Raw genomic sequence first — 143,316 nt, forward strand, 5'->3', positions numbered from 1 at the left:
GGTGGACCGAGCCTGCCTCTCCAGATGACTCAGAGTTCCCGGATGTGTAGCGCTTCCAAGCAAGGGCCTCCCTTCCTGTGTCTGAACACATCACAGAGGCTCTGCAGTCAGGAGCCCCGTCGGGTAGAAGCACAGTCCCTGCACCATGGACTTTCGGGAACATTCATCAGAAATGCTTGCTGAACAGCAAACCCCAACTTCACATAAGGTCCCACTGGAAAAGCGCTGTCAAAGCTCTGGTTATGTAACTGAGGCGGCAAATAATTAGCACAACTGCTCCCCAGCACAAGTGGAAGAACACCCCCTCAGGCTCGAGCTATTCTCTAGAAGGAGACGGCGGGAAGCTGCTTACATTAACCCAAGTATCAGGAAAGGATTCGCCTCCCTAGACCAGACTAAAATTAAAATCTTCTGAGAACAGCCTGCTAACCCAAGGGAAATGGGGACAGGCCAGGGCTTGGGGATCTTCCTGGAGGGGCTGCAAAGGCTTCTTCCCTCCCTGGGAAGGTGTGGGAGAAGACTGGAGTGTGAGGGATTATGGGCTAGTCTCCCAAACACCAGCGGGGGGAAAGCCCAGGCCCTCAGCTTGGCTGCATTGAGGACTTTTAAAGGGTGTTTTGCCTTGGGAGCTCCAGGGGTTCCACACACACTAGGCTCTGGATAAGAGGTTTCTTTTCTTTCCTTTTCAGCAGTGGTGGTTGAGTCTAGGGATGCTGTATCACTGAGCTACACCCCCAGGCTTTTTTACTTACTTACTTACTTACTTACTTACTTACTTACTTACTTACTTACTTATTTTTATTTTGAGACAGGATCTTGCTAAATTGCCAAGACTGACCTCAAATTTGCACTCCGCCTATCTCAGCCTCCCCAGTAGCTGGGATCACAGGTGTGCACCACCAAGCTCAGCTGAATAAAAGGTTCTGAGTCAATCAATACGTTTCCCTGCATCTCAGGCTCCTGGCCAGGCGGGATTTTCAGAGGACCACAGGAGTGGGAGGGGGTTAGGCCATCAGCAAAGAGAACTGGGTGGCTGGCAGGTCACTTCAACCACTGCCAACACGTGTCCACTGCTTCCTTGATGCAGGAGCGACTCCAAGTCCTCCTTTGTCCCTCAGGCCCAGGGTCCTGAGACTGGCTCTGCTGGAGCAGGGGGAGATGGATTCCTCCTAGTTAAGGGCAAAGAGCCAGCTCTCAGCCCCGTGGAGTGAGTTACTACCTACTCTGTAAATCAGCAAGGGCTTCAGTAGGAGCTGCTGAATGAATAGGCTGCAGTTTAAAGCCTTTGAATGGCTTTAGTTTTAATCTGGGATTCACATTTGGAAAGTCACTAAATGCCATCCACATGTGTGTCCAGTGTCCACTCCAGGAGGCGGCAGCGTGAGTGTGGCGACAGCTGCAGAGGCAAGCCTCACCTGCTCTCTGCACACAGGCCTCCTCCCCGGCCACCATGTTCCTGCTGTCGTCTTTGCAGTGCTGCCAGGTGGAGCCTTTGACTTTGACCCCAGCCCTGGAGACAAGTCAAGGCCTAAGTTGGTCCTCATCTTCCCCAGTGCCATCAGGCCCTGCCAGCCAAGGGCAAAGGTGGCTTCATCTGAAGACCAGGTCCCTTCAGCTTCCATGGGGCTGGGGGTTCAGAGCAAACTTCAGAGATGGTGCCCACTGCCCCACAGGGGCCCCGGCAGCATGGCCACCACCAGGCACAGAGCAGAGCACACTGTCTGGGGTCCCAGTCCTGTCGCTGCCTCCCATCACCTAACCTCACTTACCCTCTCTGGCCTCAACCTACTCACGTAGAATCCACATCAAAAGAACTGGCTGATCTGCTTCACATGGCCCTATGAGGGTGAGGAGAGATGAGCTCACAGCTCAGACACAGCACTTGGATGAGCGTCCCTGCCCACCACAGGTCAGTACTTCAGCCCCTGCTGGCCGGGCTAGGCCCCTGATCTCTATTGCTGCTTCCAGGCAATACCGGAAGCCACCTGCTGGGCCAGGCCCCACCCATGTAACAACACCCTGCAGCAACACAGGCAGGGTGGGCATTCTTGTCTGGCCAGGGGCCCATGTTCCAGGCTAGTAATATCATCACAGCACCAGCTAGACCCCCATTTCTCCTGCACAACAGGGAGCCAGACCATCTGATCTCTACAGCTCCTCCTCCATCTCTGAGCTAATCTGCAGGCCTGGACCTCCCCCCCAGTGATGTCCAGAAGTTTATTCCAGGATTCGAGAACCAATGTGCCCAACGCCAAGGCAGACGGTCAAGGTACCTAAGAGGAGGCACTGGCCTCAGGGAACGCACATTTACGTTCGACTGCCACTACTCCCGGGACTCTCTGACACCATCATAAAGCCTTGCTGAGCACTCAACCAGGGGCCACTCTGATCCCCATTTGAACTTACATGCATTTGTGCAATCTTCCTCTGTCTGAGGGAAATGTCATCACGCCATGTTACCAGAAGAACCACTGAAGGTTGAGCGGTGAAGGATTTGCCCAGGTTCCCACCATTGTTAAATGACAGACCTCTACATTCTCGAGCACCAGGACTCAGTGGCTGGTGTTTTCGAAGAAGGTTTTGTGATGTTCAGAAGTTTATTTATTTCCTTATATACTCCCACTTCCACCCCCACATGATTCCAAAATGCTTTAAAGTCGTGTTTGTGTTAAAGGTTCGCACACACAGCCCACAGAGTAGAACGGGAAGCAGACCTGTACGGGAAGCCTGGACTCCATGCTCTCTTTAACCATTCGTTCATTCATTCACCATTTCTGGCATCTGTCCAAAGTGTTAGAAACAACTTCTCCTCACTGGAGGCCCTGGGATGCAAGACCCACACCCCCTCAAGGTACTTAAAATTGTGCATGTGCAAGTGTGTGTGTTCATGTGCACACGCTGTATCAATAAAAAGGGAATGGGACAAACCGCCTGAGAATCGGCCTGAGAGTGTTCTGTTGGAGGTGAGCACAGGTCATCGGAGCAAGGAAGTGGGCCTCTTTCCCACAGTGGGGTCAGAGGCTTCCTGGAAGGATATGTACAAAGAGGGGTGTCCAAGTATTCCAGACATTATAGCTCCAGAGCACAAAACTGAACTGTTTTCTGGTGCCACAGAACAAAGGGGAAAATACAGGGTTCCAACATCAAGGATGACTTTTCCTCCACACAAGGGTCTGTCATATTTATCCATATTTAAGGGACATTGTCTTAATGGACAGTGTCTTGTAGAACGAGTTCCCAAGACAATGCAAACCTGTGAAGTGGCTGTGACTTAGAGCAACCCCCAATAAAGCCACGTGAGAATGGAGCCCAGGCTGTCCCCTGACTCGGTTTTCCAATGGTCAAGCTTGCTTCCGCCACTGCACCAGAAGAAAGTTGAAGTGGGCAATGAGGAAATAAATAAGAAAAAGGAAATCAGAAGGGAACCTTTTTTTTTTTTTTTTGTAAGAGCCTGCTATGTACCAGGCCCTGCTCATTCAATACTCCCTACTCTTAAAACCGCATGTCACAATCCCCTTTACCAGGGGCAAATCGAGATCTTAAAGCTAGAGCTTACAAAAGCTCCTAAAATTTGAGCTGGTCCACGTGGAGATGGCCCATCTTCATGAGTTGGCCACCCACCCCCTCACCCACCCCAATCATTAGAGGCTCTCTGGAGCTTTTTACCTGGCCACCTGGTCCAATCCACTCATTTGACAGAAGAGGAACCTGAGGCAAACAGAAGGCAAGTGACCTAGACCAGGACAGGGACCATAGCCTGCCTTCCTGACTCCTCGGCAGACACTTCTCCCTCACGCCTTGTCCCCCAGGGTCCAGCAGAAGGGCTTGCCTGCAGGAGCAGCAGGTCCTGGGACCCCCACCAATGGCTACTTGTCAGTGGGAAGGAGATTGGGAGGCCCCCTCTGCCCTGTGCCTGTCCCGAGCCTCCAGGACAAAGCCCCTGCAGTACAGCTCTGCGGGTCACACAGCGAACTCCACAGACGGTGGGTGGAGCCTGGACCCCAGCTGCAGGGAGGTGGTGATCAAAATCCCATCCGTGTTTGATTCTGGGGCGATGCCCACCATACGTAGCAGGGACAACCAAGAAAGGACAAAGGACCCTCCTCCCTGCCCCGCCACCTCTGAGGACCTTTCCATCCACTCTTCCTCTGAGTCCTGAGTCCATCAGCAAGTCCTTATGGACCTTTTTTAAAGCCCCAGTGAGAGACTTAGTGAAATTCTCCACTGGTTGCAGATCCTCACAGAAAGAATGCCATCATGGGGCCACTGGCGGAGATGGCCCTGGACTGGCGGGCTCTCAGCTGGAACCCGAGACAGGAAAGCAGGCAGACAGGGAGCAGCACTGTCCACACAGGGTGGTCTTCCCCCGACCCTCTGCTAGGCCCAGTGGCCTCCATGGTCACCTTGGACCACAAACAACTGGATCAGAACAGGGCCAGGCCGAGGAGGTCTGATCTTTGGGGCTTGCTCATTGTCCAGTCCTCTTTCCTGTGATCTGAGAGTCAATCTGCATTCTCCAAAGAAACTCAAGGTTTGATTCAGAGAATTGCAAAGGAATAAACAATTCTACTCACCCTCTATGCTGTGCCAGTGAGAAACTTCTATCTCTGTGCAAATACGTACCCACTGACAGTGCCACCCGACCACTGTCCCCCCCACTACAATATGGGAGCAGAAAAGACCCTGTGGTGCCCTTCACCCAAATGAGATGGCTTTATGCTCAAGGAGGCAGGGCCACTTGCAGGGTCTTTTAGACTCCCCATCCCCAGGGGACAGCACAGTGTCACACATACACACATACAGAATTTTTGGTCTCCTGTTAGGAAATGGTAGAAATTTGAGAGCCAGGGCTTGCTGCCCAGACTTCCTCCCTTTTCCTTTGTCTTTACAAGAGGCCAGGGAGCCTGAAGTGTCCTGCAGCTAGTGTCCTTTCCTCTCATCCCTGACCCTTGGCCCCCAACGGATGCCCCCTGCTCCCCTCCAGCAACGGTTGGAGAAAGGTCATTACCAGAAGGAGGCCACCCACCCGAGTCGACTCCTCCTGAAGTGGAGTTTGTTTGCCTGGCACATTGGAACCTTTCAATTTGATCGTCCTCCGGAGATTGTATCAATTTCCTCCCCATTTTGGGAGGCAGCTGTGGATCTCAGTCCTAATGGCCTGGTGATTTCCAACAAGTTCCTCTTCCCTCTGCGGACGGCCTTTCTCAATCACATACCTGAACTAGCAAGACTGGATGTTCCCCTCTATTATCATGAGCTCCATCTTAGTAAATAAAACCCCCTGCTCCCTGCTCCCCACTCTCCCAAGGCACCACTTCACCCTTTCAGGCCCCGGGGAAAGTGCTAGGTAGATATTTTTCTAGTTCACCTCCCAGTTTATGTACGCAAACAAGTGGCCGCAGCACAGGACGAGGGACTCGCAGTGCCTCCTCAGGAAGAGGCTGGTGCCCTTCTTGAGAAGTGGTGTTTTGGAGCTGGGACATCATGATTTGTTCTGTCGGGGGTGGGGGCGGGGGTGAGCCTGGGTAAATCAAGACTAGCAGCTGTTCACCCAGAGGGACAGGGTGGCGAGGTGAGCTGAGATCTGGGTTGAGAGGTGGGCTGCGGCACAGACTCTCCCACCCTGGAGGGTGTCGTCAAGCACCCTCATTCCACTCCTCTCGGTCTGAAGCCTTGGTGCTCCGCCGGCCCGTGGAAATCTCCCTTTGCTCCATCCTCAAGAAGGGCTTGCTAAGCCAATTAGTGATTCCATGTGAGAGTGCAGGGGCTGTGTGCAACCGCCTGAGAGGAGGCACCATTGCAAGGGAGGACAGAGGTGGTAGGGACTGGAAACCAGAGCCCAGGATTCTCTCTCAGCCTTGCTGTTGGTAACCTGTGTGGACTGGGGTGAGCGGCAGGTTTGAACAGTAAGGCAAAGGCATCTGAGCCCTCACTCTTCTTTGTTGTGCTTCTGCTCTTTTGTGCTAATTCGGAATCCCCCTGTGCCTCCCCTCGCCCATTTTCCCTGAGCACTCACCTGAAACCCACTGACACTCACCCCTACTTTCTAACAGTCAATCAACAATCACTTGTTAAAATCCCCAAGCACTGCCCTCAGGACTAAGGATAAAGCCGGGGTGGGGTGGAGACTGTCCTGCTCTCTTGGAGCTTATTTTCTAGTGGGTGGAGGTAGATCCAAAACAAATAAATACATGCACACACGGTCAACTGCCTCATAACAATGTTTCAGTCAACAGCGGGCCTTATACGATTGCAATAGAGCTGAAAAAGTCCTGTCTCCTGGTGACATCATAGCTGTCACAATGCGATAGAGCAACACATTGATGCAAGTGAGAACACACCTGCTGCACTGCCAGCCGTAGGAAGGTCTAACATGACAACTACACACAGTACCGGACACTTGATAAGGTAGTAAATTCCCATGTTACTGGCTGATGTCTTTTCTCTACTTTTTCTTCATCCTTTTAAAGAGCTCGCCTTCACAAACAGTGGGCATAAAGCAGCCCCCAGGGCCACCAGCAGCAGTATCACACAGCTCACGGTCCCTGCATGGAGCCATGTGGAGGGTCCACCTGGACCATCTAGGTTGGTGCCAGTGCTCTATGACGTCCACACCAGGACCAAATCGCCCAACAGTGCAGTTCTCGGAAGGTGGCCCTGTCATTAAGCACCTCATGCTGCACATGAACACGTGTGCATCCGTGGTGGTGAGTGCTTTGGAAAAGTGTTAGGAAGGGGAAGTCCTGAAGTAGTGGGTAAGGAAAGGTGCCCTTGACAGGAAAGGTCTCTTTAATTAGCTGACATTGAGTGGGGTCCTGAATGAAGCGAGGGAGTGGGTTTTAATAACGAAGAAGAGCATCCCAGACAGATGAGCAGCCAGAGGTGAGCATCAGCAGGGACGCTCAGGGCCCAGCAAGGAGGCCACCGGTGGAGCAGAGTGGGCAGGGGAGGGGGGCTGGAGAAGAGGTCAGAAAGGTAACCAAGGCCAGTGCCCAGAGGTCCCCACAGGTCATCATCAGGGCAGGCCTCACTTCAAAGAGATTATGCTACATTTCTTTGTTTAAGCAAAATTTTGTAACTCAAGATTTTTTTTATAAACTTTTGGAGGAATCTCACTTAGAACTTCCCAATTAATTCAAGTGAGGGGCCTTTTGCCCCAGATTGATGGAGAAGTGCAAAATGCAGAGTGAAATTTGGAGAGGCTAATTACTGGAACGCATCTACAATCCCTGGGCAAACCCCACAGGGGAGTGAGGCTGCCTGACACAGTCGCACGTCCCCAGGAGGCTTCTGTTCTCCCCTCCATTCCGCGAAGCAGAAAGGACCCTCCCAAGTGGCTGGACTGAACACTGGGGAGAAGGGAGAAAGATGAGATGGAATCAGAGGAGAGTCAGCGAAGGGACTTTGGGAGGACAGTCCCCCAGCTAGCCACCACGAAGAGAGACTGTGACCTGAAGCAGAACCCCTTTCCAGGCACAGTGACTGCGCCAGATAGAAGGGCAAAACCCCAGCCGGCCAGAGCAGGTTCCGAAGCACAGAGATGAGAGAGGGAATTCTGCAAAGAGTCTGTGCTGGGCCGAATTTTTAACAGGACACAGAACCAGAGGTGCCCTAATCTGCATGCACTTGGCATACCCACAGTCCCATGCTGTGGCCTAGACCCTACACTTTTGTGCTTAAGCATTTGGGAGCTCTGGCCTGACAACAGTGGTTAGGGATGGAAGTCCGAGGAGTTGCAGAGGACAACAGGACACTGAGGGAGCCCCCTGGGAAAGTCTCCTGTTCAGAAAGAGTCTTGCTGCAAGAAACCAACCTGTCAATCAACCATGTTGATTACAGACAAGGTGGCACCCACCCCCTGTACCCAGCCTTAAGTCCTGCCACTACCAAATACATTCTGAAGTCCTAGGTACCCAAGTCCTCACAGAGATGCCCAGGATCTGGGCCTAGGTCATGCTTTTCCCATGAAGCTCCTGGAAGAGGCTAGCCCTACTTTCTGAATAGAGTCCTTTTCCAGGCCCAGACTCAGTGAGGCAGGTAGGTCCCGCGTGGTGTGACCTTCCTAGTTCTGCCAGCTGATGGCCAAAGAACAATGACACTCTCAGGACTAGTTCATTCCTTACCTCCCACCTGCAGCAGGTCCCCCAACAGTTGTGTCTGTCATGTGCAAACGCTGCTTGGACTACCACAGGTTCTTTCTAGACCTGTCCTCTCCAAGGCTGCCCTGGGGCTGCACAGCGCGTTGCAAGAAGGTCTGTTCGAGCAGTTCGGTGGGGAGTCATCACTGTGGTGAGACGACAGTACCCCTGGGCCACTTTTGATCGTCAATAAGGACAGGTCTCCTCTGTTAGAAGAAAGCTAGCCCAGCATCCCCCATCGCCACCAGGCACTCACTTGGTGAGAGACGCCCTAAGTCCCCACCCCAGGAGGAAGCGTTTCAGGACCACTCCTGTTACCGTGGCCTCACCCAGCCAGCTCTCTGACAAAACCAGAATTAAGAGTAATTGGAGGTCGCTGGGAACCCTAGAGAAGCCCTTTCATCTTCCACTGGGGATAGAAGTGACGGATGGCCTGAGCCAGCAGGTGTCAGCCCACAAGAATTTATTTGGCCAAGCAGGCCGGACTCTGATTTTCCAATGAAATGGGGGAAAGCAGTGGCTTTTATCCTAAATTGTCAACCTCTTTTGTTGAGGGGCAGTCACTGTGCAGCATGGGGACAAGCAAGGAAGTGTCCTTGCCGGAGGCAGCAGGAGCTTCAAGCCCCAGCCGCTCACCTTGGTGGTTGTGCAAACTCCCGCCTGCAGACCTGGTTCAGGGAAGGAATCACTTTCTCCTGAGTGGGCCACATGCGGGAGACTTCTCCATGACCTCTGGCTGCTGGATGGTTTCCAGGTCAAGGTGGTGTCTAATGTGCTCTCTCCTAGGAAGGGAGGACAGCTGGGACCGGTCATTGTTCCACGTGGCCCCAGGGTTGGCTTCTCTAGAAATGCCGTCTAGAAGGAGTAAGGTGCGCAGCTGTCAGCCTTGCCCAGGGCGAGCGCCATGGCAGCCACCCAGGGCTCTGCGCAAGGCATGTGGTGAAAAATCGAAGCAACCAAGCAGGGTGGCAGTATTTGCTGAAAGAGAGATGAATTTTGTCTCCTTGCAAGTCATTTTGCACTGGACTGGTGAGCTGAGAAACTGCTGGTGACATGGACTCACAGAATCCTGCTGTGGAAGGAGCCTGAAGAGGAGGAGCCCGGGGCCCTCTCCCTTCACAAAGGAAAATAGAGTTCAGAGCAGATAAGCAGATAAGCCCAGGCCCAGCTTCCTCCCTGCACCCAACCCTTCTCCCCTCCAGCCTGAGTGGCAGCTCCACTTGTCCTTGGCCTTGGGTCCTCCACTGGCTCACATAGGAGAGTCTGTGCCAATTAGGGAATGAGGCCCCCTCCTCAGGGCCGAGGCCCAGAGAAGGGGCACAGATGGGTGAGCTGAGTGTGGCTGATTGCAACCCCATTTCACTCTGCTGGCCGCTGCACAGAGCACAGCTTCACAGTGGCACACGCAGCCCCCACATCCCAGCATACCCCATGGGGTCTGTCCCGCACCCCAATACCTGGCTACCTGGTTCCTTTCTTGCACCTCAGCTCCAGCCTAAGTCCATTCCTCCCAGCTTCCTCCACCACCAACTCGGCTGTGCGTTCGAATCCCTTTCCACACTGGCCAACCTGCCCTCTCTTCCTCCACTTGGAGGCTGATTTCAGCCCTATCCATCAGCACCCTTCCCTGCTGCCACCACTCCATGTTCCAACTGCCTGAGATTGACAGCTTGGACTCAAAAGAGCAGTGCATGGGCAAACTATAGGCCATGGGCCAAGCTGGCCTGCATGTGATTTTTGCAAATAAAGTTTTATTAGAACACAGCCTGGCCTGGACATTGAGATTTTGCCTGTGACAGCTTTTTAGTCATTGTGGCAGAGTTGGTAGTTGCAACTGAGATAATGCAGCCCACCAAAACCCGTCGTATTTCCTGTGTAGTCCTTCCTAGAAAAAGTTTGCTGATCCCTGATATACAGCAATCTTTCTGAGGTTCAGGGAAGTTCAGTGACTTAGCTAATGTCACTACCCAATAGACAGCAGAGCCAGGATTTGATCCTGGTCCCCGACTCCTACCAGTATACCCCCAGATTTTTACTATAGGAAAAAGCACACCAAAGACAGCTCTCTTAAAAAGCCCTGGTGACTCAGAATTCTCCCAAAAGTAGGCTCTGGATCCCTTCCTGCAGGAAGTCTCTCAGAGCCCGGAGTAGCAAAGCCCGCTCTATCTTGCCTGGGCACCACCAAGGGCCAACGGCACACCAGTCGCCCTCCCAGAGGTGCTGACATTCCCCTCAGTTCAGCTCCTGTGACTAATTGATGCTTCCTGTCCTCAGTTTTGAGCTGGTGCAGTTACTCCAGTGGCACGTCCTCTGCCTTCACGCATGGAGAGGGGACAGCCAATCAAAGGTACTCCAGAGAGCGTGACATTTGGATGTTCTGTAGCCACGGTCCCTGGTGACTCTCAGATCAAATCAACTCTGATTTACAAATAACACAAGGACATTTCCTTTTTTGTCTCCCCACTCTTCCTGCCCTCTCAGCTCCACTTGGCGATGCTTCCAAGAGAGCAGCCCAGGGGGCTGATGACAGCCGCACTCTCTTGTCTGCCCCAAATCCACAAAAGCTTCTTAGGACACAGAAAGGGGGAGGAAGGGAGAAGCTTCAAGGATGAATCCAAGAGAAGGATCCTGTTCTGCAGATCAGGTGCTAAGGAGTCATGGAGGCCCAGGCTAGTGGGCGCACTGGGTGAGGGAGTGTTGTGGCTGGGAGCCCACTGTGTACCAGACGCTTAGTAGGATATCCCATGGGATTTCCACACCACTCCTAAGAGGTAGGACCAGCGTCATTTCACAGACGAGAAAACTGAAGTTTGCACTGGACATGACCTTCCAGTTGGTCGGGGGCAGATATGGAATTCAAATCAGGTCTCTCTCATTCCTAAATTTGTTCTCTCTCCTTTTAGTCAGGAGGTCCCCAAGATAAGAGCAGCCCAAGGTCAAGCCAGCAGGACCCCATCTGGTCAGTCTTCCTTCCTGAAAAGGCTGACTCCTAGCCAAAGCCATTTCCCAACAAGGTCATTAGCCATCCCAGCAAAACCAGGGGGCAGGTGCTGAAGCAGAATGCCCCTCTCCATCTTCCCCTGCCCCACCAGAAACGTCTTGAGCTGGGGGTGGGGGGGCTGTCGCTGAGCAGCCTCTTCCCTCCCCTTCCTTGGCCCTTCTTCCAAGTCCACACCATCCTTGATTTCACAAAGTCCTTTGCAGAACTCTTCCCCATTGCCCTATAGGCTCCCAAAGGTACACTCAGCTTCTTGATGGCCTGTTCCCTTGACCTTGAAAGTACGGAAGATGCTGAAGAGAGAGAGTGCAGAAGCACCAACGAGCCCGGGTTAACAGGACCCTCCCTACCCACCTGGGCAGCCACAGACTAGCACAGGCAGGGCACACACACATTCAGGGTGAGAGGACATCACAACACAAACCCTGGAGCCAGCCCACCTGGATGTGTGCCTGAGCACTGCCACTTATGCTCTGCAATATCTTAGGCAAGATAGGAGCCTCGCTTTGCAGCAGTCTACCCATTTTAGAAGGGGACATGGCACCAGCCTCTGAGTCCCAGTGGGGATCCAATAAATTAATATTCATACAATTTCAGAAGAGCATGTAGCATATGGTGAGGGATGTGAGCACGAGTTAAACCTTAAGATATACACATTTTAAAACAATTGTTTTTGGGGTTTGTTTGTTTTGGTGCTGGGGATTGAACCCAGGGGCGCTTAACCACTGAGCCATATCCCCAGCCCTTATTATATTTTATTTAGAGACAGGGCCTTGCTGAGTTGCTTAGAGCCTCATTAAATTGCTGAAGCTGGCTTTGAACTTGCAATCCTCCTGCCTCAGCCTCCTGAGCCATTGGGATTGCAGGTGTGTGCCACTGCACCTGGTCTTATTTTTGTTTGGGTTTTTTGTTTTTGTTTTTCAGTAAAACTATCAAAGCCCTGGCACAAAAACCCATTTCACACAAAATTGTGGGATGTGGCAAGGAACATTCTGGGCAGGTGATGCTCTGCAGGACCCTGATTCTGTTCAGATCTTTGTGAAGGTTTCAAAGCCCTTTCTATTTACTTATTTGCTTTAATGTATATAAGGAAGTAGCACAACTGGGGTTTTACAAAACTCATCATAACTGAAGTATTCAAAGCCGACACCCATCAGGCTGGCCACTCTCTCATTGTCCAGAATATTGGAGGCACACCTCAAAGAGTGGTGGACACCCTGGACAGGAAAACCAGGCAGAAGGCTTAGCGTCCACTTCAGTCCATCTCAGTGTCCCTCTCCTCTCTTCAGTACATGTTTAGTCAAAAAGCACTTCAGTCATCATCTAATGCAACTTGTTAGGTGACCCAACCAAGGTCAAACAAGGTGACAAAATTTCCCACATGTGACTAGACGCCAGTCTTCCTGACATTTAGCCCCACCACAAAGAACGTTAACACCTTATTTACCAGTTTGGGTTCCAAAATGATTTTGTCTTTTCCTTGAAAAAAAAATTAATCCACGTTTAAAAGACGATTACCTACTCCCAGGGAGACTCAAAAGAATGGAAACTATGCTATCTATTGATTTACATTCCCTTGTATTAACATGGAACACGTGGACAGTTTTATCCTCTGATGTCCCAGCCCCTTGGCCGATTCAAACTCACCTCACAGATCAGAAAATGCTGGCAAAGGGTTTCTCCAACCAGGAGGCAACACTGAAACTTTGCTCTCCTGTGAGTAAGGAATCCATGTTTCACACAGGTATTCTGGTGGTCAGTGGCCAGAAACTAGGGACACACACACACACACACACACACACACACAAACACACGAGACCCTTTGGCATGAGGTTAACCGTAGCAGGAGGCCCATCAGACTCTGGGAGCCAGTTAGCAGGCCCAGCCCTGAGGAGCGTAAAGCAGGGCTGCCGGGTAGGTACCTCAGTGAAGAGGTGAACAGTGACAGAAGTCTGGGAATGGTGACCATCCTGATGGTCCAGAGTTGGTTGACCTCAGGGAGGTCTGGTGGAGGAGATAGCAGAGCCCAGCGAGGGACTGAGAATCCCAAGCAGGGCTTATTTCCCAGAATGGCCGGAAAGAGCAGGACTTGGCCTAGGTCTGGGACACGCATATTAGAAAGGGCCCAGGGTGCCAGGAACTAAGATGATCCCCTGTGACTAGTCTCAATACACAGCAGAGGCTTGGTTATGGGAACCACTGGCAGGTCACCGAGGGGACAGAGACCCTGCTCCCTTCGTGTTCAGAACTCTGAAGTCCTCCATGGACCTCCCCAGGCCTCCCACTGCAGATCTTCCTGGTCTGGCCTGAGTGGACCCCATGAATTAAGAGGAGGGCCATAGAGGCAAGGGCCAGCAGGAAGCTGTCTATGCTCCTGCCTGGACATAACTGCCCATGCTGGACGTTTCCCCGACAAAGAGAGGAACACTCCTTTGTGGCTTCTGACTTGGCAATGTTCTGGGGCCAGAGCACAGGCTAAGATGGACTTGCAGACAGATGAACACCCCAGATGAGCCGTGGCAGCGAAGGAAGCGAGCCTACACCCCTTGCTGACTGAGCTCAGTGCACAGGGTCTGCACTGCACATGGCTGTGTTCTGCCCAAAATAACTACCAATTAAAATCTATCCCTGGTGGTCCCTGCCAATTTGCTCCTGGTCCCACTCCTGTTTCTCTGCCCTTGTCTGTTCCCCAACCCCAGTCTCAATTTCTAGGCCCAAATGTCCTAATGTCACTAAGGGTAATTTTCATCATGAAATCAATTAACATTAAGATAGGGACATTAGACTCTTCCCAGATTTATTTACATATTTTTAGAGGAACACAAAAATTGGCAATCTTCTCAAGCAAAGGAATGATTGCTTAATAATAAACTGTCAGCTATGGGCTGCATGGATGAGGAAATATTGTCAGCCAGAGTAAAGCTGCCCAGTGTCCATTCCTCCGTCATGATGGTGCCTCAATTTCCTTGTGGGATACCTGCCCCCTTACCTAGCCCAAGGGCTTACTTCCTGTTAGGAACGACAGTCATGACACATCCCCCCTCTCCCCCACCCAAGAATATGGGGGGAAGGCATAAAGCCCCATCCAGCCAGTAGGACATCAGTTGCTGGCCACTGGTCCCTGACCCTGTAGATCCTGCCTTCTAACCCTTCAGCTGTCCCCTGGTCCTTCCCTCTGTGAACCACCTCCTCCCAAACCTCCCAATAAGTCCCTGTTTGAACTAGCCAGTCTCTCCTATTTGCAAGGAACACAAATTCCAGGTGGACACCAGTCATCTTGTCCTGCAGGAGGGCCAGCAGAGGCTGGGAAGAGAGATGGCTGCTCACTGTCCTCCCTCCAGGCAGAGGCTGGAACACAATCTGCCGCAGCGTGACCACCGTGAGCAGATGTTTCTGACACATGTGCAACCAGAAACCAAAGCCGTTTGATGGAACCCAGGGTCAGGAGGCTGGAAAATGACATCCCAGCGCCAGGAGCGACAGGACGGGATCACAGGAAGCCCTGAAGGCACAGACCAGCCTTCCCCTCTCCCTCCTGCCACCTTGTGCAGGCACACACAGACATTTGTGCACACAAGTACACCCTGCTGCTCCCCAGGGAGAATCTCCGGAAGAACACGGCAGGCCCAGGGTCCGGGAAGACTGGGTGGCAAATAGAAGGCTGGATGGATTGTTCTCTTGGACTCAAACACTGATAGTGGTCTTCCTTCTCTGATGGAAACCAGGAGGCCAGGTCCCTGCCTTCTCCATGACACACCTGGATCAGCCCAGGGGTCCCAGGGAGAGATGCCCTCCACTCTACACAAGGCCAACAGGGCCGCTCCAGCTGCCCAGAAACAAAACCATACCCAAGGTGACAACAAGCCACCACTCCCTCCCAACGGCCACCTCTCCTTTCACTGTCGGGGAGCAACAAGCACTCTACTAACCTGGAAGGCGAGGTAGGAGAGAACAAGACCCCGCAATAGCCTAGCTGAGACCCTCAAACCTGCAAGTGTGTAAAATCACATGCGTGGATCATCATCCACCGACCCTGGGACACACGGGCGAGACCTGTTGGGGTCCAGGTGGACACACACATGCACATACACATGAACTTCCCAGCCCCACCAGGAACACCCAGCAGGTGGCAGGGGCCAGGAACGCAGGGGGGGTGGGGGCGAAGGCACAGAGCAGTGAGGCACGAGGCAACTTTGCTTCCTAGTATTTTATTGGAGCCTTGGTTAAGCGTGATGCGCATCAGGAGTCCTGGCCACGGCCCGCAAGCCCAACTGGAGCGGGGCTCCCGGGTCGATTTCCTTTTTTTCCTTTATAGACAACATTATTAAAAAAAATAAACTTTACAATAATACATTTTCGCTCATCTGTGGGGTATTATTTCGATAGTTTTGTTTCTTAAAAAAAGGAAAGAAAAAGGAAAGCACAGGATATAGGTACATGGACATGTATATACACATGTGGAGAGAAGGGGCCTTGGTGGACACAGCTGACGAGGTCTCGGGAATGAGGAAAGAGGGTGGGAATGAGGAGGGGCGGGAGAGAGAAGGAGCGAGCTCGAGACCAGAGTGTTGCAGACACACGTCCAACTGTGGCCTCTTCTGCCCCCTTCAGCGATCCCCAAGGGGAAGGCCCGCCAAATGGACCCACAAGAAACCGAGAAGCCACCGAAGCATCATTTCTCTTTGACTTCAAAATTCCTGCCACCAAGGAGGAAGCGGCTTCCTGGTGCCCAGGGTTTGCTCCCTCCCTGCAGGGGAACTCCCAGGCAGGCTGAAAGGCCCCAGCCCCACAGGCCCTACAGCCAGGAGGACCCAGAGCGGCCACGGCCACGGGGGCTCCACGCCACACACAGACCCACCCTGAGGGCAGTGGGGGAGGACAGGCCATCTCCATCCTTGAAGCCAAGGGGAGGGCTGACAGGGCCCAACTGAAGGCATGTGGCCAGCTCCATTCCCCCCTGACCGATGCCCTCGCTGGTCCCCCAGCAGGTCCCCAGAGTGGGCCGCTCCAGAGCAGTTGCCACTGTCCTGTCCCCAGCCTGCATTGGGCACAGCACAAGTCCCTTCGGCAGTGGGGGTCGCAGCTTGGTCTCTTACTTCAGAAGGGTCCAGAGAGAAAAACACCAGGAGACAGTGAAGGGCATTTCTAGAGCCTTGTGCCCCTCAGGGCCGAGTGTCCCTGAAGCCAGGGGACCTTTGGGCAGCTCTCAGGCTCCCCACCTGCTGGTCTGTTTGGTTTAGAAAAACTTCTCCAGAGAAGGAACCTGGGAGGAGACAGGTTCAGAGACAAGGTGGGGGGTTTTTTTGCAAGGGGTGTGTGTGTGTCTGGGAGCTCTCCTCTGTGCCGTTGGTAGAGATCTTGAGACGCGTTCCCAGGGCCTACAAGGCCCACTTCAGCAAGAGGAGCAGGAGCGCGGTCAAGGCAGCCGACGGCCTGGCTCTGCAGGGGCCTGAGTTAGGTCTGATCACCTTGTTGCTCCCTGGGATGATGTTGGTCGTGAGCTGAGTCCACGGCAGAAGGGAAGACAGAGAAAACAACAAAAATCCCGTCAGCGGCCTGGGCTCCAGCCTCCTCCAGCCCTGCCCTCTCTGGCCACCAGACACCCTCCCTTGCACTCTGAAGGCAGAGCCAGGCTTCGAAGGGGCAGGGCAGGAACAAAGTGATGCTCTGTCCCCTCTGGGCTCCCAGCCCTCAGGTCGGGGCAAGTGAGCAGAAGTCCCCAGAGAACAGGCTGCACCTCCCTGCTTCAGGGCGGAGGATGATGTACATCCTGTGGGGAGGGAGATGGCATAAAGACCCCAAGGAGAAGCTTCAAGGTCCACAAGGACTTGCCTCTGGAGAGGAGACGAAAGGGAAGCCCCTTTCTCCCCATTTCTGAAACTTCCTCCTCCACGGATCCTTCCCTGCGTGTCTCTGACTGAGCCGCTCTCTCCTTCTGCAGAATCTTTCGCCATCTTCTCACCTAAGCTACCATGGTGGCATATGCACTCCTATGTGTGTGTGTGTGGGGGGGGGTTCTTCAAGGAAGGGACCGTGTCCTTTTTCATTTCTGTATCTGATAAATATCACAGGACCAGTGCTGAGCAGGTGCTCAATATGTTTGTCTTTAAAGATAAAGGAAAGTATTCGAGGGTCTCTGCTTAGAAGGCTCCTCCCCCAAGGAGATGGCCACAGGTCCTGACTAAAGCCTTTGCACTCCCCAGACCCACCCCAGCAAAGGAAGTGCCCACTCAGTCCAAGAGGGGCCAGAAGATCAGCTGGCCCAGCAACTGGATTCTGGAGTTCTAAGTTCAAGGCTCACCTAGAAAACAGCCCCCTGGGGGCCAGTCTCCTGCACCTACCCACCCCCTTCCTGCCCCTACTCACCTCTGTGAAGCACATGCTTAACTCTTTGGAGCTATTGGCCTTCAGTCCCTGCTCCTGTGGGAGAGAAGGCACTAGTTAGGAGAAGGCACCATGCTTTTTCTGGCCTGGCTTCGGCTAGCGACTCCAATAAGGCCCTGCTATAACAATGCCATCACTGTTAGCACTGCTAAGCTGTAGGGGCATAATACAGACCACTGCTGAGCCCCTGCACCCCTGAAGTCCTCATCAATTAACTCCTGGCTTCTCAAGGCTCCTGGGAAACTGAGCTCTAAACCTTGCTATCCAGTTTGCAGCATTCTGTAAAAACTAGCTGTCTGCATGTCTGTCTGCCTACTCAGAGCTCCTCAAAGGCAGGGACCAGGTCTCCTTTCCTTGCACTGAGCTGTGATTTGGCTCACAACTCAATTAGTGTTTTAGTAGACGCATGCATGCATAAATGAATAAATGAATGAATGCATCAGACCAGAGGTGGCATCTGAGAGCCAGCTCCTGTAATTTGCCATCACTCCAGGAAGGCTCTATGGACAAAGATCATGAGCCCGCATCTGGGCTCAGGAGAGAAAGAAAACTGTGATTGATTAGTGATGTCTGCCACTGGTACATGTTAGGTGGACAGCTGGCAAATGTGCCAGGCCATTTTCACTCCCAAACAGATGTGCAGCACCTGGGAACTCTGTAGACAAGATGAAGAATGAGAAGGGAAGGTTGGCGTCGTGGTCATCCCAGGATTCTCTGCCCTGGCATAACTACTTGGAAGCAGGACCACAGAGCGTGCATGAAGAACAGTGCTTTGTTACCACCATCATGACAGACCAATGGGAACCAGCTGGGGGATATGGCCCTTCAGATGGCTTAGTTCCCAAGGCACTTGTGGGGAAGCTCTGGCTGCCAGGAGCAACTGGGAAGCCCAAGAAATTATGCCTAAATCACGACTCTTGGCCAAAAGTATCCATAATTCTTTGGACATCGTAGGCAATCGACCACCCATGCATCTGGTCAGCTAAACAAGGCCCCAGCTGTCACCCAGAGACCCTGGCCAAAAGCAGTCACTGCCAGTGGTGGAGACAGAAATGTGGTGATTAGCACAGCAGGAATGGAACCAGACCCAACCCAAGAGGATCCTATTTAAGACCAGGTACCAAGTGTCTTCAGGTGCCAAGAGGTGGTACCAACTGCTTCCCTCCATGGGACATATTCCCTTCGGTCCTTCCAGACCAACCACTAGATTCTCCTCCTTGGGGCATTATACCACTCCAGGGAGGCCACTGCAGGGACAGAACACCGCTTGCCCCAGCTTGGAGTCTGTGCTGTTACCATGTGTCCCACCTGTCCTCCCAACCCCTGCACCAATCCTCAGTCGGTTATATCCATCCCCACCAGTGATACAGGTGGTCCAGCAGCTACTTATACCCAATATGGCTTCCTCTGTAAGTGTCAGGGGTGGCTGTTCTGTCCTGTCCCCTTTGAGGGACCCTGGCTTGTCCCTGTGTCCCAGTCCCCGGGTCCATGTGGAATCACAGAGGCAGACAGCCCCACTCCTCATCAAAGCTGCTGTTACTTGTCTTATGTACTATAGTGACATGCAAAATTATTTTTTTAAGTCTATTGCTGGGGCCTTGTTTAGCTGACCAGATGCCCAGGTGGTCGATTGCCTACGATGTCCTTTAAGGTGAAGCCAGTACAACATTCTGTGATGACGGACATCAGCTCTGAGGCAGGCCCAAGGTCAAAGGTGGACCGAGACCATGTCAGTTCAGCAGGTTTCTATGCCAAGGTCAACCTGCACAGAGAAGCCAGAAAAGCCTCTGAGCCCCAAGCCCAACCAGGTGTGTGAGACAAAATCTGAATGGTAACGCCTTCTGGAGCACCCACCTAGGCTTGGATCTTGCTCCCCAGAATGAGCAGGCCCCGTCAGGTGTCCCCCAATGACAGGAGAGGGGAGTGGGGATCGACAAATACCACACAGGAAAAATGGGAGCAAGAGCCCTTCTGAACCTATGGATGTCCAGTTCTGTAGGCCCCCAGGGCTGACCACCACACCCAGGAAGCTCAGGATACCCAGCAGGCTTCCCCTCACTGCCCTGAACAGCTTCGCCAAGTACTGTGACCTCTAGTTTATAGAATTTCCTCAGTGCAGGGTCCTAGTCCTCGGACCCACAGATCAACCCTTTATCCAAGGCAGCCCGGAAACAGAATAAGAAGCAAAAGCTCCAGATGCCAGAGCCCTGCACCCAAGTCCCGGTTCTGCCAGTCGCCCGGGGAAGTCTATTGTGCCTCAGTTTCCTCAGCCAGACAAGACAGGAGGCACGCATGGCTCACTAAACCAGAGAAAGGGCATATAGGACAACAAGGCTCCCCACAAAACCAAGGCTCACTGTTCACTGCACAAAGCAAAAAGTGAACCAAGCACAGCTTTCACCCCAAGGCAGGGCCCAGGGGCAACACAATAAGGGGACAGGGGATAAGGTGAGACCCAGGCAAGCCAGCAGCCTGGGGCCTGCCAGTGAGGAGCGGTGGCAGAGCAGCCTCCTGCCTTCTCCCCCCACCCAACCCCCGCTTCCTCCAGCCTCTTTGCAGCAGGTGACAGTGGGGGAAGCAAAGGGCCTTAGGAGTCCCCACCCCACCTGACTCCAGGAAACAGAGCAGACATGAAGGCTGTGTTAACCTCCCCCACAGCCAACCAGAGACCCAGGCCACTCCTAGACGGAACAGCAGGGGCGTCCAACCAGCAACTGGCTTTTCTGGAAATGGAACGTGGGTGGGGAGGTGCAGAAAGAAAGTCTGCCGTTTAATGCCCCAACACCAGACGCTCAGACCTCTGCCTCCCTCCCTCCCTCACCAGTTGGGGATGCCCTTCTCACCAGCAGGTCTCAGCCCTGCCCTTGAGGGGTTCACACCAAACAGAGAAATAAACCTCCCCGTAGTCACCTCCAGGCCAATTAAATACCCAGGAAGGAGAGAGAAGGCTGCCATCCTTCCCCAAGCCCCCAGGCTGGGGGCAGTCTTCTGGGGCCATGGCCCCTGTCAAGCCCGCCCCAGTGCCCAGCTCTCCCTGTGCCACTGTGCGTGGGTAACTCTAGTCCCTGACCCTGTGCTGAGCCACTCATACCCTTGAGACAGACTCAGGGTGTGTGAATGACGGAGTTCCAAAGGCAACAGGCCCAGGCTGCTGGGATGGCAGCACACCGGGATTCTAACAGCAATCCTGTGACACGGAGGCCCGTAGGGGGACAGTGTGGGAAGAGATGGCCCCAGTGGGCTGCACTGTGGGGCCTCAGAAGCATGAAAGAAGTGACAGGAGCAGTTAGCACTAGGGAAGGGGCACGGCCATGAACCAGGATGGCACAAGGCAAGCTTCACCCTTCTAGAAGCTTCTCCCAGAAAGGTCCTGAGCCAGGAAGTTGGAAAGAAGCAGTCTTCCTCCTCTGCCCTGCCCACCTCTTTCCCCACGCTGCCCCCAAAGCCTGGTGTGGCAGTCCCAGAATCTCACTGGCCTGGCACAGGTGCTACTAAGTCCAGCAGTGCTGGACAGTGGTGACAGCACTGGCCAGATCTCTCCTGAGTCCCCTGCTTCTGTCCCTGACTCCACCCACAAACCTTGGCCTCTGCCCTCATCTATACCCTGTGAGCCTGTCCCTAGCCCATCCCTCCTGTACATGCCCAACCCCAGTGACTGTCCCCTCTTCCGCCCCCTCCACTTCCACTGCCCGTCCCCACCCTCAAATCCAAAAATCAAATATTTTTCAATTTTTGAAATCGGGACCCTGACCCTCCAGTGGCTCTCCCTGGCCAGCCAACCCCCACCTGCTCTAGGTGACTCTTCCACAGAGGGCTCTGCCGTCTGCCTCCAGGCACGGGCTCCTGCTGGCCCTCCTCCTGGGACACCCTCGCCCACTCCAACCCCAGCTCCACCTACACACAGTCAAGGCGATTCTCCCAGGTCTGGCAGCAGGTTCCGTTGCCCATCAGCCCTTGATGTCTGCTCCCCGCTGAAGCCACCCCATCCTCCCCGAGCCCCACTTTATTCATTTTCTTGGTGCCAATCGCCTTCACCCTCACCATCACTTGAGCGGGGCCTCCTGGCATCCTCCTGGCACAAGGATGGAACTGGCTGATTGAGCTTATTGGCCTCAGTGCCCAGGATAGAGTGACACGCAGTTAGAATGCACGCACTAACGGCCACTCGGTCCCCTGCTCTGGCATCCACAGGTCTGTGTCCTGGGTAAGAGGCCTTTGCAGGCAGCAGAGGGTGGAGGAGAGAACTGGCTTCTGGCTGCTAAGTCTGCTTCAGAGTGAGGCAACCCCTAGGGCAACCCCTCAAACTCGCTTCTATTGTCCCAAGATGACTGGCAGTGTCAAGGGAAAGAGTGGAGAGTGGCTGGCAGAGACCAGCAGAGCAAAGAGGACTCATGTCGCTAGCCCTCCTCAGCCCTTGGAAAGGGGAGAGTCCAGCGGATCTGATGGGACCATCATTCTGGGCCCAAAGCAACCCAGGGGAATGTCAGGGATGGTGGAATGGGCCACAGCCGGGCAGAGCCCCAACCCACCACCAGCCTTCCCCAGGCCCCACCACACTGCTCTGGTCCCCAAGACCGAACAGCCTCGTGACCAATCTTCTTACACCCTGGACTGCAAACCATCTTGCTCCCCCACCCCTCCACCTGAAGGCACCTGGAGGCACCGAGTGGGTGGAGCTCAGCATGAAGCACAAAGCCCCAGACCCTCCGCCAGAGACAGCAGCAAGCCCAGCAAACCAAATGCACTACGGACTCCTCCAGACTGTGTGGAGCCCCTTCTCCGCACCATATCCTGTGCACTCCTTGTTCAAGGTGGCACAAACGGGGATGGCAAGGCCATCAAGGCCTCCAGGGACACTGGTGCAACAGGAGAGAGGGAAACACATCTTCTGGTGAGGCAAAGCTGGAGTCCAAAGTAAGGTAGAGGGCAACTTTGCATGGACAGAATCGGGGATGACTACCCCGAGAGGGAACATGTGACCAGGACTCACCGGGCAAAGGGGTGGAGAGGGGAAGGAGTGTGTCACTCAGAGGAGCTAGAAGGTGCCCAGGGTCAGCGTCTTGCTCACTCATCTCTGGGACTATTCCTTGGGAAGTGTCCAAGGCTTCAGAAACAAAGGCCTTGGATGAGTGTCCGAGACTGGCCTGCCTGCCAGGTGCCCTGCTCCACAAACCAGTGGGGTGAAGGGCAAGGCAAGGACATTACACACAGAGTACAGGCATGGCAGGGTCAGAGGCTCAACTTTATATTACAGCCATGGGCAGTTTGGCTGGTCAGGGCTGTGCCGCCTGTCACGTGACCGTGCTCTGGTGTGTTCCTTCTGTTCCTCTGGGCCTTACCAGGGCCTAGTAGGGCATCCTCTAGGAAGATGCTGACACAGCCGACCTTGCCCTCACTCTCATTGTGATTCTTCGTGGACACAGACATGAAGCCATGGCACCGTGCCCCCACCCTTCGGTGCCCGATTACTCTGAATCCCCTTCCACCCCCTGCCTTCCCTTAGCAGTTGGCTACACAGGCACTGATTGGTTGCTTCTACCTTCTGGTTTTCTGCAGGCTATGATCTGAGGGCTTGTCTTGATCTTGGTTTGGATCCAGGGGTGATGCTGGACCATTCACATGGGGAACAGAGATGCTGTATGTGGAAGTGCTTTGCACGAAGCAATGATGCCCAAATGTTAGCTGCTGTCAACCGGGCAGCCGGGGATGCTGCCTGGCAGGTGGCTCCTGCAGGCCTGGCTCCAGGAACTGTCCTCCTTGGGCCTGTTGGCTAAGTTACTCTGGGCAGGACAGCCATCTCAGAAGGAAAATGAGAGAAGCAGATCCTCAAAAGAGGCCCCACCCACCATCACTTCTTAGGTTCCTTCTCAGAAACAGAAGGGGAAAGGCCACTGATTCTGTCTCACTACGGTCTCTTTTATGACCATGCCAGGCTGGGGTTGCAATGTGACTCAGCCCTCAACCCTGTCCCTGGCTCAGCGGGAGGCTGGTATGGCTGCACCCAGCCTGCACCTCGGTCCTGTCCATCAGCTTTGCTAGCTTGGATCACCTCTGATTGAATGGCTCTGTGGTGGCCTTGCTGGGGCCCTTGGGAGTCATGGGAACCCATAACTGTACAGGGGTCCCTGAATGTGGGCAGGAAGCTGCGGCCTGGTGGGGAGGAGGCTGTGTGCTCTACATACATCCTAGAGAGAAGAGAGTTTTCCTTATTTCTGCCCTCCTCGCTCTCCTCTTTCCTTGGGGAAGCCTTAGCTTCCGGAGATGGCAGCCTACTGGGAATGCACACAGGTGTCTGGATGGGAAGTATGTTCCAAGATCTCCTTCCCAAACCTATGGGACGAGAGGCCTGGAGTGGGTGAGAACTTGTCCAGGGCCCTGCAACCTGTTGGTGGCTGAGCAGGGCCAGGAACAGAGCCCCTGGCAACCTTGTGCTGACTCCCTCTCAGATCTGCTCCCCACAAGGGTTTTCCCATGGCAGAGTGGATGTGGGAACGAGGAGTTTTCGTTCCTGTTGTAGGGCTGCCGGGCAGAGATGTGGGTGTCAGGGACACTGTGGAGGAGCCTGGGGTGGTGAGGCCCTGACACTCTGTCCAGTTTTGACACAACCTTGGGTCCTGTTCTCAGAACTTCTCCCTCTGGCTGTGGCCCTCTCTCTGGTGGTTTTGTCCATATGGGGTTCCCTGGAAGTTGGAGAGGGCTGGCAAAGTCTGAGGTGGTCTTTTCTGGGCCTCTGACCAGGATGGGCACCAGCACACATGTCCTGGTGTGGTGGGTGGGTATCCAGGAGGGGCCAGCTCAAGTCTTCATCCCAGCACTGTGAATGCCAGGTGCTGTTGATCCCAGGAGACTGCGACCCCATTCAGATGGTGTCCTCACCCTTCCCACCAAGTCTCGCTCCTCCTGCACCTTCATTTGGGCTGTGCTGCTGCCAGTGTTCCCCACCAACCTCTTAACCAACCAGAGCCAACTCCTGCCTGAAACATCCCTTGTTCCCACCAGCCACACCCTCACCATTCCCTCCCTCCTCTGCCCACCCTAGTATTTTGCACTAGGTTCTCTTCTAAATCCTTTGTTCTGTGTGTGTGTGTGTGTGTGTGTGTGTGTGTGTGTGTTTCTGTCCTGTCTAGAACCGACCCCTTCAGCAAAGAGCCTCCTGGAGTGAAAGGTGCAGTGGTACGAGGGTAGCTCAGCAGAGATGCTGAGTGATGGCACCTCCACAGTGCCATGTGTCCCTTGTTGTGACACTGCCTGCAGTCTACATCTGATGATTGTTTCATTGTTTGATCCTCAATAAGGCCATGGGACCAAAAAATAAGACTGTCACCTCATTCATCAGTGTATCCCTGGCAAGTAACCACACAGGTAAGAGGATACATGACTGGGTGGATGGATTGATGGATGGATGGATGGACAGATGGATGGACAAGTGAACACATGAGCTTTGGAGTCAGACGTGGGTTTGGCCATCCTCCACACCATTCAGCTAAGTGATCTTGGAACCCCTCTAGTCAGTTTCCCACATGTGAAACAAGAACGCCGATACCTGACTGTGTGAGAATTCAATAAGAAAAGCAGAGACTCCCCCAGCACATGACCTGGTGATTAGCAGAAGGCTGATAAATGGTAACTGTGCCTCATTTCTCTTGTGCCTCACGGTGTCTAGTGTGACACTGTGATGAGCAGGTGTCCCGCATTTGCTAGATGAAGGCCTAGGAATGAACAGGTGAAAACCACCTCCCAGCTCCTCCCTGCCTCTTGGGTCCCTGACCTAAAGGAAGGACCTTCAGTGTTCCCTCACTGGTCCCGGATGAGTGGTTTCCCACACTGTGGTGACACCATGCTGCTCCCCCTGCCCCCTCCCGAGTCCCTGAGTGGCAGAGCCACGCCCTCACCTGGACAGATGTGCAGGTGGTGATGACGCTGGTCCCCAGGCTGGTGCTATCACTGAGATCATCTGGCAAAGAAGGAGTCTTCTCCACCCTTGGGGCCTGGGTGGCCGGGAGTAAGGGACTCTTGGGGGACACGTTCACATCTGTGCCGTTGCCGAAGGCCTGAATGGCGTTCCCTGAGGGGTGGGGGTCAGGTAGGTGCATAGAAATCAGGATCACTTCCATCGCTTCGCCCCACCCTGACCACTACCCTCCCTGGAAGAGCCCAAAGCTGGGGACGAAGGGTAACAGAGGGATTCAACTCAGCTCAGGTTCTTTCAGATCTACGAAGTCACACTGAGAGAAGAAAACAGCCGGAGGCAGACAGAGAAGCCAGAATGGAAGGAAACGCGTGTGATGGCGAGGACGGCTCAGAGCAGAGGAGGAGGAGGAAGCGGGCATGTGGGAGCCAGGAGGAGAGGTGGCCCCACCACATATCCCTAGACACAGGCTCCGGGGCTCCGCTGCCACCTGAGATGCTCCAGGCCCTGCTTTGGGCATTCCAAGGGCCCAGATCAGCCCTCCTCCCTCTCCACACCTGACACTCCCACGGGCGGCCTCCCACCCACACTGCTAACCAGCTCTAATTCCCTGGGGACCCACCCATCAGAGCTCCTAGGCAGGACTCCGTCCCCAAGACTCAAGCCCATAGCCAAGCGTCCAGGAAAATGGTACCCCCCTGCCCCAAACGCACCTCCAAGGCATCATGTCTAAGCCCACACCAGGCATCTCTTCCTACCACTGCCAACACTCCTCGCCCCCCTCATGTCACCGGTCATGAAGGTGTCACCTCTATGTCCCCGAGTCCCCCAAGATAGAAACCCAGGCAGAGACCCCGCGGTGCCTCCCTACCCGCCCACTGGCAGCCAGCTGAGCCGACCCCCAAAGACCTCTCCACTCCATCTATTGTCACTGTCCCCCTCCCACTGCTCTGGTTCAGCCGTCACTGTCCTGTCTGTACTGCCTCACCCACCAGAATCATGTCCCCACCCCCCATGACCTCCACATCACAACCAAGTAGATCCTCTCTCTACCTCCTTCAACCACCCACCACCACCATGCCACCTGCAGGCTCAGAAACCCCAAGTCTTCAAGTCTAAAGGACCCTCCATGAGGAGGATGCTCTCACCTGCCACATAACCTACTGTGGTCACCTCCAATGCTTCAGGCAGGCCAGGCTGTGCAGCTCCCTAACAAACTGGGGTCTTCTGGGGAGCCTGGGGCGCCTGCCAGGGTGGACAGCAGGTGCCTTCTGCTCCTCAACTGACTATCCACCAAAGGAGACAACCTCTGAGAACCCTCAGGGCCTCCCTCCTCCTGGATGACACATGTCCCCACCCCAGGCTCCTGCAACACCCTGTTCAAAACTCTACCCTAGGACAGTTCACCCTGCACCTTGGCCTCTCAGTTCACCTCCATCTGGCTGCATGCTCCTGAATGACAGGCACTGGGATCTCTACTTCTGAATTTCCAGTGCCATACAGAAAGGAAGAGAACAGATGGACGGACAGACACATGGAAGGAAGAAAGGAAAGAGGGAGGAGACTGCAGGTGGTGGTCAGCAACAGGTGTCACTGTGCAAAGATCAAAGGTAGACTGAGCTTGACGGTGGCTCTCCTCTCTGTGGCCTCTGGATTAGGAGTTAGGTGACTCAAAGTCACACTTCCAATGGGGAAAAACTCATTAAAGGAGGCAATGACAGAGGCCCCAGATGACAGGGGTCTGTCCCAGAGCAACCTGCCTGAAGCAGTCAGGATAACAAAACAGAAACCTTCAGCTTTGACCCGACACAAGTTCAAGGTCACTGGTGGAAAACTGAGGCTGACCCACTGGCAGCTCTGGTTGTCAAGAGCTCGGGGTCTCTGCAGGCCGCACTATGGCAGAGAAGCCCCATGTGTGTCGCTGGCCACCCCACAGGGAGGAGATACCAGAGGCCCAGGCAGGCTCCTGGTCCCGGGGACAAAGGGGCAGGTGAAGAGCCAGAGGTGTGGGGGAGGGAAGGACATGCCAGACTCACGGAGGCACGGGTTCTCGGTGAAGTCCCTGAGGAACTTCTCACACTCCTCCTCCATGTTCCCGCTGCCTCGACAGCTACACCAGGGGGACACCACAATGCCCGTGGGGCTGGAGTCCACGTAGTTGGGGGTCATGTCAAACCCTGGGCAGGGAGAAAGGAGGGAAGGGGAGATGAGCAGTCAGGCCTTCCCTTGGGCCCCCAGGCCCCAGGTATGGCAGGGCACATACACCCCACCTTGAAGTTCCAACTCTGTGACCATAGGGTTAGCAGGGTCCAGAGGCACAGAGGACACCAAGCTCCCAATCACCAGAACAGCAGGGAAGAGCCAAGCAGCTCTGTCCAAGACTGGGTCCCTTGTTTTCTCCCTCACCAATGAGCAGAGCCTCTTTTCTAGAACCAGAAAAACAAAGACCCACTTCCTGGGTTGGTTCCCGGTGACGACGTTTGCCAGCCGGGTGAGCCTACGCCGGTCACCCAACTTTTAACCTCAGTTTCCTCATCTGTAGAATGGGGATGCCAACGCCTCCCTAGTAAGAGCTGTAGAGAGACCCAAGAAGACAGTACTTAGAATGTCAGAACCTTTTCTTCGGCTGTGGCTCTCAACACTTGCTTCCAAAGCCATATAGGTGCCTGGGGCCCTCCACCCCATAATAAAGAACCAGGGCTCTCCTCCATAAAGAGCTGGCTCCCCTCTGGCTCCCCTCAAAGTTCTATCTGAATCTGTCCCAGAGAAGCCATGACCTGGGTAATAGCCCCTGCCCCACAAGGCTGGGGCAGCAAGGAGCCACCATGAGCCCAAGAAATGCAAGAAAACTTACCAATCATGCCAGCGTAGGATCCCAGACACGCCTGGTAATTGTCGGCAGGGCAGCTGGTAAGTGTCCGGTAGGAGGCTCGACAGTTGGTGTGGAAGTCCGCCAGCCGGGACCTGGTGTCAGGAGAAGACCCAACGGAGAAAACGGTTTAGTCTGGCGTTCTGGCCTCCTCTGGCCAGCACGTCACAGCAGCTCCTCCCTGTAGCTCCCCAGGGCCAGAAGTCAGGAGGAGGGAGGGGGGAAGAGCAGGGAACCAAGACTGGGGCCTCAAGCTGGGGGCAACTTGGGGACAGATTTCCTAGAGAGCAGGGCACGTAATACAGCTTAAGGAAAGGCCAGTGACAGAGTGGCCAGCTCAGAACCACGGGTAGCAGCACTCTCAATAACTCCGTCCACCAGAAGAATGCAGAGAGGACACAGGCTGGGTACACAGAGATGGCCCAGGCCAGGGCCAGAGACTTGGGCCCCGCCTTCTGTTCAACCACACACCTGAACGATCTTACCCAAGTCCTTCAACACGTCAATCTTTCCACCTGCAAAATGGGCCCAATAACCCCTGTCCCAGCCACTCATAGGACCTGACTGAAGCTCAAAGGGCCAGCCCCCACCAAGGGGAAAGACGTCTTAGGGCAGAACATTCCTGCCTGGGCTTCTCTGCAACATGTCACAACTACCCCCACCCACTGTCACCCTCAGTGCCACCCCAGGCCCACCAGCAGAAGCAGCCTTTTCTTCCCCTGAGGACACAACACGTCATCACCCATTCGTCTCTGATGCTTCTTCATCACCGCTGAAGCACAGCCCTGTGCTCCACACTCAGACCTGAGCTGCGTAAAGGTGGGCACTGTCTCATCAGGTCCAGCCCCAGCCCCAGCCCCAGCCCCAAAGGTAGCATTCGGGGGAGGCACAGAACAGAGGACCCACATCTAACACACACAGCAACCCCCGCTATGTCTTCCTTCTGCTCCAGTGGTTACCATCAGTGGCCACAGGTTACCATCAGCCTGGGCTAGGGAGCACATTTCCCTGCCCACCATGGCAGGTGGGTGCTCCTGGCCAGGTAGTCTCAGACATCACTCATCCACGTCTCACAGCAGTCCTTAGAGGCAGTGATGAGGCCTTGTTCAGTGGCATTTTCCCCATGATGAGCTCAGAACAGGACCTCAGGAACCAGGTGCCCAGCCAGGATTCCCTGGGGACTCCAATAGCCAGCTACAGAAAAGGCTAAAACGCATGTCACCTTGCTCCTTGGCCATGCTTTGGCACACTACAAAGGCCCTGGCATAGGCATCCCCCGGTTCACCCCAGATTTAGCTGCCCTGGTTCTCCACTGGAACTTTGTCCCATGGAGAAAAGGACAGGAGGAGGGAGGAGGAGGCAAGAGAGGCAGAGCCAGCCTGAGGGGGGAGAGAAGCCTTCCAAGGAGGGCGCCTGCCCTCCGTGAGGACCCCTGCCACGCAGACCCAGGAGTATCAGAGGAAGGTGGCTGAGAGCGCCCCGCTTCCACACAAATTTCAGTCTGCCTGGAGGGGCCCGTAAGATGTTTTTGAGAGGTAAGAAGCCCTCTGGAGAGATCAGGCCCCTGAAGCTGGTAGAAGGTCATGATTTTTAAAAAGGTACATTCATATCAGTCCTTTCCTATTTAATCCTCAAAGAAACTCCGTGAGGTATGACAAGCAGTTATTATTATTCCATTTGACAAATGAGAAAGCGGAGCCTCAGAGAAGCTAAATAAGCCCAAGACTGCAGAATTACTGAGTGGCGGAGCCAGGACTCAAACCCAGAACTCTGACAGCAAGTGGCTGCCCTTTCTGGTGGGTCCCAGTGCAGGATGGGTGAGTCCTTAGGAGTCCTTCCGGAGCCTGCACTCTGCATCTCTGTAAAAGTAACATCGTCTTCCAGAGGAAGACCTCTTATCCACCAGTGCACCTCTATTTCCTCACCACCACCCCCAAAACAGGGAAAGCAGCATTCCCAACCACGCCCTTACCCTCTGCAAGATGAGGCTTGGCCTTACATGTCAAGATAGCATCTGTCCCACTCTGCAAGCCAGCAATTCAGAGAGGGGGCAGTGGAGAAAGATGGGAGGTGGGGCCTCTGCACACACCCTGCACCTCCAGAGACCTGAGAGGTTGGTGGAGGGGTCAGAAGCTCTAACTTGTAGATGGGATTTGGAGACAAACCAAACCAAAACAAGTCGGTTTGGAGTTGAACATGTTGAAGTCCTCATCTCCAGTAGCTGAATGCAACTGTTCAGAAATAGGGTCTGTGCAAATGTAATCAAGTTCAGAAGAGGTCATGGTGGATTAGAGCAGGTCCTAAATATGTATAAGAAGAGCAGAGACACAGACGTGCCGGAGACCGTACAACAGAGGGGAGACCAGAGTGACGCACCTATGAGCCAAGGACGGCTGGCAACACCAGAAGCTGAGAGAGAGCAGATTCTTTGGGCTAAGCATGGAGCAGGTTCTTTGTCTGAGCATTCAGAAAGAACACAGCTCACTGACTACTTGACTACTTTGGACTCTGGCCTTCAGAACCCTGAGAATACATTGCTGTTTTAAGCCACTCAGATTCTGCTACTTGGTTACAACCTCCAGGAAACAATGCAGCACTTCCAAAGATTCTTACCTCTGCTTGCTTTGGCCAAATCCAAAGAAGCCAAGGAGACAGGATCAGGCTGCATCACAGGGCTGCATATGAGCAAGAGAAAGCCCACAGGGTGTGGACCAAGGAGACTGCTATGCCCCAAGCAAAGTCTCTAGTTACCATCTTCCTCATGCCAAAGAGGTACCCAAGCACCATCTCTTAGTTAAAAGACAAGATTCCATTCCAATGCCATCAGACCATACACCTACCATCTCCCCAAGGTCACCTCCTGTCCCTCCCCAGGAAGCCAAGAGACTTTCTCCCATTTCTGCATTCCAATCACAACATTCAGGCAACTTAATGGCACAGGGACTTAATGGTATGGCCTTGCTTGGTCTCTGCAACTGGAGCACACATTCCCAGAGTGGCAGACGCTACAGCTTTCCTCATCCATACCCTCCAGGGTCCCTACCACCCCGGGGTGGTAGGCAACCATTTATCCTTGCTCCAAATATGTACAGACACCTGCCATGTGACTGGCAGACTAAAGACAGGGACAGCACACATGTCAACACAAGTCAGGAGGGAGATCCCAGCAATGGGGCCAGGGCACCGTGCCTACAGGCTGGGGTCCAAGGCTGGGGTGGGAAGTCACTGTCAGCCTCCTTCCTGAGGACAATGGCAGCCATAGAAGACCTCAGGGCTCCAGCTCGACTTCCCAGACAGCTCCAACCCCTAGCAGTGTGCAGGGGGTGGGGGGCCCTTGTGCTCTCTGACAAGGTCAGCTGTGCAGTCCACTGACACTGGGAACCCTGGGGCTCATGGCTGGCCTTGACATCCACGGGGCCTCTCAAAATGTCACTGGCTCCACAGACTGGAGAAGGAGCTGAAGCATGAATGGGTGGACCATGGCAAAGGCCCTCTGGGGAACCAGAATGTCTCCCTGAGTGGCCATGGAGAGGCCAGGCATCAGGAGGAGAGGAGGGAGTGAAGGAAGCCAGCCAAGGAACACGAGGCCAGGAGCGCAAAGCCCAAGTGGGCCAGCCAGGGGCTCCAGTGAGCTCAGAGGGGCCGACCCAGCTGCTAAGAGAAGGAGGAGCATCATTGTGGCCTTGACTGGCCCCCTCCTTTGGCTGTGTGACCTTGGGCTGAGTAGCCCATCTCTGACGCTCAATGTCCCCAGTTAACAAGCAGGGAGAGCTGCACCTGAGTGTCTCGCTCACAGGGATGGGATCGTCAATAAGACAGCACCTGAGAGAACCTGGAAAGAGCATGCACCTGGGGTAGTCAGGAGGCACGGCCCTCGTCTCCCTTCTTTATGCAGGTCTGAGCCCCAGCACTGCGCCTGCTGCTGGCAAGTACAAACAGAAAGCAGTTTGTCCTGGTGTCTTGCATGGAAGGAAAAAAAGATACCTGTTTATCCTGTGCTGGAGTGTGTCTGGGTCCTGTGCAGGGCCATGGGAGCACCTCTGGAGGGGACAGCTCCTCCCTCCCTATCAGCACCAGGAGTCGGAGGCAGCCTGCCAGCCTCCAGGCAAACCCTGGCCTCCGGACATCACTGCGCTCCTCCACGCCACACTGAGGACACAGGAGGAGGCACACCAGACACCAGGCAATGTGCACGAAGCCCCTTCTGCAGGTACCAGGGTGACTTACGGGGACAGCTCCCCCAGGTCCCCTGTGGCTGCAGCCTACTTCCTTCACAGCAGGCCAATGGCTGGTGCCAGGGCCTCGGAGAGGAGGCTCAGGGCAAAGGGAGGGGAGGGTGTGAGCGTGGGCCAGCAGAGAGCAAGGGGAAGGCGAAGGAAAGGGAAACGAAGTGGCTAGGCCGTCTGTCGGTCCATTTCTCCATTCTCAGTGTCAAGTCAACCTTGGCAAGCAGAGGTGACAAATGGGGGCATTTAGGAGCTGGCCACGTCCAAGGCTCCAGGAGGCCTTTGATGGCTCAAGTTTCCTGTCACCTCTCAATGCAGGATAGAGTCAACTCAACGGTAGTGGGTCCTTCTGCCAGCATCTGAGATCAAGAGGTGTCAACTTCCTTTGGCCCACGACACACTCCAACTCCCACCATGACAGAACAAGCCCCGTGAACACAGCATCCCAGCCCTGTAGGCAACACTGTCCAAGGTCAACGTGAGCCTTTCATAACGCATGAGCCAGCTGGTCATGCTGCACCATCTCCAGGCCAGATGTCACTCTCCCCTATACTCCAGGAGGTCAATGGTCTCTTGGACTCCACTCCTGACGCCGAGCACAGACCTTTCCTGGACCAGCCCCATCTCCACGCAGATCTCTGCCTTTTAAAGGCCCCAGAAAAGAGACGGCATGAAGAATGCATGAGAGGGAGAGATCAACCAACAAATGGAGGAAGAAAAGCAGAAATCCAGCAAGAGAACCCTAATGCGCACAGCTAAGCCCATCACAGCCAAGGCAGAGAGAAGACCCCCACCCCAGTGCCCGGCAGAGGTGGATCAGTCCGAGAAACACAAACCCTCTTCAGGCTTATTCCATCAGCAGCAGCAGCCTATTCAATCACAGGAAAGCAGTAGAAAGAGAGAGACACTTGACCTCCAATTTGATGAAAAAGTTGCCATATTAAATTCACAACATCCAGTTAATTTGAATCTCAGATAAACAATGATTTTTTTTTTTAGCCTAAGTATACTTTTTTAGTATAAGTAGGACATACTTATACTAAACAGTTTTCTAAATCTGGAATTCAGATTTAACTGGGCATCCTATTTTTTATGATATCTCTGGCAATACTATTTGATGAGCACTGGTGGCCCCCAGCAAAGGGGGAAAGATCAGGGATGGACATGCAAAGAGCCACCACCCGAGTAGAACCCACCCAGAGAGGAGGAGGCACTTCCTGTAAAAGCTAATGGTTCTCAAAGTGAGGTCTGCATCAGCATCAAAGGGAACTTCTTAGGAATGTAAGTTCTCTAGGCCCCAGATCAGACGTATAAGACCTGAAATTCTAGAAGCAAGGCCAGCAATCTGCTTTAACAAGCCTCCAGATGATTCAGAGGCAGGCAAAAGATTGAGGGAATCTGCCAAGGTTTCAGAGCTGAGCTGGGGGGTACCCCATCCCCTGGTCTCAGCTTTAAACACCCCCCACTATATTAGAGCCACCCATGGAAGAAAGGAATGCTTCACCTGTGGTCCCAGGAGATTTGTGGTTACATGTAAGAGTACATGTGAACACACACACACACGATCCTGTCCCCACAGAGACACTCAGTTAGTGTGGACATTCCCTTCTCTTAGCCAAGAGAAAGAACACAGGTACCAGTTATCAATGGACCCCTCCCTGCCTGGACTATGAACACCTTCCTAGACATAGACTTTCCCAAATTTGTTCAGCCTGGAGTGAATTACTCCCACGAGATGACAAAACTTTCCAAAGCTGGCAAATACGTGGCTTTTGGGCCTGAAGTTCTTGTCACCTTCCCAAATTCCCACTTATCTGGTTGTACTTTGTGGCTGCCATAGAAACCAGCGAGTCTCTACTGGTTATAGCAGAAGCAAACGCAGAGAAAAAGGAGTTCACATCTATTGAGGACCTACTATGTGTGTCCAATTCTGTTATCTCATTTAATTTTCTGAACAATCCCAAAGAGACACACTTCACCATCAGGACGTGGAACTCAGGATAGTTGGCGTGGTTACACACCCTAGAGCTAGCACACCGTGACAGACACCTCCCAACAAGAGCTGGCAGCCATCAGCACTGACCAGGGCAAAGGCATGGAGCATTTGAACATTTCATGGAGGAGAAAAAAGGTTCCCAGGAAGTGTAAATAATTGATGACAGGTTGCAAGAACAGTTTGTGGGAACACAGAAAGTGACTCCCTGTATTCCCTAGTGTCTCTAGTTTTCTTTTTTCTTTCTACATTATTTATTGGTGCATTATAGTTGTACATGACGGGATTTGTTTTGTTACATATTCATACCTGCACGTATTATTACAATATAATTTGGCCAACAGCACTCCCTAACACTTCCTCTGGGTTGACTTTCTGAGGTCTTCTCGGTGGTCCAGGGATTGGTTAAGTGGGTTCAATGTGACATGACACTGAGAAAGAGGAGCATGGATTTCACCCACGGGACTGCTTTCTGACACCCACAAGGATCATGGTGGACAACCTGATCCTCCCATGCCACCTCTTGGACACTGCCACCCTCATTTTCATAAAATCAAGGATCAACCGGCTTCTGTCCTTTCTGTTTATTCTGTAACCACCTAGTGGAGATTTATCCTTTCTGCTCAGAACAACAGTTCCCCTGGCAATGGCCGACTTCCTCCTCAGGTCAGGCAGTTCTAATAATGGCTGTAAACCATGTCCTGAGCCCAGGTGGACACCTGACCCAGGTCGGGCCAACCATGGAACTCCTTCCTTCTGGCCGCCATGCTCTAGCAATGAACTTCACCTAATGGATCAGGCAAGGAAGAGCATTCTCTTTTTTTCTGGTTATGATACACCCAGGAGTGAGTGTGGATATGCTGGGACCATAGTTCTGGCCTTGTGGTTGCAATAAGAATACACACATCTCACTTCACTGAGAAACAGAAAAACAGAACAAGAAACAAGGAGAGAAAGAGAGAAAGACACACAGACAGACAGAAACCTCTTTGTACTTAAGTCCCTGGAATATACCCCTGCCTTTCCTATATTATATAAACCTATCAATTCTTCTCTTCTTCTTAAGCTAGTTGGGCCTCTATCATTTAAAACAAAAGCAAAATATTGACTACTACTTAGTTTCCCTTTCTGATATTGTATTACCTTCTCTGTCCACGTTCTAAGCGACCAGAAGAAGAAAAAAAAAAAAAAAAAAGCACACTGTGAAAAGGCCACAGGCCCCAAAATCAAATCCATAGAGCAGGATGGCAGGAGCACTTCCAGAAGAGCAACTGTGAAAACAGTCGACGGTCAAATTCCTGCAGGAAGACAGCCTTGCCTGGGCCTGTCTCCAGCTTACCTGGGGAGGAACAGCCAGATGGCTGTTGACACCAGGGAAAGTCACATAGCTATCAAAAATGACAAGGATGTAGATTGTGTCGATATATGAAAATTTAAACATGGAGTCATGTTAAGGGATTAAAAATCAGAAGCCAGTACAGCGTATGCCCCCTGGTCACAAACAAGGAAAAATGTTAAGCTACGAACCAAGGAGATTCAGGAGGAAATTTCAAAAGATGCTAACAGAAGACACCGTTGATTATGTTCTCTTTCAATAAAGTTGCTTGAAGGTTGTAATTATTTCTTGAAGTTTAATTGAACAAGGCCTCAGGAATCCTGAGTTATAAACAACGATTTTTCAAAGTCTTTGGTTAGAGAAAATGTCACTGCTTCTAGAAGCATCATCAAATGCAACTGACTCTGTTCTGAGACACAGAGGCTGGGTGAGGAAAGCCCCCGTCTCAGGGGATTTGGCTCCTCACTCCTGGGGAGTTCAATTCCTGGGAGCATCAGGCTGGGGAACTGACCACCAAACCCTCTGGACATGACACAGGCCTCAGGGCTCTGCTGCAACGTCTGATCTCCCAACACAGAGGACCCGAGTTCTCCAAGAACCCCCCACCTCCCTTCAGCACGCCAGTCACTGACATCCAACAGCTGACATGACCCCTGCATTTGCACATTTGAACCTTGGCTTAGCTACTCACTAGCTGTGTGGCCTTGAGTAGGTCATTAAGAGAGGCCTCCACTTCCTCACCTGCAAAATGGAAGTAACAGTGGTACCCACCTCATGTGGTCCTTATGAGGACAGAATGAGATATCCAACAAGGGAAGGGACCTAGTGTCTGGACAGTGCCCAACATGGTGGGTGCTCTGCCAAGGTGTGATGTTGGAATTAATATTAGAAGCCCTGCTAAGCACTCCTTAGCACGACATCTTGGAAGGCAGGAGCTCTGTCCCTTCAAGCCAAAAGCACATAATACCACTAACCTAACAAGCACCTCTCACATTAGCACAGGGTCCTACAAAGTTCCCTCACCTACATCGCCATGGTATTCTGACAATTCTCCAACGTCAGTACCTTACCCTACTTTACAGATGAGGAGACAGAGGCTTAGAGAGGCTAATTAACCCACTGGATACCACAAGACCAAAAGACAGGTTCAAATCCCAGCTCCCACACCAGTGGGTTTTCCCTTCTACCATGCTGTTCCCAGCCCCCACTTTCTCTGGCCTGCTACTCCCCACCCCTCTCCCAGCATCCTAGAGCCCACGGGAGGCTTATCTCTATTCTGAAGCCACCCCAGGAAATCACTGGGTGCACCTTCCTCCTGCACATGTCCTCCACCAGACTGCAGTTCACCCAGCACCCCCTCACTCCTCCAGGTGAGCCATGAAGGTGAACATGGAAATAACAACCTGGAAGAGCACTGTGGCTTGAGCCACTCGACCCCGGCTGACCAGAAGCCATCAATCAGACCAGTCCACAACCACAAGCCTGACAGCGAACCACAGTGCTGGGCCCACACCTGCTCTGGGAGAGGTTCAGGGAGGCTTGGATAGACCCACCCAAGTCCACCTGGATCTCCCCACAGAAACCAGAGATGAGAGCCAAGGCCACTTCCTTCTCTAAGAGTCCACCACTGAATACGCTCCTTCATGTCCTCCCCAAACAGATCCCCTGTCTCCACTTTTCCCATCCCTTCACCTACGTTCCAAACCTATTATTACCGGGTAAGAGGAGAAAAGAATTAAACGTATGCATCATTTGATTTTAATTGAAGGACTGTTCTATTTCATTGAACTGCTAAGTAAGCTGAACAAGAGATTGTGTTTACATAAGCAAACCCCAAGTCACTATAGACTTGCTGTCACATTAAGTCAATACTTATGAAGGCTCTCTATTTAATTATTCAGTGAGGATTGACTTATTATTGTGTTAAGAGTGTGGTTAGCCTTGAGCTAGGTAGCCAGCCAGCTGAAAGATTTCTTTCAACTTTCTCTGAATGCTGATATGGTTCTTGCTGCTGGTGTGAGGTTAGGCTTCCTCTCTCCTTCCCCTCTTCTCCCTCCCGACTGCTGCAGAGCAAAATGCTCCAGCTTAGTCTCCCTCTGGTGGAGAGCAGTAGGTGACCCTGAGTGGGTGACCTCTCCAAAGGTCTTCTTAAGATCAGCCATTCATCCCAAGACCCTGACACCTCTCTCTCACCTGGTTAGTTCTTCTGTCTGTAGTGCAACAATTCCAGCTTAGCTTCCCATCCTGACTGAGGGCCTCCTGCTCAAAGACCCTTCTCCAGTTTTGTTATTGTAGCATTTCCCCTCCCGCAGAACATGTTTCCCCATCTTTGCAATCTATGAAAACCATATTAGTCCACAACATACAGTTACCAGGACATACTGTTACAACATACTGCTACAAAGACACAAATACTCAGGTAGTTTCTTACACAAATCACATATTCTAACACATAACTCTTCAGAGAAATATCCAGAGGTGGGTGTTTTGCCTTAACTGCAGACCAACTGGTTAAGAGCAAAATCCCAGACACTAAATCACCTAGGTCCAAACCTCAGCTAGGTCAATCACAAAGGGCACAACCTTGGACAATGAACTGACCCTTCTTTGAGCATCCTCATCCATACAAGGTAGCTAATAGATTCTGGGAAGAGTAACTGAGATTGCCACAGAGTGCCCAGGACTGTACCGGGCATGCTTTCATGAGGGAACTGCTGTATCTCTAGACTAAGTCCTCCGAAGGAGAATTCCCCCGGATTCTACAGCCCACCATTTGCCACCTTGAGCCCCACCCATAATTGCTCCTGTGCTGCTCCAATTGCCAAGAATGACTTCCCCCAACCACGACCTCCTCAAAACCTCTTCCATTTCCAAACTATCTAAACTCAATTCACGTGCCATCTCTTCCAGAAAACCTTCCCTGAATGCCTTGCCCCCAACTGCAAACACATTTCACAGACTCCAATCACTGAGTCTGCATGATCGCATCATCAGTGGTGTTTTTCATATCTGTTTCTCCCCCTAAACTGTAAATTCTTTCAGAGCAGAGATTATCTTACTCATGTTTGAATCTTCAGTGCTAAAAGAAGTGCTGGACACAACAGGGACTCAGTCCACTGGACGGAGGAGGGATGGAGGGAAGAATGGATGGATGAGTGGGTAGGTGGGTGTAAGGATAAATGGATAGGTTAGAAGATGGAAGAAATTAAGAAGGGTAGGCAGGTAGGTTGGTTAATTAGATGGATAGGTGGATGGATGGAAAGTTGGACAGATGGGTGGACTGATGAATCAATGGATGGATCAGTAAATAAGGACTGCCTTGGAAGCAAGGAGGATTTTCTCCAAGAAACAGGGAATCTGAGAACTCTAATAACATCTCCACTTGAAAAATAAACCACAAGCAGATCTCCAGCCGAAGGCACAGCAAATTGTGTCAATGCTGCATTTACTTGGGCACCAAGATAGTTCATCCAAAAAAAAAAAGATGCCCTCTTGTGGGCGTGTCTTTCTGCCTTCCTCTGATACTGACTGGTTGTTAGGACCTTGGAAAAGTCTCTCTGCCATCACTGGTAATAGCCATTCACTAAAGGAGGCCCCAGTGGCCTAAAAGAATTAACACACATCCTTAAGCACCACTCTTAACATGAAGAAGTGCCTTGGGGACCTAGAGCGGAGAAGCCAATATGTCCCTATGGAGAAAGGCTGGTTAAAGTGTCCATTCTCCAACAAGTAGAGGGCTAATGGGGCCAGTGACAGGGCAGAGCATTGGGGTCAAAACTCCTGCTGCTTACATGTCGGGAACTCTGGAGACATTACCGCACCCCTCAGTGCCTAGGTGGCTCTGACACACACAGAGACAGTAGACTGTTTGGGGAACTAAATGCAACCACACATGCTAAAGTACTTCTGAAAATTAGAAGGTTCTATATTTGTGTTTATTATTTTTCTTCTTAGAAATAATAAAGAGTGTATAGCGGTTCAATTGCACCCTAATTCTCCTCTTTTCCTGGCTTGACAGACAATCTCCAGGTGCAGGAGCTGAAGCAAGGTGAGAAGACAGGTGTGGGCAGAGCACACTGCAGCCTGGACTCACCAGGAGGCAGAAAGGAGCAGGTGTGGTCGGGGGCTGCTCTGAGAAAGTACAGGGCCCTTGGGCCACTGACCCCTCCCCACGGCCCCCTGTTCCAGGCCTCGGAAACAAACTGCGTGGACAAATATTTTTCCTATCAGGCAAATATCAGGGCAGCTCTGCCACCACTAGGAGTCTTTCTCATTATATAGACTAATGAGAACGCTGTGCTTCTCAGGAGCAATTTATCAAGGCAACATCCATTATAAATGACATTTTTCCTGAACTAACAAAGGATATGAGGCTGGGGAACCTGGTTAAAAGGAAATGTTTAGCTGATTCCAGAAACCATCCAGAAGTTAATTACCCACCCCCTTGCTGGCCGGCACTTTCTCCGTTCTGTTCTCCTCCTCCCCCTGGGGGCCCTGTGCTGCCCACACACCTACCAGCCCAGAGCCCAGGAAGGGGAGCACGGCCAGCTCCCGGGAATGTGCTGCCTTTGGGGGGGGGGGGGGCGGCAAAGTCTTAAGCGGCAGCGTCACTGGAGCATACAAGACCAGATTATTTGTGGTCCCAACTTGCTGATGCAAGATGAAAAATACAGCAAACTACAGCTGCTGAACTCAGCTTTTTTCTTTTTCTTCCTTCTTTCTCCTTCGCTGAGGTTAGTGTTTTACAAAAAGAGCTTAAAAAATAAAATCTATAAACTGGGGGGTTCAACCTGTCAGCATGACGTCAGGCACGAGGAATGCAGTGTCCAGGCCCCTCCTCTCACCTGCAGGCATGAGCTCCCCACATGCACACCCGCAGAAAGGTGCCACCACCCTGACAGACACACATGAGGCCACACACTGTGCCTCAGGTTCAAAGTCCTCTTCCCTGAGTCCCTTTCCCTGAATCTTGGGTCCTGTCTCTCTCTGTCTCTACCCTTCAACTCAACAAGCAACAATGCTATGTCTCTCGACATCAGGAGGCTGCACACCCAGATGGCAGGCAAGAGTCTCCACCATGGGCAGTGCGAGACAGTGCTGGTTACCTGGAGTGACAGTCTGGCAGTGGACCAGCTCCTGTCAGTACCTCCCCATGTGGAGTGGGCTACATGCAAATCAGAGGGGACGCTGCAGACAATTCAGGCCAGGAGAGTAGGTGGTCACTGGGCCCCAATAGATTAAAACAAACTGCATGGACAATTTCAGAAACTTCCAGAAACCTCTATTACAGAGAGGTGACCTCTACTCTTCAGCAGGACAATGCAGTCTCTCAGAATTTGAACTGAAGCCTCTAGCTTCAACCAAGAAGATGGGAAAGTTTCCAGGTAGATATTCCCATGGAGCAGAAGAAAGACGGTGACAGCTTATCATGACATAACACCAAGCAAGAAGGAGCGAGGAAGCTCTTAGCTCATTACATATTTGAATGTAGGTCTCAATGCCAGCAGAGCTGGGCACCAGGCAAAGTTCACTGCTTCCACCGGAGCGCCTCACGCATGCCCTGCAGGGTTCTGCCGAGGTTGAGGATCAGGGGATGAGAAATAAGACATTGAAGTACAGGGTCCAGAAGGAGGAAAAATCTGAGTTAAAATCGAGACACAGTGAAGGTGGGTCCAGGAAGAGGAGGCAGGCCAGCCAAGCCTGTGGTGCCCAGAGAGCAGGAAGGGGAGCCAGGAAGGGGAAAGCACAAATGGGAAGGTTCCAGAGGCAGGATCAGGAGAGGGCCCAGAAGCTGGGGGTGCAGGAACAAAACCTTTCCAGGGCCCCTTACTATCCTAGACAGAAGGAAGTTCCTGAGGGGCCCACCACCAGCCTCCCCCTCTCTCCAGGGGGCTTAAAGGGCGGGTCTTCCCAGCCCACTTGGAAAGCTTTACGTCCCCCAAGGGAAACTCTGAAGCAGAAGCTAGGTCCCCAAGGCTGCTCACTCCGTCTTCTTCCCAGTAGCTGGAAAGTGGGTTAGCCTTAATACCATAGGACATCCAGACTTCCAGAGGCGAGGGGGTTGGGGACCTCCAGTTCCTTAATCCCACTTCTCTGGTAGTCATCCAGGGTACAAAATAGGAGGCAGATCTTAGTGTGGGTATTATTGGAGGTGAGGATACTGGAAAGCAAGAGTAGATCCACCTATCATTGCTGTGCATGGAGTGCAATGAGTTTTGATATATGTGAATCTGCAGCAATAAGGAAGGTAGACCAGTTGTACAGCTGATAAGAAAGTTGTTCTTTGAATACCCAGATGATACCTTTGTCTGCAGCAGGAAGTATGCAATTATTGGGCTGACAAATATACTATTGGAAGTTCTTTAAAAAAAAAAAAAAAAAAAAAAGAGCCATTCTAAAGCAGAAGACAAACTGAGAACAGCAATTTGGGATCAGGTGGCTGGTGGTCTAGAAAGGATCTGAAGGGGTAAAGACTGATGTTTTAATGAAGGACCCCAAGACCATGATGGTAAGTCCTTGTACACAGAATGGAACACAAATTAAATCAAGAATGATCTCATATCATGGGAATCCAGAGTTGGCAGAGAATGCAATAGCTCCCTTAAGTTACCCTCCATTCCTGGCTCTCACTCCAAACTCAAACACAGGTGGACATTCAGAGGGTCCCTCCTGGTCAGTTTCCATGGCCACTGCAATGGAGGACTGCCCAGGCACAATTCCAGGCACTGGACTTTCCAGGCTGGTGCTTGTTCCCACTCATCTCCACGCCCCAGGCCTGGAAACCCATCCTTCCTGACTGATCCTGCTCTGAAAAGGAGCAGATGTGGATAGCAACAGATGCAGAGTACAGGCTGCCACCCAAGCATCCAACCTCTAAGGACAGCCAGCCAGTCTGAAGAGGTTAAAGAGCTAAAGACTAATACCAGTTCATCTCCAAGAAGATTCTAGAGTTCTTGCCAAAACCGAGACCTCAGACAAGGAGTAAGGCCTGCAGACCAGCTCCAGCTGCAAGGCAAGGGGCTGCTTTGGTCAATGACAGGAGATTCAAGGGGATGAGCGGCTTCAAGAGAGCAAGGGGGCCAGGGCCAGAGCTTTCACAGAAGCCCATACCCAGGCCAGGCAGGGGACAGCCACCAGGACGCTGAGCCAGCCCAGACACTTGGGCTGAAACCTGTACTTTGCAAACCAGTATTTTTATGCTGTTTATGTTTTCTATAATTATTTCCTTTTAGCCCTGCCTTTGCATTTACTAAGAGACCTACCAAACTAATAATAAATAATCATAGCTAACAATTTTGAGTGTTTACTCTGTATCTGCTAAGCACTTCTGAAAGCATTAATGCATTTAATCCTTGAAAGCACCCTGAGACAGACAGGTAGAACAAAATTCCCCACTTCATGGAGAAGGAAGCAGAGGCTTAGAGGAGCTAAATGACTGTGGCCCAGCTGGGAAGGATGAAGCTGGACCTGAACCCAGGCCTGTTGATGGAAAAGGCCATGATTGCCAGTCCTCTCAGAGGGATGGGTGGGTTCGGACCTCTGTTACAATGTGCGCTGGACATCACCCTCTGGGTAGGTTGCTGGCAGCAGAGTCCAAGACGGGAGTGATGGTCACAAGCACAGAGCCAGGGCTGCCTGGCCTCCAATGCAGCAGCTCTCCCCTTAAGAGTCAACTCCAGGCTGCACCCAGCAGTAAATAGGCTTTGGTGCCTTGAAGAAAGTCGACACCATTGGGGTGACAGTCCACTTTATCTCTAACTTCAAACCCGTGGTCTTTCTCCAGCTTCCCCTCTTCCTAGCAGCCCTTCACCCCCTCCAACAGCACCCCTTTCCCTGAAAGCCCTCCTTAGCCCTTCCCAGCATTCTTCAGCCGCCCCTGTCCATCTGAGCCCTTCCTATCTGCCTCTCAGAGACATACGAATTGTCATCACATTTGCCAAGTCCTGCTGGCCTTGGAGCAGCACAATGACAACAAGTCAGCCCTTCTGTGCCCTGGAGAAGTGCATGAGACCCTGCCTTGAAGTATTAGTTTCCTAGGGTGGCCCTAACAAATTACCACAACCTAGGTGGGTTTAAATGACAGGTATTTGGGGCTGGGGTTGTGGCTCAGCGGCAGAGCGCTTGCCTCGCACATGTGAGACCCTGGGTTCAATCTTCAGCACCAAATAAAAATAAATAAACAAAACAAAGATATTGTGTCCATGTATAACTAAAAAAATATTTTTAAAAAAATGACAGGTATTTGTTCCCTCCCTGTTTTGGAGCTAGAAGTCTAAGATCATGATGTTGGCAGAGCCAGGCTCCCTTTGAAAGCTCCAGGGAGGGCCCTTCCTGCCTCTTCCAGCTTCCGGTGGTGCCAGCATCTCTTAGCTTACAGCAGCATCACTCCAATCCCTATGTCCATGTCACACGGCCTTCTTCCCTATGTGCCTCTGCATCTTCCCTTCTCCTTATAAGGACACCAGTCACTGGATTTGAGGCCCATCCTAATGCAGATGATCTCACCTGATTCTCTACAAAGATCATATTTTCAAACAAGGCCAGATTCTGAAATTCCAGATAGACATGAACTTGGGGAGACATCATCTTCCCACCACCCTTATCAATGTCCTCCTAATTCCAGGAGATTTCACTTCTCCCACCTCCACTTGAATCAGATGCAAGCTGAATCCTCTGGGTATCCAGCCTGGGTGGTCATCCTTCCAAGAACAGGGTTTCAGCTCTCCAGGGTCCCAGTCTCTGCTGCCCCCCTGGGCTGGGCCCCCACTCCACATGGAGGTCAGAAAAAGCCTCACTTGCCTCTCCCTAAGGAGCTGCCCCAAGGAAGAGGTTAAGGCCTCACTGAACCAGGTCCTCCCACTGAACCTCTGTACCCTACAGCAAGGTCCTAGGGAAGCACATTGGCCCATTCTCCCCCTCTTCCCTGTGCTCTGCCAGGCAGGACGCTGGACAGCCTGGGCCCTCGCTCCACACCTGGATGCCGCCACACCCCACTGCAGCCACCTACAGGAGGCAGATGGAAGAGAATCATGTGTATTTCTCAGGTTTTCAGACTGCCACCCTCCCTCCCCAGGCCAGGGAACTCAGTCCCCACAGTTACAGAGACCACGCAGGACACTGCATGTGGCAGATAATTCCCTGTAACAGTGGTCAGCCAGAATTGTGGGGGGGAGCACCGCTTGTCTGGCCACAGATAACAGCCTCCATTCTGGGCCTTCCTCAGTCTCCATGGCTTGTATTATGATTTGGATGTGAGGTATCCCCCAAAAGCTCACCTGTGAGACAGTGCAAGAAGATTCAGAGGAGAAATGATTGGATTGTGAGGCTTACCCAATCCCTCATAGGGACTAACAGTGGTAACTGAATGGTAGGTAGGCTGTGGTTGGAGCAGGTGGGCACTGGGGACACGGCTTTGGGTATACATTTGTATCTGGCCAGTGGACTCTCTATCTGCTCCCTGATCACTGTGGGAGCTGGTTCCTTCTGCCACACTCTTCTACCACAATGTTCAGCCTCACCTTGACCCCTGAGGAATGGAGCCTTCTACGGACTAAGACCTCTGAAACCGTGAGCCCTCAAATAAGCTTTTTCTCCTCTACAATCCTCCTGGTTGGGTCCTTTAGTCACAGCAGTGAGATAGCTGACTAAAACAGCTGGTGCCAACCCATCTGTTCTGTTCATGCCACAGTGGTCTCCTGCAATGACAGCCCAACTCCAGTAACTGCCTGGACTCAGGGAAAAATGCTTGAATTAATTCCCCAAGAATAAACAGGGTGATTTTAATAGCAAAAATGTTAGGCTGGGCTAGATGATAGGACAAGTTGGTCGTTCTTACAGGCAGGTAGGTGGTAGGTGAGTCTGGGCGACTCTCCAGGCCAGGCATACCCCATCTACAATTGGCCTAGTTCTAGGAGATACAGAGACCGTGGAGATACTGGCAGACCATGGGAAGGAATGAGTTCCCTGAGATCCCCCACCCCCAGGCCACCTTCCAGCGCTGACTCCTGGGCACAGAACCCTTGGTTAGACAGGGTGTCCCCATCTGCAGCAGATCTTAGCCCTCCCCCAGAAAATCACCCAGGAAACTAAGAAAAAAATGGATTCCTGGGTCCCACTCCCAGGGATTCCCATAGGTTTCAGGAAGGACTCAGGAACCAGCAATTTATACCATAGGTGCTTGAGGTGGAAGGTCCACAGAGACTATCTGGAGACAGAAGGCAGGATAGGGTGAGAAGCACCGCCCTGGGAGCCCACACTGTTCAGGTTTCTGCTACACCTTATTAGTGTGCGACCCTGGGTGGGTCTCTTAATATATCTGGTTCTCAGTTTCCTTATTGAACAGAGATCATAAGAATGCCTACTTCCAAGGCCTGGAGGAGTCAGAGATTCTAACACAATGACATGGCTCCTAACACACAAGAACTCAATCAGCGACACCTCAGAACTGTACATCTGGGCAGGTTCCCTCTGGCAGCCCGCTGTCCGGGGTCTGGAAAGCAGAGTCTATGGCCAGGTGGCAGATTCCACAAAGGTGCCCACCACATGGGGCAGGTTGAGACCAAAGAACAGAACTTGGCAGCCTCAGAAAATAAGACCTGTAACAAGAGTCCTCTCAGACACACAGGATGCTCTCTGCGCCTATCTCCTCATCTCCCATGAGTCTACCTAGCGATAATAATCCTCTCAGCTGGTCTCGGCTATGCTGAGGAGCATTAGAGGGAATAGGCCTTGCCCCTGGAGCCTGAGAGCTAAAAGGGAGCAGGGGTTCCCCTTCAGGCCCGTGGGGAGTGACATGGTCATCTTGAGCAATCCCAAGAGGAAAAGGGTCCCAGAAGATGAAACTGGGGTCTAGGAGTCCACTACCCCTCCTGCCTGCAGATTTCCCTCTGATTTTCTCTTTTAACAACCATGGAGAATCAGCTCTCCTTATAGTCACGTGTTACATGACAATGTTTCAGTCAACAATGGATCGCCTGTGTGATCCCCTAAGGTTCTATCACCTAGTGACATCATAGCTGTCTTAGTTTGGGTAAGTACACTCTCTGGTGCTCACATGACCATGAAATCGCCTAGTGACACAGCTCTCAGAACACATGACGGCTACTATTAGAGAGAGCAATTTCCTTACAGAAGTGGCACCTACAGTTCAGAGTCACTTTAGGGAGGCATGTTGACAAGTCCACAGACCACACGTACACGCTCATGTGGAAAATCCCTCTTGCTAGCTACACACACTGGCTCACCCAGGATCACTCCCATGAATACACACTCACAGCTCAAGGCATAAGCTTGCTGCTGCTGCCCTTCCCCCAACAGCCACAGCAACACACTTTGTGACTCTGGGTGGAGCCACCAGGGAATGACTCTCCTATCTGCTTTCCTGCCTATGAACGTTATGAGAAGACGTCTCTGTGACCTCATGTTTCTGGGCCTACACAGAAGAGGCAGTGGGCCTGAGGACCTGCCGTTGGACCTGCAAGACCGAGAATTAGCACAGCAGGGCCCAGGATGCTCTAGAGAGATGACCTCTTATCATAGCCAAGCCTCCCCAATGACTCCAAGGAAGAGGTGGAGCTTCAAGATGCACTCTTGCAGAAGGAAGGGGCATTATGAAGTAATTTTCCTGGGTTCTTGGTGCTACAACACAACAAAGAGACCAGCTAGCCCAGACTCTCATTCTGGAAATGAAGCAGGTGCTGTCTGGAGGGAAAGGTAACCTGGTCAAGATCTGCTTTTCAGCGCCTATCTGCATTCCAGAGTGAGCAAGAGTTTGTGTCTTGTATTGCAAAGCCAGGTGCCCTCTCCAACAGCTCAGCCCTCCGTCTCCATCTCCGTGCCTGCACCTCCCTCGGCATTTCTCACTCATACACATATGCACAGCACTCATGGATGCACATGGTCTGCATTTGCTCATGAAAACCTTCTAGAATTACAAGACATGCAGAATGGCAGCAAAACCCTTGGCTCTTCTACCTTGCCGAATGGTGAGAACTTTATTATTAATGCCCTAAGCCCATAGTTCTCCTTAGATCATATACTCTGCTCCCCAAATTCCAGAAATAAGGCAAAGTATAGTGTGTGAAACACAAAACTTGAGATGGGGATATTTAAATCCAATCCCTTTGTTGTCAGATAAAGAAGCAAACACAGAGGTGACACGCACTCCCTGAGGTTTTCATGGTGAGACGGGCCTGATTAAGAGGCAGAACACTGGGATTTGGGCCAGGGCTCTTCCCCTTCCTTCCTGTTGACACTAACTTGGTTTACACTTCCTCCTTCCGCAGGGTGAAGCTCACAGGGCATCATTCCTACCTGACTCCCAGTTGGGTTGGGTATCACTGACAATCACCAAAGGTCTCAGCGTCACATGGTGAGGTAGTCACGACTCCAGCATGACAGCCTCACCCTCTAAGTCACCTTCAATGCTGATGCCACAACCCACTCATCAAGACCAAAACCATCCTCCTCCCTATCCCTGGACCCAGTCTGAGACAACAAGATGGAGTAAAATTAATTTGGGGCCGCTCATTCAGGGAAACTGAAGACAAGGAGGGTGTGGTCACTCTGCAGAGAAACAAGAGGACTCTCTGGAGGTCCATATCCTGATCCATCTCAATGGCCAAGTCTAACTCCAAAAGGCCTTCCCATGCTTTCTTGTCCCTTTTCCAAAGTCATCTTAAAATATATTTTTTAATCGAAAAGGGCTCTGCCATAACAGCACATTTGTAGGTCACTCATCTGGCAGCCTGCCAAGAACAAGGAAGTCGCCCAGATAGGCAGTATAGAGTCTATGCACTAAAACAGGTCTTTTACACCAGGAAAATTCATTCTCTCTCCACTTTACAGCCTCCTGGTGCATCTGTAATTCAAATACCCTCTGTCATCTGGTTTTCTGTTCCTCTGAAAACCAGCAAAGGTGAGAGGTGACAAAAAGAAGCTCACAGGGGCAGACAACCTTCAGCAAGAAGTGACAGCAAACACAGAGGAGGAGACAGAAACACCAGACAAGCAAACTGCAACCACTCAAAAGCCACAGTATCTGGGACTAATTAGTGTAGGGGTGAACAAACCCAGAGAAGTCAGTAGACCTGAAGGCACCCAAGCACCATCTGTGACATTACCTGACCGTCAGGATTGAGTCAGAGTCATCAAGAAAAGGTTAAGGCACCTGCCACAACCTCTGGTTTAGGAAACAAAGAGCACCCAGGCACTCCCCACATACTGACTGCACCTCTGCACGATATCAGGCTCTGGGCCAGATACAGGGGTGAGTGAACACCTGGAGCCCACGGTGTCTCCACTGGGAGAGCAGATGTGGTGGAGAAGGCAGCTGGTCCTGCCTTCCTGAGGGCACAGCAGAGAGAGAAGAAAGAAAAACAATGAGATGCACTTTCCCTTCATCCATCCGCCATGTACCCCTTTACAAGGGGCAGACAGGATTTTGAAGCTGGGAGACCTGAATGTCCCTGAAACCAGGAAGAGGCATCATTTTTAGAAGTCTCAAGAAGGCAGACCAAGAGCTGGAAGTGCCCAGGGTTTATTGAGTGGGGTGGTCACCAGAGCAGAGAGAAGGCTCAAGATCTGGGCGACCTGGGCTCCTTTGCCCCAGGACCCAAATGACGGAGGCTGAGAGCTACAGCGCAGGGAGCCCCTGACCTTGAAGAGAGTGCCTATGGGCAGGAGGGGGTCTCTGTGCGTGAGTCTGGGGTCAGTGGAATTCACAGTTAAGGGGCAACCGGGGCCACCCAGAGCAGTGCTAAAGGGCCCACCTGAGGATTCCCACCGTGAGACTGGAAGGAAGGTCTAAACCACAAACTGACGACCAGCTGGACCCAGAGTCCTGAAGGCCAGACAGGCAGCTCAGGCAGATGGGGACTCATTCCTGCTGGCCAGGTCAGGGAGGGGAACTTGTAGCTGATTTAGACAATCAGGAAATGTGAACTGACCCCAGAGCACTGTGAAGCAAAATCCACACACTCAACAACTGAGAGGCGTCCTAAGAATAGCTCTGATTGGGGCTGGAACCAAGCGGAACCCGAGCACAGGAAACAGAAAAGGCAACTTTCTGGAAAAGACCAAGATACCACAAAGAGGTGACCGCAGAGATCTTCTAATGTGATTGGGCACTTCCCCAGACCCCAGAGGCAAGACGAGCAGAAGCAAGTCATCCATTCAGGGAGGTGGCTGCAGATGTGAGAGCCAAGGCAGGGAGGGGGTCTCAGAGCCCAGATTCTTCTGGAACAAGAGTCGGGGAAGTCCTGAGGTTTGAGTGCTTTGAAAAGTTCATTCTTACCTGCTGGCTGCTCACTGTCGGGCTGTTTGGCTGCAAAATCCATTTCCAAATGGGCTGAGGAACCATGAGCTGTTGAAGAGCTACAAGCATGATGTACTGGGAACAGTTATCGTCCCAACTTTCTGCCTCCCAGTGCCAGCTTCTTGACTCTGAGGCAGTTTGAGGTCCACATGGCCCAGCCCACAGGCCCTGACCTCCCTCAACCCTCAAACTCCCCACAGATCAGCAGGCACTCCCCTGAGCCTTGCCCCTGGCCTTCCCAAAGCCCAGGATCAGGCAGAGGAGGACGGTTTCTCATTAGAATGAGCCGATCACAATGTGTCACATCTGCCCACAGTATCTGATCAGCATGAAAGTTGAAGCCACAGCACCACCACCGAGGTCTCCGCTCAGCACCCCAAGTCTAAGGTCTGTCCACTCAGTTCTCCAGGAGAGAGGGGACCAAGGGAGAAGAAGCCCCAGCCATGCCTCCATTTTAACCACCAGGCAGGTTATCCCGGTCCCAGCAGGGCCCGCATCTGATCTGGGGGGTGCTGGAAACCCTGCTCTAGTTAAAATACATCTATCTGCTGCATTCAGAAAATAGCTATCTACAGTATTGCTTTCAGCTATAATGGAAAACTGATGGCTTTTATCTCCCCAACTTTATGACTATTGATGGGATAGAGGCTGAGGTTTGATGACCATTTAATAGCCGACCCTGCGCAGTTAGAGTAGCATCAGAAAGCAATGAAAGCGCCGAGATGATTGTCTGGCAGAGAATTCTCTGCTGAGGTCCAGGAAGCAAAACAACCACCCTCCCCAGGCTCCAACAGAAGAAAGAAAAAAAAATCAAAGTCATCATCATTTCTGTTTCTCCCAGTCCCTTCGGCCATTGACCTCTGGGAGGTTGATCCAAAGGGGAGAGAGGGGTGTGGGGATGAGAGCGATGCAGACCTGAGCCTACACGGAGAAAGGGAAGGGGCTGTGGGCTGGGTACCCCATAGCCTGGGCTCCTCCACTGCCCCAACCCTCCCCACCCAGACTTCAGCACCCCGTGGACTGGTAAGCTTTTGGCAAGGGATTTGGGACAGTCGGTCAAGCACTCTGGGACAGAGCTGGAGGAAAGAGAAGGAAGCAGAAATGATGTCCCCTTTGCCAAGCCTGTGCTGGAGCAAGGTCCAATTGGTCTTAGACCTTCTGCCCATTGCTAGAAGCCAACAGCCATCTCCAGGGCTCTGTGTATGTCCAAGCACCAAGTCTTACCTGCCATTCTGCCCCTGCCCCCTCCTGGGAGGATCTGCCCAGCAGCCCCATCACTGCCTTCCCTTGCTCCCGCAAGGACAGAGCCAGGTCTGCAGGCCAGCACGTGGGTTGAGAGACAGCCTAGGTTTAAACTTTGCAGCATTCCAGTGCAGGTGAGCCTCCCTAACCCAAAAATCCAAAATCAGAAATGCTCTGAAATCTGAAACTTTTTGAGTCCTGACATGACACCATATGCAAAAAAGACCACCTATGAAACTTTGTTTTATGCATAAAATTGGGTAAAATATTATATAAAATTGGACTGGGGAGGTAGCTCAGTGGTGGAGTGTTTGGCACAAGCAAGGCCCTATGGTCGATTCCCCAGCACTGTAAAAACATGTAAGATTACCTTCAGGCTATGTGCATAAAGCACATATAAAACACAAATGAATTTCGCTTTCAGATTCAGGTCCCATCCTCAAGATACCTCATTGAGTATATGCAAATATTCCAACATGCAAAAAAATCCATAATTGGAAACACTTCTGGTCCCCAACAACCGGGATAAGCAAGTTCAATAACTGTGAACTACCCTTCACAGCTGTTCTCTCTGTCTACAATCATGAGATGGATAGCATGGGCTTCCATTTTTTCAATGAGGAAAACTGAGGCTCAGAAATGTTATATCTCCTAACTGTGGGGCCCAGGTGTTTGACCCTGTGCAAGTTCACCCTCTGACACTCCAAGTGCTTCCCAGAGCAGGGCACTGCCCAGCAAGGGGAACCTGACCCTTCACCTGGCTCCTGTCACACTGTAGCTGTGTGACTTCGGGTAATAACTTTATCTCTCTGGGCTTCAGCTTATTCACCTACAAAATGGAAATTTCGTTGGGATGATCTGTTAGGTCTCCTCTACTTCTATTTTAAGGTGTGATCATGGTTCCTTGGGGCTTTATCAGTCATGTTCTCAAGCACAACAGTGCCCTCCTTGGCACCCCACCTGCCACCTTTCCACCCAGCACACAGCTCTATCCCGCCATGAAAAAGACTGAGTAACTGCCACAGCCTTCGTGTCTTCTGAGCTCCTAGGTTGTCACTTGGTAGATGTTTTTAGGGATTTCAAATTGTCCCTGAAGGAACCAGGGAAGAATTAGCTAGCAGCAGGCCATGACCTTTGTTTGCTTATTTAAAATGCCCCTCCCCCCCACCCCGAGAAACTAAACCCCGAGGGAAACAGTGGAGAAAGTGAACCACCCCAGACCCCCAAAGGCCCAGCCTGGCCAACACTCTCCAGCCCCCTCCATGTGTCCCTCGGACCCCACTCTCAACACACCAGCCAGCTTATGTTTTAGTGATGCCAACACACATGCTGACTCCTAAAAGCTTCTGCTTTTGGTAGTATGGCCATTTTGACAATATTAATTCTGCCTATCCAGGAGTGTCAAGGATGTGGTGAAAAAGGCAAACTCATACATTGCTGGTGGGACTGCAAATTGGTGCAACCACTATGGAAAGCAGAATGAAGATTCCTCAGAAAATTGGGAATGGAACCAACATTTGACACAGCTATCCCACTCCTTGGTTTATACCCAAAGGACTTAAAATCAGCATACTACAGGGACATAGCTACATCAATGTTTATAGGAGCTCAATTCACAATAGCTAAACTATGGAACCAGCCTAGGTGTCCCTCAACAGATGAATGGATAAAAAAAAAAAATGCGGTATATATACTCAATAGAATATTACTCAGTTTTAAAGAAGTATGAAATTATGGCATTTGCCAGTAAATGGTTATGAGTTGGAGAATATCATGCTAAGGGAAATAAGCTAATCCCAAAAAAACCAAAGGCCAAATGTTTCCTCTAATATGTGGATGCTACTTCACAATAAGGAGCGGGGCACTAGAGAAGAATAGTGTTACCTTAGATTAGGTAGAGGGAAGGGATGGGAGGGGATGTGGGAACAGGAAAGATAGTAGAATGAAACAGACATTATTACTGTATGTATATATGTGACTACATGACCAATATGATTCTGCAATATGTACACTCAGAAAAATGAGAAATTATATCCCATCTATGTATGATCTATCAAAGTGCATAAATGCATTCTACTGTCATTATAACTAATTAAAGCAAATAAATTTTTTTAAAAAATAGCTTCTTCTTTAGGTATCATCTTTCCTTTAGTCTCAGGATGGTGGCTAAACAGGTCTTTACATATTCCTAAACCCCCTGGCTGGTGGAGTCCCCACCCTGAGCACCACCTTCAGTAGTTACAGGGAACCAGACCACTCTCCTTAATGGCCACGCAGCAGAGCACAGCCAAACCACAACTGTGAATGACCCAGAAACCCCCCTCCCCTTATGAAGAAGGCCACTCATTCCAGCTTCCTGTCCTCCCCTTCATCTGGGGAAACTCCCACCAACCCTCCCAGAAAAGTCCCAAGAAATGTCTGAGGGTCGGTTACCTGAGTGTCCCCTCTCCCCAGAAATCCTAGAATATGGCTGTTGCCCATCATCAGGCAGCTGGGACCGAGACACTTTTCTCAGATAAGAGTGGACAGACAGGTGCACAGAGACAAGCCACATGGACCATTCACAGGGACAGAGCCCACAGAGGGAACAGATGACCATTAAAACCAGCACGCCTGCACGTGCCTAGACAGGTGATCGCTGGCCGTGTATTTAGAGAAAAGGGGCAGCTTACCAAATAGCACGCCCTGCAAGATGTCATTTTGTTAAAATATGTGACTGCACGATTTTTAAAAAGTCTGAAAGTATGTATTCTCCAAAGCACTCCGAGGGGTTATTCCAGGGCATCTGGGTTGGGATGTTTTCCCAAAAGAGTACACATTTCTGTCTTGCCTGAATTATTTCTTCTAATGAGCACATACCACTTTCATAATCAGTAAAAAACTGTAAAGCAAAATTCATTTTGAGAATTAGGAAAAAAAGAAAAAAAAGAGGGAAAAGAAGGAGGGCAAAAGAAGAGAGGACAGAAGGAAGGGACACGGGGTCTACTCCCCCTCTTGCCTGGAGACAGGAGGCCCCAGCTTCACACGCTCATAGGGGATCTGAGCAGGCCTCATCCCATGCAGCCAGCGGGCCCTGCCTCTGCTCCTGCACCACCCACAGCCACCTGTGCTAATTTCCACAAAGATCACAGAGTTAGTTGTCAGCAGGGGCAATACAGGCCTCGCTCGGTACCCTCAGGGACTGGCTCCAGGACTCCCACAGACACCAAGCTCCAAGGGCGCTCAAGTTCTTTCTGTAAAAGGTATAGATATTGTGCATAATCTACGCAATCCCTCTGCGTAGGGCAGGTCATCTCTGGGAGACTTCGAATACCTAACAACGCACATGCTATGTAAATAGTTATCAGACTGTATTTTTATTTGTACTGTTTTTATGGTTATGTTGTCTTTTATGGTGGTTTTTCTTTCTAATATTTCCAGTCTATGGTTGATTAAACCCGTGAATGTGGAACCTGTGGATACCGTGGGCCAAATGTATTAATGAGGACTAGGTAAATCCCTAACTAGGGCCTGTCCCACCTGTCCACTTCGTCTTCTTATTAAACAACATGTTGAGGGACCCGAGAGCCTGCTGGAACTGGACGCTGACAGGCAGAGGCCTGGCAAGGAGATCTCCTCCGCTCAGGGTCTCCCTTGTGCCACCCCACATGTGCAAACTCTCCCCCGTCAGCTGGCATCTTCCGCTCTGAGCGTGACAGTCCCTCCCTTGGGGACAAGTCACTGCTCGGTCCAGCTTCCTCCTCCACCCCCTTCTTCCCAAAAGCTTCTGCCCCAAGGACATTCTCCCTCCTTCCTGCCCCAGCTGCAGGACCCTGGCTCTCCCAGCCTCCCCAGATGAGTCCGCCGCTCCCTGTTTTCCACACTTTGCCTGAACCCCGTCATCTCTAGCCCAAGTCCTGCCTGTCTCTGGAACTCCCAGATAACAAATCCTTCTCCTCTTTGACATTTCCACTGGCCTGTTCCAAAGGCTTTCAAATAACAAATTTGAAGTCCAAACATCTTCGCCCATCCCCAGCCCTCCATCTCCTTCTCTCAAACAATGGTGTTGCCACCAGCTGGTCACCAGGCCAGAGACCTTGACATTGTCCTGGATATGCCCTGACCGTCCACCTGCACGAAGTCCCCAGGAACTGGCCTCTGCAGTTCTCGGCCTCTGATCAGGCCTCTTCACTGTGCTCTGTGTTGGCCTTATCTCAGTGTCCATCACAAATGTGGCCTCCCAGAGGGCCTCCCTATCTAGCCTCCTCTCTTCCAACCCCTGTGTACACAGTGGCCAAAGGGGTCTCTCTAAAATAGCAGCTGGACGGTTCACCATCTTGCTAAAAATGGCTTCCCGCTGTCTGCGGAGAAAAATCAAAGTCCTTGACAAAAGATACCAGGGCTTTGTGAGCCGATGTCCCTCCTCTCCCTGGTCACACCTGTCACCAGGCCTACTCCTCCTTCAGAGCCAACACAGACAGTGCCTTCAGCAGGCCTTCCCCTACCCAAACCCCAGGGCTAGCCTCCACCTCACAGCCAGGGCTAGCCTGGGACACCGCAGGGCACGTCGGAGGCTTATCTCAGCCTTCTGGGAGAGCTCAGCGTCCAGGAAGAAAGCTCCACACACGTCCTCCCGAATGGGCTACCAAGCGTCCACGAAGATGCTACCATCCTTATCTTAATGAGGAAAACAGAGGATGCGCCCAGGCTCATCAACCTACCCTCTGAAACCAGGCTGTCCTTTGCTCTCTTCCTGAGCATGGCATGGTACCCAGAATACAGTCCCCAAGAAAGGAGAGGAGAATTGGCAGCTCAGGAGGCCCCTGGCCAGGCAGGGTAGAAGCAGCTATCCCACAATTCCCGTCCCACTCTCAACAAGCGGCAAGTGTTTCCTGTTCCTTTGAGCATAACTCAGTGTCCCCACTCTTCTACAGGAGGGAGGGTACCCGTGGGGGCCTGAGGTGCTGCCCATAGGGGGCCTCTGAATCTTGTGAGAGAGGCCCCGGAAGGACCCTGAAGCCAGCAGCTGGCTTGAGGGGACCACAGCCCATGCTGCTCCCCCAGAAAGCAAGCAGGGCTGCCTCCTCTCCGGGGATGCTGAGGGAGAAGGCCAAGCACCCTGAGGCTGGCTACAGGGGAGCCCCACCCAACCCTGAAACACCATGGAGGGGCCCCATCACGGGAGCCGGGGACTCCCCTCCGCCACCCCTCAGCACTGCTTTAAGTGCCTCCTGGCTGCTCACCAGTGCACGGTGGCCCAGAGCACAGGCTCTTCTCACGTGCCAAGGACTCAGGGCGGGGGCCGGAGCAGCTGAGTCAGAGGCGAGCCTGTGGCGCACGGGGGTCTGTATCACTGCACAGAGGCTCCTCTACTTATGATGCAGTTCTGCGCGAGACCCATCATAAATTGAAAATGTCTTAAGCTGGAAACACGTTTAATGCCGCTAACCTACCAAACAGCAGAGCTTAGCCCAGCCTGTCTTAAACGTGCTGGAAACACATTCACCTACCGCTGGCAAAATCATCTAACACAAATTCTGTTTATAATGAAGTCTTAACACCTCACGCAATTTATTGAATACAGACACTGCAGAGATCAGCTGTTCACCCTCGCGGTTCCGGGGTGACTGGGAGCTCTGCTGCCACTGCCCTGCATCACCAGACAGGATCCTACCACACATCCCCCAGCCCCGGAAAAAATCCAAATTCAAAATTCAAGGTACAGTTTCTACTGAATGCACCTTTTCTGTGCCACTATAGAGTCAAAAACTCATATAGCTATCCCAAAGCTAAGAGATCACAGGGTCACAGACTAACTTTGGCCAAAGCCATGGTCCTGGGAGCTACAGAGTGCCAGGGAGGAGAACCTGGGATTGTCCCCAGTGTCATGGACACCCTCTCACCTGCCTGCCTCCACTTCCACCCCACACTTGCCAAAGTCACGCGAGTGCTGGGCTGTCCTTGGCCACTCCTCTGCTGATGGACGAACATCTTCCCTCTCCTTTGTCATCTTCCCCACCAAACTCTGACCAACCCACCGATCCGCCTTTCCTTAGCACTTGTCAGGTTTCTGGAATCACCAGTTCATCCAAACTACTGTGGAAGAGCCACCAGGGCCCTCCACATCTCCAGCCCAGTGATTCCCTGGACCTCTCAACAGTAGCTGGCACAGCTGTGTCCTCCCTCTTTTCAGAACACATCCTTCTGACTCCTGGGCCCCCCATTCCAGACACTAGGCACTTCCGGCATGCCTGGCCTGTTCTCAGTCCTCTCTTGCCGGGCTCTCCCTAGGAAAACCGTCACAGCCCCTAGCTTTCATTATCATAACCATGCCGATGACCCCCAGAACACAGAGCCCCAGTCAAGCCCCAGATGTGAGTGTCTCGAAGGCACGAACATTAACTTGCCCAATGTGGGATTCCGGGTCTCTCTCCTTACCCAGGTCTTCGTCGCCTCAGAAAATGACACCATCGCTTACAGAACTGCTTCAGCCAGGAGCTTGTGAGTCATCACCGAGTCCCTCCTTCCCCAAACTCCCACCTTCAAGGTAGATGGCTGCCATCTCCAAAGTCTCTCCAGTTCAGCCATTCCTCTCTCTCCACACGACCACCACCCTGGGCTGAGCTGCTGTCATCTCTGATCTAGTGAGACAACAATAATCTCCCTCATCTCGTGCCATTGCTCCGGCCTCTGCCCTCCACCCCCACACAGTAGAGGACGCCATCTCTTCCTATTGGGCTTAATAACATCACTGCTCAGCTCCACCATGCTCAGAGGCAGTCCAAACCCTCGCCAGGCACACAGGCCCTGTGGGATCTGCCCTCCTTGCCGTGTCCTGTGCTCTCTGTTCCTGACCCCCCTCTGTTCCAGCCACTCGCCTCCTTTCAGCAATGCCAAGTCTTTCCCTCTGGCCGCACATGCCCATGCTGGACCCTCTGGTGAAATGTCCCCTCTCCCATCTGGCTCACACAGGCTCCTCCTTCTTCAGGTCTCAGTGCAAATGTCACCTCCTCAGATGAACTTTTCCTGATTCTTGTGCAAATACATGCCTCCCTCTGTGCCCTGCTATTATTCTTGGTTTCTATAGCCTGCTCATTTCAGCCCTTTTAATTAAGATCGAGTGTCCTTTATCTAAAATGCTTGAGACCAGAAGGGCTTCCAATTTGGGATTTTTTTTTCCGATTTTGGAATATTTGCATGTACATAATGAGGTATCCTGGGGATGTGGCCCAAGTCTAAACACAAAATTCACTGATGTTATTCATATACACTTTAAACCCATGGCTAGGAGATAATTTTATGCAATACTTCTGGTGCACCTTAATTTTGACCGTGACTCATTACATGAGGTCAGGTGTAGAATTTTCCATTTGTGTTATTGTTAGTACTCAAAAAGTTTCTGATTTTGGAGCATCCGCATGTCAGACTTTCAGATCAGAGATGCTCAACCTGGATAAACTTATCTGCTGATTAGTCTACCATCCATGTCCTTCATCAGATTGTGAGCTCCGAGGGGGTAAGGACCAGCTCCACTTTGTCTCTGAGATTCATCTAATGTTTAACATAGTACCTGGCAAGGAATGCCACACAATAAAAAAACTGTTAAATAAATAAAAAGACCCAGTATATAAGAATAAAAAGCAGAAACCTAATCAGGTAGAAAAATATTACGTGCCTTACACAAACAAGCTCTAGCGAGCATCTGTGTGAAGAGTCTCCAGGAGACAGGTTTAGGGGCAGACTTGATAAAGGGCAAGTGCAAGTTCTACGGACAGAATGTTGAAATCTTAATCCCCAATGTGACGGTATCGGGAGATGGAGCCTTTGGGAGGTGACTGGGATTAGATGAGATCATGACAGTAGGGCCCCCATGATGGGTGACTGAAGGCGTGTCTGCCCTGTGTGAGCAAACACACAGGCCAGCCACAGGTGAAGGCTGCTAGGGGAACAGACTGTGTGGGCTCTAATCCCCACACTCTGAATAAATGGCCTCTCACTGAAGGGATCACTCTTATCCATCCCCTAAGGACAAGATGGGTCCTTAACTACAGCCCCATCTCACTAGGAAGGGCTGTGCCTCATCTGCAAGGGCAATGCCTGGAGAGCAGGCAAGGCGCAGCAAGACGCACAAGCCCTCTCTTGCAAAGTAGGTATCTAGGTTGGGGCTTCCTTCTGAGCATATTTCCCCAGAGCCTTCAGGAAAGTAATATTCCACACACCAGCCTTGTCTCAACATGCACAGAACTTCCAGGAAGAGCCATTTGGATGCCCTTGGCCCGGAGTGTAAGGTGAGAGCAGCAACAGAGGCCAGCGCGGGGTGCACGGGGAAGGCAGTTCTCATCTCCAACAGGGCTGAGGAGCCTGCGCTGGCAGAGCTCCCCGGGGAGCAGCCCTTGGTCAGCATGGCAGATCCAGGGAACAGCTCTGCTCTGAGGTTGGCCTTGAGCAGAGGCCACCAAGGCCTCTCAGAGACTTATCTGCTTCAGGCTCATTGCCCCCAAGAAAGGAATGCCCTCCAAGGCCACCACCGTGGACCTAGGAGGTGGCAGAGTAGAAGTGGGATTTTAAGAGAAGCTAAGCAAACATGCTCTCTAACTATAATGTGGCTCTTCTTCCACCACAGAGGTGATGAACACAGTGTCCTGTCACTAGACTCTAACACCCAGGAGGACAAGGACCTCCAGATCCTTCTCCATTAACTCTCCAACCCTAACACAATGCCAGACCCAATGCCAGGGACCAGAAAACCACCGAGAGATTAAGAGGAATCATCGTGAGACCCACAGTCTCCCACTCTAGGCAACCCAATGGACCCAGGAAAGACAGACGGGACCCCTGCTGAGGATTCATCCTGCCTTTCCGGGTGCCTGGGGCAGGCAGCACTAATCAATCACAGTCCTCTTTGCTTACAGAGCCAGGAGGCAGATTCGACATCATTCTCTAGGGATCCCGTCCAAGTCCATCTTTCAGAGAAAGCTGAGGTTCTCCAACTTTAGGAGACCAAGGAATCCTTGGAGAAGCTAATGGATGCAACAAGTTTCTCTCTAGAAGATATACCCAAAACTCAGTGTACAATTTCAAGGTCTTCAAGAATTCTCCCTTAAATGGATGGCATTAGAGCAGATTATGCTAAGTGAAGCTAGCCAATCCCTAAAAAACAAATGCCAAATGTCTTCTTTGATATAAGGAGAGTAACTAAGATCAGAGTAGGGACGAAGAGCAGGAGAAGAAGATTAACATTTAACAGGGATGAGAGGTGGGAGGGAAAGGGAGAGAGAAGGGAAATTGCATGGAAATGGAAGGAGACCCTCAGGGTTATACAGTGGAGCGGGTAGAGAGAGAGGAGGGGAGGGGAGGGGAGAGGTGGGGAGGGGGGATGGTGGAGGATGGGAAAGGCAGCGGAGCACAACAGACACTAGTATGGCAATTTGTAAATCAATGGATGTGTAACTGATGTGATTCTGCAATCTGTGTATGGGGTGAAGGTGGGAGTTCATAACCCACTTGAATCAAAGTGTGGAATATGATATGTCAAGAAATTTGTAATGTTTTGAACAACCAACAATAAAAAATTAAAAAAAAAAATAAAACAATAAAAAAAAAAGAATTCTCCCTTAAAAGAGATGAATGTCTGGACTCTTCTAAGTCACCCACCCATATGTAAACAATGACTTAAAGCCAGTTAGAAATGATCTGCTACAAACACGAGCCAACAAATCCTACAGAGTCAAAAAGAAGCTGAGTGACAGTCCCAAGGAGCCAAGAATCAAATCCCAGACTTGTTCATCCCCTACCAGGCAAGAGGAGATCTGGCTGGAGGTACTTCTCTACACCCCAAGACAGCCCCCAGGGAGGGACCAACTCCCTCTGCATCCCAATGATCCTCGCAGACAAGGACAGCATCACTACACAAAGGGGCCTGGACTGCTGGGGTAGCTCCAGGCTGGAGTCTATTTATACACATCCCCAGAACCCAGAGGTTAAGTTACAGCCCCACAGATGGCACAGGGCCAGCAAGGAGATATTTATATCCTCCTGGCAGATGAAGAAGAACAGGACATTGAAGAGGGCTGTTTCCAAATGTGGCCTATAAGGGACACAGTTTACAGGACAACAGAATCATCCTCCTCACGGTCACCACTTCTCTCTCCTCTCTCTCTCACACACACATACACACACCACTCTCTAAGAACATCTTTGCAAAGAGCATAGCTGAGAGAATAGAAATTGAAAGGTCGTGCTTTTTAAAAAAAATTGCAGATCATGGCCCACTGGAGAACCAAACAGAATCCAGCCAAACTCCACAGATTCATTCCAACAAGTTCCAGGGCTTTCCTGGTTCCATATCCAAACGTCTTGAAGGAAATGCCTATCCTGTCTTCCTAGATCTCTGGTTAACTGAAGTCTGCAGCCCAGGGCTCAGAGGGTGTGGTGTGAACTGGGCAAAGGCACAAGGCAGAGCTGGGGCTCCTGGCATGTTACTGCTAAGCCAGCTGGAACTGGGGGTGGAGCAGCAAGCACCCTTCCCAAAGGCGCCTCTGACCCTGCTCCAAAGGACGTGGGAGAATTCAGAAGTGCTTCCAATAACCCCAAGGCCCAGCGAACAGATATCCTTGTTTAAACAAGGTTTCTTCAAACCCAGATCAACGAAAACCTCCAACACTTTATCAGTAGTGACATTTAATAAGACAGCACAGCAGAGTCTGTAGCACATCACACAGGTGACATCATATAGGGCTGCCACAAGGTGCGCCTCACAGCACATCAGTGGACTGGCTTTAATGAGGTGCCAGGTAGGCTTTGGCAGAGCTGCCCCAAGACTCCTGGGCCAGGACTTGTCCATGAGAAGCTTGGCCATAACTAGGTCAACTCCCTAAGCAGAAGGAATGGCCAGAGGCGCCAGGCAGGCCTGGCTATGTCAGGACCAGAACTGCAGCCCTTCAGCATGGGAAATATTCTGGGAGATGCCTAAAGATAGGGCCTCATTTCAGGACTCTCAGTCCCAAAGAGGCTTTCCTGGACCCCATCAAGCCAGCTTTGCTCATTAAATTTTCCAGCAACTGGAGGGGCCTCTAGTTCCTGCTCCAAGTGCCCAACATTGTGCTTTCCCAAGATTTCTAGCCGCGGAGCCCACCTGGAGGGCAGAAATGTGAAGGAGGCCAAGTCCAACAAAGGAAGGAAGAGAACAGCACCCCTTTCCATGCACAAGGCAGAGCCAAGCCCACTTCCCACCCTGCAGAGGCTCCTCTCCAGCCATCTGGAACCTTCCGGTGCCATCTGGTCATCTCCATGGTTGCTGGGGTGAGCGAGGCAAGGGTCAACAGGTCAGGCTTGCAAAAGCTGGAAAGATGTCGCATCTCCTCCCAGGCCCACTCCTGGGAAAACACTGGTAAAAAGGGCCTTTCAAACCCACCCTTCCATACCACGTACCCTGGGGAGGGTTTGGAATTTCCTCTTAAGCCAAGCTCATGTCTCCAGGAGCATGACCCCAAGTGGCAGGGTCAGGCACAGGAAAGCCACGCGGACAGGATCAAAGCAGGCAGCCTGGAAATCCACGTGGACAGAATCAAAGCCGCAGACTGCAAGACCCCAGAGGGTCCTCGGAGATGCCTTGGTTAAGCATCCTTGTCTGATCAGTGACAAAACTGTGGGCACAGGAGTGAAATGGTCCATTCAGGGCCACTGAGGAGGCCACAGGCACAGTAAGGAAAAGAGGCAGGTTTCTGCCTGTCACCTCCATCCACCCTCTGCCTGTCATCTCTGCATCTCATCTCTGGTTCTCCCTAACATGTCTCCCAGCTCACCTCAAGCCCCAGCTCTGAGTCATGAGTAAAGTCCTCTAGAGGGCACTTTGCTGGGTACAACATCCCCAGGTCCCTGCCAGACTCGTCCTAAACGCGGGGTCCGTCCTCATTCTTCCCCTCCCTCCTCTGGGCAGGAACTTTCAATCTGCATGTGGGTGGGCACCACAGTGGGTGGGAGTTGGGCAGACGTGGGTTGGAGGAATGCCCTGGTTCAAGACAGGAGCCCACCACACCTAGGCAACCCGAATTTCCTACTTCAGCGAGCTGAGTCCCTGAAACAACAGTGTAGGTGCAACACTGTCCATGAGCCCTGGGGTGCTGCTGTTGAAATCCATATGCCTACACAAGTGCCAGCATGTTTGGCTCAGCCCCCCCAGAACCTGTCCACACACCGCTCCTGGGAGTCCTCAGCAGCAACCCTCCCAACGCATAGCCATGTTTAAACACCCATTCTGGTTCCATGATGTGACATTTATCACCCGATTCTCCTGTTCCCAGCTTCCCCATCTCTGGAAAAACAAACAAAAAACCCTTTTAGGGGCTGGGGTTGGGACACAGCAGTAGAGCACTCGCCTAGCTGAGTTCCTGAAACAACAGTATTGTTCCTGGGCTTCCCTGGCCTGCCCTCTGGCAAGGGATCCTGAGCTGGGGTCATGCTGGTCCTTACCAGCCCCTTCAAGCCTGGTTCCCATATGCTCTGTCACTGTGCATTGCTGTGTATGACACAGCCTGGCAAGCTTACTCCCGCATTTAGCCCAAGGAGAGGAAGAGACCGGATGTAAGAATCAGTGCACCCACTATATCATGTCTAGGACTCATGTGGCCCATCCCAGGGACCCTGAAGCTCAAAGCCTCAGATCAGCACTCCACCAGTGGAGGCCCTTGCTAGCTCCTGCCTTTGAGGGTCTCCATTTCTGCTAACCCTCCTGGGTTGTAGGCACAGGTATATTTCAAATCACCTCCATCGGTCTGCATATAAGGTGCATCGTTTTAATTAAGCAGAAAAGCCCACCATCTCTCCAGGGCTTTCCTGAGCCTGTAGCTAACCCCTGCTCCATCTTGGAACCCCAACAGAGCTTGTTTCCCAGCCAAAGTAGCATTTCCCCTTCAGTGGGCATGCAGTCCAGCTCCTGCACGTTGGAAAGCAGCAGTGCCTGCCCCCAGTCCATCTCCAGGCCCCGGCCCCAGCCCTGCTTCCTTCTGAAGCAATACCTACACTTCTGCCTCTCTGCCACACCTCAGCCACAGCAACCTGGCTTTCACCACACACACACACACACACACACACACACACACACACACAAGTGCAGTCTTCAAGGCACAGAGGCTTGGCCACTCCCTCCCTCTGAAGCCCCCTTCTCTTTGGTTTCTGGTTGTCCTCCACCCTCCCTGGCCTCCCAGCTCATGCTGCACCTCCTCTACCCCTCTCTTACGCAAGCACTAGTGTTTCCAGTAAGTCTCTGCCCTGGCCGCCCACACCAACAGCTGCATTCCTCACCTGAGCACTGAAAATCCCCAAACCCGCAGGCATGTCCAGCTTGGACCCTTAGAGTGTTCCACCAACCCGCCTACACCACCCCCTGCTGCAGCTCCCATCACCAACAAGCTGCCCGAGATCCTACTCCTCAGCCATCCCTCCTCCAGCCTTAGGACTGAGTTCCAGACCCACGAGTCCCCCAGATGTTGCTGTGGGAATGTCAACAGTCCACAGGGTCCTCTAATGCTAGGAGTCTAACACCATGAAAGGCTCCATCACTCCATAGTTATTCACCCAGAAAACCCTGCAGAGGCCACCCACTGATGCCCTCAAGAAATGTGGATGGAGGCTCTCACCAGGCACCAGGGTCCAGGTGCAGGAGGAGGTGGAGAGTAAACCAAGCAGAAATGGTTCTTGCCTCCAGGGAACTATCATTCAGTCACCCAGTTCTTTCAAGTCTACCTGCCACTCTCCTCTGAAACACTTGACTTTTCTCCACCCCCATGGTCACTGCCCGAGTCCAGGACAGTATGCCACAGGGGCAAGAAAGTAGTACCACAGGGATGCCAGCTCTGAAATGTGCGCTGTGGGACCTTGGGAAGACACTTTCTCTGTTTTCTCACCTGACAGATAAAGATGATAGCAATGCCGACCTCACAGCCTTGTTGCAAGATTAAATGAGACACGAAGCCTTTACAACAGTGTCCAGAACACAGCCAACAATCTCTAAACACCTGCAACTATCGCAATCCCTGCCAATCCAACAGCCTCCCGGGTATAGCCCACTCCACAAGCACCCACCCCTCCCGTCCCCACGAGCCACTCCCTGTCTCCAGCCCTTTCTGACTGACTCGCCCCTAGACGTCTTTTCTCCATCTCATTTCCCAAGCCTCAATTTAAGGCCAGTGCCCCTCTCTTGTGCTCCCTCCTCTAGAAGACCCCAACCTCATCCCTATGAACTAGGACCACTTCTCTCCTTGTGCTTCCCCACTCCTTGGAGAGCACTGTGTCCGCCTCTGTATACCCAGGCCTTAGAATCATTTTGTCCACAACAGGGGCTGGAGAAACATTTCATAACAAACAAGAAAAACACAAGAATTGCCAAGACGCAAATTGCAAGTCACTATAACAAACAAAAAGCACTTCCTAATAATTAAGCCACACTTATTAAGCACGTACTGAGTGCCAGGCTCTGTGTTAAGCTTTGGACACATGTAATCCAATGATCATGTCAGATGTGGGTATTTTTATTCCTGTTTCACAGGTAAAGGGATGGAAGCTGAGGAAATCCTTAAAACTTGCTCAAAGTCACGCAGCTAGGAGGTGGTGAACCTCAGAATTTGAACCCAGCATCATTAGACTTCAGAACCCATTTCTCACCCAGCATTAGCCCAGCTCAGATTGCAGTCCACCAGGAGTGGCCTCGTGGGTCCACAAGAGCACCCTCCTCTGCTGGGACCTTAGGAGGGGCTTCCTTTAGAAGTAGAACTAAATTCTCTGAAGGTCCTTCCTTCCAAGACTCCAGGATTCTAGGATTTTAAATCATTAGCTCCTGGGTGGTTCATCTTGGCTTCCTCTGAGGCTGAGCTCCGAGTAGGCAAACAAGAAACCCAGGTTGAAGCGGGGCATGGTGGCACACGCCTGTCATCCCCACAGCTCAGGAGGCTGAGGCAGGAGGATCGAGAGTTCAAAGCCAGCCTCAGCAAAAGCTGGGTGCTAAGCAACTCAGTGAGACCCTGTCTCTAAATGAAATACAAAATAGGGCTCAGTGGTTGAGTGCCCCTGAGTTCAATCCCTGATACCAAAACAGAAACCCATGTTGAATGAATGAACCAATGAGTGAACGGGGGAGTGGATGACGGATGATGAATGGATCTGTGGATGAACAGAGAGGTGAGGGAAGGGAAAGAATGCACGGCAACGTGTTCTGCACGTGTCCACATTGGCTTTAACCTCAGCCCCTGGCAGTGGACCCCAAGGAATGCAGAGAAGGGGAAAAACCAGGCAGCGACACAGCACCCTCAAGTCAGTGCCCCAGAGGCGCTGAGCGCTCCTACCGGCACAGGTGGTCCGTCCGGCACAGGCTGCGGAGGTCCAGGCAGTTGGGCTTCTCCTTGTCCTCGTAGGAGCAGCTGGGCAGGATGGTTTGCCGGCGGCGCTCGGCACATGCCTGGTCTTGGCAGGAGCAGAAGAGCATGCGGTAGGTGTACTCGCTGGGCACCCGGTCGAAGAACTGGCGCAGGGCCTTGTGGCACTTGCGGCGGTTGCAGCGCTCGGTGGGTGAGATCTCGCGGTTGCAGATGGAGATGTAGGAGGAGCGCAGCTTCTTGCAGTTGTCGTTCAGGTTGCAGGCCTTGGCAGCATCCAGGCAATGGTTGCTCTTGGCGCTGACCGCAGGGTCTGCCCCGGTCCCTGGAGGGGAAAGCACAGCACAGGTCAGAGGCCCCGAGATCAGCATGGCTTCCCATGCCCCCTCTGCCTCAGTTTCCTCCTCTGTGAAACCAATCGCTTCACAGGACCCACCTCCTGAGGTCGTGGTAAGAATTGAAGGCGTTAATATCACATCCAGAAATAACTCAGGACAGTGCTGGGCACAGGGTGTGCTGGGCAGCTATTAGGATGACTTAGTCCAAAGTCCTATCTCGAGCATAAAAGGCAAGCAATGAAGTGTGCATGACCATGTTCACCAACGCAGGAATCAGGGTGAGTGGCTCAAGGTCACACAACTAAGGGGACCCTGACTGCCCTCGGGAGCACACCTGAGCAGTGCCTCAGGGAAAGGGCACCACTGGCTCTTAGAGGGGCACAGTGCTGGTTAAGGGTCTTCAGCAGCCAGGGCACAAGCAGCCTCCCAACCCCGCCAACTGACCACAGAAACTGCCCCTAGATATTCAAATGCTCCCTCTTATCCAGGGAAATGTGACTGCTACTGCCACCTAAAAAGGAAGCCCTGAGCTGGGAGTCCTGCAGATGTGAGGAGCTCGTGCACCACCAGCCACAGGGCAGGTGTGCTGGACTCCACCTCAGTGTAATGAGGTGCCACTGCCCAAATGTCTTGGCACAAAGCAGTATTTCCAGGAATCGCTATGCTGCCTCTGCGGTCCTGCCCCTCCCTACAAGGCTCAGTTGTTCTAAGGAGGCTCATGGCTCAGGACCACCAGACCCTTTCCCGCCAACCAGTTGCCACCTATAGACCACCTCCCATCTGGCCTGTGGACAGGCAGACGGAGAGGGTGGGACTCAGACAGCACATGCCCTCCCGAGAGCCAGGGGACAGATCCTCCATCCCAACCTCTTTATCTTATAGACAAGGAAACTGAAGCCCTGATGGGCAGGGGGCCATCAGGTCACTCAGCACACGGGCAGCAAGACAGAGAGGGAGCCCGGTCACCACCTTCACCAGGAAGAACCGCTGGCTTAGGGCTGCAGATTGGCACAGCCTCTCATCCCCTCCTCTCCCATCCTACTGAGGTTTTGGGGGTTTTCCTCTCCCCATGTATGGTCCAGCAATGGCCAAAGGAGGCCGAGCACTTGCGGCAGACAGCCTGGTGTCAGCTGCTTGGTCATTCCTACTGAGTGCTGTGTTGCCCCAGGCTCACCCTTCCAACTCCTCCCGACAACTCTGCCTGAAAGCCCAACACCCACACCTCAAACCCAGACCCCCAAGGCCACCCTCACCCTGACAGTCTCCCTCATCCTGCTGTGAACAGCTGCACTCTCTAGTACCCAGGGACAAAGCTCTTGACGTGTCCTTGACTCTTATTCACACACACCAGAAAACCCAGAGGCCCAGCCTGCAAGTGTCCAGCGTCCTCCCCTTAACCCACCACTACTGCGACCACAGTCCAAGCTGCCATCACTCTGTGCCTGCAAAAGCCTCCTGCAGGTCCCCTCTTGCCCTCTGCCCCACCCAGGACAGCCTTCTCTCATCACAGCAGCTGGAATGACAACCTTCCGGAACCTACAGCAGACAGGTATCATTCCTGGGGCTCCGAGCCCCCGCTGGCTTCCCCATCTCATTCCAGACCTCAGCGTGACCTGCGAGATTCCGTACTTGTGCTGTCCACAAGCACAAGCCACAGATGGCATTGAACTTGAAATGTAGCTGGTACATTTTGAATGTGTACACAAGATTTCAAAATACGAAATTGTGAAAAATTGATAAGGAAAAAAAAGTACCTCACTATTTTTTTTTTTAGAGAGAGAGAGAGAATGAATCTTTTCTGTAGATGGACACAACACAATGCCTTTATTTTTATGTGGTGCTGAGAATCGAACCTGGGTCTTGCCTAAGCGCCCTACCGCTGAGCCATAATCCCAGCCCTTTTTTTTTACTTTTGATTACACATTGGAGGGATATATGTTTTGGAGATATGTTGGACAAACATAGTTATTAATCTTGCCCATCTCCCTTCACCTTTTAACATGGTACTGAAACACTTAGAATTCCTTGTCAGCAATGCATATGAGATCTCTTCACCTGCACTGCTTCATGGAACCTGGCCTCCTACTCCCTTCACCCAGCTCACTCTGTTCCAACACTGGCTTCTGTGATCTTCCTGGAACATGCCACTGTGGCCTGGCCTCAGGGCCTTTGCAATTGCTGTTTCCCAGATCTGAAAGATTCTTCCCTTCTCCCTGTGACCACACAGCAATTTCCCTCATTTGTCTCAGGTCTCTGCTCAAATGTTACCTCATCGGGGAGTCTTCCTTGACCACACTGCACGTAAAAACCACCCCACGCTGCATTCCCTCCCACTCGGATCTATCTTCCCATGGCACTCAGCACCACCTGCCACTGTACATGCTCACTCATTTGCTTGTTTGAATCAAATGCAAGCTCCATGAAGGCAGGAGCTGGGTGGGCATGCTGTGCTCGTAGACCATGTGTCCGACACAGGGGTGCTGATCAAGTATTCAATCAGCAAAAGGATAAATGTACTTAGAACAATGTCTACTTTATAGCAAGTCCTCAAAAAAATAGAAGTTTCCAATAGCATTAAGGAAGCAAAACTGACCCGGAGCAGGCCACAGGGGTCACTACAAGACCATGGGTAATCAAGTATCAATGTGGGGCCAGAAGCGGCTCAGAGTGAAGGCTGGGGGATGACTGATGGAAGGAGACTGAGTCACTCTCCCCAACACCTGGCTGGCCAGCAGCCCTACAAAGACAGGAAAGGAAAAGTTCCTCTACCTTGTTGGAAAAATAAAGGGGGCAGTGGTGGTGCAACCAGACAAGAGAATATCATTCAGTAATAAAAGGAAATGAGCTACCGAGCCATGAAAAGACATGGAGGCGGCTCACAGGCCATAAGCCAAACATGCGATTCCAACTATATGACATTTTGGAAAAGGGAAAACACAGAGTCAGGAAAAAAAAGTGGTCATTAGGACTCAGGGGAAAGAAGAAGATGATGAACATGTGAAGAACAGAGGCTTTTTTGTTTTTTGTTTTGAGGAGGTTTTTTGGCATCAAGGATTGAACTCTGGGGTGCTTACCCACTAGGCCATATCCCCAGCCGTTTTTTATATTTTAGAGACAAGGTCTCGCTGGGTTGCTTAGGGCCTTGCTAAGTTGCTGAGGCTGGCTTTGAACCTGCGATCCTCCTGCTTCAGCCCGGCAGCACAGAGTGTTTTTAGGGCAATAAAACAACACTGTAATGGTGGGAACATGTCATTGTGCATTTGTCCAAAGCCATGGGACGGACACCACCAAGCGTGAACCCAATGTCAGCTATGGGCTGCTGGTGGTAATGGCGTGGGGCCGCAGGGTCATCAGCTCTAACAGACACACTGGGGATGTGGATCATGGAGAGGCTGTGTGCATTTAGGGGCAGGAAGCAAATGGGAACTCTCTTTACCTGCTCTCAATTTTGCTGAGAACCAAAAACACTCCAAAAAAGAGTTGAGGGAAATTCAGACCAAAAAGGAGTCAATGATTGTTTTCTTAATCCTAACATCATACATCTTTATTGAGGACTTACTATGTGCTAGACAGTCCACACGAAACCCTGCACGAAATCCAGCTGAGGACAGAGGAGCAGCTGGAGCCAATACTAATGCTAAGCTCTGAGTTGAAGAAGTCGGGGTACAGAGCACCCACCTGGAGCTGCAGAGTGGTGGACAGAGCAATGCTTCTGCTCAGAAAGAGTCAGAGAGCAGGAAGGGCCCCGGCAGAGGGGACCCAGGGGCAGAGGCTGGGAGGAGCAGAAAGCAATTCATCATGCCTGGCAACGGAAGCCCAGGGGGAAATGACAAGAGGCAATTCTGCAGAGCCGGCCAAGAGACTCGGGGCCACGCTGGGGCATCTGAGCTGCCATCAAACCATTCCGTGTGGCCAGGCAAGGACCCAAGGACGCCTGTCAACACCAAGCCCTCTGTGCAGGGTTCTCCCAGACCAGCGGCTCCATGCACCTGTCACATGCCGGCTGGCAGTGGGGAGGGAAGAGCACGGAGGCCTGGGGCTGAGGTGGAGGAAAGACAAGGAGGGACTCCGCGGAGGATCAGGCGACGACCGCAAGCAGAACAGCAGCTAATTTAGGCCTGTGGCTGCTTCTGGGCTCCCCAGGTGCTCTGTTCCCGCTCCTCTCAGCATGTTCCTGAGCTAATGCCAGTGTAATTATAGCCTCAGTGGCTTCCATTTGGAGCCTGAATAGTGAAAGCATTTGCTAGGGGGGTGGGAAATGTAAACCCCTGGGCCCGAACTTGGTAAATTTCCTAGAAAAAAAGGAAAAGAAAGAAAAAAAGAAATGTGGCAACACCAACAGCTACCAGGAAAGATGGCCCTCTGATCCTGCAGGTGAGAACCCCAGGATGGGGCCGTGCTGCACTATGGAGAAAGACCCACCTCCGCCAGCTTCTCTCTAAGCAAGACGCCCATCCAGCTTCGCCAGGAGCCCGTCAGTCAGGACAGGGCTCAGCACGCACAGGTGCACACACACACACGGTGGAGAGCTCATCCCCAGCACAGCCTCCCCCGCCCAGCCCTCCCACTGCCTTTCTACCCACCCGAAGGCTCCTGGCCCTCACTGGGCAGAAAGGAGTGGGAGATTCCAAGGCAGCTCGCCCTCCAGGACCCCTGCTGCTCCTCAGCCAGCGCTTCAGGCTCAGCCCGAAGCCAAAAGGTGCCCAGGGCAGGGATGAGGATGCCAGAACCTTAGGCCTCTCTCGCTCCCCACCCCTGCCCACTGCAGAGAACTGAGGGACTTGGGAGCTGGAAATTCACGCCAGGCCTGGCTGACCTAGGACAGCCTGTCCCCGGCACATGTTGCCACTTGGCCCTGGTGGGTCGCCCAGGCCTTCAGAGAAGAGCAGAGATGGGCCAAGTGGTAAATGGCAACAGCTGCCCAAGAGAGGCGACAAGGGATTTAATGACCCTTGGCACTTTCCAAAACCTCAGCAAATTCATCCTGCCAGCCTCAGCCCCGGGGACATGTCCTAGCTTCTTTATCCCCTTCTTTTCTCATCGCTCTGTGAAAGCCAGGCGAGGGGACCACAGCCACTTGCACAGGGGCAGGAGGGGCTTCACAACTGAGGCTCCCAGGCAGCCTCCTGGCACCCCTCCCCGCATCCCTGCCCACACCCTGGCTGGCCAAGTCCATCTCATCTCTTCTCCCTGGGGGTACTGCTCTGAGCCAATGGCTCATCAGCAGCACTGGGCTGTCCCCAGACAGTGGGGCATCCAGGCCAGGGGACCTGTGAGCATCCTTCACATTGATATTCTCTAAATAGCTGTTGGACATGTATAAAGCTGGGCTGCTCAAACCTCAGTTACCCAGTATCACCAATATAATTTGGGCCCTGTTTACCGTACCACCTGTGTGAATATTGAATTGATCTTCTTTAAATCCCTGAATTCTTAAATGAATTTTTAAAAATTTCCCTGACTCGCTTGTTAAATTTTAGATTTATCCCAAATGATAGCATCACCATTTGCTCTGGATTCTTCTAGCACATTAAAAGGCACTGCTCTTGAAATTAAAAATGTTTTTTCCACATGCATCTCACACTCCAGCAGCCACTGTGTGTGCTCAAAGAAAATGGCTCACCTAGAGAGAGGAGCTCCAACTCTGGTGCACCTGTGACTCTCTGGCCCTAAGCAGGACCTGCCGCATCAGGCCCTTTGTGGCTGGCACCCAGGCACAAAATTTCACAAGCTCCCCGTTATTTGGAAGCCACCTTCCAAAGCATAAGAACCAGCACCTAGAGGTGAGGCTGAGCCGCCCATGGCCCATTTGTGGACATACCCAGCCACCCACCCACCCAGCACACAGTTTACCAGACCCACCCCCAACAGAAGGTGGCCTGTGACCCTCTGCTGTCTCCTAGCATGTTCTCTGTGGGATTTTCATTCCCCCTGCCCACCTCTCTGTTCCCAACTCATCCAGATAGACTTTCCAACCACAAAGGGGCCTCTCCCTGCAGGAATGGAAGCAAGAGGGTCACTGTTCTATAATACTCCCAAGCCAATGGGGGACCCATATGTCTCACCGTCCCTTCTTGCCCTTCCAGGAAACTGACAGCTGGTCCCTTGCTCCTAGACCCTATTTGCCGCTCTGCCATGTCTGCCCCTGAGCCCTTCCTGAGTCCTCCGGCCAGGCTGTATGGCTCTGCCACTCAAGTGGGGGTTCAGAGAACCTGGGTCCTAACCCTGTATCCACTTCTCCTGGTTATTCAAGACTCCAGGGAAACCCCTACCCCTCTCAAGGTCTGGGTCTCATTTCTTCTCATGAAAATTGATGGGTTTTGAACCATATGATCTTTCACATTTGGTGACTCTCCTGCCTACCCATCTGACACACCAGGGTGAGATGCTGGGGAGTGGAGGGCCTGGGAGAGCACCCCTGTCCCATTGGGTTCCTGTGGGCAGGAACCACACGTCAACCACGGCAGACTCAAAGGAATCTACCTGCTCCTGTGCAAACACCACTGTATGTATGTGTGTGTGTGTGCGTGCACACACACACACACACACACACACACACACAGGCTCCTGACCACACCACAAACAGCCATGGCCCTGCAGTTAGCAGTCGATCCAGCAGCTGTCAGTCACCAAATATTTCTATGACAATATGCCAGGCCCTAGAAATCTAGCTGTGAACAAGAAAGACAGAATCCCTACTCTACAGGGGCTTTTCTTCCTGTGTGAGTCTGGTAATAAACACACAAATAAATGAAATAATTTAAGGTTGATAAGTGCAATGAATAGGATAAGGAAATTCAGGGCACAAAGAGAGGAAGTGATGTTGAACTGAGATACAATGATGGGCAGGAGTGACACACACACATGAAAAAAGTCAAATATGCTGGGCACAGAGGCACACACCTGTAATTCCAGCACCTCAGAAGGCTGAGGTAGGAGGATCACAAGTTCAAGGCCAGCCTCAGCATCTTAGCAAAGCCTAAGCAACTTAGCAAGAATCTGTCTCTAAATAAAGTATTTTTAAAAGGGCTGGGGATGTGGCTCAGTGGTTAAGCACCCTTGGTTTTGATCCCCAGTAACAACAACAACAAAAAAATCCAATGTAAGGAAATTCCCAGCAGAAAGAAGAGCAGGTGCATAAGAGACAGGAATGAGCTTGGCATATTCCCTGTAAAAAAAAAAAAAAAAAAAAAAAAACTATGATGGCTGGAATTTCCCAAACAAGGCAAAAGTTAGAAAAGAAGTCAGAGGCACCATCAGGGGACAGCCACAACACCTTGCAGGACAGGATAAGAGCTTTAGGTTTTGCTCTAAAATAATAAGCACTTGGAGAGAATGAAGGAGGGAACTACAGGAGCTCATTTGCCATCATAGAGAAAACAGAATATCCATGGAGGGGTAAGGAGAAGATGAGGAACAGGCTGCTGCAGTAGCAGGTGCAGAGGTGGAGGTTTGGGTGGGGTGGTCACCCCACAGAGATGGCAAGAAATGAGGCCATTCTGCATGTAACTTAGGGATAACACTAACGAGATTGGCTAGATGCTGAGTGGGAGGAGAGAGAACTCTCAAGGAAGATTCCTGGGTTGGGGCACTAAGCACCAGATGGATGGTGACAGCATTTCATGAAACAGGAAAACCTCCGAAGGACGGGCAGGACCAAACGGACAGTTCTGATCTGAATTTGGTAAGTGCACCAGGCCCAAAGGTGTCCAGGTGAGATGGCGACAAGGCCAAGGATCTGCAGGCTGGAGTTAGGAGATGACCTGGGCTAGAGATACCAGACCGGCGTAACTGACATGAGAGGCTCCTTAAAGCCACTTAACTCAACAAAGTCACCTAGATTGAGGTGAAAATAAAGAAGAGAAAAGAACCCAAGACAGATCCCTGAGGTACGGATGAGTAGAGACTAGGAAGAGTGGACCTTGAGTTGGAGGAAAATCAAGAGGTGTTGGTTTCATGGAATTGAAGACAAAGAGTTTCCCAAAGGAAGAAGGATGATGGTCGACAGAAGCCAAATAATTGGGGGTGTATTAGCAATGAAATGTAGACTAAGCCAACTCCCCCAGGGTGGAATGGAAGGCAGGAAGAACAGGAAGCAAGAGGGAGAGGCCAGAAGAGACCTCCAGGCCCAGCCTTCCCTGTGGGGTTGCAACCACCCAGGCACCACCCCGACACGTCTCACCCTCAGGGACCTTCAACCTCGGATGCACTTTTACAAGCAGCACTTACTGAGCTCCCCCCATGGGTCAGGCGCTGATGGAAAGATGAGCAAAAGCAGCAGGCTCCTGCCTGCCCAGAGCTTACAGTCCAGTGAAGGGAGAGCCCAGAACCAAGCAAGCAAATGCCCAGATCACCCTGCAGCTGGGGCTACTGGTTAAGAGTGCAGACTCTGTCCCAGCAGTGGCTTGGGAGATGGAGGACCACCAGGGGCTGGGCCACTGACTGGCAGAGCAAGAGCCCACAGGTTATGTATGTAACTTCTTGAGCCTCATCTGCAAACTGGGACATGACACCCACCCGCCTACACAAGGATTGGACAGGTCGATGTGGATGAAAACGCCAGCCTTGGCCTGGGTGTAATGGGTGTCCCCAGAAGGCCCATATACTAAAGGCTTGGTCCCCAGGGTGGCACTATTGGGAGGTCTGGGAACCTTAGGAGGTGGGGCTTTGTGCGAGGTCCATAGCTCATTGAGGTCATGCTCTTGGAAGGTAGTTCTCAAGAGAGAATAGTCACCAAAGTCTGAGTCTGGTCCACCCACTCCTGGTTCAGGTTCAAGATGTTTGCTCCCATACCTACTCCCTCCATGATGGGTGACCAATGGGGCTCCTAATCTTTGACTGAATTTCCAAAACTGTGAACTAAATAAGCCTTTTATCTTGGTAAATTAGCTGTCTCAGGTCATTCACTGTGGCCATGAACAGATAACTAACACAATGTCTCTCAAAGATTCCACATCACGGTGCGTATGCAATAAAAACTTGTTAAAAAAAAAACTGTCCCCTGGTTAGAAAGATCCTTCCTCCCATCTCTCCATTCCTGCCCTGCTCATAGACAGGGCCAGACCTTGTGCTCCAGCTTCCGCACACCATGCCCTTTAAAGAAAAGAGTTCGAAGTCTCTCCCTCATGAGCAAGAGGAGGGCTCCTGACCTCGTCTTTTCCATCCCAGAAGCCTGCTTGAACGGGACTACAGCACCTTCTCAATTCTGGGCTCTGCTCTTGTGGGAGTGGTGGGCCGGACTTCCTTAGTAACTAGCGAGAAGTGGTATGTACCTCAGCTTCTCCAAGATGACAGGACCAATCCCATTGCCTCAGCTCCCTGTCCTCTCAGGTAAGTCCAGAGACTCAGAGGGACCCAAACTCCTATCCCCGACTGCTCTGTGTGTCCCAGGCCCTATGCTCCTCAAACCTGCCCTGGAAATCCCAGTGCGACCCCAGCCCTTTCTATCTCAACCCTTCTCTGAACTTCCCCTCACCTCAACAGCCCCATGGCAACACCGCAGTCACCCCAAGCATTCTCCAAGGGAAGCTGGATTTTTGGAAGCCAGCCAAACCACCAAAAATCAATTTGATGAATGGAAAACTCACTGAAAATCAATGAAAAAAAATCAATTTTGATGCTTTTGAATATTATTTTATATTTCATCAACTTTTAACCACGTTTAAAATTCTTTCTCCAATTCTTCAAAAAGGCAGATGAGTCTTAATTTTGTGGTTCTCACAATTAGAAATTTAAGTGCCATCCTTTCGCAGTTGAAGGTACATTTTCAGCCACATGTGAATCCCCTGTTTCTTTGACATATAGTTTTGGGGTTGGAGGGACTGATTTAGGGACTTTGCCATTCTCACACCAGTCCCCACAATGGCGTGTCAGTTTTAATTTTGTATTTGGTAACAAGTAAAAACCAAAATTGAGGCATATCAAATTGATGTGACTAACCTAAATCTTTCCTTGACATTTTTCATTCTGTGGTGAGTGATTGTAGGATTTGGGACAAATCAGAAGAGAAAATTTTGTTACTGACTATGAAATACACTTTTCTCATAAGAAGTCTATATTGACTCATGACACTTAGATTTTTTTAAAAAAAAAATCAAAAGGAAAAAAAACTCAATATATCTTAAAACACAGTCACAAAGAACATCTGCAAAAACCTTCCAAAGACGTGAAACCCATTCAGTATGAATTTCTAAAAACTTTTTAAATAATCCCAAAATGGAGTTGAGTAAAAGTCGATGCATTTGGCAAAATTAGCAACTAAATCATTTAACACACTAATGACAGAAAGGGCCACTGGGGAGCTCCTGCAGAGCCGACCTCCAAGCCCATAAGGTAAGAGAGAGTCCCTTCTCCTCCCCACTTCGTGCCATCTGTCTTGATGCGAAGGTCATGCCACCAGTCCACCGCCCCACTCCCCTGTGGGGCTATCCCTACCAACCCACCATTCCTGTGGGGAGCAGTCTCACACCTGGCTCACCCTACCCTTGTTCCCACCCACCCACCATGGCCTTCCTGCTCATCTGTCTCCCACTTCTGGTGATCTCCTCCTAGCCCTGGCTCCTCAGGGCTGTGGTGGTCATGTTCTTGGCCTTCATAACATCCATACCAAACGTCTCAACCTCAGACCACCATCTATCTCCTTACCGCCCGGATCCCTCTCTGGAACTCCTACTCCAGCAATTTCTCAACCTCCCCCAGACCCTGACCCACTGGCCCAACACTTGTTCTCCCTCAACCATCCCATACCCTGTCCTTACGCCCTCCTCCCCCAGCCCAGACTTCCTGGCCTCCAGGAAAACACCCTGACCTCCAACAACCCTGGGGAAGCCTAACCACCCTTCGAGCAGCTGACTGTCACCCGGAAACACACACAAACAGGATGAATGGTGTCATCTTAAATCCTTGCCCTCAAGCCTCAAATGCTTTAAAATGACCATTTATTCTTCTCCTGTCTCAGTCTCCCTAGACTGTCTCTCCCACCCAATTATACTGCCTTAGTATCTGTGGGCTGCTATAACAAAAACACTACAGATAGGGTGGCTTGTAAATAACAGAAGTTTACTTCTTACTTCTTTTTCAGCCTCCAGAGCTACAGATTCTGTGTCTGGTGAGGGCTCAATTTCTGGCTCGTGGACAGCCCTCTTTTCTGCATCCTCTGTGGTCAGAAAGGGTGAGGAAGCTCTCTGGGCCCTTTCCTAAGGGCACTAATCCCATTCATGAGAGCTCTGTCCTCATGACCTGATCAGCTTCCAGAGATTCCATCTCCTAATGCCCTCACATCAGGAGTTAGGATTTCAAAATACGAATTTGGGGGCAACACTAACATTCAGACTACAGCAAGCTGCCGTAGACAGAAAAGTCCTAGAGAAATCCCCTCACCTTCCCACTCAGCATCAACCAAACCATCTCACATATGGTCCAGAAAGAGGAGATGACGCTCCACGCCAGGTGCGGCTGAATGGCCATGTACGAGAAGCTTGAGTCATGCCTTCTCTCTGACATTAGGGGGTGAAGTCTGCCCTGCCTCTTGTACTCCAGTGCACCACGTGGACCGTCCCCCTGCACTGTTCAAGGGCATCCCTCCTGACACCACTCTTCCCCTCTTATGCCCTTCAATTTCTCCGTGAGAGACTCACGGACCATTCCCAATAGCACAGAATTGTGCCGCCATCACTGCCCACCACAAAACAGAGCAAAACCGAAACCAAGACCACTCCCCCTAGACCACTAACCCCCAGCCCCTGCTTGGCTGCTCTCATTCATATTAAAGCTTGAAAGGGCATCTCTGGTTGCTCTTATAACCTGCTCACCGCACGTTCTCTCCTGCAAACTCCCCAGACTGACCTTTCACCCCGCCCTCCTCAAGGACGAGGTCCCCAGACCACCACTGCCCCACGTGCCGAGTCAGATGGTAGCTCCTCCAAGCTTCTCCTACTTGGCACCGGGCATGGACGGTCACTTCCTTTCTCTTGAAACTCGTGCCTGTCTCAGCTTCCCAGATGTTCCCCTCTCACCCTCATCTTAGCCTTCTTCTTGGAAAGCCCCAGCCTCCCTCTGCTCTCTGGCTAGACACTGTCCCTCAGTGACCTCATGCTTCCAAGCCTTAAAATACCATCTATATGCTAATGACTCTCTGCATATCAACCCTGACCTTGGCATTTCCAGGTGGAGGTCTATTTGACATCTCAACCCAAACATGGCCTAAACCAAACTCTTGATTTCTACCTGCTCCACCCCGAATCTGTCCCTCCCCTCATCTTCTCCCTCCTAGTAAGTGGCCGCATCGTTGTTGTTCGAGCCAGAAATCAGGGTTACCCATAATTCCAGCTCAGCATCCTCTCAGCTCTGCTTCCAGAACATATCCCAAGTCCACACATTCTCTCCATCTCTTCCCTGACCACCCCTCACCTGGACCCTGCAATGGCCTCTTCAATGGGGTTTTCGTTCTCCCTGTGATCCATTCTCCCATAGCACAGGAGTATCTTCCAAAGGCATAAATCACACGGTGCTGTCCAAATGTCTCGAACCTCCCGATGGTTTCTGATCACTCTTAAAATCCAAACTCCTGCCTTGACCTGCAGCAGCTCGGTGATCCAGCCCCACCTACCTCGACGTCCACCTCCAATGCTGCTCCCTGAATCCCACCATGGCCCCCTCATCTCCCACCTCCATGCACGGGTCCCCACCTGGGGTCCTTCCATAGCTGTTCAAACTCAGCCACTTCCCTGATCTTCCCAAGGTTGGACCCTCTTGTGCATCAGAGTTTGCATTCCCAGTCCCCTCATCCCATCACCTAGTTTCATCTCTGCTTGGTGTCCCTCACTATCTCACATCTTCTTTGGGAATCTGTCCACTGGCTCATGTTCTATTCTGTCTCCAGCTCATAGAACACTGGCCCCATAAGAACAACAGACTCCTTTGTTTTGGTCACCCATATGTCCTCAGCACCTGGAATAGGGCATGGCCACCAAGGATGCTTGGTGGCTGGAGATGAGTTCTCACACTCAGTCCTCTTGCAGGGAGGGCACCAAGCCCCCGGAGTTCACGGACACAGCCTCTAGACAAGGACGCCCCACACTGCACATCAAAGTCAAGTGTGTTCACTATTTCTGTGAATCAGGCTGCAATGGCCCTCTATCCTCTGACACTCCTCAGTATCCATGTCTGGACCACTCCTCCCAGAACTATCCAAGGACACAAGAAGAGGGACTAGGGGAATGAAGATGGTAGGGGACCAGTTGTTTCCCTGTGGGGTGACAATGAAGATTCTGTTCCAACCAGGGGGGCAAATGGCTCCTCCCTCTGTCTTTCCACTCAGGCCTTCCCCTTTCTTTCTTCTCTTCCTTTCCTTTTATGGGAAGGGAAAGAACGGCAGACAGAGGCCACTGCCCAAAACCTACAGTCACATGCACACACGTCACATGCACACACACACTGACACACACCATCCCACACACAAACCATCACACTTCCACAAACCATCTCACACACACCACCCCGCAAGCACACTGACACACAGGCTCCACGTACACTCACACCTATAGCACACACACACACTGCCCCCCATACCACTAGGCACACACACCTCCCACACACACTCCACCTAGTGCACACACCTATGCACACACACCATCCATACATCGCCCACTACACACTACCTTCTACACACAAGCACACTTTCACGCTGAGCCCTCTCCCGGCTGTGATCCCTTCTCTGCACACCCCTGGGGTTAGAGGAGTGTGCGGACAGAGGCGGTGCATGACGCAGGGGCCTCCATCCTGTGCTTCCAGCAGGACAGCAGTGAGCAGCTGAGCTGGGAGCATGCTCAAGAGCGCAGAATGCTGCCAGCCCAGGAGCTGGGGAGACAGCCAGCACAGCCAGGAAGCGCTGGCCAGCACCTGGCCGGACCCCATCACACACAGAGGGGAAGCCACAGGGGGACGATGCAACTGAAGAGAACCAGGAAATCCCCTCACCCCAAAATCTCACCCCACCCCTTGCACCTGGAATTCTACCATGAGAAAGGCTCTCTTTGGGGTTAAACCTGTTCTCCAGGGGTCCTACAACATCACAATTTCTTCCTTGGACACAAAGGCAACTAAAGATGAAGTCACCAATGCTGCTCACACTGGGGTGTGAGCAGACCCTGCTACCCGCTGACAGGAGCCCACGGTCCTGCTTTTAAGGGAGAGAAAGAACAGAAATGGAAGAGGGGAGGTGAAGAGCTGCTCAGCTCCTCGGCTCCAGGGGCCGGGGGCGGGGGGAGCTGACTCCCTCCCCATCACCATCAGGGTGGCCACAGCGGCTTGGACTTCACCTGGCCCCAGTCCCCTCAGACAGCCCATAGCCCCTCCCTGCCTGCCTGCCCCTGGCCAGCGGAGGAGTCCTCCCCAAAAGGGGAGGTGCAAGAGGTGACCGAGCTGCAGCTAAAGCCCAATTGTGGTTGACACTCAGAGTGTCTGACAGCTGTTAGGAGAAGAATGTGATTTTGAAATTTAAATAACACACTTCTGCATTCGGCTCAGGGAACAACCTGAGGGTAAGCAGTTTATCGCCTGAGCCACCATGAAGGGGGACAGGAGAAGGGCTGTCTGCTCCTCCAGCTCCTCCTGCTGCTTCCCGCTTGGCTGCCTCACAAGGGCCTCTGACGGGCACAGCCCAGCCTCCTGGACGTTGAAGCCCACTCTCTCCAGCCCTCGGCACAGTCGGGGGAGGGGGGCATGCAGAGGCAAAGCCAGGGCCCCTGCCTCAGTGGGGCCAGGGGCTCCGAGGGCAGGCCAAGGAGAGCAAGGGGCTTCCCTAAGCATCCAGGAGCCAAGCCGGGCCCCAGCCTCTCCCCAGCTCCAGAAGGCCACTGAGTAGCTTTCCCAGGACACTGACTCTTGAGTCCAAGGGCACGTCCCTCCCTGCTCCAAGGCAGCCCAGTCCCTCCCTGGGCCCAAGCCCCTCACCCAAGCACTCATCTTGAGCTCTGTCGGGAATAAGTCCTGGGAGGGAGCCACAAAGGAGGAACCCCCGAGAGGCCACCCCCCTACCTGCCACAAGAGACACTATTCACTGTCCCCTCATCACCCCAAGCTCAGCCAGGCCTCCCAGCGGTGATGCCACCTAGAACATGCTCCCCAGCTCCCACTTCCTCCTCCCCCCCAGCGCTGCTGGCTGCCACCTGCCCTGCACTCTTATGGTGTCACCTGGTCTACACCACACGGACAGTAAACCACCTCAGGGCATCCCGATGGGTGTCTGTCTCCCCTGCCTGATAATCAGAATGAGGGACTGATGTTTCACAGCAATGGCCGGTGCCATCCCCAGAACACTCCATGGGGACTAAACAAAGCACTCCTCCCAGCCCCAATGGCCTCCCGCACGAGCACTTCCTGCACCCCAGCAGAGTCTACCACGCCCCAGAGCGCACACGCACCTCACAGCGGCTTGGACTTCACAGTTACTTCTTCCTACGAAGGTCAAACACTCCCACAAAGCCATTCGCTCCCTCCAGTCCCCAGACGGTGACCCCAATTACCATCATCTAGGGAGCTTCTAGGCACCGGTATCATGTGCTTTAGCTGCCCCTATGTCACTGCCCGTCCCTGCTGGGCAGCTGAACTGCTGCATTTCACAGGGAGAAGAATGAGGTTCAGTGACACTGAGGTCACACAGTCAGGACGGCAAGGCCAGGATTCAAGACAAGGACTAGCTGGCCTCAAAGTCCACAACCCATCCGTGGCTCTAGGACCCTCTGTGCACATGTGTGAGGTTCAAAGGACAGTGTGGGACACCAAGGAGATACAGAGAAGACTGAACACCCCAGACAGAGCCGCACCACAGTCACACACATGCCACAACACCCAGGAGGGAACACCAGGAGGGAGGACACCAAACCATGGCATGGGACAGAGGGTGGTGCTCACTTCTTAGAGGACCATATGCAAGTCTCCTTGGCAAGGGACAGGACTGAAGGACTAGCTCCCTCCTCTCTTGAACTCCCAAAAAAGAGATCACTGGAGCCACCACTCCCTTGACTCCATCCAAGCAACATGGCCCAACTCAGGTTTGCTGGCCAGTCAAGGTAGACCTTGCCCCATCTTCCAGCTCAATCTACAAAAGGCCACCAAGCTCAAGCCTCGCACTAGCCTCTGTCCACACCCAGTCACAACAAGGTCATCCCTGCTTGAGATTCCTCCAGACTTTGGAGTCCTACTGTCCTCTAAAAATCACCCAGTCATCTCCACCAAGAACTAACCTGAAGTTGAAGCAAGCGTACGTCACCAAGAAGCTTGCAGCCATTTCCCAAATGCTACGTTCCAGGCCAGCCCTGCCTGCCACCATCTGCCACTGACTTAGGAGAAATTATTCCATGATAATGTTTAAGTAGCTAACATACCTTTCCTGCAAAATGCCCAGCACTGGGTCAAGCAATTACCCACATTATCTCATTTAGTCCTCACCTAAACCCTCAAAGACAGGTGTTTCTGCCACCCCTGTGCCGGGCAAGAGGAAAGTGGGGCACAGAGGTGAATCACTTGCCTAAGGTATGCACCAAGCAATTGGGTATTAAACCTCACCTACATCTGTCCCATCTCTCTGGGCCTCAGTTTACCATCAGGTGAAGGGTTGGGCCTACCTGATCCCTCAGTTCCCTTCCAACTACAGAAAGAAAACAAGAAGGTACTCCATCAATGTGCTCCACGCCTGAGCCTTGAGCAAGGTTGGGATCATAATGCATAATGCCCACCTGGCAGGCCCTGGGTTCAGCCATGGGTTAGCTAGTCCTGAGGCCAAGGTCAGGAAGGACAGTCTGGCTGTGTCCTGACTCACGGTGACAGTGATGTTGGAAGCAACCTCATGTCCTGCCCTCAACTTAAACATGGGAAGGGAGATTTCATGGACAAGAAGTGCCGAGGCACTGGACACCCCCAGCCTGGCACCCCTCAGAGGTCCACACCCCCTGCTGGCTCCAGGTCACCTTTGTAGAACTTCTCCCAGGGTGACCTCCTCTACCTGAGGATCTCTTATTTTTTCTCTGCCTTGTTCCACCCTCTCCTGTCTCTCCAGCTATATGCAAAGGGTCAGCCACAGGGTCAGCCTGAGGACAGGAGGGTCACTCAACTTCAACATCGACCCCTCCAGTCCCTCCAGATGAACTCCCACCTCTACAGCACACATGCAGCTGAGAGCATGACCGCTGTGGAGCCCAGTTCAGATTCCAACATACAGCGGGCTCATTGCCGCATCCATTCTCAGTGAGCGCCCTCTACCAGCCCTGACCCTAGGGAGGGGCACACGCCCATCACACAACGTAGGCACCCCTGGTGAGAAAGGCCACAGCAAGGCCCAAGAGCACACACCCTACCACAGTATGGATCTTAAATGTCCTCCAGAGGCTCAAATGTTGAAGGCTTGGTCACCAGCCTGTGGCACTATTAGGAAGTCATGGAACCTTTAGGAGAAGGAGCCTCGTGGAAGGAAGTGAGGCCACTGGAGGTGCCCTTGAAGGGGACATCAGGACCCCAGCCCTTTCCTCTTTTTTTTCTACCCAGCCACCATGGGGTGGGCACGTCTGATCTACCACACAACTCCACTGTGACACTCTGCCACCACAAGCCCAAAAGCAAAGGGGCCAGGAGATCATGGACTAAAACCTCTGGGAGCCAAATGAACTTTTCCTCCACACAAGTTGTTTATCTCAGGTATTTTGTCACAGCAACAGAAAGCTGACTAACATACCCCTAAGTGGCCAAGCCAGGGTTCACACCCAGGACTGTCTAGCTCCTGTTCCCATGTGCCAGGTGCCACATTTAACACTCTAGATCATGTTCTCAAGAACCTCACTTCTTGTCCATGAAATCTCCCTTCCCATGTTTAAGTTGAGGGCAGGACATGAGGTTGCTTCCAACATCACTGTCACTGTGAGTCAGGACACAGCCAGACTGTCCTTCCTGACCTTGGCCTCAGGACTAGCTAACCCATGGCTGAACCCAGGGCCTGCCAGGTGGGCATTACACAAAGAGGAGGGGCAAGCCCTGGGTGTCTGGCAGCAAAGGGCATTGCAGGAATCCTGGCAGTTCCTTGCCAAAAGAATCCCAGTAGGACTTTCCAAGAAGCCCAAAGAGAAAGAGGGTGAGAGATGAAGAAGGACATACTCCAGGAGGCCCCCAAACATGGCCCCAAATTGAAGATAGGAGAAGATAAACAGATATAGGCAATTGGGCCCCAAAGAGACAACAGCCTCCATCCCTGGTACCCAGCTGCGGGTAACAGAGCCCAGAGGAGACCACAGACTCCACCTTGCCTCCCCCAACCTCTCCACACAGAGACAGTAGGGGGCAGTACTCAGTCGACTACAGGCAGGAGGAGCTTCCTGATGGGTCCCCTGCAATCCCACAGGACCACAGCTTCATACACCCAAAGCAGCAGTACAAGGTCTTAGGTCACCCAGGCAAGACCCGCCGTCTGTGTGTTCCCCACAGGTGGGTGATAAACATGTCCAGGTACTGATCTCTCGACCCAGAGGGAGCCAGACAGGGGCCGTGAGGGCCAGAGCTCTGAGCTGGTCTGCACACCCAACCACTCTGCCATTGTCTTTATGCCCTCAAGGGACAAAGTGTGGCAAGCACTGCTCTAAGCTCAGGTCTCCATCACCGGAAAGGAAACGTGAGGTCTAGAGCCAGGAAGTGACGTGCCCAAGGCTGCCAGGTGAGGGGGGGCAGAGACTGAGCTGCAACCCAGCCTCCTGGCTCCTGATCCCCCTTCTCTGTGCTCCCCACAATGGGCTGCTTAGTTTCCTGGTGGCAGGGCCTCCCCTCCCAGTTGTGCCCAAGTCTCCCCACACAGAGCCACCCACAGACCCAACTCTAGGGCTGCTATGGGTCCCAAAGAATCAACAGGGGCGGAGAGCAGGGATCATCACAGTACCCAAAACCCGGGCCTCGTGGTGGGGAGTGGTCCCAGAGCACAGAGGCCCAGAGCTTGTGGGGCCGTTATCTCGGGGCAACAAGTGCCAGGAAGCTGAGTCCGTGAGTGCACATCCCTCGTCTGTCCTGGCAGCCCCCTTATCCAAGAGCGTCACCCTCACTCCGGGAAGACTCTCTTTGCCAGGAAGACACTGCAGTGTTGAGTTGGGAAGCCGCGGGGGCCGGGCTGAGGTTGAGGACCTCGAGCTCCTGTACTCCGGGGGCCAAAGTTGTTTACTTATAGGAGTGAACCCAATGGCACCCGCCCACACCTGAGCAACAGGTAAGGGGAACCTGGGAGCCTTTGGGGTAACCAGGGTCCCCCCCACCACAGCATATATATGCCAACAATCCCCAAAGGACCAACCCAAGGTGGATTCCTATTCAAAGCTAATCAGGAGACTCAGAATGTCAGTCAGAAGGACCTCCATCAGTCCGTCACGGAGGATGGGCAAGACTTAGCCCAGAGCTATCACAGTACCCACAGGCAGACCAAGATGGCAGCTTGTGCTGGGACCCCGCTGGGAGGCTATGATGGTGGGAGTCGAGGGCAGGGCGCTCCATGTAACTGACCAGCTTTGAGGTCTCCATTCCGTTCCCTACCACGTCCCAGCACTGCCAAGGCCCACTCTCTGGCTACTCTAGTTTGAATTTCAAATGTCACCAAAGGCCCATATGTAGAAGGCTGGGTCCCAAGCTTGACACTAGTGGGAGGCAGTGGAAACTTTTAGGAGGGACCTCTTTAGGTCTTTAGGGCCCTGGGGGTATGCCCTGGGAGGAGACTGTGGGAATCCAGGCACTTCCTCGATTTTACCTCTGTCACAAAGTGAGTAGCTTTGTTCTGCCACATACTCCTGCCATGATATGCCACCACAGGCTCAACACAACAGGGCTAACCAACCATGGAATGAAAACTCTCAGGCAAAGCAAACCTTTTCTCTTTATAAGCTGATTATCTCAGGTATTCGATACAGTAATGGAGAGCTGACTAACATAGAGGCCAGTGCCTCACTTCTCACAAGGGTCCAGGGTTTCTCCCACCAAGGACATGCATACCTTCCTCATCTCTATCATTCTCAATGACCAGGCATTCTCAATGGGAGAGGCTGTCACCTCAAGGGAGCAAGGTTTGTTCTTGGGTAGACAAAAAAAAAAGTAGATATTATAGTGGTTTGTGGTCACCCAAAACTCAATCTTCTGTAACAAAATTTTGCTTCTTGGTACTTAATTTCTCTAGCTAGGGAGAATCAGCTTTTCTCCTTAGGGAAGTCATATGTGGGGAGGGGGTTGAGAAACATTATCCTAGAAAGTTCTTCATTTGAAGGGTTTAGGATCCCAGTGGACAGTCCCCTGCTCACAAGTGTGGAGCAGTAACTGGTCCCCACCCCAGGACATTTGCAATGTCTGGAGATGTTTTTGGTTGCCACAACTTGAGCATATTACTGTATTGAGTAGAGACCAGGGAAGATGCTAGACATCCAGCACACAGGACAGAAGTCAGGCCAAAGTGTTGACTGTGCTACTGTTGAGAACCCTGGTTTAGAGAGAGAAGAACCTCAGAAGACTTCAAAGACAGCTACAGAAGCTCCTGTGAGACCTGAGGCCTGTAGCTCCCAGAGACCCTCAGAAACCCCTGAGAACAAGCCCTGCGCTGGCCATCCAAGCACAAATGGCTCTTGGAAGAGGCACCTCCCCTCAAAGCAGCTCCAAAACGGAAGTCCCCCTCAGTGCCTGAGCAGGGCAGGCTGCCCTGGGCCCAGGTCTCTAACATGACAGGTGTTCACGAGGCCAAGAAGGAACCATGAAGCTCATCGGCTCCGGGCCTGGCCTGGGATGCAAAGCTAGAGCCAACATGGGCTCTCACTCCCCAGGGCAGCATGGGGTGGGGGACAGCCCAGGGCCACAGATGCCTCAGGGAGAGAAAACCCAGAACAGACCAGAGAACAGTAACCTCAATAATATGGGTGAGTCTCCCTTATCTGAAATGCGTAGCGCCAGGAGAGCTTTGGCTTTCAGATCCTTGTTTGGATTCTGGAATATCTGCATCTATGTAATGAGATGTCTTGGGAATGGGACCCAAACACAAAATTCACTTACATTTCATAGGTATCTATACACACAGCCTGAGAGTAACTGTATGCACTGTTTGTAGTGTGCTTGAACTTTGAGACCCAGCCCAAGAGGACAGTGTGGAATTTTCCACTGTGGTATCATGTCAGTCCTCAAAAAATTTTGGATTTGGGAGCATTTCAGATTTGGGATTTGGGATTTGGGGATTAAGGATGCTTAACTTGTACCAACCTAACAGCTCCTAAATGCTCACACAAGCCCTGCAGCACTTTCCAATCCTCACTCACTCAGACGTCAACACAGTCCAACCAGGTAGGTGCTGTCACTCTCCTCACTTCACACCTGAGGAGACTGAGGCACAGAGAGGTAGAGCAACTTGACCAAGGAGAAGAGCTCCAAAGCAGAAAATTGGAATGAAGGAACCAAGGCACAACGGGTGACAAAACAGGAGAGTGACATCAGGATTCAGATTCAAGACCTGCCCATGGCAGCCACCAGGCTAGGCAAGATCCTCAAATGCTGCCCTCCAGACCACCAGCGAGGGAGGTGAGCCACATAGCCTTCTTTACAGACCAGGAATCCAGGTTCAGGGACAGTCAGGGACATGCTGATGAGGAACACAGCCAGGGGAGTCCAGGACTCCTACATCCAGGCCCAGAGCTCCAGGGCCACCTCCCAGCAAGGGCCACTTACCTGAGAAGATTGAAGCAAGCCTGAAGATGTCCGAGAGGCGGGAGGTCACTGGCTCGTAGGGTGAGGCTTCGTAGAACTCCTCACCTGGAAGAGAGAACAGCATCAGACCCAGGCGCTCCTGTCCACAGCACTTCCGGTGCCTAAACCCTGTCCAAGGACATTCCACCACGAGGGCTAGTGGAACTGGGGAGACAGGCAGCCCTCCCTGAGTGAAAAGGGCCGTGCAGGCCAGTTAGAAATGAAGCCTTCAACGTGTCAGTGGGCACATTATTTCTCTCCAAGGGTGGACCCTCCCCCAGAGCAGGCAGCACTGCCCGGCACTTCTCTCCTGTGATCTCCCCTCACAGCCAGCCCTCTCTGAAGGACTTCCAAATGCACTGGAAAGAAGGACAAAGGAAGTCAGACAATGATCCACAGAAGGCCAAGCATAAATCATAAAATCTGAAGCCAATGGTTCAGTACCACTTCCTCATTTCACAAGAGAGGGTTCTGGGGTGGCCCAGAGAGGCAAAACCAACTGCCTGAGGTCACACGGCTTCTTATGGCAGAGCTACAGCTAGAATCCAGTCTCTTGGCCCTCACTGTGGATCTGTCCACGTCACTCAGGAGGACAGAATTTCCTCTTTGCTTCCCCTGAGGTCATCAGAAGCATCTGGCTGGAGGGGCTGAAGGTTGTTGGTGGGAGGCCTGAGTCCCTGCTCCTGTCAGCTTGATTCCCCCTCCCCGCCACCAGCTGCCACCCCCTTAGACCTTTCCTCAGGCTTCAGGGTGCAGAGAGCTCAGGAGTGGAAGACATGCCAGGAGATAAATGGCACCGGGCTGCCCCGGAGACCCCACCACCTCACGGGAATCCTGCAGCCTCTGCCAGTGCCTCACAGGAAGCAAATACCCTCGGGAGGCCTGGGCAGGGAGGAGAAATCGATGCACACTCATTCAGACTGTGCGTGCGGTGAGGGGCAGCAGGTAGGGGCAGCCCACAGCTCACACACTGCCCCCCCACCTGGCCCAGTGCCACAGGCAGGCACCCCCTGCCCATGGAGAGCCCAGGTGGGGCAGCATCCAGGGGCCACCTACAGGGAGGCCTACCCACCCAGAAGAGGGGCCTGGGAATGGTCCTATAGGAGGAGGCCACTCTGAGGCCAGGACGGGAGGTGCAGCTAGCCCCGTGTAGAGAGCCACTGCTGAGTCCCCAGGCTCCCAGGAGAGGGCACAGGGCCAGCACAAGGAGGAAGCACCCCCCACCTCTGGTGAAGCAGCCTCTGCCTGCAGCTCACCCCAGAGGAGCACCCCGCATGCTGGACAACACTAGCACGCGCAGTGGGTTTCCTCTGGAATCACCGCCTGACCCTATCCAATCAGCTTGCTCTCCATGGACCCTGTCCAGTCCCCGCCCACTGGGCTTTCAGCCTATCAGCAGCCTGCATGATCTCCATGTCCTCCCCACCCAGGGAACTCCCGGTGGAGGGGCCGGCAGCCATGGTTGTGCACGGAGGCCAACCAGAGAAGAGCTCAGGAGTCCCTTTTATAATTAAAGTCACTGTGCCTCCCACGTGCCACTCCCCAGAATGTGCTTTCCACACCTTCACTCACTCCCTCCTCTTCACTACTCTGTGAGCTAGCCACTATTGCCCCCTCTATTGCACTGACAAGGAACAAGGGACACAGGCATCCAGCAACTTGCCCAAGGTTGCTAATGCCATGCAGCTGGTAAGCAGCAGATCCAGGCTTCAAACCCAGGTAGGTGGCTCCAGAAGCCAAGGGCATCACCACCATGCACACAGCCTCCAAATGACAGCGTTACTGAGACCAGGGGCTCTTAACTAGCACTGATGGTGCACTCTCTATATCTGGGGACGGGTCAACCAGCAGCCTTGACTAAAGGGCATCCCTGAGAGAAACGGCCTCCCCCAGGTCCAGTTTGGAGGGCCATCTTCTTCAAGTCCATTCATTTAAGTTGCCTGTTCCTACAGCAGAATGCACCAGTGGGAAATCCCAGGCCTGGGCCACCGATGTCAGATCCTGGGAACAGACACACGGAAGAGCCCTCTGCTCTTCACGATCAAAGGATCCGACACCTTGGATCTCAGTATTGCCTTTGGAAAAGGCAAGAACCTGGTTTCAAACTCCCACGCCACCAACAGGGACAGCCCCACTGTGTAAATACTGGAGGTGGTAATGACAGAGAGGAAAGAGGCAGCAGGCCATGCCATCTCCCCCAGGGCAGTGGGAAAAGACCTGGAGAAGGGCCAGGGACCCTGGGTCCAAACCTGGGTTCCACGACCACCTCACTGTGGCTGCCAATCAAGGGGTGGCCCAAGCCATGTCCAGGTCCTCTGCAGTTCAGACTCCGGGAGCTCTGAGGCCATCCCTTCAGAGGCCACATGCCTGCCACAACCTGCTCCCCTTCCTCCACTGCCACCGCCAGCTGTCCCCACAGGCTGAGGGCCTTGGCCAGGTACCGCGAGCTCAGCCCAGATAGAGGAAAAAGGCAGAGCAAAGGCCTGTGGGCTCCACCCATCCACACGGCCCAGAAGCCTGGAATCCACTGGAATCAGAAGGAAATACAACCTACACACACACCTCCCCTCTCTCTGGAGAGTCTTGCCCTCCCCTCAGCCCAGGCCCAAGCAAGCAGGCGACTAAGTGTTCCTAAGGAGCAGGGAGGAGGTTCTTCCCCAGGGAGACCTCTCTACCCCAGCTGGGACCAGTTGACTCTCAGGTAGATTCTGTCACTCAGAGGGACATGTGAATGACTTATTCAAAAGCCTCTTGGCTTCCCCTGTCAACCCCGCCCAGAATGATATCTAGCCCGAGACCCAAAAGGAGGTGGCACCCCCTGGGGAGAGGAGGCAGGCTTCTGAGGAAGGGGGCAAGTTGGAGGTGCTTTTCTGGATGGGTCCCAAGGAAAATCTGTCAGGGTGGACACAGGACAGGAGCCACAGCTCCTGCAGGGCCACCATCCTCTGAGGCACACACTAGGTACTTGACAGACGGTCATTGAGTAAATGAACAAAATCACTACCTCAAGGTCCAGAACCAGAGACGGCCACCTGCAGTGAGACATTCCCAGGTCTAAAGGGTCCTGAAGACCCCACAGCAGCACAAAGCACAGTGCGCCAGCATCGCGCCCACCACTCTCACGACACGAGGAATGCCTCACTCTCCAGACTCCAAAAGCACCGGCCTCCCAAAGCCTGTGAAGGCGTTGAAGTCCAAGAGAGCCACTGAGACAAGCAGGGCCATTTGTGCTAAAAGCACCAGGAGGTCCCCACGCTCTTCCGGCAGCAGTGCTTCCGTCCCCTCCTCTGTCCACTCTGCGACCCCAGCACATCCACCCAACCAGCTGCCCACTGTCCTCTAGTTTGAAAGTGAAGGTTGCCAGCAAGAAAACAAGAAGCAAAGCCACTCTACTGTTCCAGAACCAGGAGTCTTCCTTCCAGAGTCGGGCTCTGGGTAAACAGTTCCTTGTCTCGTGCACACAGGGGACGTGCCATAGGTCAGCAGTCCCTCTTTGCTTCCTCTAGTTCCAGGGATCGAGGTTGCTAGGGAGAAGTGGCCGCTGATGCATGAGGAATTATTCTGTGGTTAATGACAGTGATATTATTCATAGCTGTATGCACTTCCTATTCCAGCGTTCAGAGTACACCTGAGCCCTCTTAGAGGCCACTCAGGGATCCCTTTTTCTCCAGCCACCACACCTGCACCTGGAATCCTCCTTCTCTTCCTGCACCCAGAGGGAGCTTCTTCCAGAGCTAAGGCTAATTTCTGGCCCTGGGCCGACCCTCTGCACCCTCTGGGGAGACCCTCCTGTCTCCACAACTGCAGTCCTACCCAAAATTTAAATTCCACCCTCTCACCTATCTTTAAAATGTATGTACTTGTATATGTACACATACACGGGTACATAGGTATAAATACACCAAAAATCTGAAAAATGTTGTCCACCCCTGTTCCCATCCATGAGCTAACCAGGCTCCTGCCTACAGCATCCACCTAAGAAGCCTACCCCAAGGGTGGCAGAGACAATGCACCCACCTGACCTAAAGTGTGTGCCACTGTTGACAGTCCTTCCTTCTGACAATGAGCCCCTGCATGCCTTCCCACTGGTCCTCTGACTTCTCCCCTGAGCCTTCTCAATTGCCCTTGAAGAGTTCCCTTCTTTGAAAGTCAATGGGCCAATGGCCTCAGGACTCTGCCACTGCCCTCCTCCCACCATGGTTGCCCCTACTCCCTGGGTTCCAATGAGTGCGGGAGGCTGATATCCACTCCTAAGTCTCTCTCCAGCCCCACTGCCTCTGCACTCCAGATCTGCCTGTGTGTGGGAATGGCCAACGAGAGAGACACGTGCCCCAAATAAACTCACCACCCCCACCGCCTTCCTCTGACTCAAGTCCTTTGCTTCTGAGGAGCCCATCACCCACCCATTTGGCCAAGACCGGAAACCAGGTGCCCCCTTGAGTTCTCTCTTCCCTCCCCCTCTCAAGGGCAATCGGTGGCGGTGGCGGAGACCTGTTGATCCTACCTTCTGAAAAGCTCTGCCTCCCTCCTCCCCTTTCTTGCTGCTGTGGCGCTCCCTCACATTATTCCTGGCCTGTGTCTCCTATGGCTCCTGAACAGTCCTTACCAAACCTTTGGTGACTCTCCTCACCAAAACCACAGAAGCACAGACCTGGTCATCCAGCGGTCTTCCTCCAAACCTTGTGGGGTCCCCTGCTGCCCCAGATCTATCAGATCTCGTGCTCCGTGCCCCCCTCTACCTTGTCCCATCACGTCAGTTCTGCATGGGGTGCAGACTCTCATCGGGGTCCTGCCCGTGCTGCTCCCTCCACCCACCCACCCCACTCCTCCTACACCTTCCCTTTGTAACCCTGACGCACTCTTCATTCTCCGCTTGGAGGCTGCCTCTCCCAGGAGGCCCTTTAGATTTTGTAATAGAGATGCCCTCCAAGGTGCTACCTCTGCACCCTGTGACTTCCCAACACAGAAGCCCCCCACCCCTGACCATGAGCTCGGTGAAGGCGGAGGCCACACCAGCTTTCTCCATGACTCCCACACCCAGCAGGCAGTAACTCTCCAGTGTTCTCCAGTGTTCCATATACTGCTGAATTAACAAATTAAATTCCAGTCAAACCCAACCCCTAAAACACATGCAACTTCCTCACATTCAAGTATGGAGCAAATAAGGGGTGTCACTGAAGGGGGGCTCTCAGGTTCTGCCTCCAGCAGTCTTGCCAAGGGACGTAGGGCCTGCTGCCCACACCTGCCTGGAGACCTGGAGAAGGTGTGTAAGTGGCCATGAGGTCCAGAAGCCCCATGAAGGCCAACCTCCTGGGAACAAGGCTCTGGGCCTAGCAGCAGGGGAGGTGACAGGGAAGTGGCAGGCCAGGCAACATGTGACTCACCGTGCCCCTCTCCTGGTTGTCACTTCTTCAGCTTGGCACCTCTCACCTCAACTTCTCACTGAAAAGGGGCCACTGCACACTGTCCTTGCTTGAGTCCCCCATCCTGCCCTTCCTCTGTCCCTCCAGCTCCCGTTCTCTTCCACCTCCTCCTCCGCTGGCACCCTTGCCCGCCTACGTGGGGTGCCTACTTCCTCCGAGGTCTCCGCTCTACTGGTGGGCAGACATAGGGTGGGCCCACTGGTCCTTCACCAAGCCCCCGAGTCCCTGGCCCACCACACGCCCTCCCTGGGGCCCAGGGCCTCACCTTCGGTCAGCCCCAGGTGGATGCTCCAGTAGATCTGCAGGCACTGCAGCTCCTTCTTCATGCCGCGCTTGCAGCGGCAGTCATAGAGCGGGCTCTCCTGCAAGACCTCCAGGGCCGCCTGGCACTCCCGGTTGGCCAGCATGGTGTTGCGGTCCCGGCCAGCCAGGCACTGCCGCAGCGTGCGGTAGCGGGAGCTGCAGTTGGATTCCGCCGCACACAGCTCATTGGCCCGGACACAGTCCACTGGGGGGCGCCAGCCGTGGAGCTCGGGGCCCTGCAGGGAGGAAGGGCTGGCCAAAGAGCGGAGGGTCTCGTCTGGTTGGTGGGGAGGGAAGACAAGCATGAATGAAGGCCACCACAATCTCTGACTCGACATGCAGGCCTGGACTTGGGCCCTCCTGGGGACCGCTGGCCCATCTACACCAAAGCACACCAAGGCCAACTCAGTGGAACAGCCCTCCTCGGACCCAAGGGTTTCAGGCCATCATTCTCCCTGGCTCCAGGGTGGGCACTGTGTTCTTCCTCAGCACAGGCCTTGGGCCTGGGAGCCAGGCTCAGGACCAAAGGCAGTCCAAGACGCCACAGATCCAGAAAGACTGTCACCACGTGGGCTTGTTGGGGTGCAGAGGAATTTCACCTGAACTTCACCCAGGACCCCTACAAACTTCTAGCCACAGGCCCATCCAAGCACTGTGCTAAGCCTGGAAAGTACCAGAAAGTCATGACTCTCAGAACCTCTCGGGGCCTTATCCACACTCTGTGGTTCAGCACCCCCATCTTACTCTAGGGAAACTGAGGCCCCAGAAGGGAGACGCCAACTCCAGATCACACACTGAGGTAGGAACGGCCCCTCTGACACTAGTCTCCTTACTCTGAGTTGCTAGACTCTGTGAGAAGCGAGAATAGACCAGCCTAACTAACCCTGTGGTGGAGGCTGTCCAAGGAAGAGCACCCCCTTTGGACCCAGCGCCCCAAAGCTTCCAGTCCAACTTCCAACCAGACAGAGGTCTGAAAACCTCCCTGCCACTATCAATATCCACCCCACCCCTCCGAAAGAACAGGCTAGGTGAGCCAAGGAGCAACCCATCCCTCCGCTCCCCTGCCCCACACCTGCCTCTCCCACCTCCATCTCTGCTTCTCTCGCTCTCTGCCTCCTCGCAGCCTCATCACCTTCTCTCTTGGAGTACCGGGCTTTCTCACCTCCTTCTCTCTCTCTCTCTTGCCTTTCTTTCCTCTCCTCCCCTCATTCCCCTGAAGCCCTCTCCACTTCTTTTTTTTTTTGTCTTCCTTTCAAAAACCAAATAATAAATCAATTGAAAAAAGGATGAAACTTCCCTCCTTCAGGCCCTGACTGGCAGATTGAGCCTTGCTTCTACGAAACTGAACCACCACCCATCAGTCCACCCTCTGTCCCTATCCCCAGTGCTCTCATATGGGAGGAAACTGGGGAAGAAGATTTAGAGGTAACAGGCAGGGAGAGGCTGGCCTGTCCCTTTCAAAGCCAACCTTCCAAAATGGTTCCCTCCATTTGTGGACATCTTCCCACCTCCCTGTCCTTGCTGCCCCTAACTCCAGACTCTGCCCCAGAAAAGCCCTATACCATGGTCAGAGCCACCACTGCTTTTTTCCAAGGCCCAAAGAATAATTTTGGAGGCTTCTCCACTCCTTTCCACCCCAAAATATAATAAAATCCTGGGTCATTGCCCCCCCCACCTCAGAATCCCCCATCCCTGCCCAAAGCAGCCACTCTCCCAGCCTTCCCCCTAGGAGGCCCTGATCAGGGGGGAGCTATTGCAGGGGGACAGCGACACCTAGAGGCAGATCTCTGCACAGCAAGCCTGTCACTCCCCAGAGCCAAGAGAGAAAAGGAATCACTCCCAGAGGACCAGGATCAGGAGGCCTACCCCATAAGGAGACAGCGGAGGAGAGGAACAGGGGCAGGCAGGGCTGCAGAAGGCCTTAGGGACCCGAGCAAAAGATGCTTCCTTCTCACACTGACCACACCTCAGCCCCAGAAACGGAAGAGCTGTGGCCACACTGAGACAAGAACCTAACAGAAGAAGCCAGTGCAGAGTGGGAGGTACAGCAGCGGGATCAGCCCAGGCACCAGCTGGAGACGTGTCCTCCACACCAGCTGAGGTGGCATCTTTCCTTCTCCACTTCAGCAGATTCCTACATCCTTGAGCGGGACCCGGGTGCCTCTGGGCCACTAGGAGCAGCTGAGCCAACCCCACCACCACCACCTGCACCTGCTGCCCCCTCCTGGCCTGCGATCTCCACTGACTTTTCCCCAGTGTTCCAGTGGGTGGTTCATCTTTCACCTGACTACACCGCCCCAGGGGTACTAAGAATGGGGCGTCCTGGTATCCTCAGCCTTCAGTCAGCTCAGAATCCGCAGCAAGCTTAAAAATCAGTATATTAGTCTCAGGAACTGGGACACTAAGAACACGCACCCCACCTGTCCTGCATGTGGGGCCACAAGCCACAATGAATGGTCTCTACACAATCCTAGGGAGGTTCCCATTCCAAAAGCAAGGGCTTTCCCCACTCTACCAACTGGCCCCTGGGATGGGGCAGGGGCACATTCTGCAAAGGACTGATCCTTTCACCAACTGTCCCTTATTCTTCACGACCCCCAGAACCAACCAAGCCCAGCCAGAGAAGGGAACTGGGGCCACCCAGAACCTTCCGCCAGGAATCTTAGGAGAAGAAAGGGCAGAGGTATCCTGGGGATGTCTCTAAACCCTAGATGGGGGAAAGTGGGATCCATCAAGAGACATGTGGAGCAGCTTCCAGAAACATGGGGGGATCAAGAGACCACACATCTGACCTCCTAAATTCAATGTCCCCCAAAAGAGCCAGATATGTGCTGAATGCCACTCAGGAGTGAGCCTCTGGCCACCCCTCCCCAACCACTCTCCTTATCACAGTGTCTCCCTCTACACCAGCACAGGAGGTCAGCATGGCTGGGCAAAAAAGGCCTCTCTCTCCAACACAGGCCTCTGCCCCAGACCTCACACAGATCCTTGGGAAGGATCCCAGGGCCCTTGCTCCAGGAGCACCCTTCACCACATCCTCAGCCTAAACTGCCTACTAAGTCAAGTTTCTGAAAACCCTCGGCCCTGAGCACAGTTTCCAACCAATCCCCAACTACAGTCTTCTTGCCAGGAAAAGGACCCTAGGGCTAAAGTGTCCTTACCACCACCCCAGCCCATCCTTTTGGGAGCCCCTCAATATCCTGAGGCTACTCAGCTAAGCCCTCAGCCCAGCTTTGGAAGAGGACTCCTCAAGGGATAGAAAACTGAAGGGCTGTGACCCAGGGAGATGGTGACCACCTTGTCCCCTCCTGGTCTTGAACCCTCCCACTCAGTGCCTAGGTTGCAGACACCTGCTGGGCACCTCTGCCGATAAACCACACACACCTTCACACACACACACCCACTGTGAGCAGGATCCCTAATGCCACTTCTGGGAAGGAGACGAGAGCTGACTCTTCCACTTCCTCAGCTGGGGACACACATAGGGGTTTGGGCCCGGAGAGCGTTGCTCTCCTCCACCACCAGCCCTCAGAAGGTGCCCACACCTGGGAGCTCTGTGGCCTGGGGGTGCACAGCTCAGCAGCAGACAATCTGGCTTTTTTGACCAAAATACAATTTTCTTTTCTTCTTCGCCCCTGATCATTCCAAGCCCCAGAAAGCTGGGTTTTCAAACCAGCAATGGGAGAAAAGGTCAGGTTTTATAACAGTCCCTTCAGAATGAGAGTCCACTTCCAAAGGATTGCCAGGAAGAGCTGCAGGATGGCAATGGGCCCGAGCACCTTCCCCACTTCTTTGCTCTGCCCCTCCCACCCCAGAGAGAAGTCACCACAGGCTTAGGGAGGCAGACAGTGAGGGCCACACCCCAGGGCAGTGCCAGGCCCCCTGGGGAACTCCTACCTTGACCCAGCCAACATTACTCCCATTGACTCCAAAGCCCAATCCCAATTTATAAGGCACTTCTTGGGCCTCACACATCTCTCTGTAACCAGCATCTACCTTCCGATCTGGGCCTTCCCAGAGCCCTCGTGCTGGAGGGAAAGGGCACACCCATGACCCCACTAAGGCAGCCTGGCTCACACTCCCACACAGCAGGCAGCGTGGCTGGAACGACACACTGAGGCTGAAATGTGCCCCTATGTCCACACTCACTCTCTCTCTTCTCCTCTCTCTCTCTCTCTCTCTCTCTCTCTCTCACACACACACACACACACACACACACACACACACAGCTCTCTATGGAGCACACATCCCCGACCGCAGCCCTGCCTAGGACTCCTGATGAGCACTTGGCCTTGCAAACACCTTCTTTTCCTCCACTGCACCCAGAAATGGCCTTCTTTAGACCAGTTACCCCAGCAGCTGAGATTTCACATGGCATAAAAGGGGCAGAGATGTGGGAAAGAAACTGCTGGGATTGGGGTGGGGATCACAGGCAGTCTGTCCTCCTGTCCTGGAGGGATGGGGCTTACAAAATAAACAGTGGTCTTTGTTCAGATGCCTTTTCTTCCCTCCCCCACACCCCACCCCTTACCTTCTTCATCTGAAGAAGCAAACTTTGGCCTCCTCCCTCCCTCCCTCTCTCCCCAGCCACTGGGCCCTGAGCCCCAGAGGTGCAGCAGGGGAGGCCTTAGGGCTCTCACTATCCTCTGCTCCCGCCCACCCTTCTGACTGGGGTCTGGGCAAAGGAAAAGGAGAAACTTGCAAAGTGTTTCAGAGCTGAGGAGGTAGGGTGCATTTGAAGAGCTTGATTGGCAGGTGGGGAGTGACTGCCAGGGCTCCCCATAGATGTCCAACTGGGAGCTCCAGCAGAAACCCTGACCCTCCACTTCGGGAGCAGATCTGGAAAGGTGAAACTGGCATTTCTGTCTCTTTCTCTCAGCCACCAGCCTCTCCTCTCCCTGCTCTCTTGCAGATCAAGAGTTGGAATTATTTTTTTTTTTCTTAAGTTGCTGCAATTTGAACCCATTATTGTGAGGGGAATGAGTGTCATCACGGCATGCAAGTGAGTGTGTGGATGGGGATGGTTTGGATGTTCTAAGTCTCCTTCCCAATCCCCCGGTGCAGTCGGCGGTGGCTAGGGTCCCTCCGCCCGCGTCCACGCCGCCCAGCCTGCCGGTTCGCAGGTGCCCGGGCCGGGCTCGCCCCGCGGCGCGCTCTCTCCGCCAGTCTCCCGCGGCGCCCCGCTCGCCCGCCCCCCTCCCCGGCTTCTCTCCGGCGCCCGAACGCGCGGCCCCGCGCTGCCCCCCAGGCTCGCCGCCCGCAGGTACTCACCTAAAAAGAAGAAGAGGCAGAAGGCGTTTGCCAAGATCATGTTAAATAAATCCCACAGTTTTTGTTTTTTTTTTTTGGTCTTTCTCCCTTGGGTGGAAAAAAAAAACAAAAATGAAATAAAATAACAATAATACTAGCCAAGCAGTAATAATCAGCCCCAAATCCAATGCGGAGATCCCAGCTAGTCCGCCCGATGAGGATCCAGAGTCTTGCGATTCTCGCCTCTGGCTGGAGGGGGTGGGGTGGGAGGCGGGCGGTGGGCTGCCTCTTGACGCCCCCTTTGCCCACCGAAATCAAACACACACGTAGCAATGAGTCTGGCCGCTTTATAAGCCAACAGCCCGGTCCTGAGGTCAGCCCTCCCCTCCGCTCGTCCGGGAAGGCGCGAGTCCCCGCGGGTCCAATTCCCCTGCGCTTCCCAAGAGGGGACTGGAGAGGTGGGGGCGAGGCGATTCGCGAGTGGAGGGCTGGAAGGAAGCGGCGAGGGAGGGAGTCAGAATAAATGCAAATAGGAAAGAAATCCACCGACGGGTGTGAGTGCCCAGGAACGATCCAGTCGGAGCTTCGAGGACAGAAGAGCCGAGTCGCTTCTTTCGCACCAAGACGAAGAAAAGATTCAAAAAAATCTTCTCCCGCTACCCCTTTCTCGGCTCACTTTTTTTCTAATGGAATTCCAGTGGCCGTGAGTCTCTGCGTGCGTGTGTCTTTCCTTTCCCTCCCTCTCCTCTCCTCTCCCTCGCTCTCGCTCTTTGCTCTCGCTCTCTCCAGCTCTCCCTCGCTCTCCTCTCTCCCTCCCTTCTCCCTCTCTCCCTGCTCCTCCCTCCGCCCGCCCCCTCCCCCTTCGCGGCTCCCTCGCCGCGGCTCTCGCGCCCGCGCCCCTCTCCTCCGCCCGGGGCTCGGCGCTTGGGCTCCCAGGCGGCTGGCGGCGCTGGGCGCGGGAGCGCGGCGGAGCAGCGACACTCTGCAGCGGCGGCGGCGGCGACACGGCGGTGGCGTTGGCGCCGAGGAACGCTGGCCGAGGGGAGAGCTCCGCCGCGGTCTCCCTTTGCTCAGCCGCCCGCCCTTCCCCGGACTGACCTGCTGCCTCGGCCGGAAACTGGCCGGCTCCCTGGGCGACAGCTCCTGCTCAAACCCACCGAAGCTCCAAGCCCTCCTCCTCTACCCGCAGAGCCCCCTCCCGCCGCGGGCGGGCTCGCCTTCCAACCCCCACTGCCACTGCCCCTGTCCCCGGACCCTCGGCCGCCGGGTCGCGGAGGCCTGTGGAGGCTGAGCGAAGTGGGAGGGCGCGGGTCCGGGGCGCCGAGCCATCCCGGAGGCCTGGGGGCAGGGCGCCAGAAAAACCCCGGCCAAGCGGTCTGGGTCGGGAAGGGGGCTCCTCCCTCCGCGGGCTGATGTGTCCCTCTATGCGGGCAGCCAAAGCGGAGCGTCTACCAGGTGGTGCAAAGGAACAGAAGGACGCCCTCCGGCGCCAGCGCCCCAAGCCGGGGAGCCCCGGTGCAGCGTGCCTGCCCAGCCTAGCCCCGCGCGCCCATACACGTGTGCTTTCCACGCGGAGCTCGAGAACTTTCCCCGCACACCGCGGCGCGCTTGTACCCCGCACGCCCCAGCTTCGCAGCCCTTCGAGACGTTCCTTTCCCCGTTGGTCCCCCTCCCCCGGAACCGGGAAAAGGCTGCGGTGCCTGGGCGCCCTGGCCGCCTCCACCGAGGCCTGAGAACCTGCCCAAACGGCGCCGAAAGAATCGGGCGGGGATTCGCATCCCACCGCAGCGGGAGCGCCCGGAGACTAACCCCAGCAGGGGCTCCGCTCCAGGTTCCGCGGCCACCGCCCCCCGCACTCGGCGGCCCGCCGGACTCCCGGGAGCTGGTCCCGAAACGGCTGGCAGCTCCCGGCTCCCGAGGCTCCGGGTGGGGACCCCATCCCCCAGCCGGGAAGGGGCCAACTGATTAATCCATCTGTCGGTGGACCGGGCTCACCGGCGTGTTTTAGTCACGGAATTTACAGTAAACGCCCAGAAGCACCGAAAAGAAAGCGTCTGGCTGGGAAAGGGTTGAAGAAGTGAGGCTGCTGACACGTTCCGGCAAGACCAGACGGGGAGAGGCGGCAGGGCTGCAGACACACGGTGCACACGCCGCGGCGCGCACGGGAGCACACACCCACGCACACCGGGCACCCCAGTTTCACACTCCCTCCTGACACACCCTCAGCTGTGTTAGAGCTGCCCCGAGTCCCTGGGCTTCCGCGCGCACATTCCTTGCTAGCAGCTCCGTGCGCGCAGAAGCGAGATGCTGGGGTGGGTTATGTGTAGTGCCTCGTAAACTTTCTGCGCTGCCCAAAACCGGATCTGGACTGCATCTAAGGTGTATTTGGGAGTGCCAGTTAAGGCATATTAAAAAAAAAAAATGCTAGACTCGACTTTGCGCGAAGGGAGGGGTCACTCACGAAAGCAGCAGCCTTAGCTAGTGGGAAAGCTAGAGGGAGCAACTTCCATCTTGTGGATTTAGGCGGGAATGCGGCTTCCTCGAGCCCTCGCTCGGAGCGCAGGGTGCTGGTCTCTTCCGAATGCCCCTTTCATTTGGCCTATTGTGGGGCAGTGGCCCTCGACCCTTGCATCCTCTCCCTTCCCAGTGAGTAGTGTCTCCTAGAGACGCCTCTCTAGCCGGGTAGTGGAGGGTACAGGCAGAGGGCCTCGGGAACTGGAGCCCCTTAAAGATTCCCCGTGGATCCTCGAGCTCCTCAAGTTCTAGGAAATGACTTAGCACTGACAAGGTCTCCTAGCTTCCTTCCAAAACATCAGGGAACTTAAGGAACTGGCTTCAGACAAGTGCAGGTAAAATGACGAAAAGTGGCAGGAGTCACACAGCCAGGGAGCCTTGGACCAGAGGCTGGGAGCCGGGACCTAAAAAGTACTTCCTCCCACCCCTACTTTCGGAGGCCTTCTGGAGTTCCAGTCACTGCCTCCAACATCCATTTGTATGCCACACCGGCATTTCTTAGACACCCTCCAGACTCCAAAATTACAGTTCAGCATACCCTTCTCTGTTTCCCCCTGGATGGGGGAAAACTATATATTTAAAAGAAAGTAAAATCATCTACACATATGTGTGTATGTGTTTGCATGTATGTGTGTGCATGCGTTTATGTGTCTCCCAGCTAAGTATAAGGAGGAAAACTCTGAAGGACATGAGGGTTCCATTCCCCACTTCCAGTGAATCGGGCTGAGACAGCAGCAATGGACACCCAGGGATGGCGTCCTGAGTTCCTATGGGGACAGACACAGGGGGACTCTGGTAGCAGGGGGTAGTAGCTGGGACCCTTCAGGAACTCAGGACCACTCTGTCTGTGGCACTCTGACCTTGGACCCCCTCCTCCCTTCTGTCTGCTCAGGGGTCTCACACCCTCTGCCAACCCCAGTCCTCAACCTGAGCTGCTTTTAGATCTGGTATAGTCCATGTATCACACCATTATTTCCTGAGCATCCACTATGTGTGAGAGCCACCTCCTGAACCTCTCTGAACCTCAGTTATCTCATCTACAAAATGGGGTTTTTAAAAACAACAACCTCGGGCTGGGGTTGTGGGTCAGTGGTAGAGAGATCGCCTAGCACGTGCGAGGCCCTGGGTTTGATCCTCAGCACCACATAAAAAAATAAATAAATAGAATAAAGGTATTGTGTCCAACTACAACTAAAAAATAAATATTTTTTTAAAAAGAACACCAACCTTGTAGAAATCAGAAGAGACACTGAACACCAAGCAGCTAGTAGAATTCTTCACAGACGTTCATTCACCCTTTCTTCAGGGGGTCTGGGAGAATGAGGGACCTTTGACAGTCAATAAAACCTAAGTGGCAAATGAGAAGCAGAGATTTAAAAAAAAAAAAAAACAGCCAGAGTTCAAGAGAAATTTTTAAAAAGGAAGTTTCTAGAAGATAGAAGCAGCTCTTACAAGAAGGAGTCATGGGGAAAGGACACTGTTCCTCAGGAGATGACAACATAAGCCCTGAGGATACCTCACACACCCTCCTTACCTGCATCCCTCCTTCAGCATGTATAAGCCCAGCCCAGCCGCTCCACTCAGGGAAAAGGGTATAGCCCACCCCTGAACATCCACACATGTGTAGACATGTGTTGGCCTTACAGTTTAGCCACCTGCTCAGTGACCAGAATCTCATCACTGTATTTACTTTATTGGAAAGAAGAAGGCTATGAGTTCCCTTGCCCCAGAGATAAAATTCAAGAATGAAAAGAAAACAGTGTCTTACCATCCTCAGAAGCCATCAGGAACCACAAAGCTGGTAAGGGAGAGGTGTCCATAGCCATGGGACAGCAGCCTGATCCAGGGCATCCCACCACCAGTCAACTAGCACAAATTTATTGAACGTCTTCTCTGTGCTCAGCATGACGCCAAAGGCTGTAGGGAATAGGGACAGGGTGCCCTTGCCATGGAAGCATCTACTGATGGAGTTAAATCATGCACCCACGAAGAGAAAGTGAACAACCCAAAACTTGCTGCTGAGGGAAGTGGGTTCACTCTGCACCTGGAAGCATGAGTGAAATTCAGCAGAGCATGAGGACATTCCAGGCAAGGGTACTGCCTCACCAAGACAACCGTGGGGAGGAAGGTTTGAGGAACATCCCATAGTTGGGAGGAGCCAAGGGCACGTGTAGGAAAAGCCTAGTGGGAGAACATCTGGAAGGTCCAACTGAGATGCACAGTGGGGGACCAAGCACTGCAGGCTTCGGACTTGGGCCACCAGGAGCCAAGGAAGGTGCTTTGAGCAGATGAGTGAAATGGTTTTACCAAGATGAGTCTGACAGCCTTGTGAAGGATGGAGACCAGACATCAGTTGGGAGTTGATGGGAACAGTCGAGCCTGAGGTAATGAGGCCCCCAAACAGGAGGTAGCAATGGGTATGGACAGGAAGAGATGGCTGTTAGAGGCACTGCATTGAAAGATGAACCAGCAGGGTGTCGGTAACGACTGAACACGGAGAAGAGGGGAGGAAAACGACCTTCCATTCATATAAGGACCAGGCCAGGATAGAAAGACCAGCCCTGACAGTTGAGGCTTTGCCACTGGGAAAAATAAATAGCCAAAATACATGTAGATCCTCCTTTAATTCTTATAACAAGATGGGAACTAGGTATGATATACCCATTTTATACATGAGAAAACAGAGTCAAGAGAAGTGATTTAACTCACCTAAGGTCACATTCTAAACAGTCAAATTAGGATTCAAACTCAGGCAGTCGAGATCGAACCTCCTGCGTTGGTCAGTTCCACACTACATGTAAATAAGCAAAGTGACAGCTCTCCAGGCCTGTCCATTAAGAACATCTGAGATGACCCCTGCCTTCCCGCCCTGTCTAGCAACAGTGTGAAAACCTCCTGAGAATCAAAATCCCTTTCTTTCTCTGTCCTCTTGGCTTTTTCTGGCCTCATCCTTGGAGTTCAAGTCTGGAGACCAGAAGGGGTCCTGTGTGCAGGGCCCAGCTTCACATTGCCCAGCTCTGCAGCCCAGGCCTGCAGCATCCTGGACTTTCCCAGCCCATTTCCAGGCTCCTGTCTCCCTCTAATGGCTCTCTTGCCATCATTTCCTTGTCACAGGGCCACTTTTAATCCTTGAGGCCCAGTTCAGAAAGAGCAAGCTAGTGTGGGAATGGAGATCAGCAAGGATTTAACTATCTGATTCCCAAAGAGTGAACAGAGCTGCTGGGGTGGGGGGTGGGGGGTGAGACAGGGTGAGAAGGGAAGAAATGCACGCGGCACTCAGGGGCATTGATTTCTCTAATTGATTTTGGTCAATGTTCTCAGTGCTTCAGCATCCCCTTTAGATGGAGGCACAGGCAGGAGGTGGGGTATCTGGCTTTACTAAGCCTCTCCCCAGGGCCCCAGAGACATCTCTGCAGCCCCACCCATCCTGGGGAGCCCCCAAGCTCCAGGGTAGCCCATTAGAAGAGGAGGAAGCAGCTTAGAGGGGAGGAGAGGGATACAGATGGGAAGCAGCTGGACAGAAAGCCATCAATACCACCTGAGGTGAGTACAGCACCCCACAGCTGCACAAAGCTCACATTCACCGTCTCGTGTCCTCGCAATATCCCCGGAAGGAAGTTGTGACCACAGTAGCTTCCCTTCTAAGTGAACAAACTCAGGCTCAAAGATGGCCATGGTCAGGTTAGGACCAGCAAGTGGCAGAGCCAGGACTCAAAAAGGATCCTCACTGGGCCACTGAGCTTCCTGCACCCCTCCTGGAAGTGGAAAGGGAAGATGAAGAGGGCAGGAAGCATCCACCCCGCTGCAGTGCCCACACCAGGGAACTGTGGTGGGCAGGGAGAGGCACCCAAGGTTGTTTGGGGCATTCTCTGAATCTCTCTTTCACCAGACATCCCAGACTTCTGGAGAGGACCACAATCCCAGACCTCACCTGTCCCGTCACACCTCCCCACAGCAGCAGGGTTGAGCTGCTAAATGGCCCTTCTGTCACACTATTGTAAGCCTACACTAGCTCAGCTCATGGCCTAGCCTCCCCCACTGCCTGACCACATTGCTCCATCTGTGGTTGGCACCGTTCTGACCACGCCCAGCCTTGTCCTGGTGCCAGTGTGTGCTTGGCAGCCCCCAGCTGCCTGGTACAACCCCACAGCCTCTCTCCTGAGCACACACACCCTCCCCAGCTCTTGGCACTGGCCATCTGCCAGATTACTCAAGGTCAAGAAGAACCAAGGGAGAGGGGCAGGGACTGCTTCTGCCAAGCTGCAGGGAGAAGGCTCCCGCTGCCTGGCACCTCCCAGGAGAGCTCTCAGGCCCAGCAGCCCCCCACTGAGGCCATGTCTTTATTTAGCCGGCCCTGGAAGGTGGGTGGAGTATCAGTGCCTGGTCTGAGGTGGACTGTCCATCTCCAGGCCTGGAAGGCTGCTCATGAGGGGTTTTGAACAGAAAAAGGGACCAGTGTCTCTAAACGGATGTGCCTTCCCTGGGCCCGAGGTGGAGTTTGGCCAAATGAGCACATTTACCTGCAATGCCTGCCCCCATCACCCTGACCTCTTCCTCTGGAATCCTTCTTTTCCCATCATTCAGAACTTTCTCTCCTTACCCTGCGGTCTCTGGGTCCTAATGCTTTCCTGCTGTCTTGTCACTCTCATCAGAGTAGGAAATCCGGGGGAGGGGCAAAGTTTAACCCAAAAGAATGAATCACTAATGGTAGAATTTTGACCATCATCTGCACTAGACTCTTAGGGTTGGAAGGAATCTTCCATGGAGACAATAACAAACAACTCCAAAAATCTGTCACAGGGGGTGAGTATCCCAGAATTTCCTCAGATTGCATGCACCCTGGGGCAGACAGCTATCCGCCAACCTCCCCAGGTGCTGGCCGGGTGTGGATGCCATCTGCTTTCAGCAGGGCAGACAGAGGCCTGCTCCTATCCCTTCCCACTCCCAGTCCAAGTCACTGTATTCACATGGTAGGCCCCAGGTGGGCATCCATGGGGGAAAGGCACCTGCTGCTCCCTACTCCAAAATGGGGGAGTCTCCTCTCCCTATGAGGGAAGGGGTTTCTGCACTCCTCATTCTGCAGTCCTCCCAGCTACCCCAAGAAAATGAGCGTTTGCTCTGAAGTGATTCCATCCTTTTATATTCTCGCTGCCTGGCTCCTAAGACAACACCCCAACCAGCAAGTGTGGCATTGTGGCGAGAGGCCCAGACTAGGGTTTGAGTTCCAGCTTTGCTCTGGGCTTGCTACCAACCCAGGGAAGAGCTTGGTACTGTTTGGGGGTAGCACAGTGCCATGATCTGCCCTTAGTAAGGATTTCCCAGTTGCAAGAAGAGGTGGCGGGGAGGGAAAGAGCAGGGAGGGAGAAAGAGATGTGTACTATTGGAATCTCTGTCCTCTGTGCTCCATCCAAACTCCTGCGATTCATCTTCCATCCAATTCATTCCACGGAATGAGCCAGGAAAGTATACTTGGGTTCTAGCTGCCAGCTCCGCCACCAGCCAACCATGTGACCTTAGGTCTCCGAGAGAGTAATTCTCTACCCTTCCAACCTCACCCCGGAGCAGGGTGATCAAATGAGATACTGAACATGACAGCACTTTGAAGTGTCTGAGATTCCCCACTGTGCCAATGACTGTTGTGGATTTCTTAGGCAGCCCATAGCTCAGGGTGAGTTCTGGAGACCACCCCTCACCATCTGTTTTAGGAATGAGTGCCCCGGGCTCACTAAACTACTTGGCATAGCTGCCCTAGTGACTTGCAGCTGCATGGTAAATAGGAATATGGAATATTCCCTCTTCATGGGTGAGACCCCTTAGCACTCCTCATATCCCATACCCCTCACTCAACCCAAAGCTCTAGAAGATGGAACCCACATCTTCATCATCATCATGTACTTGGAGGCTGCTACCTAAGTGCTCAGGAAGTGTTCGATGAGTGAATAAAGCAAGCCATGCCTCTCACCCAATATGACATTAGCAGAGGGATGTGGGCCCGGGACTCCTGGCCTAGTTCCCATTACTCATCCCCTGCTCCTGGACTTCCTGGGGTCCTACTGACCCTTATAATAAATAGTTTTAACCTTCGCCCATTCTATTCCTCTTAGGAAAAACTGATAAATCTGACCAGAGGATTTTTTTTTTTTTTTTGCCATTTAAGTTCTTTTAATTCAAACTAGATTGGCTTATGCTCTTAACTTTAAAGTCTAATTCTATAAAGATTTAGCACATTAATGGGAGTCAGACTCTTTAGAATTCCTGATTGACACAATGAACTGCCTCGTTCTTACTTGTTAGCAGTGTAATCCCCGACCCCCACCCCACTATGGCCCAGTGACCCCAATAATATTTTAGTCTGAAGAGGCAACAAAGGAGCATCACGCTCAGTTCTACCCCCAGGCCACCCGATGAAGTGGGTGAGGGAGGGACAGCCCATGGATAACTGGCCACCGTGTGAGAACATGGGGCCCTCCCACCCCAACAAGGAGCCGCCCTTCTCTACGGACAGAATGACCACAGCACTGGACAGAGGCGGGGACCGAGGGCTGTTTACAAACAGGGGAAGGAGTAGAGCTGATCTGGTGCCCATCACAGAGGTCAGCACCTCCATACTTCCTGGTCCCCCAGAGTTCCCATGGCAGGGGACACTTTGGTGGTTGGGGGAGGCTACCTCAAGTTTCCCACGGGCCTTCCACCACATGGCTCGCTCTCCCGTCTCCTCTGGGTCAGCTGCAGCCTTGGAAAATGGTCTGGCAAACAGACCCTGAGTGAAATAATAATCTATTTTGACTTGCCAGTGCACTGTGTACTCTAGAACCAGAAAAACTGATAATGGTCTCTTTTTGGTAATCAATCTCAATCAATTATTGAATTCTTCAGTACCTTCTTATTACTTCTCTCTGACACATCCGCGTTTTAAAGAGAGATGGGCCTTAATGCAAGGTAATGGTTTCCTAACTGGAGAAATCAGGCACCAGGAGAAAGGGATTCAAATGAGGTCTGAGAAGCCTCATCTCTGGCACTCACGTGCCACTCCCCGCCTTACCCAAGGCACAGATTGCTCATTGATCGCAGCTAGGACCTCTCAGTGACGAGCCCCAGGCAGCCACAGCCAATCTCTTGGAGTGGGCATGCAAGTTCATCTAATCCATTTCCAAGTGCTGGTACCATGAATCCCAAGTCCCCTCCAGGTCTGGGATCTCTGCTTCTGTGAGAGAAAAGCAGGCTTTTCTTTCCAAGATGTCACTCACTGCCCTTGCCACGCCTTCCACACCAGATACTCCATCCCATCCACCTCAGACCCAGAGAAGGAGAAAAGTCTCCCACCCAGCCCCCAGGGTCAGCCAGGAGTGGGGAGCAGGAGAGCACGCTGATGCTGCGCTTGCTGATAGGAGTTCTGGGAGGTTCCCACCCACCCCAGGATCCCCCTTCATAGTCCCATCCTTTCAGAGTTCAAGTTAAACCTTCCTTCCCTTCTTCCCTGTCCTTCCCCTCCTTCCCTTTGTTTAAAGGATCAGTGTATTGAACACTTACTATGGTCTAGGCTCTGAAATAGAGACACAACACCCACGAGACATTGCCTCTGTCTTCAGTAAGATAGGAGGGAGGTGCTACAGCTTGACAGGGGACACAACTACACGAGCAAATAAGTGCAATGGAGTTTGTAAGCTACCGTGATTGAATTAGGGTGTGGTGGAGGAGAGGGACTGACTATATAATGGGTAGATGTAGAAATGGGGATTTGAGAGAAGTCATTTCATAAAGAAAGAACACTGGCCCAAGTCCATTTATCAGGGGCCATTTCCATATACATAATTCTCTAAGGATGAAAAAAGGTGAGGATTGTGAACCTACTCTATGCTAAGCTGTGGCAAGCTATGCAATGCAAGGTCTTCATGTAAAATGTTAGACTTTGGCCAACCAAAATGGGTTGTGTTAGTTAAGCTAGGCTAAGTTGGGTTTCTTGCTGCAGCAACAAACAACTGCAAAGTCTCAGAGGATAAATTCTGCAAACTTATTTTTCTTCTTCATGCACCATGTTCAGTGTAATTGGCAGGGGCCTCTGATCCATACAGGCACTCGGGGATCAAGGCTGACTTGTGCAGCAGCATCTTGAAGCTCCTGCACCTGGAACACAGGTCTCCTCAGTTGTTGAACCAAAAAGAGAGAAAGCTGGAAGACAGAGATTGGCCAAAAGTGATATGGGTCCTCTTCACCCACAACCCATTGGTGTGAACCAATCACAAGGTCCTGTCTAAAAACACCAGGACTGGCCGATGTGGGGAAACAGATGGACTGTCTGGTAAGTCTCAACTTCTCTGTCACAGGGACCAAAGAAGAACTCTGCATCCTGAAAAACTTGGGTGTTTGACTAATTAGAGGGTCCATTAGGGAACTCTGCACCTGGCTCCCTCAAGATCAAGCACACTCTGGAGCCCAGGACTGGACATACATTCTTCCTAACTCCAAAGTCACTGGCCATGGAAGAGAACTGAGAAAAACCACAAGACTCAAGTTATTTCTGAGACTCCAATGAGCATACAATTAACACAAAAATAATAATAATCAACATTAACTGAACATGGACTATGTACTAGAACCACACCACCCATAATAGCTCATTTAAACCTTGCAATAGCCCAGGGAGATAAATGGTTTTATTAGCCCATTTGACATAAGAAGAAAATAAAGAAAAGGTGCAATGGTTTTTCATATTCTTCAATAAGTAAAATAGTAGAGCAGAAGATTGAACATACAACTTACCCCATCTCCAAAAAACCATTCACTTTACCACCAAGCTATACTGCTTCCCACGGGGGAATGGGCCCACTAATCAATCAATCTCTCTCTTCTCTCTCTCTCTCTCTCTCTCTCTCTCTCTCTCTCTCTCACACACACACACACACACACACACACACACGCACACACACACACACACACACATCTCTCTCACACACATACACATGCGCGCGCACACACACACACACACACACACACACACAATTTACAGTCCCAAGATCTGTATTCTCAGCCTTACTTTGTCACTTCGACTCCCTGAACCTCAACTTCTCATCTCTAAGACACAGATCATAGAAATACCTATTCTCTCCTTTCATGATCCTACACAACAGAGCTTTGGTCAGCTAAAACTCCTCTGCTATTATATGACCAAAAATATAGTTGTGGATCCAACACTCCCCAGGGATGAGACAAGGGTCTGAAGGGAGGTCACACCTGCTGGTTGGGGGACAAAACAGGACACGATCCCTGGTCACCTGAGGTCTTGCTAACACACCTGACATGGTCCCCGCCAACAACTAGAAGGGGCCCTCTTGGCCTCCTCCGTTGCCACGCTCTCTTTGGGAACTCTGACACAGCCTCGCGTTCCTTTTTCCTGCGGAGGCTTCTGCAGTGTCTCTCCTAAGTGGGACATCTACAGCAGGACGTTCCGTTGTGTCTCGGGTGTTACTGAAGAGTGGAGGGTCTGGCTTGCTGGCTGGACTCTGGGGCTCAGCCCTCCCTCCACCCCCTTCCACTCCTGCAGTCTAGCCTCGGCTTCCCCTCCCAGCCCTTTCCCCTCTCTGCCAGCCTCCATCCATTATGCTCAGGGAGCCTGGCTCCAGTCTTCCCAGTCCACGCATCTGTCCCCAGAGCACCCGTCACACATCCTCCCCTCCCCCCACAGACCCTTCACCTATGGCTTTTCTTCCACCTGGAACAGCCTCCGCCGTCTCTCTGCCTGTCAAAACCCCTCCAGATGCACATGAAAATGCCAACAGCAGCTATCTGAGGGTGATGAGATGACGGATTAGCTTTCCCTTCTTCTTCCCAATTCCCTCTGCTTGCAGATCTGGGGGAAGGAGCACGTGTTATTTTTATAGTCAGAAAAACACAATGAAGTCATGCTGTAAGTCCCTGCCTTCCTATGAGACCCCTCCCCTTTATCCCAGTAGACGCTTCTCTTTCTCCCGTGAAATTTTATAGTTCTCAGCCCTACTCTAAATTGCTGTGCGCTCTAGTTAGTTTGCTGTGCGTGAACATCTGATATCCTCAACCAAATCATAAGTTCCATGAGAGCAGGGGACACATTACCACATCTTCCCCGCACTGCACAGGATCCAGGTGTACCTGAGATACGGAGTGCGTACAGTTGTCCCTCGATATCTGAAAAGAATTGGGTCCAGGACCCCTGTGGATACCAAAAGTCCAAGGATGCTCAAGGGCCTTATAGAATATGGCATGTTTGCCTAGAACCTACACAGCTCCCTCCGCATGCTTGAAGTCAGCTCTAGATGACTTACAACGCCTAATGCCATGCAAATGCCATGTAAGGAGTTGTGACACTGTATTGCTAAGGAATAATGACAAGAAAAACATCTGCACAAATTCACAGACACAATGGGTTTTTTCAAATAATTTTTTTTTTCTGGGTTGGGTGACACTGCAGACGCAGAACCCGTGGATTCGGAGGGTCGACTGTACTGACCAATTAGGGCATTATGGTGGCAGTGTCGGCACAGCACACAGTGGCTAGAGGAGCAGTCGTGAAAGTTAGGACCAAGCAGCCTTAGGGTTTATATAATCCAACGCCCTACATTCATGCAGACGGTTTCTGACACTTAATTTGCCCACTAATTGGGTTTTATTACCCCCACTTCATGAGTAGTGAAATAAGGCCTGGAGAGGGAAAGCAACTCGGCCCGCAAGTCCAGAGCCCACATCTCCTGTCACTCTGCCCAGCACCTTAACCACTAAACCACAGCTGCCACTCCAAGACCTTATTAATAGCCATTTCTCCCTCCAGTCGGTGGCTGGACATGGCTTGCCAGGTTAATAATTTGTTCATTAGGCGCCTAATGAATTACTTGTTAATTGCTAACTTGATGAACAGCCAGCAGTCCCCATCTGCCCGGAGAAATGGCAGCAAATAACCGCAGAAGGGCCGGCCAAGCCCCAGTGGCTCTAGAGCAAGAGCGAGAGGGTGGCAGCTCCCTATGGGGGGAAGCCTGTCAGGGCTGGTCCCCTGGAGCACAGCTGGGTCCCCAGGGAATGGGCATCTTCCATGCAGCCCTCTCTTCGTGCTGGACCTAAACTGCCCTGCAGCCCGGATCTTCATCCCCTCTGATCTATTCCACTCTTCAAACCAGTCTCTTTCGTTTCCTCCTATTTTCATTTTTCTCTGACCTCCCACCACTTGAAGTCAGCACTAGTCAATTTAATATGAAGTTATCTCATATTATGTATGACATATAATGAGATGCCACCCTATTTTCTCAGAGTGTTGGTCCCATCTCCCCATCACAAAGGCAGATGTCCCCATCAGACTTTAAGCTTCCTGAGAGCAGAAACTACATTTTTGTCGTTTACCTCGAGTCTCCTATACTAACATAGTGCCTAGCTCATAAGTATTTATAAATGGAATTAAGGAATAACTCTACCTCTCTATATAAATTTGTATGAGTTTGCGCAAGCTGCCGTAACAAAATATCACAAGCCTGATGGCTTAAACAACAGAAATTTATTTTCTCACAGTCTGGAAGTCTGAGATCAGGGTGTCAGCTGCATTGGTGTCTCCTGAGGCCTCTTTCCTTGGCTAGCAGATGCTGCCTCTTCGTTGTGTCCTCACACGGTCTTTCGTCTGCATGTGTATCCCTGGTGTCTGTGTGTGTCCAAATTTCCTCTTCTTATAAGGACACCAGTCACATTGAATTAGGGTCCACCCTAACCATTTAATTTTAACTGAATCACTTCTTTAAAGACCTTATCTCCAAATATAGTCGGTCACATCTTGACATACCTAGTTTAAATCCTGTGAATCTGAGGTATGTGATTCAACCCACAGCAACCTTTCACCCTACAACGCCGATCTCTGTGCTGGGCACATATTTCATAGTCAATAAATGCTCTGGAGTTGACAAGCATTCCATTTCCTCTGTGAGAATGGATCCTTTTGGTGGCCTGGGCTTCCAGTTCTGCCTAGACCCCTGAAAAACTCTGTGGAGTATTTAAGGCAAACCCTCTTGGTCATATCTGCTTCCCAATCCTAATGGCTCTGTTATTTTTGAAATCACTTTCGAGCTGCACTGAATAGAGATGATGATTTCTTGCATTTGCATAGCAATTTTTCCTATCAGAGCACAGTCTCATTTTATCCTCTCAGCATTGCTGTGAGGGAGGAAGAGGAGGTGTCTGGATGTCCAGCTTACGGACCAAGAATTGAAATAAGAAGGAGTTAGTCAACTCTCCAAGTCAAGCTAACCAAATACAGGTCTTACCCTCCTAGGACCTTCCTTGGGAGCCCCTGTAGGAGAGACTCGGTGGTTTTCTTCATTCAGCATGGGCCAGGCAGAGAGGACACGGTTACCAAGAAGTTGGACATTACTTATCATGGAGAATCCAGAGCCTCTACCCAGAGCAGCCTGAGAGTCAGGACTGACCCGCACTGAGCCACCCAAATCCTCTGAGGCAAAACCAGCCCGAGGGCCCAGGGAAGGGCCAACCTCAGGTCCAGACATCCCCTACCAGGTCAGCTGTTCAGTTAGGGCCCGGAAGGCCAAGATTAAAATGAAGATACGTCTGGAAATATACTTCCACACCTTTATGAGTGACAATAAGAAAAATGTTCCTAGAGTACAATTGCAAAATCATTTCACATAGTATTTATTTTTATCTTTTTATTTTTAGAACCTGCCTCAAATACACTGTGGAATGAAGCCGGGTGTGAATTGTAAGAATACACTATCTCACTTCACCCTCAGGGCAATTTAGATAAGGAGAACCTTATACCCATTTGGCAGATGAGTAAAGGAAGAGAGAAAGATCCAGCACCTGTCCAGCATGGGGCAAGGGTGCTCAGCGTCCTCCACTCCACACTCTCTCCTCTTTGTTTCCAGATTCAGTGGGCGGGGGAGGAGGTACCCTGAGGAACTGAGCCAGGAAAGACCCCTTCTGAGAGCAGGAGGAAAAGAAATACCATTTCCATTGCAGCTGTGCCTCCTTCAGCAGACAATGATATTTTGAACAATTTTAATCAATGATTTCAAGTGAGGCACGCACTCCCCGAGTGGGCCTACCATGCCCCCTTCTTCATTTCCCAGTTAGTTACCCAGATGTTGACATGGCTTTCTGGTCACAAATGGCTCTTGAGCTTTTCATCCCTGTGAACAGCTGCTTTGCAGTGTCTTCTAGGGAAGTCCAGAGACACCGATGGGAGAGAGAAAGGACCAGCAAATGTGGCCCTCCTGCATTCCTCAGCCAGCAGCTTCACTTTGCACGAGGGGACAGGGTGCTGCTTCCCCTGAGTCCTGGGCACAACTGGGCCACATCTGTTACCCTATCTGATCATCCCCCAATAGGATCAGAAATAGGCTGCAGAACAAACAAGTCACAGTTTCTCACCAGATTGATGCAATGAGAATTCGTGATGGTTCCCACCCCTCCCACATCTGTACCACCACTGCCTCATTTCTATGCTCTACTCTGATGAACACAGGTGTCCCAAAGCCAGACACATCCAGACACATCCACATCGCTGTATGTGGGGAGAAGAAATGACCCACGACATATAATCCTCCTCCCCTCCCTCCCTGCCAAGTCTCCAGCTGGGGCGTGGTCCACCCCCTCCTCCCTAATTGAGGCTCGAGCTCCCTACGACTCCCCAATCTCTTCAAGTCCTTCGGCTCCCTTCCTGCATATTTGCTTCCAGATTATATCAAACTCTACAACCACTTGGCACCAGCTGCTTGTCCTGCCCAGGGTGCAAAAGAACTGGTCCCTAGGAGAGCAGGAACATGGCAGGTCCCAACTAGGATGGAGGAAATGAAGGTGTCAAAGGAGCCATCACTCAGAGACCTGTTCTGAGCAGGTCGGAGGCAGCAGCTAAGGTGAGCTGTGCCACTTGACTAAGCCAGTGGCTAATGCAAGGGTGTCAGATGCACAGCTTGAGTTCTCAGGGACTCTGAAAGAGGAGGAGGGAGCTTCAGGAAAGGGAGCCCCTGGGAATGAGACGAGAGGTGTACTGAGGCACAAGTGAATCACATGTCCTGAAGCCAGGGCTGAGGGGACCTGGCCAAGACCTCCTGCAACCCTGAGAGAAAAGAAACTTGGAAAACTGGCTGCCTTCCAGTCCACACAACTGGAAAGGAACCGCCTCCCCATCGCCTTGTGAAAGTACTTGACCCTTCTGTGCTGTCCACAAAATCCAGTCTCAAATTGCACTGGTTTTGGAAACGGGCCCATGGCTGGTCTCTGGGGAACCCAGGAAATGGGGACGGCCTGCAGAGAGAAGAGCACTACTGGCTGAGCCAGAGCATGGCAGGCGGGCACAGCCACCCCCTTGGAGTGCAACAGGGCCCCTCTAGGGGCCCATCTGGCAGTGTCCCTCAGTGCTTTCAGCCTCACGCCTCCCTCTGAAAAGAAGCAAGAACTGGTCTCCCTGTGAGGCACAAGGCTGGTCCCACCTGCATGCTGCATGAAGTCATGCTTAGAGTGGGGGGAGGGTCTTCTTGCTAAGTTCCCAAACCAAGAGATCTTAAGAGTTTGCTTTACCAGCTCTTAGAGAAAATTGGGAGGGTTTTCCCAGGCTGCATCAGGTGACCTCCCAGGATTCAAGCTGGTGAATGTGTGTGTCCCTGTTCTTCCTCCACTGGGGGTCCTCAAGGTCAACTTGGGAAGAGCTCTTGTCTTCCTCTTGCTTAATCTTTTTTTCTTTTTTTTAATATGCAGTGCCAAGAATCGAATGCAGTGCCTCACATATGCCAGGCAAGTGCTCCACCGCTGAGTCACCACCCCAGCCCTCTTGCTTAATCTTCATAGTTCCCAATGTCTTAGACCTTTTGTCACATGCTCTTCAAAAGCCTGGGACCCTAGGGCCCTCCTGCCTACAAATCCTCTCCCTCTCCCTCCCCCAGGCTGTCCTAACAGCTGGTGTTCCCCAGAAGTAAAAAGAGATCTGCCCCCACACCACACTCATTGCAGAGGAGGCCTTAGCTTTGTTTTGTTTTTAATTAAACTTTAAAATATATACAGATTCAAAGGAAGTTATAAAAATAGCCCAGAGCGCCTCATAGACCCTTTGATCAGATTCCCTGAATAGTTACAATTTATGTAACTCTACTATAGTAGAAAACAGGAAATCCATGTTACACATGGGTATGTAGTTCAGCCATTTCCGCCTGTACAGACTCATGTAACCTCCACTGAAATCAAGATCCCAAACGGCTCTATCACCACAAAGGGCCCCCACCACCTCTTCACCATCCTTTACCCCTAACTGTCACTCATCTGTTTCCCACCTCTATCATGCTGTTATTCCTGGTCTCTGACCCACTGAGCTTTGGCCCTTAAGAACCAGCTTACAGACTAGGCAGATGCCAGCTGAGAAATGACCAAAGCAGGCAGCCTGGGACAGAGTGACCCAGGATACAGGGAGCCCAGCCTCCCGTGGATGCAGACAACCCACATACCTGGCATGTGCCATGACTCAGTCCTCATCTGCCCATTTTGGGCCCCCTGTGCTCTTCACTGTCTCGTTCAGACCCCAAGACCACTGCTGCCCACCTGCCTGGCCCACTGCCCTCCTGCATCGGATAAAGCAGTCTGCTCTCTGCTTCCCCCATCAGGCAGTCTAGGCTCAACGCAACCCGATGCAGAATTTTAATTTGAAATTCTTCCAAGTCATGTTTCCCCCATCCTGAACCTACATAATTCATTTTTATTACCTAAATATAGGGCTTAATATTGGTCCCTGTTAAATTTCATCTTGTTTGTTATAGGCATCATCTCAGCTTGTCAGGATGTTTTCGAACCCTCAGCTATCTCTCTGGACCTCAATTATCCCTTCTAACTGTCATCTTAAAATTTAATAATCCTGCTATCTGTGTCTTCATCCACGTCATGGATGAAATTGCTGAACAGGGTTAGGACAGAGTTCTGTGGCACGCTATGGGGGTTCCTTCTCAATGGTAACAACTGAGGGGTGGGAGGTGAGTTCCCCCCTTTAGAGAGAACAATTCAGTGGTTCTTAGTCCACCCGGGTACACTGCCAGCTGGACTTCATTTTTCCATTTATTCACAAGGCTGCCAAGAGTGATTTTACACTACCTGCTCATGACTGGCCAACCCCAATCACCAGGTCTCATCAGCCTCTAAGTATAAAGAGGTCACCTTTCCTCATATCCAAGCTACAGTGGCTTTGAGTCCCCACGCACTTCACTAAGAATCTAATTCCCAGATATCCCTAAGAATCCAGAGGTTGTACTCACTCATTTAAACTTCAGCCCTCCCTGGAGCTGGCTGGTTACTACCTGCAAAGGAAGCAGAAACTCAAAGCTAGCTTTGCTGATGGGCCTTGCCACAGAGTGCTTGCCCTTTAATCAAAAGTTTGTAGCACCCGGGCACAGTGGCACATGCGTGTAATCCCAGCAGCTGCAGAGACTCAGGCAGGAGGATTGCGAGTTTGAAGCCAGCCTCAGCAACTTAGTGAGGTACTCAGCCACTCAGTTGAGACCTTGTCTCTAGATAAAATATTACAAAAGGGCTGGGGATGTGGTTCAGTGTTTACATGCTCCTGGGTTCAGTCCCCGGTACCAAAAAAATTTTTTTTTTTTTTTTGCTGGGCACAGTGGCATATACCTGTTATCCCGGCAGCTCAGAGTTTGAGGCAAGAGGTTTGAGAGTTCAAAGGCAGCCTCAGCAACTCAGCAAGACCCTGTCTCTAAATAAAATACAAAAAAGGGCTAAGGATGTGGCCAAAAAAAGAAAAAGAAATAGAAGTTTATAACATTTCCCCTAAGGCTAGGTGGCTAACACCTAGAACTGGGTGGCACCCCTACTGGCCTAGCCCTTGTGATGACTCCCCTTCTCCGCAGTAAGGAGCATGCTGTCCTTTCCTGCCTGTGGCCTCCGCTGCAGTCATCCAGTGCAGTTATGAATGAACGTGAGGATGGGGACCAGTCCCTAGACTCACGGGACCCCCTTCTCCTGTGCAAGTCTAGAATAAAAACAGAGACCTTAGGAAGGGATGCTCAGCCACGCTGCCCCGTGGTGCCTGATTCCCACATGCAGGTGAATCATAGCAGGAGAAGGGTCACCACCCCCAGCAGCCCTGCTGAGCAGAAGTGCCCAGTTACACTGATTTACCAATCAAAGAGTTATCAAAAAGACAAAAGGGGGGTCGGTTGATCTGCTTTGTTCTAAGTGAACTCATGCTGGCTTCTAGCAATCACCTTTCTTTTCCAAGAACTCGCAAATCATCAGTTTCAGTCATCTGCGTTGGCACTTTGCCAAGAATCAACACAGAAGTTCCTGGGTAATCACTTCCAGACTCGGGGTGGTACCAGGCTAGCAGTGATGTGTGGGCAAGAGTCTTAAGTGGAGGGCAGGCTTCCCTAGGCCCTGCCAGCTGTCCTCTTACTCACCATCATAATCTCACACACACACACCCTGGCACCCCCAGAGAGGGCCCTCAGAAGCCCCTCTAACACGGATGCGCTACCCAGCACAAGGACAGCCAAAGGCACCGTCCCTGGCTCTTTCCCATCCTTTTTTGCCTCTCTCAGAATTGGTGTCCCCTCTCTCCCCACCACTCCACCCTCTCCCTAGAGGTAACAGACATCTTCATGGCTCTGTCCCTGTGACTATGCTTGGTCTGCAGGACAAGGGGAGCCCGGCACGTGGGCAGGGTGTTGGCCAGCTCTGACCTGTGCGGCCAGCTCACCTCCATCTGTCAGCGCAGCCCTCCCTACATGGCAAGTGACGGAGCGCTGACTGCCAGCTTACTAATGTCCTTGTCTGCGGACACTCCAGAGACACCATCTTCCACAGAGGACTCCCAGGCTTAGACATGGGTCTTCTCGGAATTACAGTAATTAAGCTGAGGAGAGCCACATGACAGGGCTCCTCCCAACCCATCATCTCTGGGCTGACGACCGGCTCCAGCCCTTCCCCGAAGGGGCCTTCCCTCTTTCCTTCCTGCCCCTCTCTCCTGTCCACGCCAGGCCTCAGGCAGCCCAGGGCTCATCCTTCCCTAGCCACAAACAAGAGACCCCTGGGAAGGCAGGCATCTTGGAAATCCAGCTCTTGGAATTTTAAGTTGAGCCCCACAGGGTTGGTCTCCAGCAGGGAAGCATTTCCTCCAGGACTTATGAGACTGGGGACTAGGTCAGAGACAATACTGGAACTGGGAGGACTCACTGCCATCCAGACCTGTCTGTCAATTCCATGCAGGCGGAAACTGAGACTCCAAAAACAGGAGTAACTTGCTCAAGTTCAGCCAAACTGTCCCAGAGCCAGGTCCCACTGGCCCTTCCACTTTCTGCCATGAGATGAAGCACAGGAGGCCTTCACCAGAACTGAGCACACACTGGCACCAGACTGTTGGACTTCCCAGCCTTCAGAACAGCGAGCCAAAATAAGCCTTTTTTAAAAATAAATTGCCTAGTGTTGGGTGTCCTGTTATAGCAATGGAAGATGAACCAAGACAGAAAGTCACAGGATTATTTTGCTTCTGAGCACTAGCTCCATACCCCACACTCTTACTCAGCTCTTGAAAAGACAAAACGCTTTGGCAGCAACAAATCAAGGTACAGGAAATGTGCACAAGGAGAAGAAGATGGCCATACTAGCAGAAAAGACTCAGCCCTACACAAGGTGGCAATAGGGTTGCTATGGTATGGATATGGCTTGAATGTCCCCCAAGGGACTATGTGTTAAAGGCTTGGTCCCCAGAGTGGCAGTATTGAGAAGTGGTAGAAACTTTAAGAGGTGGGGCTTAGTGGAAGACCCTTGGGTCATTGGGGCTATGCACCCCCCAAAACAGATTAAGGTAATTCTCTTGTTAGTGCTCAAGAAAGAGTGGCTATCAAAGGAGCAAGACTTTCTATACACAGGGTTACACACCTAGAATCCCATGGTTTGGGAGGCTGAGATAGGAGGATTGCAAGTTCAAGGCCAGTCTGGGCTTAGTAGTAAACTTGTCTAGCATGCGCCAGACCCTGGGTCCGACCCCAATGTCAAAAAAAAAAAAAAAAGAAGAAGAAGAAGAAGAAGCAAGTCTGGCCTCTCTTCTTCCCTCTGCTTCCTAGTTTAAGGTATGCCCATACCCACCACCCTCACCATCCTCACCAGAAGTCCATCTTGAACTTTTTATTTTCCTTTTTTTTTTTTTTTTTTTTTGAGATGTGACCTTGCTGTGCTGCACAGGTTGATCTCAAACTCCTGGGCTCCAGTGATCCTCCCACCTCAGCCTCCCAGGCAGCTAGGATTACAAATGCACCCCACAGTGCCCAGCTCAGATCTTGAACTTTGAATATCCAAAATTGTAAGCTAAATAAACCTCTTTTCTTCATAAGTATCCTGTATCAGGTATTTCATTATAGTAATGAAAAGCTGATAATACCAGGGAAGAAGAAGGGCTAGTCTCATAATGCCTTGCCTTTGTGGACTTGGGAACAGCACGGCAGTGTTTGTGAGGAGGAGTGGCATTGCTTTCTTATATGCTGTAATGGTAGCTCTCTCCATGTGGTAGAACAATTGGAATGTCATTGTCAGTTGAGTTATACCAACTTCCCTCATTGTTTTTCTTTGCAAAAGAGGATGATAATAGGATGCACTACACGGGCTGGTTGTGAGAATTAAATGAGATGCAAAGTACCTAGTACAGCTTCTGGTATATAATCAGCATACAATAAATGTTAGATTTTTATTATTGTTTTTATTTCTCTCTTGATGAAAAATGTATTATTTTTATACTGTCGTAAAACTAAGAAAACCCGAGTTAAGTTCTACAAATTTCATTGCTGAAATCACGACTTTGGACATTTCTATTACATTTGTGTTATTTAAACAACAACAACAAAATCCTTTCTCAGGAAAATTGGGAGGAAAGTGCTCCCAATAGCCCCCCAAGACTGTGCTTATGCCCATAAAACACTCTCCACGTCCAGGGCCATTGCTCCTGCTCCTCAGCATATGCTCACAGTTGAATCCCCAGGGTGGTAGATGTTGTGATTCCTCCTTTATTTGATTCTGAAACTCCTGGTACAGGCAGGTTGTGGAGCTGGACCGATGCCCCTCTCGCCCCTGGTCTGATTGCGTTGGGCATAGATGGCTGGGCAGGCTGTCATCTGCCTGACCAACCCCTCCTGCACAGTGGGTCTCTGTGCTGAGTCCTGCCACTCTCCCGGGCTTCAGCCTGCAGGACCCTGGGCATGAGCTGCATAGAGTCTTGGGGGGGTGGAATTACAGCGACGCGTGGCTTACCAACAGGGACACGTCTGACGAGTGCGTCGTTAGGCCATTTCATCCCCGTGTGAGCAACGTAGAGTGTGCTCCCACAAACCCACGTGCCCGAGTCAGTCGCTCTACTGATGCAATCACAAGATGTGATAAACAGGAGACCCATGAGGCTGCTGCTGGCGTCACATGACATTATCTTACAGTAAAGTTTTTTTTTTTTTAATAAGTAGGCGTACACTCCAAATAACCATAAAAACATAGAGTAGTAAATACACAAGCCAGTCACACAGTCATTCATTATCATTATCAAATACATGCACTGTGTCTAATCGTGATTGCCGTCCTCCTATAGGACTGGCAGCCCAGGTTTGTTGGCACCAGCGTCACCACTAGCACAAGAGTCACGCACCGTGCAGCAGAGATGTGGCAGCAGTGGTGCCTCTAGATAACAAGTTTTCAGCTCTATTACAACCTTACCAGACCATCGGCGTCCTATATGCAGCCCTCCATTGACCCAGAAGTGATTACGCAGCCCCCACGGGATATGCAAAGATCTCACAGCTGCTCTTTTCAAAGGAGCATGAGGCAGAGCAATCTTTCCGTTTTGCAGAAACTTCTGGTACCCAAGCCTGCCACTCCCAGCTCCACCCCTCCCTGCTCATATTCAAACCCCTCCACTTACCTTTACCCTTTCCAAGATGATGGTCAGCCTGATACTGGTAGCATCGCTCCTGGGAGCTGGGTGCATGTTCTGATTGGTCAGAGTCCATGCCGTTCCCAGCCTGTTTCCACATTCCCCATCAAATCCCCCACTTGTTCTCCCGACAGAGAGGCTGACCGTACCCCTCAACCTCTAGGCTTGTCCTCCACAGCCTTGCCCACAGTCTTCTCTCCATGACTTTCCTTTACTGATCCAGCCCCTCCCCCTCCTCCAGGAGGGTGTTCAAGAGCCTTTTCCTCCTGGAAGCCTCCTTAGACCATCTAAAGCCCACGATATTTACTTCTGCTCTCTAATTCCTGAATGTCCCTCTTGTCCACGTGGGTCGTTTTCAAACTGCAGGTTGTGTATCACTAGAAGGTCACGGAAATCAATTTGGTGGGTCATGATGAACAGAATTCTTTAACAAAATGGAATATAAAATATTGGAATATATCACCAGTGATAAATATTGATTCTAAGCAGCACATATACATATCCATGTGTTGCATACTGATGGGATATAAAACATATTCCTAACTGAGTTGGAAAACACTGCATATTAGTGCCTCTGTCCCAAACAGTACCATGAACCTATAAACTGCCTAGTGTCTCCACCAAAGAGAGGCCGGTGGGAGAAAGCTGGAGTTGAAGACACCTCGTCAGAACACCCACAATTTGGCAGGGGAAAGGAGTCAGTAAGTGGACAAGGGCAGGGCCTGGGCTTCTCTGTAAACCTCTGTCCCTGGCACATGGAACCAAATAGCAAGCGTTCAAAAGTAAGTATTGGGGCTGGGGCTGTATCTCAGAGGCAGAGTGCTGGCCTACTATGTGTGAGGCACTGGGTTCGATCCTTAGCACCACATAAAAATGAAACCAATAAAATAAAGGCATGCTGTCCATCTACAACTACAAAAAAATTTTTTTTTAATTAAGTATTAGGTTGAGGCTGTAGCTCAGTGGCACTTGCCTAGCATGTGTGAGGCACTGAGTTCGATCCTTAGCACCACAAAAAATAAATGAATAAAATAAAGGTATGCTATCCATTTACTACGACAAAAAAAAATTTAAATGTAAGTATTGATGAACGGGTGGTGCGGATCAGGCTACAATAACAAAAGAAAAATCAAATTTTGTTATTTGTGCAATAACAAAAGAGAAATCAAACTCTCCTTGGCTCCCCAGTGGTTTACTTCTTATGTCTGCTGTGGGTCTGATGACTCTCCAGGGCTTCTGTCCTCCATGCAGTGGATCAGAAATCTGCACTACTTGCACCATGTTGCACTCCCTGCTGCGTGCACGCATGGATGACATATGCCACTTCAAGGTGGTCAGCCCGGTCACATAGCGGCCACTAACTGCAAGGAGGATGGCAACCGCAGAGGCTCGTCTTGCTGTTTGGCGAGAAGTAAGCATCTCCACCACAGCACGGCCTTGTACTTATCTCTGCCTGACTCTGAGCATGAACCTCGCCTCTCCACTGGTCCTTCCACAGGAGTTCCGGTGGCCTGCTCTACAGCAAGGACCGTCTGATCTCTAGAGCCCACCATTGACCCAACAGTGATCATGCAGCCCCCACAGGATATGCAAAGACCCCACGGCTGCTCTTTTCAAAGGAGCATGAGGCAGGGCAACCTTTCCGTTTTGCAGGAACTTCTGGTACCCAAGCCTGCCGTTCCCAGCTCCACCCCTCCCTGCTCATATTCTAACCCCTCACTTACCTTTCCCCTTTCCGAGATGATGGTCAGCCTGAGACTGGCACCACCACTCCAGGGAGGCCCTGCCCCAGGTTAGATGTACCTAGAAGCAGTTCCTCAGGGCCAGAGTGCACGGGGCTGCAGGGAACGCCAGCATGGCAGACAGGCAGGGGCCCAGGAGGTGTGCTTTGTCAAACTAGCTACCATCCGAGGATGCTGAATCCACAGAGCCACTCTGGGGAGTAGGATAAAGCACACCGCCAAATGAGCTCCACCTTGGACTGGGGATGTGGCTCAAGTGGTGGTAGCACGCTCGCCTGGCATGCGTGCGGCCCGGGTTCGATCCTCAGCACCACATACAAAGATGTCGTGTCTGCCGAAAACTAAAGAATAAATGTTAAAAAAAAAAAATTCTCTCTCTCTCCCTCTCTCTCTCTCTTTAAAAAAAAAAAAATGAGCTCCACCTCAGGGTTGGGGAGCTGAGGGGCTTATGAACCGGTTCCCGTCAGCACTGGGGGAGGCTGATCCTGAGGGATTCATCCTCTGCCCTCCCAGCCTGCTGCACTGGCTCATGAAGGCAGAGAAACTTCCAGAAAATCCCTCAGGGACAGAGATGCAAAAGGTGGCAGCGAAGCTCCAGAGCACATTTTTCAGTGAGGGTCAGGTGTGAGGGAACAGGACAGAGAGCTACTGTCTCAGCCTCGGCCACCAGGGGCTGTCCCTGACCTTCCCATGCCAAGGTAAGGAGGTCCCAATTGAAGAAGCAACAGAGTGTCCTGGGGCATAGGGGAGGTCAGCCCAGCTACCTAGGAGGCCCCAAAATGCTCCCTAGGTGTGGCCCAATTTGGGCCAGATGCTGAAGGCCAAGCAGGAGTTTTAGGATGGACAGGAAATACACTGGAGACTGTCCCTTGCCTCCCATGACCCGCATCACCCCTCTCTTCTCTGCTGACCATTCAGGTCACTTCTACCCCGTGCTCAGCCAGGTGATCCTGCAGGACGGGTCTGTGCCAGTTATGAAACCCTATGGCCACGCAGGTTTCCCCGCCTCTCCTGTGCCTGACAGCGGGCAGGACCCGCCCAGGGGAGTAAGAGGACACGTGCTGAAGGCAGGGCTCCAGAGCAGCATTTGCTCCCTGAGCAGATGAGCAGGTGGATTTGCTACCGTCCTCCCTTTACTCCTGTTTGAGGGCAGCTGGACTAGCCATCCTGTGGCCATTAGGGGTGGACCCCAAGAACAGGAAGCCAACAAGCTAAGCTCAGCAGAGCGGGTGGAATCGGGTGTAGAGAATCTGGAATTCTGGCCCATTCCTGAACGGCCAAGCCACGCCTGGTGGCTGCCTGCCTTCCCATCACACGAGGTACGGGAGGCCCTAGGGGTTTAAGCTCTGCTGACTGCAGTGTCCTCTCCTTGCAGCCCAACACATTCCTTACCAACCCACCAGGGAGAGTCCATCCAGGCAGAAGGACGTTCATGCCCTAAATTGTACCTTGGACAGCGAGAGGCTCCATGTGGCAGAGGGGACAGTAGGCATCCTGGGGCAGGGGCCCGGGAGTCTTCCCAGGAAGGCTGAGAACAGAATAGAGAAGGCCACTCCATCGTGAAAAGTTCAGAGGAGAGGTTTGCAGAGCTTTCAACAAGGGAGTAAGATGATCGTATTTGTGTTTGGAAAATAATTGTATCCATGATATAAAGGAAAGATCCCATTAAAGACACAGATGACATATGGTGAATAGGGCCCAATGTTGTTCCGTAGCATCTGTAGCTTCCAATCGAGCTGCCCTGAAAGACTTGTTGGCTTGAATTGAAACAAAGTTACCCTAATTATTTTCACATGATCTGCTGGGCTTCATCAACTGCCGTTCAGAAATGTTGGGGGTGTTTCATGCTCAACCATAAACTGGGATTCATGAGGAAGTGACCTTCTCTGTCCTCAGCGTGAGCCATGACAATGTGGAACATTATCTGTGACTGACCCTCTGACACCCGGGAGACTTGTCCTGCGCTCCCTCCTCCTCACTCCCAGAAATGTGCAGGAGATGCTGCAGGGACGGCTTGATCAAGGCCCTCCGCCCCCAAACGCTGAGCAGAGAACATGGGTTCTATGCAACTATGATGCCCAGAGCTGGACTAGCCCTCCTGTGGCCATAAGGGTGGCCATTAGCCACCCTAAGCCTGACTCGGGAAGAAAGACGGCAGACCAAAATGTATGCTATTTCTAAGGTCCCAGATTATCCAGGTCCCAATCTGGATCTGTCTTTATATATAACATATATGCACAAGTTTGGGGGTGTTTTTAAAAAACCAAAGATGAGAGGAGAGGGGAAACCAAATATTTTCTCATATGGCTTTCAAATAAAGAGCGATCAACTAAACACCCCCAAATTAGGTAGGTCCCAGGGAGACCCATGAAGATGAGGCATCGGACTCGGTGTTCACACACCCATCAGTGCTGCAGCCCTAAATTATATTTGACATTTAATTAAAACCCCAAGGCAGTGAAGTCAAGAGCTGAGCTGCTACAGTACTAGAAAAGGAGCTGCTCTCTGGGATAGATTCATTTATCTCCTGTCACCAAAGGCATCAACAGCCACCCCTGCCACCACCCCTCTGCCCCTGGGGCTCCACTCACCACCGCTGGGAGAAATACCAGGAGGAAAGCAGAACGGGGGTCCGCCCTCTCCCGCCCTCCCCTGGTCCCCTCAGGCACTCAGATGCTTGCACTGCCAGGGTGTGACCGGTTCCTTGCCATCCAAAGCTGAGTCTGCGGGGGGGGGGGGGGGGGGGGGGGGGGGGGGGGGGGGGGGGGGGGTGCGCCTGTCCAAGGAGCTGCCTTTTCTAGAGTCTGTGGGGGTTTTTTGCGCCTGTCCAAGGAGCTGCGAGGCTTTCTTTCCCTTCCTTCCCCCCCTCCCTCTCCCCTTTCCCAGCCACACCCATGTCCCAGGCCAGGTCAGAGGCTACAGCCCACAGGCCAAGTGTCTCTGGCCGCCCATCTGTCACAGCCCACAAGCTAAAGATGGCTTTTTGAATTTTTAAATGGTCAAAAAAATAATAATATTGTGTGACATGTGAAAACAATGCAAAATTCAAACTTCAGCGTTCATAAGTAAAGTTTGATTGGAACTCAGCCACCTGGTTTTTTCTTGTTGTTTTTCTTTCTTTCTTTCTTTCTTTTTTTTTAATGTCTTTGGGCTGCCATAACAAAATGCCACAGACAGGGCAACTTAAACAACAGAACGTATTCTCTCACCGTTCTGGAGGCTGAATGTCCAGGATCAAGACACTGGCCAAGCTGGTTTCTTCTGCGGCCTCTGTCCTTAGCTTGTAGGTGGCCATCTTCTCCCTGTGTCCTCATGGAGCCTTACCTCTGTGTGTGTTCCTGTCCTGATCTTCTCTTCTCGTAAGGACACAAGTCACATTGGATTAGGGTCCAGCACAGTGACCTCATTTAAACTTAATTACTCATTAAAGGCCCTGTCTCCACATAGAGGCACACTCTGAGATTCTGAGGATCAGGACTGCAGCGTATAAATTTGGGGTGACACAACTCAGTCCATTGTATATGCTTTTGCAGTCCAGCGATAGAATTGAATGATTGTGACGGAGACCACATGGTCCACAAAGACCAATACAGATCATCTTTTACTGCTGATGGTCCACTCACTGTCTGGCTTTTTAGAAAATTTTGCTGCACTCTACCCTGGACAAACCCGCTTGCCACAGATTCCTCAAGAGTCACTCCTCACTTTCCTAATTCTGAACTCAAGCAGCAACTTAAACGCCTCTCATTTTCACCTACAAAGCCCTTCTTTTTTTTTTCCTATTTGTTATTTTTTAATTGACAAATTAAAAATGTATGCATTTATGGGATACATATAGCCTAGTGTTGTGAAATGTGCATACGTTGTAGGTGGGTAAATCTAGCTAATTTTCTCTGTGTTCTTCCAGACACCACCACTGATCATGGCTTTGCATGGGACCACTCCCAGGGGTATTTGCATTTAAGCCAAAGAAATGAGCCTTGAATGAGACACCCTGGGTGGACAGAGGACCTGAGTGGAAATCCAGTAGCCTCACGTTCTGTTCACTCAAGGCTGGGTGTGGGGTCTGGCAGTGACAGGCCCAGAGAGTCAGTACTGGGAACAGGAAGCACAGCGGGGACTGAGACCTGCATGCAGCTGTCAGGGCTCTGAGTATGGACAGGTGGGAGCAATGAGCCTCAGGGATACACCGAGGAGGAAAAGTGCCAGACGATGCTGGGCCAGAGCCCCTGAGAGGCAGAGGGCCCCAAAGAGCCTGAGCAGAGCGGAGCCGGACAAGAAGGAAAACCAGGAGACAGAGACTAGGAAGGAGGCTTGCAGTAAGCACAGAGTCATCGTGACATCTCCTGGAGAGCAGGACCCTCACAACACACAGTGTCCCAGAGCGCTAAGTGAGATGCGGGGGTTTAAAGGAACGTCCCTGGAAAGGTGAGGCCAGGACCTGGGCCCCTGGACCATCATGCCATATTAAGGGGAAGTTCACCTGGGCACAAATCTAAATGGGGCCCCAAAACATGCAACAAATAAGTAACAAGGTCCTGACCCACATCTCTGCATGCAGCTTCTTTAGTAACTTGGTCCTTGTTCCTACCAGAATAGACAGGGCTTGGCTATAACCCCCAACACTCCCCTGGGGAGCCGCTCAAAGAGTATGGAACAGGTATTTAACAGAGGGGCACCAACATATGCCTGCCCCCAGTGCTGCCAAGCACTGACTGCGACCTTGAACTGCTGTGTCCTCAGCCTCACTGCCCTCCTCCAGGGCTGGGCCAGATCCTTCCAGGTCCTTCCAGTAATACCAACTCTTGAAGAAGCAGCAAGAAGAGATTAGGCCTAGGATAGGCCTTGGGGAGGGGGCTGAGGGAGCAAGAGAGGGTGTTGGTGGGGCTCAGCCCCTGCTGTGGCCTCACGGCTATGAAAGCTTGGTAAGAGCACGTGGCAAGAGGAAGGACCATGGCCTTGCAAAGGGAGCCCACGGCTCGTGAGTGCATGGACACACCTGTGCACACATGTGTGCACGCACACACACACACAATCAGCTTTGGGTGTGTCCCAGCTGAAGATGAAGGAGCTCAGCAAGGAGAAAGAGCCACCAAGAAGAAAATGAGCGACAGAGGCTGCTCTCAGTGCCATATTTCCTTGAAGAACTCACGGGGAGCAAGAAGAGGCCTCAGGCCCTGGCAATTGTCTGCCTCCCTCTAACTGGCTGGCAGGGAGGGACCGGCCGGGAGGGACCGGCCAGGAGAGGCTGTGGTAAGAGAGGATGGCTGAGGAAAAAGCCACCGGCAAACAGAGCTGGGACCAGCAGGGAGGAGGGAGGAACCTTCCGGGCATGGAGGCCTGTGGTCAAGTGAACGCCTCCTCACTCCCGTCCTCCGGCCTTGGTGTACATTTCCACTTCCCTCCCCCTGCCTGCACGCCCAGCCTCCAGAGGAGGAGGCTTGGAGAATAACTCAGCCCTAGAGCTCTGCACTCCTGACCCTTGTTTTAAGGAAATTTCCCTTAACTCCCAGACACGTCCAGGCCTCGCGCCCTGTCGTCCACGTTCACCAAGACCTCACCATCCGCCATGAACTCTTGAAACAGAACCCACACTTACCTGGTTTGATTCTGCTCTTTAGGTTCAAGCTGGAAATGACTTCCCTCAGGGACACTCGTCTTGATACTTGCAGACATGAGTCCCATTTGTCATTTGGGGCCAGTGGAGAGGCGGTGAGACTAGGAAGTCAACCAATTATTACAGAACAGCCGCCCTGGATTGATTATTCTATCAGGGCCTGAAAATCTCTCACCTGGCGCAAAACCCTACTTTATTCAAAGCACAGGTTTTACACTTAGGAAGTGGTCTCCCAGGATGACTACCGGGAGAAAGGAAATTGTCTTCCCATGCTTTCATCCTGGAACAGCCTTCCTTCCCTTTAATATTGTGTCATGGAGCCACCATCCACCAAATCAGCAAAGTCCCAAATGGAACAGGTTTATGTTTTGTGTTAGTCCCTTTTCTATTACTATAACAAAATATCAGAGGTTGGGTACTTTGTAAAGAAAAGAGGTTTATTTAGCTCACGGTTCTGAAGGTTCAAATGGCAGTGTCAGCCTGAGCTCAGCTCTAGTGAGAACTTCATGGCAGATGGCATCACAGTGATGGGAGAATGTGTAAAATGTAGAGATTGCATGACACAGAAAGTCAAAAGACTGGGGTTTCGCAAGGAAAATTTCATCACTCCCTTCCAAAGGCAGATCTCCCAATGTCCTCCTGCTAGGTCCTACCTCTTCACATCACCACACTGGAGACCAAACTTCCAACAGTGAAACTCTGGGGGACACACTCAGGACTTATCCAAACCATAGCATATTTCTAGCAGGGTCTGTTCTTCAGGGGTGGTGTGTCCCATATATCTGCTCCACACAATGAAATAGGGTCTGCTTTCTCTTTGGCCTAAAAATGGCTCCCACGGATACTCGGGACCCTCACTCTGGGATTCACACATCCTCCCTGGTCAATGGCAAAGAGCAAGAGAATGAATTCTCCCTGGCCAGTCGTTCTGCCATGAGTCGTGTGTGTGGAAGCCCAGGAGGCACTGGGGTCTTCAGAGAGTGGAGCCCAGGCTTCCCTTGAGATAGCAGCTGCCCCCTGGCCTCCCTGCTCTCACTTTCCTGGGCTGAACACATGAATTCCTGCATGTATGAGTTCCCTGTGGCTGCCATAACAAATCATCCCCAACTCGATGGCTTAGAACAACAGGAATGTGTTCTTCCTCAGTTGTGGAGGCCGGAGGTCTGACATCAAGATGTGGGTTGGGCTGAGTGCCCTCCAGAGACTCCAGGAGACCATCCTTCCTTGACCCTTCCTGCTTCAGGTAGCTCCCAGCATTCCTTGGGCTGCATCACCCAATCACTGCCACCATTCCACGAGGCTGTCTTCTCCCCCACCTCAGTTCTCCCTCTCCTTTTTCATATAAAGGTATCAGTCATGGATTCAGGGCCCACCCTAAATCCAGTAGGAGCTCATCTTGAAATTCATCATTCCATCTGCAAAGACCCCATTTCCAAATAAGGTCACATTCCCAGGCACTGGGGGTCAGGACTTCAGCCTAGCTGTACACGTCTCCTGGTCATTCTCCTGCAGCGGTCCCCTCTACTGAATTAGGACCAGACTCTGCTGTGAGCTCCGCATTTCCCATGTCCCTCAGTGTGCCCTGGTGGCAGCCTTCTCACCCTGCCCCTCTCAATGTCCCCATTCCTTTCTAAAGTTCGCTCCAGCCACCTAAAGCCCTCCCTGACCCCTCTTCCAGGGACTCTTCCTGACCACACCCTCCCCGAGAGCCAGTGGAGAAGGAGAGGCTTGGGCCAAGACTCTGGGCATGGACTCTGTCACTTACCAGCTGCTTGAGCCTCTCGATGTCTCTGGGCCTCAGTTTCCCAAATGAAAACATAGACAACCCCTTCCTCGCAGATCGGTGAGGACTGAATGGCCACGTGCATGACAGAAGCCGCCCTCCAACAAACTCCCAGCAGGCGTGTGCTGTGTGAGCATCTGACCCCCACCTCAGTCCTCTCTCCCTGTGGCCGGGGCTGCATGTGATTGCTCTGCTGCCTTGTTTCCCCGGCCTAAGCATTCTGAGGAAGGGGAAGGGGCTTGGGGCTCCTCGGGAATGTGACGTGTGGCACAGCTAGAGTGGGAAGACTCCAGCTAGGACGTTACACCCCTCCCGTCCCCAGAGGGACCAACCCCTGTGTCCCTCTGGTCACCTCCCTGGTCCACTCGCCCTTGGGCCTCACAGGAGAGGCAGGACCAGTCTGGCTCCTGCAGGCAGTAGCCAAGTGGGGAGGGGGCAGCAATGGAATGAGGGCCACCGAGATCCAATTCCACAGTGATTAAGGAAAGAGAGGGGAGCTCCAGGGGCCAATTGCTGGATGTAATTAGAGTGAAGAGCGAATCACAGCAGGCCAAGAACCCCAAGGCCAGACAGGCTGGGCCCAGTCCTGTTCCAGGAGGACCCTGTGGTCGGCCAGGCTGGAGGAGATCTCTCTCCATTAGGTCCTGGCAGGCAAGGGCGGGCGGGCTGCTCTGCATCATCTGGGTGGAGCGGCTGAGTGGATGTGACATAATTGAATGAGGCCTCCGCATCCTCCACCCAGAGCGGGGGAATTAGCAGTCCCGACCCTCGCCTGGGGAGACTGCGTTCCACCCCCATCTGCTGCATTGCTGCACTCCACAGCCACCTACCGACCCGGGGTGCAGGTGGGGTGGGGGTACTGGGAAAGGGCTCCGAGCAGGGTTGTGGGAAGAGAGAGGAGGGTAGGGAGATGGGCAGGCAGCCTTGTCCAGGAAACCCTGGGGTCCAAGGTGTGGTGATGGGCGGGAGCAGAGAACCACAGCACGGGGTGTTGGCCAGACAGATGGCAAGAGGGTAGCCAGGGGGAGGAGGGAGGACGGGAATGGGGGGTGGGGAAGGGTGGAGACAAGAAGAGAGCCTGAGATGGGAGCCAGATAGACAAGGAGATAACAGATGACAGCAGCCAGAGATACAGAGACGAGTGAGATGAGGGGAACAGAAAGGAGATAAGAAGAAGCTTAGTAAGAAAGCTAGACTGATCCGCAGCCCAAGGAATGGGCAGGATGATGGGAGCTTCACGGAACGCCAGCCTGAAGCCCTCTTCCACAGGACAGCAGCCCCCTCGTCCATGATTCCACTGCGTAACAGTCACTCTTCTAATACTGCCACTGGGTCTTCACTGCACCCTGATGGGACTGATGAGATTGCTCCCACTTACAGCTGGAGAAAGAGGCTGGAGGATCAGCCACCTGCCCAAGCAACCCAGCTAGAAAGAAGGAACCAGGAGGTGGACCCCAGTGGGGCTAGTCTCATGGCCATGAGCAGGACCTCTCCTGGGCCAACCACAGGGGAATCTGTCCCAGCCCAGTAAGAACAGGCTTCCTGGGGCTGCAGACAAGGATGTGGTCATGGGGCTGTGTCTTCTTGACCTTGCCTGGTCTGGTCCCCTGTCCCTGGGACACCTGGCACTCCCTCTTGCGTCTGCACAGGCCTCTCCAACTCCCAGCCTGCCATTGGTGAAGCTGAATCTCCATAGAAGCAAAGGAAAATGTCACATTGAAGGCATGGCCTCTGCCAGGAGTGACATCATTTAATGGGGGCCCCAGATGTAGCAAGAGGGACATGGGGGGGAAAGGCAGGTAGTCCCTTGCTGTGAGCTTTCATCATCCACCATGGACAGAGTCCTCCAGACTTCTCGGCAGGCCCATCCTGGCCATGTGGCACGCTCTGTCCAGGGTTGGGGGTGGCAAATGGACGCTCATCTCCTGTTGCCTTTGGGTGCCCACCCCAAACCCCTACAGACATTCTCAGCTGCAGGCACCAGCCCGGAAGCCTCTGCCAGTCAGACCAAACTCTCTCCAGGAGCAGGGGACAGGTTTCTGGTGGGGACCACCGAACATCTGTCCTACTGTCTCAAGGAGCTCCCCCGCCCTTCTTGGCTACACACTGCAGGGTTCAGAGGGCTTCAGGTGGGGACAACCCCCACCTTAGGGGTTGCTGGGTACCTTCTGGCACAGCCAGGCCCAAAGCCTCCCTGCCCTCTGTGGGCAAAGGAGAAGGTGCCCATCCCAGCTCATAAACAGCTGTGCGGGGAGCCTGAAGGGAGGCGGGGCCAGCTCACCTTCACGGGCGGAGTTTCCTAACAGCAAATCTGGGATGCTCAGGGAGAGGGAAGGAGGTTCAGAGACAGCTATGGATGGTGTCTCCACTCTGTGGGAGGAGGCATGGAGGGAGGAGGGCAGGCAGGCAGGGGCAGGCACGAAAAGAGACTGGAGACAAGACACTTAAAGAGGGACCCAAAGCAGGAAGGCCCACTACATCAGGGCCCCTGCTATTACAGACAAGGACACTTAAACTCCAAGAAGCACAGGATGCACTGAGGTCACTCAGGAGGGCTGGCGTTGAATGGGGTCCTCTCACAGCCATCTCAGCATCAGGTCCTCCTTTATGGTTCCAAAAGGAACCTCGTGGCTTAGTCACCCAGTGACTGGAGGTCTAGCTTGGCCCCGGAGCCAACGGCCCATGTATCCTGCTCAAAAACCCCATAGCCTCCCGAACTGAGCTCCTTCCTGAGCCCAGAAGCCAATGCCCTCCCCACCTGGCTCCAGTGGCCCTCCATTTTGCCTCCATTAGCACTCCACGCACCTTCCTGACCTCGCCCTTCTCCTCAAGGTGCAAAGTACAAGACACCCTGCACTCCCCCATCGTGGCTCACCCTGGAATCCCTCTCCCACCACCTCCTGTCTCCCAGGTCAGCTACTCTTAGAGATCTTCCTTGAGATTCCCCAGCCTCAGAACTCTTCCCTAACCTATACTGCCATACCATGTTTTTGTACCTCTTATGGAGAGAGAAAATAACATTTATTGACATTTGGTTTTACCTTTAAGGCGCCCTGTATTTTTATCTCCACTTTGCAAATGAAGAAAGAGATTCAGAGAGGTTGAGTAACTCTCACAAGATTACAGTTAATTATTAAGTGAGTGGCAGAGGCAGAAATCAAATCTTGGGCTAACTCAAATCTGTTGTGCTTTGTGTTACAGTGGCTGTATCTTGCCCATTCAAAAACTCTTGGCAAGTAGTTCTTTTTTATGTGTGCTGAGGATCGAACCCAGTGCCTCACGTGTGAGGGGACAGCGCTCTGCCACTGAGCTATAACCCCAGCTCCAGTCATTCTTTTATGGTGCAGTGTTTCCTTCCTCGCTCTGTATATCTAGTACCTAGAAGAGCACTTGGTTCATTATGGACACTTCAAATAACCATATAAGGTGGATGAGTGGATAGGTGGGTGGATGGATGGATGGATGAATGGATAGATGGATAAGTGAATGAATATGTGAGTGGTTGGATGAATGGATGGATGAGTATATGGGTGGATGGATGGATAAGTAGATGGATGGAGGAGGAATGCATGGATGGAGGAATGAATGGCTAGATGAGTGAATAGATAAGTGGAATGATGGATGGATGAATGGGTGGACAGATGGAGAAATAGATGGATGGATGACTATATGGGTGGGTGGATGGATGAGTAGATGCATGGATGGATGGATGGATGGAGGAGTGGCTAGATAGTAGAAGGATGTATAGATGAGTGGATGGATGAGTGGGTGGATGGATGATGATTGGGAAGTGGACAATAGAAGTATGTGACATCTCCAACTGTTCTCAGGGGCCACTTGAAGGGCAATGACAATCTATACAGCAGGGTGAGTCACCTTCCAGGAAACATGATCAGCTACTAGCAGTATTTCAGCAGCATCTTAGAAAAGAGGAGCTGGTGGGGCTGCCTTGGAAATTAGTGGGTAGGAAGCTGCTGCACCGTCAGAGCAGGAGAGGGCCACTTCAGCAAGGATATCCAGAGATTTGAAACATCAGTGCTGAACTACAGCATCCTCGGCGATAATGAGGTCCAACCTCTCATCACTTCCACCCTCCCTATTCACAGATAAAGAAACTAAGGTTAAAGGAGAGGAAATGGCATGCAGTATTGTGCAGCTGGATGATTCTAGAAATTCAGTTTCTATAGAAACAAAATGACTTTTTGTTTGCAGGGGTGTGGTCCGTGGATGCTAGATGATGTTCAATGCCACGTCCTGATGCACAGGAGCCTCTGCTGGAGGACACCTTGGGAAAGTGTGTGAGAAGGCAATGCCTGAGTGGCAAGGGCTACTGACCACCAAGGCCAGGGCTCTGAAAGGGGCTGCACCTCTCCCTGCTGGCATCCTCACCCAGCTGCAGGGGGCTTGGGAGTGCACCCACTTAGACAACCGCATGCAGCCTCATGTTCTTACTCTGTATGCCAAAGGCTCTGGGATCCTCTCCACCTGCCTCCATGTTCAGAGGCCACGGCAACCCCAGCTTCTCCAGGCCAACCCAGTGCCCATCTCAGGGCAACTTCCCTGGGAGGGGAAGGGGCCTCCCCCAGCGTGTGGTTATATCCTCCCCTTTGCTCCAGGGGATGAGAACACACCTTGCTTTGTTCAGGCTCCTGTGGTCTAATTATAAAGAACAAGTCACCCTCCGAGGGTGGACAGGCAAAGCAGGAGAAGAAGCTGAAAATACCACCCTTCTTCCAGATGGTTAAACTGAGGCACTGAAGGGCTCTGGGTAACTTGCCCAGGCTGACACAGAAAGCAGGGGCAGAGCCAGGACTCCTGTAGCCCTCAGTCTCCCCTGAGCCAGCTCTGTCCACCTTCTTGGGTCTCAACAGACGCCAGAGGCCCAGCTAAAGCTGAATGCAAATCCTCCCTCAAGAGCCCATGTGCGCCCTTCCTCCCCTCATTCTCCAGCTTCACATTCTCCTTTTCACTGATTTTCATCTCCAAGCATAAGCTGGAATCCCCCCAAACCCCTGGAAGGTGGGGAGCAGCTGGGAGAGGCTTCAAAGGGCCCTTTCTGGAAAGAGCCATCAAAGACATGGGAGGGATAGAGAGCAGGGATAGAGAGTAAACAGCAGGTCTGGCAGCGCCCAGGCCTATAAATGGCCACAGAAGCCCGCTAAGAGCATAATAGAATGGCCACAAGACAGGCCAGGCCCACCGTCCTCAGCGGCACTAATGGTCCCAGTGAAGTCTGCAGAGGCTTTGAGCTCCTTCCCCGCCCCTCAAGGAGATGAGGCAGCTGCAGGATCCGCCCTGCCCCTCCCCACCCCTCATCCTGAACAGACAATGTCCAGAGGCTGGGCACTGTTGTCCAGAGCAGACTCCACTTGGAACCTTCTCTCTCTCCTCCTCCATTCCCCTGTGCCCACCTAGCTCAGAAAAACCCATCCTCTCTGCCACCCCTTAAAAACCTCAACAGAGAAAAGAGGTGGAGCCTACTACATTCAAAAAGGCTGTGGAGGGTAGTAGAGGGGAATGGAGACCCACTGGCCTGGCTGACCTGGGAACTTAGCCAAGGGGCACTGAAAGACTCAGGGACATGGAAAGCAGAGCTCCCAACAGAGCACATAAGATCCCATTTCCAATTCTTCTGTTCCTACAAGCTGTACCACGCCAGTCACTAAGTAATTGATTGACTGCAAGCAAATCCTATCCTGTGTGAGCCTCTCTCCTTTATCTGTGTAATAAGTGAGCTGGGGACAGCATGGTTTGGGAGCCACATGTTTAGGTTGTTACTGAGGAGCCAGGACAGGACTCAGTAAGTGACTCCAGGCCCCTCATCACCCTGTACTAGGGCACTTTTTTCTGATTTATTTGTAAGGCCTTGGGTAAGGTTTCATTTGAAAAACAAGTTTAGTGACTATAAAAAAAATTCTAAAATCTATTGGCCCAGAGATGACCTCTGCAAGTCCTTTCTTCTCTGCGTCTGATTCTCACTCAATCCACACCCAGGGTTTTGCCTGGTTACGCTGGCCGAGACGGTCCTCGCTCATCCTTTTCTGTGGTCCCTATATGACAATTATAGTAACCAGGCCCTGGTCTGGGTTTGGAAAGGAGATCCCCAGACACCTCCGCTGGATGCAGAAGACACAGCCCCTGCCCTAAAGTTCAGGAAACAGGTGCCCCTTGGAAAGTTATGTAACCCAGTGAGGACATCTGGGTCCAGTGTAGCAGGAACATTTTAGCCATGAAGGACTGCATGGTCCAGGAAGCAAAAGGGGCCATGGTGCCTGGGGCAGACTCCAAGAAGAAAGTGACTTAGACCCAAGTACAGGCTCTGAAATGGGGACGCAGTGAACACACTACTCTGGTTCAGGGAGGTAAGCCGTCAGGGTTCCCACGCAATCGCCTGGGTTCAGCTCCAAATCTGTCACGCAGTTGCCATCTGACATGACCGGTCAACGATGCTCTTGGCCTCAGTTTCCCCACCCAATCTAAACCATATCTAAGCTTCCATCCGGCTCCCTGCTTCTGCCTCAGCCTCTTCCCTGGACGTGGCCTTGGTCATGAGTTAACATGGAGGAAGAGAAAGACATGGGGCAGAATTCAAGGCCCAGAGAATTTGGACCAAAACCCACCAATGGGGGATCCCAGGCTTTGGCCCCCTGGTTCTCCCTCTGCCACTTTCCCAGGGTCAGAAGGACCAGAAGGAGATGGGAGAGAAAAGGCAGAAGGAGAAAGACCACATCCACCCTTCGCCTCCCAGACTCCAGAACAGGAGGGAGCTTCATCCTCAAGCCTGGAGGAATTCCCAGCTGCTCCTAGGGGAGAGCACCTCATGAATATTCATAGTCACCAGAGCATGAGGCCTTGTTTGTTTCATCGAATTTCCCAAATGACAAATGCCATGACAAACAGCTGTCCTCTCTGACTGCCCCCCTCCTGGGATGACCTGCACTCTGATCACTATCATTCCTGCAAACCACCACCTCCCTCGCCCGCCTCCTCCTCTCCTCCACTGTTTGCCCTAACCCAGGCCCTCCCCAAAGCTCCATTGTGTCAAGACCCTCCACTGCCAAACCCCAAGCTGAGCAAACAAGAAGGTCTGAGCCAGGCAGGTGGGTAGTCAGATCCCACCACAAGCAAGGAAGTCAGACTCCAGGCTGGTGGGCTGGACGAAGTGAACAGGGACCAGGGAGTGCTTGAGACCAGGGCACAGGGGGCTCGGGGATAGGACATTTTGCCGTCTCATTGAAGGGAGAAGGAGACACAAGAAGGAAGGAAAGAGAGATTCTTAGCGCAGTGCTTGGAATCTTTCCTTCATTACAGCCAGCATCGCAGTCAGCACACAGCCTCCTTCAAAATGCAATTTCCATTCCGCACAGTGCCGAGGCCCATCAATGGAGCTGGTTAAGTGAGTGATGTCTTCTCCCTCCACAGAGCACCACGGCCATGAAAAAGAATGTGGTATAGACTTAAAAAATAACAATGTCCATAATGTGTTGCTAGGTGATGTAAGGAAATTGCAGCTCTGCCTTTGAAAAACAAATAAATAAAGGAAAGAAGTTAGCGCATGCATCAGGAAAAACATCTGTAAGGACATCCACTGATAGCGACTGTCTCATTGGGCGTGAGGAAGCGTGAGGAGGGATTTTTCACATTTCATGTTAAACACTTCTTGGCTGTTCGAAGTTTGAGCATTTTGCCCATGATTGATTTTATAATCAGGAAAACAATTTTGGGGGCTGGGGAATGGCAAATTTTCCATGAAAAGAAGATGATGGGGTTGCTGCTTCAGGGCTGAGTCACCGCAGGGCTGGGGGAGCCCCGGCAGCTGGCTGCAGAGGGGCTTCCGAGGAGAGGATGAGGCAGGTGTGGCCCCCCACCTCCCCAAACCACCCCCACAGGCCTCGCTCCGATCTGGCCTTCACCTTGAAATCCAGCTCTGTTTACTTCATTAAGTGTTAGCCCAAGGCTCACTCTCTGGAGAAGCATATTAAATAACTTTTGTAAATTCTTTCCAATTTACAAAGCACTTACGCATTTTCATTCATTCTTTCAGAAGCCTTTGGAGCCTGACCTATGAGCCAGGCGCTAAGTGTTGGGGAAACGATGAGGCCACAGCTCCTGATGCTGTGAGGAGCTCCCCATCAACCAGGGGACAAATCTCAACTAGCCATGTTGGTGTCCCTTCCTAGTGCTGTCACAAGTGTGCCCAGGATGGGTTGGAGCACAGAGAAGCATCATTCCTGAGCCAGTGGTGGTGCTGAGCTTTGAGGAAGCTAAGAAGAAACAAGGAGCCTGCAAAGAAGAGCTCTCAGTCACAGGGGTCCCCCGAGTGCAGGGCCCCATGCTCAGAAGTGAGATGCCCTCACTTAATCTGCATGACAGCCCTCAGTGGTACCATGCCATAATCCCTGTTCCATGAGTGGGGCAGACTGGGAAAGGTGCTATCAAGCACTGAAGGTGGAAAGAGGCATCTCAGGTTCAGGAGAAGGGAAAAGAGCATCCGATAGTTCACGCAGGGTCCCTGCAGTGCCCTGGTCCCTGTTCCACACTGGCTCCTAGCCCAGACCTGATTGACCATTCAGAACTGACCCCCGGAGGCCTGGACTAACAAGCATGGAGCACTGGCACCCCAGTGTCTCCCCCAGATGCAGAGGCAGCCCGTTCTGCCTGCCCTCACCTTCCAGGGTGGGCTCTCTGCTGTGCTAGACTCTGCACGATCCTGGGCAGACAGGCCTTCCTCAGGGTCCCCTGAACAAAGAAGGCTCCTGTAAGTCTCCACACCTCTGTTCATGCAGTTCCCCTGCCTGAGATGCTTTTCCTGCAAGCTTCAAAGGATAGGATGAAAACACATCCACCTCCACGAGGAAACCGTCTTCCTTTGCTCCCACCTGGATCTACTCAGAATACCTCAGTTGTACTCACGGTGTCCAGGGGCTTAACTGTCCCTTTGCATGTGTCTTTGTTTTTCTGTGTATATGTGTGTATGTGCCACTAAATTATAAACCTAAGAGGGCAGGTGCTATGGTGTGGAGGTGTCCCCCAAAAGTTCATGCACTGGAAATTTATCCCTCAAATTTCACATGTTGGTAATATTTGAAGGGGGGCCTCTGGGAGGTAACTAGGGTTAGATGAGGTCATGAGGTGGGGCCCCCATGATCACTTTTGTGGCTTTAAAAGAAGAGAGACCCAAGCTTGCACAGTGGCTCTGTCTCACCATGCTATGATGCAGTAAGAGCCCTCACAGATGCCAGTACCTTACCATTGCACTTCCCAGCCAGAACCCTGAGCTAAATAAACCTCTATTCTTTATAAACTACCCAGTCTGTGGCATTCAGTTATAACAATGGAAAACAAACTGCGGCAGCAGGATTGTGCCCTGTTTCTGCTGAGTGTCCAATCCTCCCAATCCATAATGGTCACAATGGAAGGGGAATTCTCTGTCTCTAGCCTCGTGGTCAAAACCTCCAACTCTCACCCTGCCCCCAAGGTGCTCCTGCCAGGCCTGTCACCCCATGAGCTTGTTCTCCAGGACTGAATGATTCAGGAACAGTCAACACAGCCCTCTGAATGACCTTTCCATCCTGTATTGGCAGATCCTGCATCACCAGCTATTATCACCTCCTTGTCCATCTCTCCCTCTCCCACCCAGTGGCCACCACCTTTAGGCAGCAAGAAGAGGGACTGAGAACTCAGGGACACAAGTTCTCATTTGTGTCTCACAAACCAAGCACAGGCTTCAGACCAGAGGGACTGAGTGCATGGTAGCTCCAGGAGTGCTCTGAGCCCCTAAGTGTCACTCCCCATCCCAGAGGATGCCGATGTCCCTGAACAGGGCTTCCCAACCACAGAGTAAGGACTGGATAGGGAGACTACCAGAGTGACTAAGGCATCATCTACAAAAACGGTCACTATGGGAGGGAAAAAAATTAAGAAGGGAAAGATCTGCTTTTGCAACCTTGTCTCAGCACTGCCTGGGAGCCAAGTGTCCCCAAGGGAGAGCTAGAAATCTCAGTTTTCTTCTCCAGGATTGCATGGGCCACCAGATCTCCAGACCCTGACCCCAGCAGCCTAAATAAGCTCTGAGTCTAAGCCAGGGGAGCCTCCGGGCTCCTCTCCTACCCGCTCACCACCATCACCCACTCCCAGGGCTCCTCCTTGGAACCATGACCTGGAACCAGTGTGGCCTGGGGTGGGCACAGAGGGGCTGGTGGGCTGCCTCTCTCTGCTTTCTGGGATGTTTCTAAACTGCTCCATTTCCTGCTAAGGAGGACACACTGGGGAGGGGCTACACTGAGGCCCCAGAGAGCGCTCTTCCCCCTTTTCTCCCTTTAGGACACAGCAGGAAGACAGCCATCCATGGATCAAAAAGCAGGCCCTCGCCAGACACCAAACCTGCCAGCGCCTTGATCGTGGGCCTCCCAGTCTCCAAAATGGGAGAAATGAATGTTCGTCATCCCAGCCACCCAGTCTGAGGCATTTTTATTACAGCAGCCCAACAAACTAAGCCAGAGGAGGAGTTCCCGAGAGGAATGTCTCTACGCCCCGAATTTTCCAAAATAAAAAGTGTGCCCAGATGCGAGGATGGGGCATGGGACCCGACTTTGTGTCCTTCTTCCCGTTTCACTGACTAGTTTGAGAATGAAATTCTAAAGGTCAAAGGGCACCTCCTGCCCTGAGGACTCAGCCCACTCCCCTCAGGCCTGGCTTTTCTCCGGCTTTAAGCCGTCTTCAGGGAATGGCTGGCTCCCTTTCTCTCTCCCATTCTGAACACAGTTTTGAAAGTCAGGGCCAGGGAGCTTCTCAGTGCCCAGCACATTAGCAGATTCCATCTGGTCAGTGCGAGGCCCCTGGCGGAGTCCGTCCTTTCCTCTCCACCTCTGTTCCCACTCCATCCAACCCATCTCCTCCCCATAGGCACCTGCCCGGGTGTGTTCTCTG

The 143,316-nt window shown here is 52.3% G+C and overlaps 1 protein-coding gene across 2 annotated transcripts; it reads right to left on the reverse strand.

The window, feature by feature from the left end:
- Positions 1 to 15,328: 15,328 nt before the first annotated feature.
- Positions 15,329 to 100,580, reverse strand: Gfra2 (GDNF family receptor alpha 2). Of its 2 annotated transcripts, XM_027927158.3 has the most exons (9): positions 99,827 to 100,580; positions 94,518 to 94,832; positions 88,812 to 88,895; positions 66,727 to 67,081; positions 28,284 to 28,393; positions 27,466 to 27,606; positions 25,413 to 25,585; positions 17,503 to 17,556; positions 15,329 to 16,637 (listed from the first exon to the last, which is right to left on the reverse strand). In XM_027927158.3, the coding sequence occupies exons 1-9, from the start codon at positions 99,864 to 99,866 to the stop codon at positions 16,515 to 16,517; spliced, it is 1,395 nt and encodes a 464-aa protein (XP_027782959.2). In that variant the 5' UTR covers positions 99,867 to 100,580; the 3' UTR covers positions 15,329 to 16,514. The 2 variants fall into 2 exon arrangements, with proteins under 2 accessions (XP_027782959.2, XP_027782958.2); XM_027927157.3 differs by lacking the exon at positions 99,827 to 100,580 and having other exon boundaries at positions 94,518 to 95,516.
- Positions 100,581 to 143,316: the final 42,736 nt, after the last annotated feature.

This window comes from Marmota flaviventris, chromosome 3 (assembly GCF_047511675.1).
Source record: "Marmota flaviventris isolate mMarFla1 chromosome 3, mMarFla1.hap1, whole genome shotgun sequence".
NCBI lineage: Eukaryota > Metazoa > Chordata > Mammalia > Rodentia > Sciuridae > Marmota > Marmota flaviventris.

What these genes read in the sequence shown, in the direction of transcription:
- Gfra2 (XM_027927157.3), bottom strand. Translation starts at nt 94,893, where the DNA reads ATGTCGAGTCAGAGATTGTGGTGGCCTTCATTCATGCTTGTCTTCCCT. An exon ending in CCACCTGGGGCTGACCGAAG is followed by an intron (nt 88,896 to 94,517) that starts GTGAGGCCCTGG and finishes TCTCTCTTCCAG; the next exon opens with GTGAGGAGTTCTACGAAGCC. An exon ending in CGGACGGACCACCTGTGCCG is followed by an intron (nt 28,394 to 66,726) that starts GTAGGAGCGCTC and finishes TCCTGACACCAG; the next exon opens with GTCCCGGCTGGCGGACTTCC.